The 144,179-nt window shown below is 40.0% G+C and overlaps 1 protein-coding gene across 1 annotated transcript; it reads right to left on the bottom strand.

Annotated features, from left to right (window-relative positions):
- Positions 1 to 24,794: 24,794 nt before the first annotated feature.
- Positions 24,795 to 87,027, bottom strand: SNX19 (sorting nexin 19). Its single transcript, XM_072611614.1, has 11 exons — positions 84,735 to 87,027; positions 82,341 to 82,479; positions 80,560 to 80,660; positions 80,332 to 80,451; positions 76,496 to 76,626; positions 75,007 to 75,103; positions 74,313 to 74,502; positions 68,939 to 69,068; positions 28,988 to 29,172; positions 28,264 to 28,351; positions 24,795 to 26,095 (listed from the first exon to the last, which is right to left on the bottom strand). The coding sequence occupies exons 1-11, from the start codon at positions 86,403 to 86,405 to the stop codon at positions 25,963 to 25,965; spliced, it is 2,985 nt and encodes a 994-aa protein (XP_072467715.1). The 5' UTR covers positions 86,406 to 87,027; the 3' UTR covers positions 24,795 to 25,962.
- Between the last annotated feature and the right edge of the window lie 57,152 nt (positions 87,028 to 144,179).

A 144,179-nucleotide genomic window follows, 5' to 3' on the forward strand; every position in this document is an offset into this window, starting at 1 on the left:
TTCCAGACATGGAGGACCCTTTCTCCAAATGCACAGCATCAGGAGACAGAATGCTATGCCTCAGCAATAGTGTGACTGCAATGCAAAATGCGTGAAGAGTAGTGCAAAAGAAGACTGGCTAAGTAAGTGGGAACCAGGTTACCATGAGCCTCAAATGCCAGGCTGGGGAAGGTACTATGTTATCTTAGTAGCAAGGGGAGCCACTCATGACTTTTGAGCAGGAAGTGCCATAGTCAAATTTGTGTTTTAGCATTATAAATTATTATTTTAATATATAATATTATATATATGCAACATATAATATTATATATTACATATCATTTTAAATTCAGCAGCTATGTGGCTATTGGATCAGACAAGGGAAATATTGGGAGCAGGGAGAACAATTAGAGTAGTTGCAGTAGTTCCAGTGAGATGTGATGAGGGCCTGTACCAAGGCAGAAGCTCTGGAAGGAGACAGAAGGAGATGGATATGAAAGATCTTATCAACAGGATTTAGCAGTTGATCGGATATGGGATTTAAAGAGAGCAAGAGTTGTAAGTAATTCCAAGACTACAAATCTGGATTAACAGAAGGCTGGTGGATGCCATTAATAGTAAGTTAACAATAAAAATAAAAATGTAGCAATAATTAACATTAATAGTAAATAGCAAATGGGAAGGAGTGAAGGAGGGGTGCACTTATAATGAAATATAATGAGTTCCATTTTGGACAGGTTTAGTTTGTGATGGGTATGTGACATATAGGTGGAGACATCTAGCAGGGATTTAATAACATTGATGGCTCTCCATTGAATATTCTCTAGCTGATCAATGTCTTTCATAAAATATGGTGCCAAAAATTGAACATGATACCCTAATAAAGACAGAAAACACAGTGGGACTATCACTGTACCTTTCTTGCAGACTGAGATCATACTCATTTTCTTGGATTTCATTTTATGCAACTGATTCATACTCAGCTTTCAGTCTACCAAAATCTTCAGATTTTTTTTTCACATGAACTGATATTCATTCATACCTCCCTTATGTGAACTCACAAACCTTATTTTTTGGACCTAAAAGTAAGACTTTATGTGTATCCCTGTTAAATTGTTTCTTATTTCATTCAGCTCCATGTTCTAGTCTGTTAAGATATTTTTGAATCTCCCCTATCAACCACTGTGCTCTCTAGACACTAAGCTATTCAAATTCCATAAGCATTCTAACCAAGCCTTCGTCCCTGGAGTGCTCCCTCTAAATTGACATTGAACCATTAAAGACTCTTCTTTGGGTCCTACCATTCAATTAGGTCTGAATTCACCCAATTTTACTAGCTCTTAGTGTACTTTCTCTCTATATTTCCCACAGGAACAGTCTGAGACTTTGTCAAATGTAGTTCAAGATTTAGGCAGAATTTCCCTTTTCTGTCAAAAAAGGGAACCATGTATCCTGACATGACCTGTTCTTCATGCTGGTTCTTCGTGTTGACATTTCAAGGTGTTCCCACCTCCCCCTTAAAAATTTCTTCCAGCATTTTACCAGCAGTCAAGTCAAGTCTGTACTTTTCAGACTCTTCTCCTTTTGGACACTGTAGCAACATTTAACCTTTTCCAGTCTTCCAGGACTTCTCTAGTTCTTTCAAAGATGACTGACAATAACTCACCAACTAGATCTGCTAGTTCTTTCAGTATCTAGGAATGTAGCTCATATGGACAAAGTGATTTGAACTCATATAGGGCAACAATGTGCTTACTGACTCTCCTCTTCCTTATCTCAGGCATCAACTCACTAATAGCCATTTTTTTTCTCATCCTTTCTAGGTTAAAGATCATTTTCATTGTCTGAGAAAAGAGGACAAAAGCTAATAATAACTGAGCAGCCCTGCCTTCTTCCTGCCTAATGTCAGTTATCATCACATCAACTACCTTGAGCTAGTCTCCTATTCCCTCTTTGATTTCCTTTCTATTTTTCTAAAGAGCCTTTTTTGTTTTTCTTAGCTTTCTTCATCCTCAGTTTCTTTGCTTCCTCATTTTTCACCTTTAATCTGAAGATTAAACATGGAGAGAATTGTTTGAACAGTGAGCTGAGAAGAAATGGGAAGTGTTAAAGCCAAGTATTAGAGCTGGGACCAGAAATCCCCTCTACCACTTTCATGACTGGTGATCATCTAGCCTCTGTTTTATAGACCTCCAGTGATAGAGAAACCAGTTGCTTCCAAATAAGCTTATTCTACTTTTGAATAGTTTTAGTTATTAGTAAAACATTCATATTATCAAATCTAAGTTTGTTTCTCTTTAAATTCCTACTGTTACTCATAAGTTCTGTCCTCTGGGCCCAAGTAGAGCAAATTTGATTCCTCCTCCATATGGTAACTTTTAGGTACTTAAAGATGTCTACCATGTTGTTTCTTTGTCTTCTTATCTTCAGGCTGAACATTCCCAGTTTCTTTAACAAGAGCTCCTTAAAGCTAGTGCCTTCCCTCTGAGGTCACCTCCCAATTGAGGTGTAGGGAGTGTTCAAGGTGGATGGGAATCTCTGTTGTGAGGGCTTGTTGAGTTCTTTTCAGGGCTGCTCATCCACCATTGATGTCCAACTGGCACTCAACTCTCACCTGTGGCTCTAAGAAGTTGTAGCATGTGCAGCAGCCACATCCTGGTAAAACTGTCTTGACAGATGGACTAAACCATTTTGAGGGTAACTGAAAGGCCTCCAGTCCTTTGGTTAGTTAGGGGGTGACTTCTTCAAACATGTGAAGACTTTCTCTGACAGAATAGGTAGATGAGAACAATTTCTTCCAATGGCCATGAAGGTGATTGAAGTAGGTGGCTATGGAGTTCTCAGACCTTGGTCAGACACTGAAGACACCAAGGTCATCCACCACAACCCAAGCCATCATCAGTCATTGTGACTTTCGTCTTGCCACTGGACTTCAATGACTCTGGAAATGAAAGTGAGGCTGACAATTTTGTGCAACTTTGTGTCACTAAATCCATTTCACATGCAAGTCATATTGCTGTCCTCTTCAAAAATGGACAAACAAAAACAACAGCCTCCCAACTACCTTGAGCATAGGGAAAATTTTATTTTTAATCTTTTATCCCTAGTACTAGCACAGTGCCTTGCACATAGTACAAATACACAGATAGTTGACAAATGCTTGTTGAATTGAAACGTAATAATTAGGAAATCCATCCTTATGGAAAGCCTAAATCTGCCTTTCTCTTACTTTTATTCACTAGTCTAAGTCTGATATGTTATCATGCTATTTATGTCCTCATATTTGAATACAAAGATTACATCACCTTTTCATGCTAAAATCCCCCATTCCTCCAACTAATAATAATTGAAAATAGTGTAATGGGATTGAATTCCATGGAGTATACATTGAGTTATCCCGACCATTGCCAGGGAAATATCTCTTCACCTCTGAAGTACTTGTTGCTTTAGGATAATACAGCCAACCCTAATTGTCTTTTGGTCTTCCAGCCCATGATGACTGAAGTGGGGAGAAAATTTCATTGAAGCCGCATCTGATAGGATTGGCTATTAAACCAGGATTGCCCTACTTTAATAGATCTTAAAAAGGGAATGATTCTGTCTCTTTATTCTCTCAACCTCTCTTGTGGTAAGTAACTCTCCTCCTCTGGATGACCCATGAGGGAATGGGGGAGGGGTGGCAGGTTTCCCCCACTTCCTCCCTACTCCAGCATCTTGCGGCTAGCTGCATAGGGGGACTAAATCAGTTTTTTGCCTAGGAAATCCCGAGCCTGGATATTGGGTGTCTCTTCTGTTTTGTTTTTTCCCTTAAGTATGGATGACTAAGCAGTGATCCTAAAATGAATATGTTAGCCTTGAAGGCAGTCTTGAGACTTTGTGAGATGGAAATGTCAGATGTCCTCAGTGAGTGTCTGCTCTACTACAGGAAGACCCCTCTCTATGTTGGCTATAATGTTTCTTGGTGGAGAAGACACCTATTGGCAGGAAGATAAGCCAACAAAAGATAAGCCTGCATGCATATCTGGAGGGAATTGTTTGGACAATGCTAAGTTGAGAAGAAATGGGAAATGCCAGTTCAGCAGTTCAACAAATCATGTTATATTTGGAAACTCCAAGGAAAGTATAGCAGTATTTATGTTACTGTTGCTTGTTTAAGTTTCTTTGATGATTTGTACGTGTATGTCTTATGTGTTAACCATTTCCTTTTTGTACAGGAAACAAAGTTGTCCTATATCTGATATATATTATACTTTGAGTACCATTTTATTCCTCCATTTTGGAGGAGACTCTAGACATGATCTAAACCTAAGTTCTGTGCTATCTTCTTTGGGATTATGGGCTGAGAAAATAAAAAGGCAAAGTGTTCAAGAAAAGAATCTTGGTCTTTTTCTTTAGGGCTTAGGTTTCCCTAGAACTAGACCTATGCTATATATACATGGATCTAAAGCTGAGAGGGAGAGGATAAAGTACCCCAGTCCTCCTGAGTCTAGTAACACTGGATTCTTTTAGCACCCTAGTCTCTCTAAGCTAGATATTTTCCAATTTATTAAGAACTATCCTAAAATAAAGTTTCTAAACTTTGTTTAAGTCATTTCAGGTTTCAGCTCCCCTTGTGTGAGTGCTATTAGTTAGACCAGCTAGTTTGCCCATTGGAATGTGTGATTAAATCAGAGTAACTGGACTGTCTGAAGGAGAATGATATGATGGAATGAATATTGGACCTCAAGTCGAGAGGCCTGGGATCAAAATCTACTTATATTTACTTGCTACCTGACTTAATTCTCTGAGTCTCAATATGCTCATCTCTCAGCTAGAGATCTTAATATTTGTGCTATCTACTTGAGAGCATTTTTTGGGAGGGAAGCAGTTCATTGTATAGAAATTCAAGTTACTATTAGGCCTAGGAAAAACTGTAGGTGAAGTTTGTCTATTGGTTTTTCCACTTCCCAAATCTTTTATGGACAATTACCATATGACACAATGATGACCATCCACAGCACAAGACTGTTTATATCTATGTTTATAGTTTACTGATTATGTCACATAACTTGTTGCTCAAGCTTCATGGTCATCTGCTTATAAATTAAAGAAAATAGAAGGAATGTTGCAAGAGATAATTTTTTTCATACCATGAAATGAGTTATGGGATTTGGGGCATTAGGGGCAGGCTAGTGTGGGAAATATTTATAAGCCCCACATGGGCAATCACTTCCTTGTAAGGTTGGCTCTGGTGAAGGACTGGAACAGGAAAGAATAAGTTGTATACTTTCAGGAATTGCAAAAAATTCTAAGAGTTCTTGTCCAATGTAACAGATGTTAATTTAGAGTTGGGTCTGAGATGGGGGTTGGACGCTGAACAAACACACCCATGTCTCCAAGATTTTTGTAGCACTAGAGAAGTTGCTCCCTTCCTCTTGGGTTTTCTGTGGCTGTTTCTGTGTGCCCTGGCTCTAGAACTTGGAATAAGGGGGTGAGACAGGCCAGGTGGGGGCAGTATTTGGGGTAGAATTCATAAAAGGAAGCCTGGGGCCATCAAAAAAAAAATGATGGTGATGGAATGGAGAAATAGTTATTAACAAGGAAGCGGTGCAGGTTTATGTATTTAACTGCATTTTGCTTAGTAGAAGAGATTTTTATTGCTATTTACTGAGAGGGACATTTATAGCATGTTAGAGAGACCACAAACTGGGATTTGGGAGATTTGGGTCCTAGTTCTGGCTCATATTCATCTACTGCTTTAAGATACCATGCTTCCTATTATATCCTATCATTTACTTGGGCCGTATTGCTATATACCCTGCTACTGTGCACTCTCCAGACCCCACTCCTTCCATTCCATCTTTTGCCCTGGAAATAGTAATCAAATTAATTCTACCATTGGTTCTGGAAAGAGCATGTCAATTAACTCTCCTATGAATTGATTCAGCGTCCCTCAACACCAAGACTCTTTTTCTTAGCCATTATGTTGTGATATATTTAATTCCCTATCAGAATTTAATCTTCTTCAGTGGGTGACTGTCTTATTTTAATATTTGTATTTCTAGTGTAAAGCATGGTACGTGGCTCATAGTAAGTGCTTATTAAGTACATTTAAATGAATTAACTAGTTAAATAATTAACACTTTCTTTCTGTCAAAGGCACCATCTTTCTCCCAGTTTTTCATTTTCATAAAGGCGGTATCCTCAACATCTTACTCTCTCTAACTCCACTTATCCAATTAGTTATCAGATCTTGATATCTGTACTCACATAGCTACCACCTTCGTTTAGGATCTCTCACCTCTCGCCTTGATTATTTCGACAATCTCTCAATTGTCCTTCTTGCTTCAAGTCTCTCCCCTCTTCAGTCCATGTACCACTCTTTCCCTAGGCGCAGATCTGACCATGCCACACCCTTAGTCAGTAAACTCTAGTAGCTAGACTGCTAGGTGTCATAGTGGATACAGTGCCAGACCTGGAATCAGGCAAACTCTTTTTCCTGAGTTCAAATTTGGCCTCCAACACTTACTGGCTGTGTGACTATGGGCAAATCACTTACACCTGTTGGCCTCAGTTTCTTCATCTGTAAAATGAGCTGTAAAAGAAGATGACAAACCACTCCGGTATTTTCATCAAGAAAACCCCAAAAGTAGTCACAAAGAGTTGGATACAACTGAAAAAGACTAAATAACAATAAACTCCCTATTGCCTCTAGTATAGAATCAAATAAAATTCTTTGGTACTTTGAATGTTTGGCATTGAATAATTAGTTTAGGTAGCATTGTATTTTTTTTTATTAAATTGGTTCCTTTCTTAATTTTTTAAAGCCATTCACAAATGATCCTTGATTTATCACTTGAACCTCATTGTACATCACTCCTCTTGTACTCTGTGATCTAAGCAGTCTTCTTTCTTTTCCTCGAATAAGACCCTCCACTTCCTGTCACCACACTTTTGCACCGGCCATCCTCCAATCCTAGAATGCACTTTTTCCTCATCTCTCCCTCATGTAACCCTTCTTCCTTCACAATGCAGTTTCAATGCTACCTTCTACATGAAATCCTTCTTGATCACCTCAGCTGTTAGGGCCCTCCCTTTCAAGTTAATCTTGCATTGAACTACTTGGTATTTATTCTTTTTATGTTAGTTTTGCATATGGACTTTCATATGATTTGTTATTTTCTCTGTTATAATCTAATCTTGAGAATAGGGTTTGTTTCATTCATTGCACTTATATTCCCAATGCTGGTGATTTAGTAGGCACTTAATTAATACTTTTTTATTGATTGACTCAAAATACAACTACAAACAACTTTATAGTGTGCTGAATACAAAGTTCAAGAGATATAATTTCTGAGTAATGAATAATCTAAAACATTATGGCTAGAGAATAATTAATAAAAGGATGGCCATTTGGCCATCTCTTGTGAATCAAAGACAAATCTTACTGGCCTCTTGATGCTTATGTTCCCTTGGAAGAGTGGATGTTCTCAGCAGGCAGCAGTTGACTCTAACTGATTGATAACTAACCAGGGAATGAATATTATAATAAGAGGTTGACTTATTCTAATAAGGGTTGGGGCCCTGAATCTGATTACTCAGTCTTAGACAAGGAGACTTGTCTCTACCCAGACTACCCCCAGCTAAGTGCAAATCTAGACAAAGAGGGCCCACTTCTACTCAGACGTGTCTGACTAGAATGCCATGGGCCAGAATTCACCTAGACTAAAATCTCTTACCTGTTGATGAGATCTAAACTTTCCCAGTTGGGTAAATCTTCCCAAGGTTTCATCTCATCATCAGCCCTGCCCTGCGAAGGCTGACTGAATAGTCTACAGGGGCTGATTTCTGAATGAGGAAATAGAAAGGGGAAAATCCTTAGTCATAGTTCAATAATTGTTTATTAATATAAGAGAGAAATAATCATTCCTATTGAGAAAAATGACCTAATAATTAAAAAAAAAATAATTGCTCATGGGCAGGATGAGCCAATGTAATAAAAATGGTAATACTACCTAAATTTATTTACTCATTCAATTCCAAACCAATCAAATTACCAAAGGGTTACTTTATAGAACTAGAAAAACAATAACATAATTCCCTGGGGGTGGGGAAAGGTCAAGAACTCAAGAAAAATGGTAAAAGGAAATGGGAGTGAAGGGTCCAGTGGTACCAGATCTCAAACTATACACAAAGTTGTAATTACTGAAATAATTTAGTACTGGTTAAAAACATAGAGAGACATATCAGTGGAACATATCTATACAACATACAAAAGCAAATGTATCTAGAACCTTCATAGCAGATAAATACAAAGATGTCAATTACTGGCATAAAAATTCAATCTTTGACAAAAACTTCTGGAGAAACTGGACAGTAAAATAAAGGAATTAGATTTAGACCAATACCTCATTCTCTTATACAAAGATAAGCTCCAAATGGGTATATTCAAAGCCCTTTCTTTAAAATGACCCTTTCAGCTCAGGCATTTAAGTTTTACTCTTTCCATTTTACAGATGAGAAAGGAAAACAAAGCAAAACTAAGGCTCAGAGAATTCAGTGATTGATCTCTGGATCCACACTGAGAAAATGCCAGATCCTGGATTTGAACCCAAGGCTCCTGCCTCTGAGTCTAATATTCTTTTCACTATGCTACCATTATAAAAGGGCAACTAGGTGGGATAGTGAATAGAGCTCTGGGGCCAGAAGTAAGAAAGACATGAGTTCAAATCTGGCCTCAAGACACTTACTAGCTAGGTGACCCTGGACAACTCACTTAACCCTCTTTGCCTCAGTTTCCTCATCTATAAAATGAACTGGAGAAGAACATGGCAAATCACTGCAGTATTCTTGCTAATAAAATATAAAATAAATAGAATAAAATAAAAAATAAAATTCTTGCTAATAAAATTCCAAGTGGGATCATAAAGAGTTGGACATGATTGAAACAAGGGAATAACAACCATCAAAGTCCTCAGGAGAAAGAAAAGTTAAAATGTACTACATAAAGAAAAAGGAAGGATGGTTTAAGGAAGGAAAATTGCTAACAACCCAAAGATAGAGTAGGAATGCTGAAACTCCATATACACAGTGAAAATACTTTTTTTTCTTTAGCAAGGGACTTTCCACACTAAACACATACACTTGAATTGTACTTAGTCAGAAAGCAGGGTTTGAAGAGGAAAAGGAGAAAGGAAGGGAGATGCCATTTAGTCAGCCTGTTTCATCTGGGGCTCACTCACCCTTGAAAGAAGCCTTTGATCACAGCCCAGTTCTCTTCCCCAAGATGGTGGGAGTTAGTTACAGTGAATTCTGGGCTTTGAGGACAGTGGTGGTTAGCTATGGTCCTGAGGGCAGGAAAAATACAAGGAATTCTCAGGAAAGTCAATCAAGTGGCCCTTGACTAATCTTTGACTAGTCTGAAGAGAGAATAAAAATATGAGATGGAACCAAATCAAATAAGGCAGAGTTGGAAATAAAAAGAAAAAAACCCAAACCTAAAACCAAGGTTATTCAAAATATGAAAGGGATTTGGATTTGAAATTCTACCTGCCTCATTCACTCATTTCCTTCATTTTGCAGATAAGGAAACCAAGGGTAAGAGATGTTAAGTGACCTATTTAAGGTCACTTCTAAGTTTCAGTGCTGGAATCTGAACTAAATCCTCCAGTTTCTGATCAAGTGTTGTAGATTCCCTCTTACTGGATATCTTTAAGTAACAAGTAACAACTTGTCAGGGATCTTGTATAGGGTTATTAAGGTATGTGTTGCCTTTGAGCAACTTTCCAGTTACCTTCCAGCTCTTAGATTGCTTGGAGACAATGGGGGTTAAGTGACTTGCCTAGGGTCACACAACTAGTAAGAGTCAGAGGCAGGAGTTGAACTCTGGTCCTCCTGACTTCAGAGCCAGTGTTCTGCCCACTGTGCCACCTAGCTGCCCCTAAATTTTCTGTGAAAGAAATTACAAGCCATTTATAAATAATGTAGCCTTTATTCTGGCCATCTTCTTCATTTTCTTGCCCCCAGAACTCTGAACTCTTCCTCTCTGATGCTGGGTTCTTATGGATGCACTTGTACCTGATTTTGCATCTACTTTACTTCCTAGACATTTTCAAATCATGCTACTGGGCAAATACTGGACTGCATCCCTTGCTAGCTTCCATTTCTGTGTCATCTTCTTCCATTACAACATAAGCTCCTTGAGGGCAGAGACTTACTTGCTTGCGTGTATTTACAATGAGTTCTGAGTTTTGAGGAGAGTGGTGGTTAGCTATGGTCCTGAGGGCAGGAAAAACACACAGAATTCTCAGGAAACTCAATCAAGTGTCCCTTAACTAATCTTTTACTGTGAAGAGAGAAGAAAATGTAAGAGGGAACCAAATCAAATAAGGCAGAGTTGGAAATTATATAAAAAAACCCAAATTCAAAACCAAGGTTATTCAAAATATGAAAGGGATTTGGATTTAAAATTCTGCCTATCTCACTCACTCATTTCCTTCATTTTTCAGATAAGAAAACTAAGGGTACAGTGTGTGACACATAGTCTTAATAAAAGCTTTATCATGCATTATCATAATTAATAGCATATACATGTGTATACATGTATCCATGTCTATGAATATGGTCATATATGTGTAGATGTTTGCACACATATGTAGATAAATGTAGTTGAGCATAGTAGAGAGGGTGCTGGACTTGAGGTCAGGAAGACTTGAGTTCAGATCCAAACCCCAGACCTTTGATAGTTGTGTGACCATGGATAAGTCACCTAACCTCTTGCTCTCAATTTCATTATCTATACAATGGGGGTAATAGTAGCACCTACCCTACAGGAGTATTTTGAGGATCTAACAAACTAATACATAAAAAGTGCTTTTCTAACCTTAAATGCTAAGTGAATACTATTATTATTATTAGTAGTAGTAGCAGCAGGAGTAGCAGCAGTGGTAGTAGAAGAAATAGTTTGGGTGGTGGTGATAGTATAGACATACTCCAAGAAGTTTTGACTGGGGCAAGTAAACTTAATGAAACAACTCAATGAAGGGAGAAAATGTGAAATTCATCAATTTCTTCTTCTTTTGCGCTTGAAGAGACCTCTGGTCAGAAGAGTAGAATGCAAAAGAAGAAAAGGAGGGAACAAGGGGGACAGTGGTGTAGCAGTTAGGCATGCTGGCTGAGCATACCCAGGTTGATATGCTGTGGCTGCTGTAGCAGCTGCCAGATCATCTACCTTCAGTGACCAACCTGCATGGAAGCTGGGACCTAAATACTGGAGTATCTGGACCAGCAGCTTTGGAGAACCGAATAATTGCTGAGAATAAAGAAACTCCCTTCCCACAATGATTTCTTGGACCCAGTTGACATAGGCTCCTCCTCCTTGAAAAGGTGCCCCAGACATGAAAGTCCTCCCTGTGATCCTTTCACCAACTGGGGAAAGTGGCACAGGCAGCAGGATGGTCTCTGATTCAGGAAAAAGTTGGAACCTGATTTTTTAATTAAATTTTTGTCCTAAAATAAGATGTATACAACCACAGGATGGATTCTCCATCTGATAATAATAGAGTGTCTTGACACCAAAAGTGGAGATGTGGTGGCTTGAGAGCAGTAATGAGTGATTTTCCTACTTAAGTGATGTTAGAACGTATTTTATTGTGCCTGAGATTTCAGAACCTTGGCCAGTGGGGGTTCCTCTTGCCCAGCCTTTTCAAGTTTGGGGCTTGGTGGGGTTTGAACCTTGAACAGATTGTTGTCTCTTGTGTAGCTGCTCAAAAGTCATCTGGGAAAACCCACTAAATGTGTAATCTGCCTGCACTAGCCTCACATGTCCACATGAATCATGAGTATTACTTAACTTCTAAGTGTGCCTGTATACTTTGGCCTGATGGCAGTTGCTAGTAGGCTACAAGCAACAAAAATAAGAAAAGGGTTCATTACTTGTTTCCTCTCTCTTTCGGTGTTTCAATAATGAATTAACTATTGTGTTCTCAACAGAGAACTATGTAACATGGGCTACAGTTTGCCTTTTTCCTCCTTATTCTACCCCATTTCCACTCTTCTCCCTTATACACGCTAACTACCCAGATTGCTGTAAAAGAGAAATATCACAGTGCCTAGCTGGAGTCAGAAAGACTTTAAGTCCCACTTCTGATACATATTGAATGACTGACCCTGGCCAAGGCTCTTAACTTCTTGAGTTCCTGGAGTAACTCTCTTAGACCATAAATTACAGAGTAGCTGCTAAACTGCTTTGGTGGAGGGCATTGGATTGTTAACATTTTGAGGGCAGAGATTGTCATATTCCTCTTTTTGTACCTCCAATGTTTAGCACAGTGCCTAGCACATAGTAGGTACTAAAAAATGTTTATTAGTTAATTGAATGAATTTTCACATTGGCAAAGAACCTGGGTTCAAATTCTGCTTCTCTTACTACCTGCATTATTGTAGACAAGTCATTTCACATATATTGCCTCAGTTTCCTCATCTCTAAAATGAGAGGGTTGTAGTAAATGTTCTGATGATCTTTTTTCCCACAGATAAGTAGGCATCTGTTCCCTCAAAAGCCTGAGATTTCCCCTCTAGCCCAACTGAATTTGTCTTAAGTCTTAAGTCACTTTTTGTATGATTTTCGTTTCATTCATTATAAAGTTAACAGAGCCCAGGAAAGGCCATATGATTATGACTAGTAGATGAGTAAGGAAACAACCAGTTCACATGTGATGAGTAGAGAAAATGCTTTTTAGGCAAGTAAGTATCAAATCATAGGAAAAGCATGAAAAAGAGAAGACTGAATCAGGAAGAGCAGAGATGGTCCCTTGGACATTTGTCTTGGGCTATATGTGAGAAAATAGAGACAATAGTTGAAGGAAAAAAATTTGTGGGTGGGGGTAGATTCTAGGGATGTTCAGGCTGTAATTTTACATGCAACAATGGTCAAAAAAAGCTTATGAAAATTAACATTGGCCTAAAGAAGGTTTAAGTGGCATTTGCCATTTGGGTAGGGTTTGATCTGCCTGGCTTCTGAGGTCCCTTCCAACTCTATAAGGCATAGGTCTGAAGAAAACCAGGTGACAGACTTAGATTAAAAAAGTAACATTCATTTTCTTGGTGGTTAAGTGGTTAGAGTAGTGGGGGGTTAGAGTTTGGAAGAAGCAAATTCAAATGTTGCCTTGGACACATGCTATCTGTGTGACTATAGCAAGTCACTTAACATCTCATCATGTTTTTTCATCTGCAAGTTGAGAAGATTAGTCTCTAAAGGCCCTTCCAACTTTAAATTTATCATTGTTTGCTTTTTCTTCCCCTTGACTGAATTCCTTGCTCTGTATCTGGGATGGGCAGACTCTGAGAGTATATGCAAATGGCAGATCATCTGACATTATATTTTGTCTTGGAGAAGTTACAAAACATCATTTGTTGTTCATTTCAATTAAATTACATCCTTATAATGGGCATTCTCCCATGTCCACTCACTAAGCATAACTCTAAACCTGTTGAAATGTATGTTCCTGCCTCGTTCCTCTCCAGAGATGGCTGAAGAGGAGGCATGCAATCCTGGGTCTGCCAAAAAAAGTTACACACAGTATGCCTCTTCACAAGCTGCATAGTCACCCCTGAAGTCTGTCCAGACAAGCTCTTATCTTGTAAATACCACGTATTCCAGAAATGTATACATTTGTACAGAGCACACACCTGCAAATCAGGATTACAACCTGTTTATAAACCTTGGATTGACTCATCCAAAAATGTTCACTCTCTGCCATCTATACAGGAAGGGGTTGGATTAGGAGCACCTGCCTTTTCTAATATTCTATGACTGCTCACTCTATGTTCACAAGTGGCTCAGTTGTGCCCTGGAGTTCTGGTCTACTGCCAGGCTGTCCTCTGTCTTCCATAGCTGTTTTGAGATGCATCCAGCTGGGGTTTACCTACACAAGCAAGGTGCACGTGACTCTTTGGAAGACAGTCTCCAGTTGGATCTGGGATTCATTACCCAGCATTCTACACTGGAGTAAGTGGTTAATCCCAGTGAGGTTGATGCTGGAGAGGGACCAATCTGCCCTGGGGTGTCTATGGAACGGATCTTGGCTCCAGTGGCTATTCCACCTCATGTGTTGTGCAAATGTTCACTGGCTCAAGAGTAATGGATTTCATACTGGAAACCCCACAACAGATGGGAACCTTCTTGTGCAGACATTCTGGGAGAAAAAAAAAAGACCCAAGCACTTAATTGTGTAAAGTTTTCTTCTCTTCTTTCTTTCATTCTTTCTTTCTTTTTCTTTCTTTTCTTTCCTTCTCTTTCTTTCTTTCTTTCTTTCTTTCTTCCTTTCTTTCTTTTCCTTTCTTTCTTCTTTTCTTTCTTTCCTTCCTTCCTTTTTTCTTTCTCTTTCTCTCCTCTTTCTCTTTCTCTCTTCACTTTTTCTCTCTTTCCCCCTCTCTTCTGTCTTTCTCTTCTTTCTTCTTCCATCCTTTTCTTCTTTCTTACTCTTTCTTTTCCTTTTCCTTCTTTTTCTCTTTCTATTTTTCTTCTCTCTTTCTATGTCTGTCTCTCTCTCCTGGCTTAAACTCTATTCTGAATGTGTTTTCACCTTCAGACCCCTCTGCTTGTCACCCCGTCTCTGCCTTCCTTCTAGTCTCACCACAGAGCTATTGATGGACCCAGAAACAAGTGTGTTCCCCTCTGGGTGGCAGTCACCCCATGCTGCAGCTTCTCAGGATTGCTGAGGTTCCCTTAATTCCATTCTCATGGCAGGTGTTCTTACTTGCTCTGCTCCATTGTAGCTACTGTGACATCAGGGAAATTAGGAAAGAATATAATTATCTTTTAAAGGAAGGAATATTCACTCCCTTTCCTAATACAAAAAAAAAAGTCTCCTGGAGCCCTTCAAAGGATTTTCCTCATGGTATCTCAGCAAATGGCTCTTGGAAAACTTATGAAAATAATCTTTGGTCTTCCTAAAAGGAAGTCAGAAATGGATCTAGAGTGAAATCTGGTAACAGGCTTAAGCGAGAGGTGGCATCATTTCCCTTTCCTATCTCTTTGCTTTGACTATATTCCCTGGGAGTTAGCTCAGGATGTGGGGTAGGAGGGTTCTGTGTATGTGTCAAGTGTGTGAAGAGGAGTCTGGTCAAGGTTAACAAAGTTTGTTCTGACACTGGCACCTCCCTGAAGAGGTGTGAGCTCCTTTTCTTTTGTCCCCACAGTAGGTAGGAAATAAATGCTTATTGGATGAAATTGAAATGGTCATAAAGAGAGCTTTTCTAACTTCCAGCAGATGCAAAACTTGAGTACATTGAATGAAAGAACAATATGTGCTGATTTCCCATCTACAGGGATGGGAAATTTTATTTTAACTAAACTGTATTTTATTTTTATTATTTTAACTAAACAATAATAGTAAATGAAAAAATATTTTTTTTAGTTCTCCTCTGTACTTGCCATCAAACCACACAATTATATAATAAGATTATTTTAAGCACACAGGAATCCACAATTTCAGGATGAATTTTTAAAAAATATGTAACCTGGTCTAACCAACTGTGAGAGGAAACTCCAATAACTTATCCAGACTCAGAGCCCTCTAAAACAACTTGCCTTCCCAATCTGCCTTACCCATTCCTCATTTCATGAGGCTCATGAAAAATACATGAACTTCCGTTTCATTGAACATATGTAGAAACTGTACCCAGGAGGAATCTAGTCAAGGTGGTTAATGTTAAAGGATAAGCTTTTATTTGGTCACTGATGAGATCTTTTTAATAGGGTGTGGACTGTCCATTCCTTGGTTATCTTTGGCTCATTGATGCCACACTAAGGGTGACTGATTGACTCATGATCAGTTTCAGAATAGTGGGGTTAGGACTTTAAAGGTGTGTGTGTGTATGTGTGTTTGTCCTTTGTTGCCGAAGACCATGACATCAGAGAAATAATGACATGACTTGCACTTGACTTTGTTTTGAGTGAGGGAGGGCTGTGCAGGTCAGCAGCCTCACTTCTCCTCCAGAGCCATCTGGATCCAGTGACCAGGTATTCATCAGGATGACTGGAGATGACCCAGGATGAGGCAATTGGGGTTAAATGACTTGCCCAAGGTCATGCAGCTAGTGAGTGTCAAGTGTCTGAGGTAAGATTTGAACTCCTGCATTGGTATTCTGTCTACTGCACCACTAGCTGCCCCTAGGACTTTAAAACAGAAAGGCAGAAGACCTGAACTGTGAACTGACAGGCAGGAGGCTGCCTTTGGCTGCCTAGAGGGGAAGCCTATACATCCAAGTTATGGAAAGGGCAGAAACCATGGTGGATGCAGAAATGAGAGCAGAGCAGTGATGAAGTAGGATCTCCTGGAGAAATCCATGAGCTGATGTAACTTAAGTCAGCAGTGATGAAGCTGTAGCAAAAAGGGTGGAGGAGTTCTTAAGCAAGCAGAATTCTAGGACCAGGCCTATTGGACACAACGAAGAATTCTTAGAGCATACCCATTGCTTGAATCTTGCAAGAAGTCCAGGGACCAAGGAGCAACAAGCAACAAAATCAACCTTCTAGAGCAGACATGGCAAACATGTGGTTGTCATGTGGCTCACAGTTCTCCCAGTGTGAGAAAACTAGTTTAAGCTGTAATTATTTGCAATTAGTGAATATTTAACAAAATGAATAAAATACATTAATAATAAATAATGTGTTTTAATAGCAAGGTAAATATGCAGTCCACATGGATCCTTACATACCTTTTAGTGGCCCCATGTATATTTGAGTTTGACACCACTGAACTAGAGGAATAAACCTGGATTTTTGCCTTTCTCAGGCATCTAGTACTAAATCCCAAGGCTGCTATTTTCCTGCCTAATATTCCAGATGTGAAGTCCCTTGATCCCTCCTGCAACTGCCATCTTGGCTGAAGAATTCCTTACTGTTCCACTGCTGCCATCTCTGGGGTCATGTTGTTTTCTGGAGGGGGAATCAGAGAGATGCAGGCTTCCTCTCTAGAGACCAAAATCCATGTCTGTGCAGGTTAACTACATTCCTCCCTCTGCCAGCTCTCTTTCTTTACAGGTCTAACCTAGGTATTTGAAACAGGACAACAACCAATCAATAATCTTTACTGTGTTGTTAGTGGGCCAAGGGGGAAAAATGTTGAAGATTTAGCTTCTTCTCTGAAGGTGCTCACAATTTTAATGACATAAGGCACTGAGTGGTAGTAAAACTATGTGAGAAAAGAGGTCCAAGGAAGGAGAGATCAACATGGGCTGGAATAGTCAGGTTAGGATTCACAGAAGCTAGGTCTTGAAGGAAGGATAGAGTTTAGGTAGAGTTGGAAACAGCAGTGCATTCACTTTAAGACCCTTACACAATGGTTAGAATTTCATGGTGTTTTATATTCCTTCTTATTGCACCTGGGGCCAGATTTGAACTGAAATCTTTCTGACTCCAATCAAGCTTGGTGTTTTATTCACAGTGCCTTAAAGCTGTTCTTCTGGCTTTCCTTGTTAATGGGAAAGATTTGAACCCTATCTCTTCTTCCTACTTTCTAGGCAACTTCGGTCAACTCTCATAGCTCAACCAACTAACCAGCAAGTACTTTTTAAGTGCTTGCCTGCTATGTGCCAGGCACTCTGCTTGGAGATGAAGATACAAGTACAAAGAATGAGATAATCCTTACTCAAGATGAGTCTATTTTCCAATAGATGGCCCTTAGTTTTCCCATCTGAAAAATAAAGGGTTGGACTGGATCAGGGGTGTGAAACGTACGACCTCGAGGATGTGTTTGTGTTCAGTGAAGTTTGATTCAGTCAAAGGGCCACACTTGAGGACCTAGAGGCCACATATGGTATCGAGGCCACAGTTTCCCCACCCTGGGACTAGATGGTATCTAAGGTCTTTCCTAGCTCTAAATCTACAATCCTATCATCATCCCTCATCCACAGCTACCACAATACCTTCAACAATTACCCTGCATGACCCAAAATCTGTGATTCAAACTAACTCCTTTCACACAAAAACAAGTCATCTTTTAATTGCTCTTTAATTACTCAGGGTCCTCAAGTATGCCATACCTTCTTGATAACAATAACATTGATAATAATAATAGTGAAAGTAGTCATGATTTCCCTGATGTGAGATACAACCAGGAACATACTGGAGTTAGCTGGTACCTGTTCCTGAGAGCTGATGGTTAAATTTTCAGTGTGAGCATTTATACCTTGGAAATTGACAAACTACATAACAGTAAGAGCAGCTAAGTGATGCAGTGGACCTGTAGTAAGGAAGAATCATTTATGTGAGTTCAAATCTGGCCTCAGACACTTTTACTAGCTGTGTGACTCTGGCCAAGTCGCTTAACCATCTTTACCTCATCTGTAAAATCAGTTGAAGAAGGAAATGGTAAAGCACTCCAGTGTCTTTGCCAAGAAAAATCCAAATGGGATCATGGAGAGTCAGACATGACTGAAAATGACTGAACGTGTCAGGATTTAATTTATTGTTATCATGATTATCTAGACATAAAAAGATGGAGAAAATATTAATAATGCAGTTTAAACTTAAAATTGTATCATGCATACTTTTTCCCCCCTGAAGAGCCAGTTGTTAAATATTTAGAAGTACATCCCACACCTCTCCACCACTAAAGATCCCAACCTTTCTATTAGTTGACATTCTTTGTTAAATCCTAGGTCCAAGAAAAAATTAACTCCTGTTGGCCAGCCTTATCCGTGGTCCTCTCAGAACTTCCCTGGGCTCCTTCTTGGATAATAGCTGAAGAGACCCTCACCAAAGCCCAGTCAGAGCTAGTGTTCTAGGCGTGTGTTTTAAGTTCTATTTTCATAAGATTTTGTTTTCGACTAGAGAGATCCCAGAGGATTTCTCCCTCTACTGATGTAGATCAGCTCCTGTTGTTAGATGATTGCCTTGGGCTTCAAGAGGTTAAGTGACTTGCCTAGGGTCATACAAGCAGTATATTTCAGAGGCAGGACTTCAGCTCAGATTTTCCTGACTATGAGAACAGCTCTCTGTCCACTATTCCATGGTGCTTTTTGCTATTTTTTTAAATTAAGCAACTCAGTGGATGGAGTGCTAGACCTGGAATCAGGAAGAACTGATTTCCAATCCAACCTCAGATATCAGTTATGTGATGCACGGCAAATCACTAACTTCTGCTTCAATTTCCTTATCTGTAAAATAATGACACTTACCTCCCAAAGTTGTAGTGAGGGCTAAATGAAATAATATTTGAAAAGCACTTTCCACATCTTAAAATATGATGCAAAAGCTAGCTATTATTAATGTAATAATACATATATCATTTTAATAGAATTGTATATATATTTTGCTTAGAAACATAATTTATTAACGAGTACTATTAGTAGGTTCACTGCTAAAGTATTGTATCAATGAATAATAAATTATATATCGAATTAATAATCCATGGGCTTGGTACTTTGACTTTTACTAGATTTATATCTGTATTATTGGTTTGACATTTTCCAAAATAATTCCATGTTCTTGGCAGTTATAATTAAATTTCTTTTTCTTTTTTTTTTTGTTTTAAAGAAAAATGTATTTTATTCTCAAGCAAAACTGTGTCTTTTATGGGATTCAGCTTTTCAGGCTCTCTTTGCCTAAGACCTAAAGATTCCAACACCCCTAATAAGGTTGTCTTTGGAGTAGACTCAGCAACAGCTGATGAAAGTGGAGGATTTCCCCTTTTCTAGTAGCCTGGGCTAAGTGTATGGGGCCAGATGCCTAACTTGGTTCCATAGCTATCTGTGGACTACTATGCTGGAGACATGCACTACCCCAATCAAACATAGTCTTGTAGTTTGAAAGAGAGGCTTTATCCTGAAACAAGGATCTGCGGTCTATTCATGAATCTTTTAGAGGGAAGTTGAAGCCCAAGTAAAAGCAGCCCTGACTATGATTGAGTCATTGGGAATTACAGACAATAAAAGACAAACTTTCATCACAAACCACATGAAGCTGCATAGGAACTGGCACATTTTCAGCTTTAATTGGGACTCCAGATGGGCAGGATTTGTAAAGGATATAAACTCCAAAAGAATATTTATTTTCTTAAAAGGATCTCTTTTTACTAATGGCGAGATACAGAATGGGGCCATCTTGCTTAGTCACAAATAATCTTCCTGGCTACAAGGATGAGACGATACTTCGAGAATAGACAAAGCAAAATGGGTGATGTGACTGGCAGCTTATCAGGAAGGAATGTGGGTGATTGACTCCAGATCGCCAAATCCAACTCAATCCAAGGTAAGCAGGCTTGGCTTCATGTTAAGGACATTAGTCCATATTGTAGAATTACAAGAAGATACTTTTTAGTTTGTCTTGCCTGGTTGTTGCTCCTGCACTTAATTTTAGGCAGTTCTTAGTTATGCATTATAATGGAAGAGAACATAAAGAAACATCTGCACACACAATGCAGATATACACATACACATGCACCTATATACACATTGTCCCAGAAATCTTAGTGCATAATGGAGAATACATAAATATGTTTGTGTGCACCACACACACAAATACACAAACTTACATACATGTTGTCCCAGAAATCTTAGTGCAAAATGAGGGAGCATGCATAAATATATTTGTATGTACAACGTACACATATATGCACATTTATATACATGCTATGCCAAAAATCTTACTGCATAATGGAGAGTCCATAAATATATTTGTATTTGCAACATGGATCTACACACAAACACATACATGCAAATATGCACGTACAATATCCCAAAAGGCCTTAGTGAAGTTTTAAGCTTCAATAATTTCAGAAGGATAAGTGCTATAAACTTAGCAAAACTACCTACTTAAAACTTTAAAACATTTGAAACTACCTATTTAAATTTATTTTACATTTGTTTTGTTTAGTGACTTTCAAATAATAATGTTCTAAGAAGACATACAAAGGGTGCGACAGTTTCTGGATGATACTTTCAGACTTGTGGATCACTATGGGACATCCTCTTTTCTGGCTACCTTAGTCATATGATCTGTTTTGTGGGGTCACATCAAAATGGTTATAGATACATCAAAACCTCATTCTGTGATTGATCTAGGTCCTTTCAATCACTGAGCAGCAGATGAAAGTTTCTGCAAAGCTAAAAAAATCAACCAGAGTGATATATGAAAGTGATTATGCTGAATTTTAATAAGAAACATCAAAGTCCTTAACAATTTACTTAATTAACCTTTTCAAATACTGTTTTTTTAGTAAATTTGTAGCAATTAAAGTTTTGAACTTATTAAAGTTTAAAGCTGCGTTAAGATTTTTGGGAAACCCTGTAAAGGAGAGACAGAAAATAAATACATTTTAAAAAATTCAGCTGTAGATTTGCCTTGTTAATCATGTTACAGTTTGGTTAATGGCAAAGTTAGCTCTATATTCCATGAACAAATACTGACTGATAGAGAGCAGTAGAACTAGCTGGTGGGGGGGGGGGGGGGGCGCGGAGACTGTGTGTGCTCACATCCAGGTGGTACAGTGGATAGAGTACTGGCCCTGGAGTCAGGAGGATCTGAGTTCAAATGTGACCTCAGGTCCTTACTAGCTATGTGACTCTGTTTACTAACTGTGTGACCCTGGGCAAGTTACTTAACCCTAAATGCCTAAAAAAAAAACCAAAAAAACCCCAACTATCTGGGGATTCAAAATTAGCAACCAGTGATCCTATATGGAAAAGTGGAAAGCCTTTACCGGATGTTTCTACATTGGGAGGATTACTAGGTTGTAAGTCACCCCCAAACAACAATAAAACAAATGAAGAATTCAGACTATTTATTAAACAGAATTTCGAGTGAGTGATGTTGGAATCAAGAAATGCATGAAAGACCTAGTTTAGATGTGCTGGTACGGGCATATTGGTGCCCCCTTCCCCTCTCTGCACCTTGTCTCATGCTTGTCATCATCCCTTCCAGGAAAGAGAGGGGTGAGTAGGAATCAAGAGCTGAGGACTGAAAAAGGAGTGTATTTCAAAGAGAAGCTGCCACTTCAGATGTCGGAATCTGCTAGGCAACAGCAGCAAATACACAGACCTTTCCTACCTGTCACTGGGATTGAATCATTCCAAATCATTCTCCTGGGCACGTGAACACTTTCTTACTGGCCAATGTTGAACTTAAGTATTAAGGAGGGAGCTTGGGTTGTAGGGTAACAGATAGATTAACTCCAATGCCAATAGAAATCCTGTCATTACTATGAGCAGCAATGTCCCTGCAGTCTTCCCACTCTACTCTAATCCAAAGCAATAGTTGCCAGTTAATGTCATGTCCTTTGACACCTCAGATATAAAGAAAGCACAGGGGACAAGACATGGCTTTGCTCACATAGATGGATCTTGAGCTACATACTTGGTCTCTTCTCTCTCTCCAAATACCTCTCCTCCATTAGTTCCTGCTTCCTCTTTCATCCAACAGGGTTAGCTATCATTCTTGATTTTGCTTGCATGGTGAAAATATACCACACTCTTTTGCATAGCAGCCCTGGGGAAACATCACAGTTTCTGAGGGGGCCCTGAATTTCAGAATGCTCAGATGACAGATTAAATGAAATTTATTTCCCTAGGGTAACACATCTCTTGCACCTTACTGACAATGTAATGGATGGTTGGAGGAATTAGTGAGGCAGAGATTAGGAATAGGACCAAGGACCATGGAGATAAAGTCTCCAACAGGGCTAAGGACTACGATGAAGAAATGGGATCCGGAGAAGAAGCAGCAATGAAATCTAGCCATTGGACAGGGCAGGTAGGTGGGACAGGGGATGGTGCACTGAGCTTCTGAGTTCAAATCTGTCTTCAAATACTAACCCTGGGCAAGTTACTTAGCCCTATTTACCTCAGTTCTGTCAACTTAAAACAAGCTGGAGAAGGAAATGGCAAACCACTCTATCTTTGTCAAAGAAAAAACCAAACCCAAATGGGGTCACAAAGAGTAGACTGACTGAAAACAACTCAACAACAACAGCAAAGTTATTAGATCGCAGATCTGGACTAGAAGAAAATTTATGAGTTATCTAGTCCACTGAGGTTCAGTGAGGTGAATGACTTGTCCAAGATAGTTATTAAGCAGTTGAACTAGGATTTGAACTCAGGCCCATGACTTAGAATTTATCACTCCTTCTACCATACCCCACCCTTATCAGCAGCTGTGATCCATTCCACTGCAAGGAAAACCAGGGTGGCAATAGGAATACCAGATAAGTGGTGGTGGTGGTTATCCTCTGCAGCTTCTTCATCTTTGCACTTCCCTCAATGCTTTGCATATTTCCAGGCCTAGAGAGGGCTTCCTTGAGTACCTCAAGTGCTCAAATATTTTTTGTTTTCATGGTTGAATCAATGAATGGGAAATGAGACCTTGGGTCACTTGATGTCCTTGGGCCTTAGTTCCTTTCTCTGTAAAATTGGAGGATTGGACTAGATGACTATTGAAGTCCCTACTAGTTCTAAATCCTGTGGTCAGGGATCGGGGTAATTTCCCTAATTCCTGCTTTTCTTCAACATAGTTCCCAGCAGTGAACAATAAAAAAAGACTCCAAGTTGGACTGGTCTGCTCTGCATATTTGTGGCATCTCTCCCAGGTACAAGACTTCCCATGCTGCCTGAACTTGCTCCCTGAAACCTGGCTGGTTTGTCTGAGAAGCCCCATGGCATTTTTCCTTTGTCACTATTATTCATTTGCCTCCTGGACAGAGAGCGGGCCCAGGGACAGTTTGTCTTTTTGGGGGCAGGTGGGGAGGAGGCAGGCCTTTCTTATATAAGGTGGAACTCAAGGAAGCCCTCCCTAGCACTGGAAGCGACTTAAGATTCTTAGGAATTTACAACCACGGGCAATTTATGGTCTGTCCAGTTATTTATTGATTTTGTGCCACGTGTAAGCTGGAACTAGTCATTTGACATGCACCCAACCTGTGGCTGACTGCCCAGAGAAGCATGGTAGGACAGGTGGCCAAGAGCATGTGTCAAAGGGAAAAGCAGAAGATGGGACACCTCCAACTTTCCAAAGCAGCAGTGTTGGCTTCTGGGTGAAAGAGCTGTAGGAAGAGAAGCTCCATAGAGTCAGGAGGAGTGCCCTGGCCCATCACATAGCCTACAGACACTTACCAAGGAATCTGCCATAGCTGCCTCTCCATGAGATGGCTTTGAGTGGGAGAGGCCTTGGGGAGACTGGGGAAGCCTAGCAGTCATAACACTCTTAAACCTGAAAAGGACTTTAATTCAATTTCACTCAACAAACCCTTATTAAGTGTCTACTATGTGAAGGACTCTGAAGTTATCTCATCTAGTCTCCTTGACTTCAGGTATAATTTCATCTAAAACCAATCCCAGTCAGCTCAAAAATCTAATGAATGCTTTGAAACTTCCACCGAAAGAGATTCCATAGCCTCCCCCTTCTCAGTGCAATACATCCTGTACCTAATAACTCTGATATGCTTTCATGCCCTTTCGTGTCCTTCTCAGTCTAAGCTCCCAAGACTTAGCCAAGTTGGATGATCTTACAGATAATAAGGAAGAAAGTTGTTTTCCACCGATATATGCAGGGATGCCAGTGGACACAAGCCAGTAAAGGGGGCAGATCAATGTTTTCCCACTGCTTTGGCTTTATCACTCACCCTTCTCTCCATTATTTGCTTAGTCTTTATCCTACCACTACTTCCTACTCTGGTGACTTTGGATTGGTCACTTCTATTTCTTCATCTATAAAATCAGGGGGTTGGAGCAGATAACCTCGGAGTACACTTCTAAATTCTAGATCTATAATCCTTCCCTTTGTGACTTTTCCCTTTGCCTCTTTTCTTTTCTACATTTCTTTTTTTCCCCCTCATTTCTTCTTTTTGATGTACTACAGCTCATCATAGCACCTTTTATTTAATCAAAGGAAATAGATCTATCCTTTTAGGTCAAATCTATTTCCACATCTATGAACAAGAAGTGAAAAAGCTTTTGTGGTGTAATATAATAGGTTCCTAGTGTCTTGTGCCATGAAATGTAACCTTTAGAAGTGGGTGAAGATAGAGCCCCATAGACTCTTGGTTCCAGTTCCTTAAATGTCTTAGGATAAGGAGGACCTATATTTCCTTGACTTTGTGAAAGATTTTTCTTTCTCCTCCCTAGGTGCTGGCCCAGGAAGTTGAAGCTGCAGATTCCCTTCCTCTCATGCTTCTGGTTCAGGGAAATGGAATTTGAGCAACCTCCTAAATTTTGAGGAGGTAGAAATGAAAAAAAACCCCTGAAGGGTAGGTCTTACCAGGAAAGATGTGGGAGGAGAGGGGAGCCCTCAGGGGATTCATCAGAAGTTCAGGACAGGAAGAATGATGCTGTCCAAGGAGACAATCTAGCGTCTTCTCTCATAAGGCCAAGGAGCCAATAGTAGTGAATCAAAAGACTTTCCCTCTCTCCTCTCCTAACGTGAGAGAAGAAACCAAATAGGACAACTGAATACACTTTCCCTGCTACTTGATGGCATTGCCCTGAGTTTCTTGTCCTTTCAGGTGGAAGGAAAGTCCCAGAGACAGGCATTCTTTTCTCGAAGAGGGCCTGGCAGTAGTTTTCCTCTGATTTCCCCAGAACCTATGTGATAAAGGATAGGGCCAAGTGATAATCAGATGTCAACGCTGCATGGTAGTGATTGACAAAGAAAGGGATGGGATAGGATGTATGATTCTACACCTTCTTTAGTTCCCAGTTTCTTTTCTAAAGAAATCAGATTCTACCCACTACTAGTGACCCAAATGAGATTAAGGAGCCATGGAAATGGATGAGCATGCAGATGACACATACATCCCTAATTACAAACTTGGGTGATCATTTGCCAATAACAGAATTGTTTTCTGGGGACAGCAGCTATCCCACAAGGCTTTCTCAGTCACTATTACTTTCACCATATAACTGCTGAGAGCATAGGCTTCTCATCTGTGTTTCTCAGGGAGCTGAGATATCTTGAAATTCATTCTCTTTCTTTAGTCCTATCCAGAATATTTGAGGAATGCTCAGTGGTCAGGGGGAGATCCCCATCCTCCTGGGATTACTTGATGTATCTGGAGCAGGGGTGGTCATAGCAGACTCCTCAGCAGAGGCACTGAGATCCAGGAACTCCAGGATGATATCCCAGAGGCAATAAATTAAGTGCCTGAAATGAACAGACAAACAGTAGGGTTTTAGTAGACTACAAGATAAGTGAGTCAACAGTGCAATTCGGTGGCCAACAACAACAATGAAAGTTGTGATCTTGAGTTGCCTTAATAAAGGCACAGTGTTCAGAATGAGAGTTGACAATCCTGTTCTGTATTGCTCTGCTCAGTATACAAATGCAGTATTGTATTTAGTTCTGGGTATCAAAATTTTGGAAGGACATTGACGAATAAGAATGACTCCAGAGGATTGTGAGGGGATTTAAAGCCATACTATATGAAAACTGAATGGTTCAAGGTACTATAAATATTTTACTTGAAGAAGAAACTTAGAAAGGGCCATTACTGTTTAGTGTTTAGTGCATAATGTTGGACTTATGCATTAGGAGATATAGGGTTGAATATTGCTTTGAACACTTACTAGCTATATGATCATCAACAAGTAATTAACATCTTAGAACCCCAGTTTCCTCATTTGTAAAGTGGGGGTTATTATAGTTGTACTACTCATTTAACAGTATTCTTGGGAGTGAATAGCTCTACAAACCTCACAGTGGCATAAAAATTGGAGTTATACATACATAAAAGACACATATATGGAAAAGAGAGGAGACTTATTTTGATTGCCCTTAAGACACAAAACTAGAAACAGTGGATGGCAGTTGTACAAAGGAAAGTTTCAATTCAATGTAAGGGGAGAAAAAGTTTCAATAATTAAAAATGTGATGGCCTCATTCATGGGCTACAGTTTCCCATCACTCAAAGCCTTCAAGTTGAGAGGGATGACCATTGTGGGGGAAGAATCTCCTTTTCAGTGACAGAAATAATTACAAATGATCAATTTGAGGAGATTCAGATTTCTCCCTTTTTCTTTTAGCCTCATTTCAAGACTTCAGTCTCTGAAGGTCCTCTATCCAGATTCCATCCAAGTGGGGCAGCCATTGTGTTCTACTTAGCTTTAAGAGGACAAGGTCTTCCATTGCATCTGGGGCCATCTCCAGTCATCCTGTTGTGTATCTGGCCACTGGACCCAGATGGCTCCAGAGGAGAAAGTGAGGTTGGTGACTTTGCACAGGCCTCCCTCACTTAAATCCAATTCATTTGCATTTCATGGCATCAACTTCATGATGCCATGGTCTTCTTCAAGAATGAAGGACAAACAATAATCATTTTATAGATGAAGAAACTGAGGCCCAGTGAAGGAAAATTATTGATAGCATCATAGATTTAGATCTTAGAGGTTATTAGTTTCAGTCCCTTCATTTTATAGATGAGGAAACCAAGATCCTGAGTTGTTAAGTGATTTTTGCTTAAGTGTCTCTGCTAGTGAGTGTCTGAAGTGGCATTTGGACCCAGGTCTTTCTGATTGCAAATATAATGCTCTTTCCACTTTATTAGTGCTTCTTAATGTTTTTCATGTCATGGACCCTTTTGGCAGTCTGCTGAAACCCATGGAACATTTCTCAAAAAAAAATAGCTGAAGAAAGTGCTAAATTTCAATTAAAGTTTAGTGAAAATAAAGATGTTTTTTTTTTCCTACCCACGTTCATAGACCCCCTGAAATTTATCCATTCATCCCTAAGGGATCTGTTGACCCTAGGTTAAGAATGCTGCCTGTAGCTTCCCCATCTCCCTAGCTAGTAAGATGTAAATATAGTACTAGAAATCAAAGTTTTTACCTTTGTCCAGACATTTTCCCACCATTCTTCCCTAGTAAAAGTTCCCCTCCAGAGGGCCCTTGTCACATTTCTCATGCAGCAACATGTTAATATGAACTAATTAGCATCTCTTTCCATATCAATATTCTCCTGAATTCCCCTCTTCTGCCCCAAGAATGAGCAAAAGATGAGACATGCTGAGTACTCCAGGGCAAGGTTGGACTCCTCCAGGCAACAAGTGTCTGGTGTGCAGGATAACATGCATAAGGTTGGCCTAGGTGCAGATTGATCATGATAGGATATGGATAGCAACACTCTGCCTTGAAGTCCAAGATCTTGGGATTTTGCCCAGTTGGCTTCTTGCAGACTATCTGATCTTTTTCTTATGGGGCTAGAATCAGGAGGAAGTGTCACTCAGACTCTCTGAACTAGACCCCTTGATCTCCCAGGTCTTGGGCAGTTGCTGCCATTAACTGAGTCGACATTCAAGATATACTTCTCAACTCTACCTGTTGATGAGGGGCTGCTGCAAAGACTCCAGGACCAAACCCCAGCTCAGGCGGCATTTGCTTGCTCCAAGGATTTCCACTACCAAGTCTGATTAGGAAAAAAACAGAGAAATATTTGCAAACTTTCCCAATAGTGCTCAGCCCTGTACCCTAAATACATGCAGCTTCTGCTTTGCACTTAGGATGTCCTCTTAGCATAGCGTGGGTGAAAGACATGGGAACCTAAACCTGATTCCTTCCCTTAGTAGTTAAAGGCAATGTAGGATCAGTAGGTCAATAGATCATAGATAGGATTTAGTTATATAAAGAACCTTAGAATTTACTTAATCTGACCCCCTCATTTTACACATCAGGAAACTGAGCCTCAGAAAATTTAAAAGTTATTTGTCCAAGGTCACACAGGTAGCTGAGCCAGAAAGGACTATAAAGTCATCTAGTCCAATTCTTCTCTCCCCACACCACCCCAATTTATAGAGAAGGAAACTAAGCTCAAGAGAGGCAGACTAAGTTGCTCAAGATCACACAGGAAGTAAGTCACAGGGCTGGAATTTGAACATAGGTCCTTTGACTAGGCCTCTTAATTACTCTATATGGTTTTATTCTAATCTGAGGATAGAGCAACTTCTAGAGTTTTCAGAACTAAACTGTGAGGAAGGAGTGCTGGCTGTGGGAGCAGGGCCACTATTATCTCTATGGTTAGTTGATTGTACAATGGCTGGCTCACCTGGTAGGACTCCCATCAGACTTTGCAGAGCTTGCTCCTCAGTAGCCTCCTTCTGTTTCTGTGTTCTCTGTGGCTTCGGCAGCACTGGCAGAGTGCCCCCTGGCCAGATGGACTCCTGCAGGAGCCGGAGATACTGGACCCAGCGCTGAGGGCATGTCAGATTAGCTACCTGTACCTCAAGCCACCTGCCAGGGGATGGGAGGAAAGGGAGGGAGAGAAGAATTGACATGGATGACCCAGATGGGCCAAAAGTATTTCCCGGTAAAAATATGCATTTAAAGATGTAGACATTTCACAAGGCTGCCTCTATTATGCAGTTGTTTTGTTTTGTTTTTTTCTTGGGTTTTGTGAAGGTAGAAGTTAATCAGTGCTGCTTTTCCCAACTAGTTCAGCACATACTGATCTCAGAACTCAACAGCCCTTGTGTCTGCATCAAACATTTTGGCACATGGTTCTAGGTCATTTTAAGCCTACTTGTTTCACATGGGTAAACTAATCTCTTCAACTAGGTGGTTGAGCTCAGGGGCCATGCGTTTACACACAGTCCTCAGCTTATGTAAAGGGTTACCAACCTGGAGCACTCAGATCTCTAAGGTTTACAAGACATTTGTTAAAGGGATATGGAAATATTTGGTAAGTAGTGATAACTATTCTCCTATGGCAGTCAATTTATTATAACTTATCTTTGTGAAATCAGGATTCTCAACCTTGTTCATAATCAAAACCAAATTAACAATAAAATAGCTAACATTTATTACATGTCCATTATGTGGCAGACACTGTGCCAAACACTATACAATTATTATCTCATTTGATCCTCACAACAACCCTGTCAGATAGGTGCTATTATTATCCCCATTTTACATATGAGGAAACTGAGGCAAACAGAGGTTAAATAATTTGAGGCTAGATTTGAACTCAGGTCTTCCTTACCCTTGACTCTATCCTCTGTGCCACCTAGAAACAAACTGGAGGCTGAACATGACAGATGGGTATCTCTTTCGAAATCTATGCAAAGAATAAAACTATTTATGAACAAGAAATGGAACCAAGGTTTCTCTAATTTTTTTGGCTGTATTCTGATGAACACTGAATAACTTCCAATAATCATTGAATAACAATAAACAACTGAATAACTTGAATAACTTATAATACTAAGATGTTATGTGCCAAATTGAGTTGTCATCATGAAAAATTAAACTATGTTATTTCTCATGTGCATAAGCATGACAGCTCTAGACTTTTATTTCCTTTCATATTGAGTAAGGGACATATGAAGGTTTACTGAAAGCCAAGGGCTGCAGGGACTGAAAAAAGGTTAGAAAACCCTGGTGTATTCCAGCTTTTAGCACACGAATTCTTATGCTGAGACCGAGTGGAAATGGATCCTCAAACTTAAACTCAGCAGAAAGAACAATTTGCTCTCTAACCCTTAAGTTTGCTACAAAAACATTCATGAGGAGAAAAAGGGCAGCCAAGCAAACATCTCTGGTTCCTTCACTCAAAAAGTCACCAAGTGACCCTAAGTTTCCTCAAAAGCCTTCCTAAGAATGCTTGTTAAAATCTCTTTAGAGAAGCCGTCCTGAATTTTAATGAAGGCTTTATTGTAGGAGATAAGGAAAACATGTCAGGATAGGATGGAAAACCTCTGGTTTGTGGCCCTTTGTGAGCTGAGGGTCTAGAAGTGAAGTTATTCTTAATAGAGGTATCCCTGGGCTTCAGGGTGAAGTACATCAGGGTAAGGATTATGTCTTCTATTTCACCGAATATGCTGCCTCCACCCTGCACAACGTTATACACATGTTGATGCTAAATAAATAATCACTAATTGGATTGACAAGCCAAAGACTATTGCATAGAGAGATGAGCTGAGTGATAGGTGAAACTATACTTAAGAAAGGAGAGAGAGAGAGACTAAAATGAAAGCTAGAGGATAGTCATTCTTCATTTCCTGAAGTCAGTTTTCTTTCCTGGTTTAAAAATAAGTCATTTCTTTAAAATGAGGTTACAAGGGCAGGTAGGTGGTACAGTGGATAGAGCACTACTCTCCCTGGAGTCAGGAGGACCTGAGTTCAAATGCAGCCTCAGACAATAGTTGTGTGACTCTGGACAAGTCACTTAACCTCCAATTGCCTCTAATATATAAATAAAATGGCGTTACCAAATTTTAGACCCAGGAATTTAAGAGGACTGTTAATGTTATGCTCCTGCCTTTGGCCAAGGCTCCATTTAAACCAGCAGAGTAACCTGGTCTTATCTGAACAATCTCCAAAAAAAGAGATTCATATCCTCTCTTGGTACTACTTCATGAATTTACAAACCTTAGTCAAAAGTTATTTGTAATATTACCTAAATCCCTCTTCCTTCAAGGGTACAATCCTGCTCCCTTTTTCTTTCAGTCCAATCACCAAGTATTGCTGATTGTTTCTTCACTGCCTCTCTCAACTCCTTGCCTTTCTTTTGTCCCTATTTTCTACCACGACAAAATCAGACTTTCAAGAGTTAGAAAGGACCTCAGAGGTTGTTGAGCTTAACTACTACCTAAAACACGACTCCTTCCTGTAACTTACTGAAGTGATCATTCATCCTTCTAGTCCCTAGCACCCTACAGCAGTCACTTAAGAAATGCTTGGTGAATTGAATCTTCCAGTCACAATCTCCAGTGACTTTTGGACAACTCAAATTATTAGGAACCTTCTCATGGTACACTTCTATAATCCCTGCTATTGGGAGAGTGGAGACTGGTGCATTGCTTGAGTCTGGGAATTTTAAGCTGAAGAAGGGCTAAATTAAACCTAAAGTAGGGCTGATTGGCTTTCTGCCCTAAGTGTGCTTCAATGTGGGAGACTATGGGAATGGAGGGCCACCAAGCTACTTAAAGAGGTCCAGATCAGAGAAATGGAGAAGGTTAAAGCTTCTATGCTGATTAGTTTTGGGATCAGGCTTGTGAATGGTCACTACATTTCTAGTTTAAACAAAATAGGGAGAGATCCAGTCTTTAAAAGAAAAAAAATTCCACAGTGTAATGAGATGAAATCTACCAAACAAGGTAGTAAGATGATTTCCAACTTTTACTTCTGAAAGCAAGACACTGGAAAATGCTTCCCTAAAAAGATACCTAGGAAACACAAATTGCAATAGACTTTTAGTGGGTAGTTGAAATGAGAACTAGGAAAGATCTTAGCTTAGAAAGACCAAGGTGCTTCACTGCATCTGGGGTCATCTCCAGTCTTCCTGATCTATATCTGCCCACTAGACCCAGATGGCTCCAGAGGAAAGAGTGAGGCTGGTGATCTTGCTCCTTCCCTCACTTAAATCCAATTCACTTGCATATTATGGCATCACCTTCCTGATGTCATGGTCCTCTTCAAGAAAGAAGGACAAGCCACAGTAAGCATTAAGTAACTTCCATCCACTAGTTCTTTATCTGTATCAAGCAAAAGTCTAATCATTTGTGACGTGCTTAATAAATGCTTTCTTGTATTAATCTAAAGGGTTTTATTAGAAATGTTTTCTCTGTGAAGACACAATATTTATTTCCTACTGACCAACTTTCAGGAGACAGTGTAGCAATAACCACTGTCACATTCTCCTTGAAGGCAGCATCATAGGAGAGATTTAGTTTTCCTGGCAACTGGTACTTCATCCATGTTACACAGTCATAGAATTTTAGGGCTGGAAGGGACCTCACTGGATATCTAAATCAACCCATAACATAGGCAACTAATGGTTATCCAGTTTAAAGACCTTCAAGAAAGGAGAATTTACCACCTACAGAGACAGGACATTCCACTTTGAGATAGCTCCAATTGTTAGGAAGTTTTTCCTCATATCCATCCTAAATTTACCTCTTTGCAACATCCACCCACTGTTCCTGGAAAACCAGGTCTTCTGGAACCAAACAGGACTACTATAAACTTATTTCGACTTAACAGTCATTCAAATACTTCAAAACAACTATCTCCCCTTTGAGTTTTCTCTTGTCCAGCCCAAGTATCCTCAAATCTTTCAATCTATCTTCATATGACATGGGATCAAGGCTTCCCTGGTTGCCTTCTCCTCCATGTCCTATCCCTGATCAATGAACATCAATGCTTCCTATTTTCTTCAGGATCCAATGCAGACTACTCTTTCGGACATTTGAAGCTATCCATACTCTGTCCCCTTCCTACCTTTCCAATCTCCTCACACTTTACTTCCCTCCACAAACTCTCTGGTCCAACTGCGCTGATCTATCTCAGTAATTTCGTTTTTGTCTCACTCGTTAGAATCCAAGCTCCATGAAGCCAGGGACTGTTGTTGCGTTTTTTTGTATCCCCAGTGCTTGGCACATAGTAGGTGCTTAATAAATGCCTGTAGACTGACTAACAAAATAGTCCCTGACCTCAAATAACTCACATTCTAACCACATGTAAACAACAACATACATGAAAAGTAGATGGAAGGTATCCTGAAAGGAGAAGGCACTAGTACCTGAAGGACGTGGAAAGGACCAAAACAGTCAATGGATTTAAGAAGAGTCTTGAAGGAAGCCAGGGAAACAAGGAGGTGAATTGAGGGGATAGAGAATTCTAAAAGTGGGCGACAGCCCTGCACAGGCATGATGATAAGAGGTGGTGTGTCATGTTAGAGGAACTGTAAATAGGTCAGTGTAGATGGATTAGAGGGTTTGTGGAGGGGAAAAAGGAAATGAAGGAAGGGACCAGGTTATAAAGAGTTTTAAATGCCAAATAGAGGAATTTAAATTTGAGCCTGAAGGAAATCAGAAACCATTGCAACTCCCTAGATAGGCTGTATGTGTGTGTGTGTGTGTGTGTGTGTGTGTGATGTGTATGTTGGTGTATATTTGTGTGTGTATGATGATCAGACCTACCCTTTAGAAAAGTCACAACTGTGCACAGCTCTGCCTCACTTAAGTCCAATTCACATGCAGGTCAAGACATCACCTTCTTGATGTCATTGATCCTCTTTGAGAACAGAAGAAAGGATGAATAATAAACCAAAAATGGAGAAGGAGAAGGGAATGGAGCAGGGAAGACTTGAAACAGAGAAATCAGTTTCTATGACCTTTCTTATGTCATGAATAAAGACATGTTTTCTTCCAAAATTTTGTAACTACAAATGCCTTTGGGAAATATGATGAAAGCACACTGCTTTTTAGAAAATATATACATTCAAACACAGCTATATTAATAACTGGGGCTCTCTGTGTGTTTGTTGTCTATATGTTTCCTATAGATTCTAAGTTAGCATGCATATATTGAATTCCAAAGGGAAGAACCATAATTGTCTTCGTTAGAGGGCCTTTGATCCTCACTTGAAAGAATAACCCAAGGTCATTCATTCTCTTGGCCCTGGCCAGATCATTTAGAGGAAGAAGTCTCAGGAAGGCTCATGAACGTACAAGCTCATTGCTATCCCGCTTGCTAATGCAATTTAATTGCTTTTCAACTTTCTTTTGCTTTCACCCATAAAAACAACTTAAACATCTTCTTCACAGAAAAGAGAGGCGATAACGGGAGAGTGCTGAGCTTGGAATCAGAAAGACCTGTATTTAAATCTTGCCATAGACTCTTAGTAGCTGCATGACCTTGAGCAAAGTGCTTAACCTCTTAACCTCAGTTTCCTCATTTGTAAAATGAGTGTGCTGATTTCCATGGTCTCCAAAGTTTCTTCCATTTCAAAATCTATGATGCTGTAAGAGTCTACTTGGACTTAAAGAGCCCAGTAGTACCTAGCAGTTACAGAAGAGATCATCTGCTTCTCTTTCCTCTGTTAGTCAAACTCAAATATATTGGGAAACATTCCAATCCTATATTCTCATATAGCTCACAGAGCTGCTGTGCCTAAAGATCCCAAAGGTGGCTCAGTGGATAGAGCGCTGGGCCTGGAGTTCAAATCCAGCCTCAGACACTTACTAGCTGTGTGACCCTGGACAAATCACTTAATCCCTACTTACTTTAATCCACTGGAGAAGGAATCTTTGCCAAGAAATGGACAGTAAGGGTTTGTCAGGAAATTCCATCCTCATGGGCTAATGCTCTCTAAATTTTATGTGGAAAAGCTAGGTGACACAGTAGATAGAGTACCAGGCTTGGAGTCAGGAAGACTCATTTTCCTGAGTTCAAATCCAGCCACAGACAGTTAATAGCTGTGTGACCCTGGGAAAGTCACTTCACCCTGTTTGCCTCAGTTTCCTCATCTGTGAAGTGAGCTGGAGGAGGAAATGACAAACCACTCCATTATCTTTGCAAGAAAACCCCAAATAGGGTCACAAAGTGTCCAACATAACTGAAAATGGCTAGATGACATGTACAACAAAGATTCCAAAGCTTAGATTTATTATGTAAGAATGATGCACAGCTTCTAGCTATGGGGAAATAGTAGAATTTGAGAATTAGAAGGGAACAAATCTTTGTTTATCTGATCTACTTTAGCTTCTTATCAGTCCAATCTTCCCAGTATAGACTGAGGCAAACCCTGGCTCAGGTATAGATCATAGGAGAGCTATCCTGTTCCTTCTTCCCATGCCTAGGAGGGGGAAGGGGTGGTGAAGAAGCATTCATATAGGGCCTACTATGTGCAAGGCCAGAAGAGCCTCATGGGTGGTGACTTATAGGCCCAAAGTCCCTGGTACTGTATGCCATCACCCTTGTACCCGAGTGACTTGTCACCTGTCCAATAGCAGAGAGGAGTTGCCAAGGCAAACTTTATTTAACCTCCACCATGCCAGACAGTCTACATTCCTCTCAAGTAAGGCATTCCAGTCCTGAGGGCTCCGCTCTCTGAAGCCCACAGCCCAAGAATAGTGCTCAAAGTAGGAAGCCTGAAAGGTAATGGCAGGGCAAGAATGGCAAACATCAATGGAGATCAAGAGCGACATCAAAGGCACAAAGCCATCCCTTCCCTAAAATAGCCACCACCATCCTATTTGTTATTCTTGGGGCTGCTCAGTCTTTTTATAGGGCTTTTCATTCAGCGAGTCTAAGATGCCTTACCAAAGGGATCTGGTAGCACGATTGCTATCCCTGCTTGTGAAGAAGGGTGGCTGAAGGGAGACAGGTTAAATGACCTGCAAATCACTCCAGAGATCTGCAAGAAGAACCCGGGGTCATAGGAACTCTTTACTTCTCTCCTCTAAAATAGGGTTTCTTAACTATAAACATGTTTTGTTTTTTTGAACTTGATCCTTGTACCTCAATACAATTGGTTTCCTTTATAATCCTATGTGTTTTATTTTATGCATTTACAAATTTGCTCTGAGAAAGGGTCTGTAGGCTTCACCAGACTGCCAATGGGGCCCATTATTTATTGTGAAAACAAATGAGTTATGGGGAACTGATTTTAGTAATTATTGGAGGACGGTGAGGTTTATCAGATCAAAGTATGGGTCTTCGATAGAAATGGAACAAACTTAGAATAAAAAATATCAAGTCTCTTTTTCATATACATTCATGGAGCAGACCAGTTTTTCTCTGTGTCCCTCTATGACCATTTGATGAGACTAATCATATTAATAACTTGCCCTCTTCAAAGGTGACCCAAAAGAAGACTTTCCAGATTATGCCCAAAGTAAGCACATACTCTAACTTAAACCCAGAATGAACAATGAATGTTTTTTTTTCCAACATGATACTTTGCTCATGCTCTATACATATTTCTGTGTCTTCTATGCCTTGATTGAATATTTAAAAATAATAAAAATAATGAATATTAAAATAATGAATATAAAATATGTATTTAAAAATAAAATAAATATAAAAATAATAAAAATATTAAACCATTTTCCTAATCCAACAAAAAGGCAGAACAGGGTATTAGAAAGAGTACATGAAGTACAGAAACTAGCTTTGTTACTCATGTACCATATGTCTGATTTTGGGCAACTCACTTGCCCCTTTTAGGCCTCAGGTCTTTATTTGGAAAGTGTGAAATATTACTAGATAACCTTATATCATTTAATCAGTCAACATGCATCTGCTAAGCCCCAGGCCTATGAAGCACTTGAGATATAAAGACAAAATTGAAACAGTCCTTGACTTCAAGGAGCTTACTAAGCGTTTGTACAAGAACCTTTATACAAGAAACAAGAGTTTCTACGAGATGCTCTCCCTAAAATTAATTATTATAATAGCCAATATTTTCTTAGTATGTTAGCATTAACATACTAATGTCTGGAAGATGCTATCAGCATGACTTTAGCCTCATTTTCCCCCTCAGTGACTGGTGAAAACACATACTTAATAAATGTTCCTTGATGAATAGTTTGATTTTACAGAGAAGGAAACTGAGGGTCAGAGAAGAGGAACAAATTCAACTAGATTCAACAGATATTTGCACATCTACTATGAGCAAATCACTACGTTTGCTTGTGAGAATTAAAAAAAAAACAAACCTGAACTTGTGATTTCATTGGAATAGGGAACTCTTAGTAAGGAAACTTTCTTTCCCAGTGCAGACCAACACCTGCTGTGCTATTTAAGACTATCAGAAAGTTGACTGGAGGCATTAAGAGGTAAGTCCAGAGTCACACGGTCAGTCTGTCAGAGGCAGGACTTAAACTTAGGTCTTACCATCTCTGAAACTAGTTCTCCTTCCACTAAGCCATTCTCCTTTTTACTGGGGATACGCTCCCCACAAATCCATCCCCCTCAGCTCCTCCACGAGCTTATATTCAACAAGTCATATGCTAATAAGTGTTAAAAGTGGAATTTAAAACATCTTTCCTGACTTAAAGTCATTGCTTTTTTGATTATATCATACTGCCTCGAACACAAAATTGGAAGATTCCATAGAAGAAAAATATATTTAAAAGTAACAACAATAGTTGGTATTTATATTATTTCATTTGCTCCTTAAACAATCCTGAGAAATAGGTGCTATTATTATTCTCATTTTACAGATGAGGAAACTGAGGTTGAAAGAAGTTAAGAGACTTGACCAGGGTCACACAACTATTAAATGTCTCAGGCTAAATGTGAACTCAGGTCTCCTTGACTTCAGGTCCAGCCCTCTATGCTCTATCCACTGCATTAGAAGGATAAAACAAAAATGTGGAGAAATTGGTAATCGGAGGCCTAAAGAGGGCCGAACTCTTAGTCAAATATCAGCAGCTGACAAAGACTTGGTCATCCACTACAGACCCCTTGGCAGAGAATGGGTCAACCAGGGATTTCTGTAAGTGTCAGATCCGGAATTGTCAGGAGACACATGCAAACAAGAAGAAAATAAAACACATTCGAAGACTGGAAAGGTAAGAGTCCAGAGAGTGGAGTCTGTTCTCCAGGTGCAGACAAAATCTTCTACACTCCTGTTTTTCATACCCTATTTCAAAGATAAGAAGCACCTGAGAATGAAAAGTAAAATCACTTTTTAAAGAATTTACCCCCTGGCCTCTCCTTCCACTGACCCCACTCCCACCCCCACTGCCCTTTTCTTCCAGAATACACACTTTAAAAGGATTTCACTAGGACATTTGGGATCAGTCAGTTTTCACTTCTTAGCCCCAGGAAACCTGTGGGGAACATGACAAGCTGCAAAGCTTTCCTGTTTACAGAGATCTGGGGTAGGGTATGTGGTCTTAAAAGATGAATGTTTGAACTACCCTGGGAAGTTACAGTCTGGAAGAGAAAAACAGCCCTCTAGAATCCGTGAGAGGTAATTCAGTTTCAAAAACAGGTTGCTCCCTCTCTGTGTTTGTCTCTTTTTCTTTCAGTCTCTTTACCTCTGTCTTTGTCTCTATCTCTGGGTCTGTCTCCTGTATCTCTGTTTCTGTATCTCTTTGTCTCTCTCACAAACTCATCTCTAAGCGCATGTGGCCATTCTCAGAAGTCTAAAGGGTGTCTTGAGCAGCTCCTGTTCCTCCAGTTTGCACGGAAATATCTTCATCTGTAAAATGGGCATTCTTGTTCTACTTACCCCAGAGTTAGTTTTAAGGAAAACACTTAATAAACCGGTACAGCATCTAACACTATATTATATGCAGAAAGTATTCCCATGATAATGTGAGAGTTCTCTGTTATTTTCTCATTTTATTCATTCATTCATTCAACGAATATTTATTAAGCACCTACTACATACAAAATGTATACTAGGCACCAGGGACACAAAGACAAAAATGAACACTGTCCCTGCCTTGAAGGAGCTGCTGTTGCTCATTTGTGTCTGACTCTTGGTGACTCCATTTAGGGTTTTCTTGGCAAAGATACTGGAATGGTTTACCATTTCCTACTCCAGCTCATTTTACATTTGAGGAACTGGGGTAAATAGGGTGAAATGACCTGCCCTGGATCGCACAGCTCGTCAGTGTCTGAGGCCAGATTTAAACTCAGGAAGGTGAGTCTTCCTGACTCCAGGCCTGGCACTCTATCCATTGCCCCATCTCGCTCCCTAGTGGAAGAAGCTTCTTTTCTCAATACCTAAGATGTACCCAAAAAGCATCATAATTGATCCTTTTTTGACTTAGCTTTGCAGCTTCTTTAGCTGGTTGTAGGTGGCCTTGAAATGAAAATAAGGTAGGAAACAGGAAAAACAAAACTATTTCTTTCATGTTTATTGTTTCTTTCATTGCATTTATGTGTTATCTTCCTCTATATCCCCATAAAATATAAGCACCTTGAGAGCAGGGATTGTTTCATTTAGGTCTTTTTAGTCCAAGGGCTTAGGATAGTGCCTGGTGTATAGTAGACAATGAAAAAAATGCTTGTTGATTGATTTCTAGAATGTTAGCTTTGTATTTGGAAGGAATCTCAGACACTGACTACTAAGCCCCTCATTTTAAAAATGGAAAAACTGAGTCCGAAGGAGGTTGAGTGACCTGCCCAAGTCCTCATAGTAAGCATAAGACTTGGAATTTGATTCTAGGTCCTCTGGATACAGAGCCAATACTCTTCCCATCATTTTGCCTTAATCCAAAATGAAATGATGTATGTAAAAAAGTTTATAAACCCTTAAGTGCTATGGAAATACCGATTTTTGTAATTGTTATTACTCTTATCTAAGCCAAGAAGGAATATAAAAAGACGTGTTTTCTTGGGTTGAAAATAATAGAATTTACTTGTCTCAAAGTCCTTCCTCTCTCCAACTTCTAAAAATTCACTGTTGATAGGATACCATCCAAGATGGACAAGGAAATGGAAAACTCAAAGGAAGTTATACCTTTATCTTGCAGTAATACTGATTTTATAATTCATTTACTAAAAGAAGCCATTATTTAGGTCACTCAAAACAGATGCAAGGTAAATGTGCTAAAAAAAAAGTTGGAAAAGAATTCCAAATGGAATTGGTTTTATTTTCTGATGACTGACAAGTTGCTATTCTAATCTCGGCATTTGATACAAGGATAACCACCCCTCTCCCCACCTCCCTCCTCCAAAGAAAAGGGAAAAACAAACAAACCCTGCTCTGGAGGACCATCTCCAAATGATTTAGTACACATGACAGTCTTATTAGGGGGGCCACAAATAGCCAATAAAATGAGGAAAAACAACAATGGATTAACACTCAGATACTTGAGAGCTCTGTGGCTGCCAGGCATGGAACGAGGCAGGGATTGAGAAGTGATTGGGGCTTGCCATTACACTGGGGGTACATACCTAGCCCATGCTGTAAGGGGCCCCTATTTGAAATAGCTGAAGATAGAGGAATGAAGTGGTGACTAAAAAGGAGCTAATTTAATACCAGGGCTTAAGATGGCACTTCAAGGTCAGCTGAAGGTCAGCCTCCATCAAAATAGCTGAAACTAGAAAACTTAAGAGTAAGAAGAGAGGGCTTTAGGGACCATGTCTAATTCAATTAGCAAAATTCTGCCTCATCTCCCCTTTTTCCTAGATAGCTGCTGTGGCTGAGAGAGGAAAGGCTCAGAACCTACTGGGGTTGAGATTTGGGGGATGGAAACATGACTCTTTTCTGCACTTTGAGTTCACTAACCTATGGCTCAAGGATATCTATAGTCCTGGCAAAGGATTCTGGGTCTTCTCTCCCCTTTTCCTTGGCTACGTGCATCTCTCTCCTTTTTGCTGTACTGTTGTTATTGGAAATAAGGCTCATTGATGAGGAGTCAAAGATGAAGGGATTGAGAAATCACAAAGCAGCAAAAAAAACCCCAATATAATCTAAAAATTGCCTAGTAGGTCTATCAAGTTAGTCAATCAACCAATTAACAAACATTTATGAAGCACCTCCTCTTGTAAGACATTATGCTAGGTGTTGGAGAAAGAGGAAGGAAAGGTGATAGTGGAAGGTTGGGGAAAATCCCCTTTACTCAAGAAGCTTACCTTCCATACAAGACTCATTTTATGCAAATATAGTTGTAATTTTCCTGTTTACAGGTGGGAAGACCTGGATCAACCAATGATTTAAGGATGTAGAATTAAAAAAATGGAAACAGTAAGAAAGATTAACTTTCTACATTTCCTACTGACCCTGAGCATTCTTTACAGGGGATAGGAAATGGGAAATGGGCTTACCTGGCATAATTTGGTTTTAGTGGAAAGATCAAAGATTCAGTAGACCTGACTTTGAGGCCTGGCAATGTGGCCTTGGACAAATTGCTTCACATCTCTGTGCCTCAGTTTCCCTTATTTATAAATTGAATGTAGTAGACTGGGTCATCGCTGAAGTTCCTTCTATTGCTGACTTTCTGTATTTCTTGAAATTTAGATAGCAGAGATGGACAAGATCCAGCTTTCTGATATCACAATTATTTGCTTCCCCAGTATTAGGGGCTACTAAAGTAATTAAGTCATGAACTTGAATCAGCACAAGCACTTACGAATTCCTTCCCCCCTACTCATTCCATCCCTCCCCACTGACCCCAGGAGGGAGACTCAAGTCCAAATAATTGGATTCAGCATCTTTCAATCTCCCCAGCAAGAACCTGTGTTCTTACCAAGTGATCTCCTCATATCATTCTCCAATTCTCCTATTCAATGCCACCAAGCATCACCATTTCTGAATCCACCAAACTCCTATACCAGTAGCCTTTCTGCTCTACTCTCTGTTATCCATCCATAAACACCTCATGGAAAATACTGCCATATATCAACTCCTCTCCTTCACAGCTTCCCTTGTAGCTGAAAATGGAATCCTCTGTATTAGCATTTTCAGATCCCATTGCACCCTCAATCTCAAAACTCCTGACATTCTAAATGTGACCACAGTAGGGTGCAGGAAGTGACTTTTTCTATTTCATTGGTAGGTAGGTCCTCTGGAGTCCAATAAGCAAATATAGATCCTGAATATGCAAATTAAATCACTTAGAGATTTTTCTAAAACAAAACCTGGTAGTCATCTAAGCATGAAGAATTGGGAGTCCTATCCAAGACTGGGAGAAAAAAATGTTGAAGCTCCATCTTTAACTTCCTGGAAACAATCCCCTTTCCAGCACCCTGTAAAACCTTTACAATGGCATTAAACCATGAACACTATGTTCTCTCCCCCCAGACCTAGCACATTATTATGAAGTGTTTGTTCATCTAATCAGTAACCCCCACCTTCAGGACAGGAGGGAAAGGGGAACCGGGGAGTTGCTGGTAGGGATACAGGGCATTTCCCGGTGAACAAACTGTTTTTGCCAGCTCCACACCTGATAAAAGTAACACATCTCTGTTTCCCGGGCCCTTTCCCAGGGCTCTGCCTTCCTGCCTTCTGGCCCTGTACCATCTTTCTCTCCCCTCCATGTTTATACATATTTCCTCCCTGTGAGTTTCCAGCTCCTAACTTCTGAGGGCTGTGACCAGCCAGACCCAAGTCACACAGCTAAAGATCAGCCTTGCTGCCCTCTCACTGCTAGATCTAAGGCAGGAGTCATCCTCTTCTGCCCTGGGTAAGAGAAAGCTTTCAAGGACTGAGGATAAGAATCTTCATTCTTTCTACTGAGCAAAGAGCTGGTGTAGCAGCGGAAGCCTGGAGAGACTGTGAATTTTTTCTTTGTACTTGTTCTTATTATTCACTCAAGAAATATTTGTTGAATGAATGCTGAATGCAGTTTAAAATGTGCCCGTATTTTCTGATGTACAGTATGTGCTTGAGGGGAAAACAAAACTCACACACACACGCACACAAACACAGACTCTGAGACATGGTGATTTGAATTATAGACTGTTATTTTTAGCCATGCAAAGATTCTGAGGGAGGTGTTGGTTGTAGAGCTGAAATTAAGTAGCAGGGATTTCATGGAGTCTGAAATGGGGGAGTAACCTAGATATAGCCCCAATCTCTAAGAGTTCAATCTGGTCTTACTTTGCTATTCTTGCTCTATCATCTCATGTACTTGGCTCAATCGTCCAAAAGATTTATGATTTTATAATCACAGACACTCCTTCCACTGATGCAGATGACAATACCTTCTGCCTTTGTAAAGGGTCTTTATGAGTTTTGGTTGGGGTTGTTGTCTGCTTGCTTTTTCTTCAGAGCACTGGAAAACAGCTTTATAATGATATACCTTTCTGAATGAAGTTAGATTGAATTTTGGAAGACAAGAAGAGTAGGGCATTGAGCCCATACTTTTAGCTTTCTGGACCTGCCAGAGCTTGAGCTCAGTTGGCAAAGCCTTTGAGAATTCTCATATCTAAGCTTTGATGAGTTATCAGAGCAGAACTTTTATGGAGAATCGTAATGTATACTTAAAAAAAAGCTGAGTTATATCTTATAGTTATATGACCAAGGCAACTTCCGCTCCTTGAATAAGGCCTCTACCTGGAATGGTGGCCAATCTTTCTTTATCAATGAGGGCCTTCTAAACTGGTATTTGCCTGACTCTCATAAAATACTATGGACACAGAATAAGTGAGAAGTCAAAAGCTCTCTGAATCTCTTTTCTACAATATATTCTGTAGTATCAAATGACTTACAAAACCACAAACAAAGGGGAATGGGGGTGAGGGAGGAATGAAGATTGGAAACATTTCAGTACTATTTACTATTTATGTTTAGCCCCAAGGACCTAACTAGGAACCAATTTAATTACCATGGAGAGAGCAATATTTAAAAGAATAAGTTATTCAACTCAGGGTGGGGTAACAAGACAGAGGAAAGGAAATATGGAGGTGACATTACCCCATCTAGTTCTTTACAAAATGAATTATCAGTTATAGGTATTCATTCTAAGTAAACTCCATATCTATAATCTCATATTTGAAATGACTGAATGAAGGAAATCAACTTGTTTTATATAACCTGGGCCTTAAATGGAGGGCATTTTCAAGATGGAGGATGTCATTTGCTAAAAAAATAACAGTGACTGACAAAAATGTGATATTGCAGCCTAGCTCTATCATGGAATGGAAAGACTTCAGAAATTGGAGGGGACCTCAGAAGTCAATCAGTCTAATCCCCAAAATGAGCAGGCGCTCAAGCTCTAACATCCTTAACAAGGAGTCTTCCAGGCTTAACAGACCTCCAGATGCTGCAAATTACCAACCCAAAAGAGGGAGTCAAAATTCTAGGAGCTTGGAGTATGACCTATGGTTTCTAAGATGAAGGATACTCTTGTAGTCTGAGTATTGTGGAGTCACATTGTGGATCCCCAAGGCAGGAAAATAACATAAAAAGTGTGACCACTGAAAAGAGAACTGTTGTTGGGGGTGTGGGGGTGGAGTTAAGGATAAGCAAACTTCAAATTCAATCTAATTCAGGCATTTAACAAGTGACTTTTACATTCAAGATACTAGGTTGCTAATATGCCATCATATCCAGCGGGTCCATCAAAGTGACCGTCATGTTGGCTCCTCTTTCACCAAAAATTTTCAATTCAGCCTAATGGCAAATTTGTTCTGTGCAAAACAACCATCATTTTATGATGAAAATAAGGTCAGTTTCTTGGAAATGTGCCAATATTGCTATAATACATCTTTTACATAAAGGCATGCCCAAAAGACAAGGGTGTGAAAGCAGCACTTTGATACAACTAGCTTGTTAAAAAAATAGCTAGCATTTACATAGTCCTTTAAGGCTTGGAAAGCACTTTATACAGATTATCTCCTTTTATCCTCACAACATTCCTGAGAGCTAAGTGTTATTATTTGCCCCCATCTTACATATGGATAAACTGAGGCAGACAGAGGTAATGTCATTGAGCCCAGCAGCTCAATACCAAGAGGTGGTATCATAATTTTAATTGTTAAAACACAACAAGAATAAACATCCTAAATATCCTAAAAAGCTTACAAAATGGGGCTTTTAACCCATGAACAATTTTGGTCATGTCTCATCCTTCTCCTCCATTTGGGTTGTTATGTAGTTATCTCATTTTATTTTTTTCTTTTCCTTTCTTTTGGTATCTACCTCCATCTATCTCCCTTTCTTCATCTCTTTTTTTCTCTTTATTCAATTTTTCTTTTGAGTAGCCATGAAGGGGTCACATATGTAGCCTTTCTGGATAGGTTAATTGGGGGGAAATCACATACACTTTGCAAAACTGAAGTGTTTATTATTTTTAATTAATTAATTAATTACGTTAATTATTATAAATATATAATAAATATATTATTAATTTAATATTTTAATTATTCTTTTATAATTACTACTCTTATGATATCTTGATTTCATAAGTTATTTGACAAGGTCTCTTACAGTGTTCGTATGTATAAGATGGTTAAATGTGTATTGGATGTTAGTATAGTTAGTGTGATTTATAACTGGAAAGATAACTGTATTGAGGATATTAAAAGATCAGTGTGAACTTGGAGTGTCCACATATTATGCCATATGTAGTATGGTGTTGTGAAATGTGTCACATTCAAATAGAAATGGATCCCTGGAGGCTGCACATTGACTTAGAAAACCACAAGTTAACATTATCTATGTTTTATTGTATGTTTAAATCTGGTTTAACCTGGCTTCGAGCCTGTTGGTAACAAGTCTGACACGTCACACATCTCTGCTGTAGTGAATGAATTCTGGATTTAAAGCCAGGAAAACTGAGTTTGAGTCCTGTTTTTGACTCTTGAGCAGCTGTGTAAACTTGGAGTGAATCACTTCATCATTCTGAGTCTCTGTTTGGGAAACTAGGTGGTGCAGTGGATAGAGCTCTGGGCCTAGAATCAGGAAGACTCACCTTCCTGAGTTCTAATGTGGCCTCAGACATTTACTAGCTGTGTTACCCTGGGCAAGTCACTTAACCCTGTTTGCCTCAGTTTCCTCAACTGTAAAATGAGCTGGAGAGGGAAATGGCAAACTACTCCAGTGATTTTTTGCCAAGGAAATCCCAAATGGGGTCAGAGAATCTGATATGATCGAAATGACTAAACAACAATTATGGTAAAACAATAGTACCTACCATATAAGGTTTTTTTGAAGCTCAAATGAGATAATAGCTACAGGTATCCTGCTAACTTTGAAGCATCATAAAAACACTAATTAGTATAATTGTTGTTTTATTATTAAGTTCTCTCCTTAGACCCATCCTTTGCCTCATTTTTATACCGACTTGTATAAAGAACACTTTGGTGAGCAAATTACTTAGCACCAGTAATAATTTTGATATGGTTTCATTTTGTGACAGCAATGGTCATGTCTGTGTGTGTTTACTGAAACAAGAATGATTTAGAATCGTTAACCTTGACAAAATGAAAATGGACTGAGCCAATTTTTGTTCCTTTTGTTAGTTTTCTGCTAGCTGAGTTCTAGATTTCATGTTCTTTGCTCTTTTTGCTGTTTCTAATTCTGTGAGGTTTAAGAATGGATATTATTACTCTAAGAAAAGCTTTAAAAATTTAGGCCATAAGCAGCATACTTCAATGACTGTTAGAGATATTGTAATGACTTTTAGTTTGGGGATATCAAATGTTTCAGGCATCACTCAAGTCCACAATGCTAAAGAATCATTTATGCTGAAATGTGAAGCAAAGTGCAGTTATAAATAGAAAACAAAACAAAAACACCTCCAAGAAATTATGCGTTATTGCTGCACAACACCCTAATTCATCTCCAGAAAACAAGCCATGGTCTTCAGACAAATTGTTGTTGACTCTTCTATTGTGTATCACAGTCTTAGTGAAGTTAAAAGTACAAGGAGATGACTCATCATATGAAAATAAAAGTTGTTAATCATTGCTATGGAGAAGAAAAAAATGGTTGTTATAGGTAAGGTAATAATGAAAGGCTGAAATACTGAAGATTGGAAAAAAAGTTTTTATGTATCAGACTCAATTTTTCATTCAAGTCTGAACCAAACTGTCAGAAGTCCAGGTGATCATGTATGATCTGGTATTCTTCATCAGATTGTAAAACATCTATCTAACCAAATAATTTTTTTCAGAATGTTTTTAATTCCACTGGGTCTAGTAGTCTTATCTTTATTATGGGAATGATGGATTCCAATAAATATATTGATATACTGATATAGAAGATAAGGTTCCACCTCCCAACTCCCATCTCAATCAATCAACAGATATGATAAAGTTTTCAAAATGTATAAACGAGATTTTCTATGTACACCCTGTGATTTTTTTTTTAAATTAGGTGTGAATTTCTCTTTAATGGGTCAGACATTTGCTAAACAAAATCAATTATGCCCCTGGGTACTTTAAATAGTGATACTGTTTCATAGGTTATTTAGAAAAGTGATAACAGAGTTCCAGTTTGGATGATTCCAGTTCAAGACAAAGTAGGGGGAGAATGTTGCCTCCATCTCTGTCACTTTCTGGATGCCTGTGTTCCTCTTTCTCATCCTTTAACTTTCTCTCTCTGTCTCTCTCTGTGTCACTTTCTATCCTTCTTTCTCTTTTTCCCATCCCCTTTCTTTCTCTCCCATTCATCATGTCATATATTGAGAGTGAGGGGTAAGAAGTCAATATTTGAGTTCTACTATAGTGTCTATGAAATATTCAAGGGCTCAGAGGTAGGCTTCTGTGTGGACTATTTATGTAGGATTGATAGAAAGATATGGATAAGAATTTTACAGGATGAGAAAGCAGAGATGAAGCTTTGATGAGATTGTAGACACTTTAAAGCATTAAAGTACATGGAATGTAAACATGAACTTAAACCATGTAACTATATACTAGTGAAAGCGTAGATGGTGGGATGGAGTCCTGGCCTTGGAGTCAGGAAGACCTGTATTCATATGCCATTTCAGATAATCCCTAGTTGCTTCACCTCCGAGTATCTCAAGAACTCCCTAGGATACATCTACTAAGTCATACATGTGTTTCAACCTCCTGGGGAGCAGTTTCCCCCACTGGGAATTCCAATTCTGACTAAAGCACAGGTCTTTTTCATGACTAGCCCGAGGGTATTCCAGTAGCTGGGGGGGGGGGGGTAGGATAGAATGTTCTGATTGGAGGCTAATCCTGAATTTAAAAACAGTGGATAATCCACAAAACATGCAATCCACACACATCTATGGACTTGGATCATACTTTGGAAGAGAATAGATGTGGCTGAGCTATGCTTCATATCTGGGGCACATTATAAATCCTGGGTAAGAGGTTAGTTGCCAGCAGCCAATGTTTTTGCCAGCTCCCAAGAAAGACCATGGCACAGAAAAGACTAAAAGTCAAACAATAACAGAGGAATCATGAGTGAGTCATACTTGTATTTCAGGAGGTGCTTCTGACAGATGGAGTAGTGTCATCTCAACTCCAGTCTTTTCCCCAAAACTAGAGGCACAAGGGGAGGGGGAATGGTTGGGTAATAGAAATAACCAAAAACAATGCCAAGAGTTGGAACCATCTTTCTGCCAAATCTGTGTGTGTGCAGGAAGAACTGGGGGTTCAGAGTGATAGAGCACTGAACCTGGAGTCAGGAAGATACAAGTTTGAAGCTGGTCATGGACATTTACTAGCTATGTGACCCCAGGCAAGTCATTTAACCTGTTTGCCTCAGTTTCCTCAACTATAAAATGGAGATAATAATAGGACCTATCCCCCAGGTTGCTGTGAAGATAAAATGAGATAGCATTTATCAAGGGCTTTGTGAACCTTCAAGCATGCTATAAATGCTAGTCATCATCATTAAGGAAGCATGGGAGTGAACATAAGGAATATTTGTTCTTCAGGCTCTTCAGAGATGGACATGTTAGGGTGATAGCCTCAGGATTCTACTATGAGTGCCTTAGTGTACAACCTTGAAGTCCTGCCCTAAAAGCAAAACTTCAGACAGCCTCCCTTTACTCCTCACCATGTACCTGCCATTGTAGGCATTGTACACATCTAATGTTTCTCAATCGTTATGGAAGATGCTAGATGTGTAATAAATGATAATAGGCCACATTTACATAGCACTTTAGTGTTTACAAAATGAACGTTCATCAGAACTCAGTGGATAAAGTGAGTCTTAGTAGTTCAGTTTGACAGATGAAGAAACTGAAATTCTCAGAGGTTAAGTGACATATTCAAGGTCCCTCAAATAAGAAGTGCCAAAGCTGGAACTGAAACTCAGGCCTCTCTTCATTCCAAGTTGGGTTATAACCACCCCATGGTGCTGCTTCTCAAATGAATGTGTGAACTTTTTCTTCCCAAAATAGCTGAGTAAGAGGAAGCAGAGCAGCCCAGTTCTCTCACAACTACCCCAGCAATGTTAAAAAGCAACAGACCAAGAAATGACCAAGAAATCTAAAGAGAAACTAGAGTAAATTCATTTTGCTAATCTTAGTCACCATAAAACAAAGTTAGAAACCTATAGGCTTTGGGAAGGGATTCATCCAGAAAAGTTTGGCTGAAAGTGTAACTGATGCAAACTTTCCAACAAAGGAACATGGGGCAAGCTGGGAAAGGCTGTAGTCTGTAACTGTGTGCTAGGGACAGGGTGATGGAGGCCTGACCAAAGGTCTAACCAAGGATGTCTGTAGTCTGCAGCCATGTCCCTCTAAATCCAAACTTGTGTCTGGGTCTAGGAACCTGAAGATAATGAACAGGGCACACTCTGATCAGAGTACCCCAACATAGATTTCCTCTGCTTGATTTTCCCTCTGCACTTCTCCACATATATCTCTCTATTGTAGGGTATTAGCTGGAGCCACTTTTGAAGCGCTTGAAAAACATAGTCTTCAATACCCAGATCTTATATAAAATATCACAGAAGGCCTCACCATTTCTTTAAAAAAAATGCAAAGAACTTGATCCCAGAACAACCTATCAATTCAAGGACCAAGGCTAGAAAAAAATAAAGAAAAAACAACAACATTTTTTAGATCATCAATTAGACACACACACACACACACACACATACACACACACACATACACACACAATGCTATGGAGTCACAGATACCCAAGATACATGCCCAGAAGATAATAACTTATACAAACAAAGATGAAAATAAAATAATGCATTTGCCACAAGCTCTCTTGGAAATCCTAGAAGAAATGAAGCAAGAGTTTAAAAACAATCATATAAATTAAATTAGAACTCTAGAGGAAAGATTTGGGAAAATGAACAAAGGAGGTGCAAAACCTTGTTCAAATAACAAATTACTTGAAATTAGATTAGACTAGATAGAGATCAATGTCTATGTGAGACAAGAAATATTAGGGGAAAAATAAAAAGAATGAAAAAAATCAGAAAATATAAGATATCTCTTATTAAAAACAATTGACCTGGAAAACAAGTCAAGGAAAGATACAGTGAAAATCACCAGACTACCTGAAAACTTCAATCATGAAAAATCCAGTACCACATTTAAAGAAATCATGAATTTAAACTGTCTAGACTCATTAGAAACAGTGGGCAAAGTAAAAATAGAAAGATTCCATCGGTCAGTTCCTGAAAGAAAACCCAAAATGAAAATTCAGGAAATTCAAAACTAAAATACAGAGCTTTCATGCCAAAGACAAAATACTGCAAATAGTCTAAAATAAAGGGTTCAAGTACTAAGGAGCCATAGTCAAGATCACACAAGACATAACAACTGCATATATAGGAGTGGAAAGCTTGGAATATTTTAGGAGACAAAAGAGAAAGACTTACAAACAAGAATAGTTTACCCAGGAAATCTTATGGGAGTGGGGTGATGAAGTTTAATGAATTAGGAGACTTCCATATATTCCTAATGAAGAGATCCAACCTGAGTGTATACTTTGGACTGCAAACATAGAAATAAAGAAATATATAATACGGTAAATATATTTGAGCAATTGAAAGTGACTTTATTATGATGAGATGTTTGTATTCTAACAGAGGGAGAAAAAAACAACCATTGTTGTAGAACCCTAACATCTTTGAAGGTCATAAAGAGAATAAATAAGATAGAGGACTTAGGAAAAATGGAAAATATTTTACTGATTTTAAGAGAAAAAAAGAAAAGAGAAAGAAAAATATACTAGAGAACAAAGCAAGGAGGGAGTGAAGCTTGCTATTTTATGTAAATGAGACTAGTGATAACAATATACAAACATGGAGAAAATGGTAGCATTAGTGGGCTAAAATCATGTTGTAAGACATGACACCAATAAAAATAGACTTGATAAGAGATATAAAGGAGAAACTACATTGCTTTTAAAGGTACCATAGACACTGAATTGATATCAATACTTAATATATATGCATGGAATGGTATAGCATCTAAATCAGGCTAGCACAACCTTAAGCCCGCCAAAGAATGTTAGATGACCTATAATGCAGAGGAAAACATCTGCCCATTGTGCAGCCCTGATATACATACTTAGAGAAAAAGTTAATTGAATTTCAGGGAGAAATAGTCAGATTTTGATAGTAGAAGACTGGGTATTCCTTTCAGAGTCTGGCTAATCTAACTACAAGAAAAACAAGAAAGACGTCAGGGACCAGAATAAGCTTTTTGAAAAGTTAGATATGATAGATCTCTGTCTATTATTAAATAGGAAGAGAAAGCTTTATGTCTTATAAAAATTCACCATGTACTAGGGGATAAAAACCTCACAAATAAGTGCACAAAAGTGAAATATTAAACATGTCCTTTACTTATCACAGATCAATACAAATTTTACTCAAAAAATGGCTTTTTAAGAAACGATTAAAAATTAATTGAACTAAATAACTTAATCCTAAAGAATTCCAGGATCAAAGAACAAAACATATAAATAACAGAAAATTAATCCAAAAAGTGATAAAAATGAGAAAATATACCCAAACTTTTGGGAGGTAGTTGAAATGGTTGTAAGAGGAAAATTTATATTTTTAAACACTTTCATCATCAGATGACTGACTGACTGAACAAATCAGTCTATCAGTCTGTCAATTACTATATAATTAAATGAGATGCTGTGTTTTATAATGAAAAAGCATGGAATTAAAATCTTGAATTTACTTGTGTGATCTTGCTCAAGTCACCTAGTTGCTTTGTGCCAACGTTTTCTTATCTGTGAAGTGGAGAGTTGGACAAGATAACCCTTATTTCCTTCTAGATCTAAATCTATGAGCCAATGAATTGAAAAAAAAAATCCTATTCAGAAAATAGTCAAGTACTCATGACCTAAGGAACAAAAACACCTATTGCTCCTCCCTTTTGCTACTTGCTTGAGGTTGGGCAAGTTTCCTAACTTTTCAGAGCCTCAGTTTCCTCATCAGTCAAATGAGATTTTTGATGTTTTCCTCCTATGATCCCACAATCTGATGTGCATTCCTAGACATTTAGACTGGAAACAATCAATTCCTTCTCTTTATCTCAGAAACAATCTTTACATTTCTTTTCCGAGTGATATTTTTGGCGGATCACTGCTAGGAATAGCTGTGAGGATCTCAAAATCATCCTAGTATTGAGTGTGGGAATGATTGATATAATTTATTTAGTGAGGGTCGGGGGGAGAAGAAGAGATGGAAAGAGGCAGCCAAATGAGCTGTAAGGATCTACTATTTCATAACAATCCTAGATAAAGAATATCCTTCTTAGGCCCCTAACTCCATTTTATTAAGCTCAGTCTTCAAAGAGAAGCCAAAGCAAACATTAATGCAGGGCTGGTGTGTGTGGAATGTGATTGGTATTCCATGCCTTAGTTTCTCCCTTCTTCCTCCCTAGTATCAGCAAGGGAATTAATGTGGGGAGAGTTGTGTTTTAGGGGTTAAAATGTCAATGTGTACTGAGTAGGAAGCCCCTTGAGTAGGGTAGCACCTTTGGGCATGTATTTCAGAAGCCTTTTCTGCCTCCCTGATACTGAGTCACCTGACTTCCATTCCTTCAGAGGCCCCAGGGCTGTCTAAAGTCCCAACTCCATCACTTTCCTTTGCCCCAGGCTACCTCTCAGCTCCGTGTGAACAGCCAGCTCTGCTCATTCTCAATCGCCAGGTAGCCATCCGGCCCTCTCCTTTCCCAGCACCTTGGGGGAGGAGGAGGCAGTGGGGAGAGAGCTAATTAAAGTGGCCACCCAGTCAGGAGAAAATTGAGTCCAGTTGAGGGGAAAGGGCAAAGAGAGGGGGAGTAACCTTCGGAGTTGGAACACTGGGAGGAGGTAGAAGAGACAAGGGAGGGGCTGTGGCAGCAATTTAGCGGTCACCTGGGAAACCAGGGGCCTTATTGTTCATGGTGACTTTACCTCACTGGGAGACCTCCCTGCTCTGCCCTGGGCATGGAGTTACCACGTCAGGGTGTAAAGAAGGGAAGAAGCAGGTTGGAGGTGGGGGTTGAGGAGGAGAGGAAAGAGAAGGGACGATCTGTGTGCCTGTGGGTCCTATCTCATAGTCTCATCCCATTTTGACAAATGAGCCATAGTCAGTTCTGAGAAGAGAAAAATAAGGGTTAAATGCAAATAAGTAGGAGGGGCGAGGAAGGTTCTAAGTACTTGTCTAGAAAAAGGCTGATAAAGTCTGAAAACATGGCAACCAAGGAGACAACAAGATCACATCTGAGGAGGTCTAGACCTGCAAGATGTCTCAGAGGAAATTTGGTCCAGTTCCTCCTCCAGTTCTATAGTTAGGAGGAGTGTTTGTTACTGAGCTGTTCAATTGTGTCCAACTCTTCATGACCCCATTTGGCATCCTCATGGTACAGATCTTGGAATGGTTTGCCATTTCCTTCTCCAGCTTATTTTACAGATAAGGAAAGTGAAGCAGATAGAGTTACATGATTTGCCCAAGTAGAAAGATTCACAGGGTCTTTAAGTTCAATCACTTGCCTCCAAGCAGAATTTCATATATATAACCCCACTCTGTTATTAGGCTGTGAACTGTTCTAAATAAAGTCACACTTCCTCTACCTTTCCCTCCCCCAACAGACATAGGTAGCCCTCCATATAGCATTTGATTCAGCCCCTATAGTCACAACTGAGGTAATGTGATATATAGTAGAAAGAGGAGGGGGTGAGGATCAGGAGTTGGGTTACTGGCCTTACTTGCCTCACAGGATTATGGAGAAAGAGCTCTGCAAATCTTATTAAGGAGTATTATCTCAAAGTGAAAAGTTATTTTTACCATTATTAACCATGCTTTGCCACTACTTCCCTGTATGATTTTAGGTAAGACATATCACTTTTTTGGGACCATGCTTTACTCATTTATCAAATAAGGACATGCATGGTAACATATATATATAAAATATCCCTTGTGGTTTAATATTCTCTGAACTGTCAGCCTCATTTTGGTAAGCATTAAAATAGTTGAACCAAGATGAAGATATTATTGCAAGATCACCTTTGTAAGAGCCAGAGAATTCATTGGTTCTGGGACCCCAGCTCACAGCACTAAATAGCAAATAGCATCTCTGTCTCTTATCACTATTAGGACAAATCATCCCTTTTGTGTCAAGAAGACTGAGAAGGAGCCACAGCCCTAAGTGGTCTCTGTAAAGAGGGCGAATTAATTCACAGGCAGCACAGAGGAAGTTCCAGCATCTTTACTCTGTCCAGCTGGGATGACATCCTCACACCTCACTCCTGGATGTTAACCAAATTGTCCCTGCTCTGAGTTCTTAGGTCAAAACCAGTTCAGAATGAATCAGCTGCAGAGCTGAGTCCTAGGAGGGAGGTCACAGGGGCAACCAATTGCTGGCTGTACACTCTGCTCGTTGAGGGGAATGCCGGTTAAGGCTGAAGCGTGACCGGGAGGGTGTTGTGAAGGCTGACCCTACTTAGCCTGCAAGTTGTTGAAGCTGCAAGCATGAGGAGGATAGAGGGTGCCTGAGTCATAGGGAAACAGCATCACTCAACAGCACTGGTGGCATTTTCCTGCCAACACCAAGTTTAAATTCTTGTTCATCTAACCATTATTTGGGATGAGACCTCTCTTTGTTAATTACAAAATAAGTGAGTTTCCAGTTCCTATCTCTCTTTCATCAGCAACTATCTAGAATGCTGAAAACTAGGCAACCACAGCTTATCCTCTCCTGCCACCTGGTGGCAGAAGTAAAACACTAACTCCCCAAATTAGCTTCAGTGGAGAGTGGGGTCTGGAGTCAGGAAGACTCATCCTCTTGAGTTTAAATCCGGCCTCAGACACTTATTAGCTGTGTGATCCTGGACAAGTCACTTAATGCTATTTGCCTCAGGTTCCTCATCTGTGAAATGTGCTGGAAAAGGAAATGCAAATCACTCCAGGATCTTTGCCAAGAACGCCGGACATGACCTAAAAACTGAATAACATTCAATTAGGAGTGAATGAAATCCAAAACGTCCTAACAACCATAAACAGCGAGGGAGATAAATAGGATCATCGATCTAGGGATAGAAAAGACCTCAAAGCCCAGCTAGCCCAGGGGCCTCATTTTATTGATAAGGAAAGTGAGTCCAAGGAAAGCTAAATGATTCCCCAAAGTCACAAAAATAATAAATATCGGAGGCAGGATTTGAACAAGACATTTTGTTTCCAGAATCGATCAGTACATTTCCCATGGGACCACACTGAGTCCTACACAGGATTGATGACAAAATATTCAAAAGCTTTAATCAAGGTCTTTGTATCTTAACATCACCATAAGTAATTTTGTACTTTAGTACCTGGAATGTTCCTGTATCTTCTTGCGTATTCAAATTCTACCTACCCTTTCACATTCTGTTTATTACGTTCAATTTCCCCCTTCCCAACTTCTCTGATCCTTAGAAATCTGTCCTCCGCTAAATTCCTAATGTACTTAGAACAGGGGTGGGGAGCCTGTAGCCTCCAGGTCACACGTGGCCTTCTAGGTTCTTGGGTGCAGCCTTTTGACTGAGTCTGTTTTACAGAACATATCTTTTTATTAAGGGGATTTGTTCTGTGAAGTTTGGATTCAATCAAAGGGCTGCACTTGAGGAACTAGTGGGCCGCATTTGGCCTTGAGGCCGCAGACTCCTCATCTCAGCTTAGAGTCTATAATGTAGCCATTAGTGCTTGACTTATATTGTCCTTAATTGCTTATTGTTTCATGCGTTGTCCCTGAGGTTTAGTAAAAAGAAGTAATAGTACAGCTTTGCCACTTGCTAGCTGGGTGACCCTGGGCAAGTCATTATCTCTCATAACTAGTTACCTCATTTATGAAGTGGGGAAAAATAATACTTGTGCTACTTAACTCACAGGGTTGTTGTAAAGAAAAATCCTAGCAATTGGAGATTTTAATAATAAAAAATAATAATTTTAATAACAATTAGCATTTATATAGCACTTCAAGATTTGCAAGGTATTTTATGAGTATGATCTCATTTTATCCTTACATCAATCCTGAGAGAGAGGTGCTATTATTATCTCCATTTTACAGATAAGGAAACTGAGGAAGAGAGAAGTTAAAGAACTTACCCCAGCTAGTAAGTGTCTCAGGCAGGATTTGAATTCAGTTCCTCTTAACTCCAAGTCCATTTTATCCACTGTGACACCTAGCTACCTCCTATCAATGATAATGCAAGCATGAACTATCCTCTCCCCAAAGAAGACTGTGAGTACCCCTAAGTTAGACTTTGCAAACACCCCACTCCCACATCACAACCTACTATAGTCCATGGTCAGCAGTGCTCAATAATGCTGATTTGTTAATTAGCTAACTGATTCAATTCTCCAGAGTGTATGTGATCAAGTACTAATAGAAAATCATCTGAAAATTTATTACACAGAAGTCCCTGCCAACCACCCTCCTGAACACCTGATAACCAAGTTCTAGGAAGTCAAGGAAAGAGGATTCAGAGACCATAAGTCTACTTTTTAGTCTCCTTGAATTCTGAAAGCTGGCCAAGTCCAAACATTTTCAGAGCTGCTCAAGCAGGCTATGGAAAAACCAGTCAGGAGCAACTAAGTTTGAATACTACAACAAATACTTATTATCTGTGGGATGCTGGGAAAAACACTTAACCCCTGTGAACCTTTGTTTCATCATCTATAAAAAGGGGATAATAATAGCATCTTCTTCAGAGTTGTTATGAGGATCAAGTAAGATAATGTTTGTAAAACCTACAAATGAGAGTTACTCTTATTAACTCTGACCAGGCTTGTACGTAAGCAAAATAGGCAACCTCCTACACGGTATGATATAAAGGGCACTGAAAGGTCACCTGTCTCCCAAAATATCTCCCCCCAAAATTTGCCACAATGACTAAATTTCCCATCCTTAAGGTTACTGTCTCTGGAAAGTGGTTGTTAAAAACTAACTAACTAACCTGGAAAGGAACCCATTTTTTTTTTTTTTTGCATCATCGCAGATGAGTTATCGGTTTCCTAGCAAAGAAAAGGGCCCTAAGAAAGTGGGACACGGATGGCCTAAGTGTTGAAAAGCAGAAGGAGAGGATGGGTTGATTTGATTGAGAGGACTCTGGGTGCCTTTGCGAGGGGCAATAGTACCCAAGAAGTAAGTGAGAGAATAGGACACTGAAGAAAACCTACTTCATTCGAACCTCACTGCTCTGGGACACAAGTAGTGCAAGATTAATTATGTCCAATTACAGGTTAATAAGCTGAGGTTTTGAGAGAGTAAGTGATTTGCTTTGAATCACAAAGCCAGGCCTGTAGTAGAAAAAGGATTTGAATACAGAACTTTGGACTAAATCCACTGATTTTTTTCTCCATTTCAGTTCTCTCCTAACTCTTCTAATCCTGAGCACTGACCAGGATCATATAAAGAACTTATCAAGTAGCTAGTATTCAGATAGAGGGAGGATAAATGGAGAGAGCATTGAACTTGGAGTCAAATGATATGGGTTCTAATTCCATTATGATGCTAGGCAGGTAGGTGGCTCAGTGAATAAAGCACTGGGAATGGAGTTAAGAAGTCCTGAGTTAAAATCCAGCTTCAGACCTTTACTAGCTGTATGACCCTTGACAAGTCACTTCCCCGCTGCCTGCTTCAGTTTCCCTGACTGTAAAATAGGGATAATAAATAGCATCTACATCCCAGGATTGTTGTGAGAATAAAATGAGATAATATTTTTAAAGCCTTATATAATAGCTCACTGATATTATTAGTTCCATGACCCTGGGTAAGTTTCTTTACTCTGAACCTCAGTTTCCTTATCTATAAAATGGTCATAATAATACTTGTGCAGCCTTCCTTACAGGGTAATTGTGAGTAAAAGAGTTCTATGCATTAGTAATTATAATCATACTTATAGTAATCATAGTCACAACTATAATCAATAATATGTGTTCGTGATGAGTATCATGGTAGAATGGCTTGAAGTCAGAAAAGACCTGAGTCCAAGTCCTTTTTGTACATACTAATTATATGATCCTGATTAAGTCCATAACCTTTCAGAGTCTCAGAAAACTCTAAGACTGTAAGTTATAATTTCTATCTGGGTACTTTCCTATACTGATGGAATCCTAGTTCTAGACTTCCCAGCAATTTTTAAAAAAATATATAAAATTATCAGTATTTTGATCCAGGAAGGAATAGTTCTCATGTATTAGCTTTGTGGTTACCTTACAGCACTTGAGAATCTCCAGTTAGGGCTGCCTCTATGTGTGGGTGTGTACACACACACACACACACACACACACACACACACAGACACACACACACACACACACACACACACACACTCTATATATACACCACCCACTCCACCTATTTCAAACCTTCTGCTGGAATCCTGATCGGGTATCCAAGTGTAGACAGCCAGAATGTGACAAGACAGACAGAGAGGATCTCTTTATCCCAGAATCAATGCAGAATATGTGACACCCAGGAAGGGGGAAGGAGAGGTCAGGCAGGGCTGCTGATGAGAAACTAGGGGAAGCTAGTAGGACCCAACCTGAGTATGACTATAGAAGGCAAGATCCTTCCTGTGTGAAGACCAGCCAAGGCAGGCATGGTGACAAGTAGGATTCTTTACCTCCGAAAGAAGCAACACACAACTTGAGTAAAGCCTCCAGAATGGCAAGAAGCACTATACCAGCCCCTCCCAAAGGCAGCCAAAGCCAATGGAACTTGACAGGCAAAGTGAAATAGTACCTTGAGAAACTTCTAGGCCTGAGATCCCTTAGGAAAATGCCCCCAGGGTTACAGGGTACCATGGACTGAAACTAGCATCGATCTGGGGCAAGAGACAGGCAGGCCACTGATGCTGTACCTCAGAGGATCCTATGGAAAGGAAGGGAGACATGGCTACATCCATGTTTTCAGTAGGAACAGGTGAGAGATGCTGGAGATTAATCTTGATACTTTATGCCAAGGGTTCAGAACCTGGAATCCACAAACCCCTAAGCTTTCAGGAAGCATAGAAATCATTACATCTATTTTCACTAACCTCCAACTGAAATTTATCATTTTCCTCAGTTCTGCATACAGCCAGCAAACATTATTCTGAGAAGGGGTCCATGGATTGGCAAAGGGGTCTACCACATACACAAAAGTTAAAAATCCTTTTATTCTATACAGCAATTAAAAAGTTGGAACACAGCACTGCTGAAAAAGTTGTAAATTAATATAAGATGATAGATTTAGAATCAGAAGGGATCTCATAGACTATCTAGTCCAATGCCTTTAGCTTATAGGTAAGGAAATAGACTCAGGGCAGTTAAGAGCTTTGCCCTGGTCCCATAAGAAGTAATAGGTAGCCTTTGTATTGTGCTTTAAGATTTTTGTAAGGATTATCTCATTTGCTTCTCACAAAAACCCTGGTACTGTTACTATCCCCATTTTTCATAGGCTAAGTGCTTTGCAGCTGGTCCTGCAGCTGTTAAGTATCTGAGGCTGAATTTGAACTCAGGGTTTCCTGACTTTCAGGTCCAGGGCTTTATTTACTGCACCACCTACCCGTTGCAACTAGTAAGTTACAGGGCTGGTATCCTAACCTAGGTCCTCTCACTCCCAGAACCAGCAGTGTTTCTGTATAGGCTTCCAGCCCAGGAGAGCTCTAAGAAGAGTATTAATAATCAATTTCCGTGCCTGGTTTGGGTACAGTCCTGTCTGTAGGCAGAGCCTTGGAGGTCCCCAATGGTCCTTGGATTCCATAACCAGACAATGATGCTGATGTCTGAATGATCGAGGTACATGAGGGCTTTGGAAATACTCTGCAGCCCATGGCTGTGCAACATTGTTCTCCTTCCTAAGGCCTTTCTATGCCAAAGGATTTAGGATTATAGGTTCTTTGAGGTTAGAAGTATAATCTTCCCATTTAAAAGAGAAAAAAAATCTGAGGTCCCGAGACAGAAAGTGATGCATTCAACTTGCCAGAAGTTGCATTGCCAAGATTCCAATCTATGTCCTCAGCATTCATTCAAATATACTAGTATTTCATTTTGCCACACAGGCCTAGGGCCTGGGAGAATTGGATTGGGGAAGGTGGTGGTGGGGGACGGTCGGGTCAATGGGGAGAGAGGTCTGATGAAAATTAGGAAGCTTGAAGCAAAAAAAAAAAAAAAAAAGGAATATTTTGAGCTTCCCTTTGCATTTTTCAGAGGAAATTTGGTTGGTCTGTGTACGAGGGAGAGACCAAATGTGTCTACTGCAGTCAGACTTTCAGGTAGATAGGAACCAGGAGGTGATTCAGAGAGGAACAGAGAGATTATGAGGCTCAGGGAAGGTCAATATAAATGACATATGCCAATAACCTCTGAGAAAGGAAAGGAAAACAAAGGAACAAGCATTTATATGGTACCTACTGTGTACCAGGCACTGTGCTAGGTGCTTCGCAAATATCATCTCATTTGACTCTTAGAATAGTCCTGAGAGGTAGGTGCTATTATTATCCTCACTTTACAGTTGAGGAAACTGAGGTCAACAGAACTTAAGTGATTTTTCCAGGGTTACACAGCTAGTAAGAGTCTTAGGATGGATTTGAACTCAGGTCTTCCTGATCCTGTATCATCTGCATCATCTAACTGCCTCTTGGTGGCTAGATGGCTTTTGGAAGCTGTGTAATGACATCTCTTGCAATCTCCCCTCCTGGGCAGCCTAGCCATGATACCCCTGGGCAGTATCAAAGCCAGAAAAAAAGGGCTTTGCTTGACCATCTAACCCTCTATCTCTTCTACAAACCTCTAGAGAAAGAAGCAATGTGAATGGAGTTGTCTCCAAGGCCATCTATGATTCTAAAAAGGATGAGCAAAGTAGAAGCATCATCCATCAGTGCAGGTCAGAAGGTCTTAACTTTTTCTGTGTCAAGTTCCCCTTGGGCAACCTGGTAAAACCTATGGACCCATTTGCAGAATAATATTTGTTGCTAACATCATTCATAATAGAAGGAAATACTAAAATTCAATTAGAACTTAGTGAAAGTAAAGATGTAACTATTTTTTTCCTATTCAAGTTCATGTACTCTCTCCCCCTCCCCCAACTCCATCCATAAATCCCAGATCTCAGGTTGAGAACCCCTGCTATATAGTATGCCAGACTTGTTCCTAAGACCGATGGAAACAGAACACGTCCACTAACCCCAGACCCTCTGCCCATATACCCTGACCTCTTTTCCTTCCCTCCCACCCCACACCTTCTCCCTGGATTTCATGGGAGATAGCTCAAAGGGAGGGGTCATTTCTAAGAAGACTATTCCGAGACCTCTCGGGTCTGGTTTAAGCCCCTGGGCTTGTTATTTAATCCCTTCCTCCTGGCTTTGAGGTCTAGCTGTCTCCTCTAAGCTTGCCTCATTCTTCCCCATCAGCTCTCCTCCTGGACATGGCCCTGCTTTTCTTTTACTACTCTTTCTGTCCATAAACCCTAGGGCCTCCTTGCTTCCATCATCTCCCCCCCACCAACTCCCCTCCTTCCCTTTTTCTAAGAAACCCTGATGCAGACTTGTGGAATGTGTCCACTGCCCTTTTGACACAGGGACTGATGCCACCTTTGGGGCTGGGGGGAGGGCAGAGCCAAGAGACACGGCTCACATGTATTCTCTTGACCTAGCCCATATTTGTTACGTTGCGTAGTCCTGGAAGTCTAGAAAAGGACTCAGTCCAACTAGTTCTCATTCCTTCATTCTCAACATCAGGACCCATAATAACCTCCCTTGGACTTTTTGCTTCTTGACCATACCCTTATACTATCAACAAAAAGTCACAGTTTAAAACACAGACACAGACACAGACACAGACACACACACACACACAGACACAGACACAGACACACACACACACACACACACACACACACACACACACACACACACACATGCAAAGTTATCTCTTCTCCTCCAGCCTACACACCTATCCTGTCACTGAGCATCTTGTCTGGCCCCCAAGTTGGTTTTTATTTCAGGTGGGGATGGAGGAGAATTTCTCAACAACCTTGGCCCAGTCTGTTCTCAGACATCAGTAAAGTCTGCCCAAGCTGGCCTAACTCCCTGGCTTAGATCTGCCGCCCCTTCTCCCCTTTCCTTCTCCTCATCTCTGGCTCCAAGGAAGGAATGCTGCTAGTTACATAATTGGATGTTCCCAGCACAGAAGCTGACATAGGAGGTCATGCGCTCACGTGTGCAAAGCCGCCCTTTTACTTAACAATACCTTTTTCGGGCATCGAGCTTTCCTTCTTGAGCTCCAGCCCCCACTCCTTCTACACCATCAACAATCAAGGGAGATTTATGGAGCTTGGCTCAGCTCGGAGCCATTCCAACATCAGTCTGGAAGGAGGGGTCATGGGGTTGAGTTTACGCTGCCTTTTATTTTTTCCCTTGTCGAACAGGGAAAGAAGTGACTATTTGGCAGGGGTCTCTGGTGCCCAAGGCAGCTGTGTGTATGGCTCCTTCAAGCAGGACAGGTCAGAGAAAGTGAAAGGAGTTTGGCACTATTGAAATAAGCCTATTTTGGGGAGGGGGGAAGGATTAACAAGGACTGATGTTTGAAAAGCAGTAAAGTCCAGGGAAGGGCTTCATCCTAAGGAAGAGAAACGGGCATCAGAGCAGGCAGAGACCTAAAGCGCAATGTTCCAGATAGGGAGAGGAGGCTGTGGTGGCAGCAAGCTTTGGTGCTGGTTAGTTCTGCATAACACCAGCTGACCCAGACCCTTAAAATTTAGAACTCTAAAGGGATGACTATGAATTTGATTACCCTGCAAAAGAAAACAAGACAGAGGGCCCCAGTCCCAGGGTGGAGAGGACCACAGTGCCTCTGGTGTGCTATGCAGCTGTCTTAAGGAACACAGAGTCTCAGTGAGTTCAACATTGAACAGAGCTGGGAGGACCTGATGTGACAGTTCTTGGGAGGGATTGGGGGCCTGGGGGAGCAGGGGTAGTAGTGGCTAAGGCTTAAGAGACATCTCAGATTTCCAGCTTGTTTTCTTACCTCTTAAAACTTGGTTGGGAGAAAGTCAGTTAGTGTCACATCAACTTTTTTTTTTTTTGTTAAATATGAGAGGCACAAAGGAGTTTATGATGTAGATTGACCTTGCAGGGAAAGAAGGGGAAGGGGTGTGTGTGTGTGTGTGTGTGTGTGTGTGTTTCCTGGAAATGCTCCCCAATACACACCATCTAGGTTAGAAATGCCTTAAGCTTTGGAATATGGGATGAAGGAAGGTCCAAGTTTGAATAGAAGAAATGTGTGTCTCAAGAGGAGGATGGCATAGCTTCTAAAAAGCCAACAAAGCCCAGTGCTTTCAGGCCACTAGGGACTGTCTTCTGTTCTCTTCCAAGAAATCTGCCCCTTTTAAGATGATGCAGCCCTACTTGGAAGCCTCACAGTTTGTGGCTCCCTTGTCTTCGTCTCCATCTCTGTGTCAGGTCTCTCATCTCCAAGATCCATCTGAAACATTACCCAGACCTTGACTGTTTTTCTTCTAATTCCCCACAGAAAGTGCTCTTCTCTTTATCTGGAATCGGTTCAAACCCTTCAGAGTTTATGGTTTACCGAGACCTCAGAAGAAACCTCAGAATTACACATTTGCGAGGAATCTCGGGTTGCCTCGTCCAACTCTTAACTTTCCTGAGCATTCCCTCCATGGCATCTCTGAGTGAGGGAACCAGTTTGGAGGCTTCATGTAAAGGGTGAGGGGGAGGATCTTACCCTTTCTTGAAGCAATCTATTCCATTTTTGGAGAGTTCTAATTGGTAGGAGGTTTTCCTTTCATCAAACCTAAATCGGTTTCTCTTGAAACTTCCACCCATTCAATCTTCTCCCTTTTCCATGTAATAGCCCTTAAAATACATGAATAAAGCTATCATGATCCACCTTTCTCCCCTAGTTTTCTCTTCTTCAGGATAAACATCCTTACTTCTGTTGAATAATTCTCATATGAGAAGCAGTGTGGAATTATGAAGAGAATGTTACATTTGAAGTCAGGAATGCCTGTAGTCAAATCTGACTAAACTGTGTGACCAGCCTCAGTTTCCCCCTCTGTAAACTGCTATTTATAGAATAACCTCATGGGGTTGGTATGGTATGAGGTTCAAATGAGATAATGTCTGTAAATCATTATAAAATGCTAATACCTGTTAGTTATTATTGCATATGGCATGACCTTGAGATATCTTACCAATCTGGCTCTCTTTCTGTAGGTGCTTAATTTTAACTCATCAATGTCCTTCTAAAATATAGCTACCTGAACTAAACACAATACTCCAAATGGAGTCTGATAATTAGGGAAGACTTCAGAAGGACTATAACTTCTAAATGCACCCTAAGATCTTGGTCCTTCTTACAATGATATGGTAAAGGGAGTTTTAGGTAAATCATGGAAATTATCCTTTCTGTACTTTCTGTACTGGTCTATTATTCCCCTCTGAATTTCCCTCACCCTTCTACACGTTTCTAAGGATGATAGATTCAGAGATAGAAGGGACCTTAGAGGTCATCTAAACCAACTGGGACCTTAGAGGTCATCAAAGCCAACTGCTTCATTTTTCAGATGTGGAAAGTGAGGCCCACAGAGGTCACATGATTTGCCCAAGGTGAGTTACACCAGCAAGGCTGGGACTTGAACCGATATCTCCTTCTCTAGTGTTCTTTGCACTGTATCATCCATTCTCTTTCTGTTGCTGTGCTTTGAAATATGCTCTCCTTGGCCCAGAAAGCAGAAGAGACTGCTTTCCAATCAACTATCACTGACTAGCTACCATGCCCCCTTGAAGCTTTTGAATCTCCCACCTGTTCCTGACATTATGGAAGAACCAACAGGGAGAAATCTAAAAGAAGGACAAGGCCTAGAAAAATTAAGTCAAAGGGTTGGTGGAACTCTCAAGTGAGTGGATGGAGTACATTATATCTCCACTCTTGAGCAGAAGTCACAGGTGAGCAATGGTGAAGGTTTGGAGAAGAGAAAATTAACCAGCATGGGCTTTGAATTCATATCTCATTCAGTGGCCATTCTGCAATGACATTGCTATTTGCTTTTTCTGCTTTCCATGTAACATAAGCTATTGGAGAAGACAAAGTGATTCAACAGAGAAATTTTCTTACTGTCTGTTGATGGCTAATGCATAGATACATACCAGTTTTCTATCCTGCTGCCCTATCATGCAGGACATGGAGAGGTTCCTGGAATTCCAAAGATTATGTGAGTAAAGTTCAGGATCTTGTAGGTCCTACCAAGCTAGAATAGTCTTGAATGGATGAATTATAAGCCTAATGAAGAGATATAAAGCTTAGGTAGGATCATCCTCAGAAGGTTGATCATTGGGTTGGCCATTATTTTTGGTCAGAGCAATTCATGAAAACTATCTACCAAAGCATGAAGGAAGTGACAATATTTATCAGTTGTGGGAATACCCACACTGATGAAATTAACATTCCTTTGAAGTTCTAGAGAAGTATAAAAAAGCATGTGGCTAACATTTGACCAAGGGAATAGAAAGGACTGGCAGATGTGATTACTGAGTCAGTATCAACAATCTCTGAAAGATCATGGAAAAGAGAACCAGCATCAAAGCAGCACGGAAGGGCAAATGTCCCAATTTTCAAAGAAAAGAAGAGAATAGCAAGGGTGGGGAACCTGTGGCCTTGAGACCACATATGGCCCTCTCGGTCCTCAAGTGCAGCCCTTTGATGGAATCCAAACTTCAGGGCCACACTTAAGGACCTAGAGGGCCACATGTGGCCTCAAGGCTGCAGGTTCCCCACCCCTGGAATAGAATCTGCAAACTGTACTCTGCTGAGCTGGACTTTGAATCCGAGAAAACTGTAGAATTTATTACCAAAGGAAAGGTTAGTAAGTATGTTGAAAGTGAAGAGATGATCACACAGGGCCAGGATAGTCTCATTATGAAGAGGTCATGCTAGATTAGGCTCACTGGTTTACTTTTGTTGTCGGGGCTACTAGATTGGTAGGTGAGGGAGATGCTATAGATAAGCTATAAATATTTAGATTTTAGCAAAGCCTTTGACAATCTGTCATCTCTTGGATGAGTAATGTGAGGTACGCAATAGTACAATAACTACACAGTCTTGGACCTGATTGAATGACTGGGTCTAAAGAGTATTCACAAATAGCTCAACGTCAACAAGGAGGGAGGTCTGTAGTAGAGGGCTCCAGGAATTTGTTCTTGGCCCCATTCTTCTTAGCATTTTTACTAATCACTTGGTTAAAGGTATAGGTGGATTTGCTTGAGACCATACCACATTAGAAGCAACTAACACAAACGGGGATCTTTATAGCATGGAAAAATGAGAAAACATAGAGGGAACATCATAATTGTTTTCAAGGATTTGGCAGCCTGACATGTAGAAGAGAGATTATATTTCCTTTTCTTGGTCCTGGAGAGCAAAATTATAAGTGGAAGTTGCAGAGAAGAGCTTGTTTTATTCCATAAGTTAAAAATAAAATAAATTGTAGAAAAAGAGTAGGGAGATGGCACAGTGGATAGCAGGCAGGGCTTATGAATCTGATTTCATATCCTGTCTCAGACACTTGAACAAGTCACTGAACTTCTGTCTGCCTCAGTTTCTTCATCTTAAGGGGACAATAAGAGTGTCTAACTTCCAGGGTTATTATAAGGATCAAATGAGATAATATATACAGAACAGCTTGTCAGCATCAAAATGGGGACTAGTGGTCTTCTGACTGCCAGACCAGAGCTTTCTACCAACCACCTGACACCATCTGACTTCAATGTCAAACACATGTTCTTAAATGAAGTCAGGATTTGGCCCTTTCTTACTCTGGGATCAGAACAGACTGCTGCTTCTGCTCAGTCTATGCCAAACCATCTCTTAGGAAGACAGAGATCAGAACAAGAGAAGATGAGGCCAAACCACAGAATCACAGAATGAGAAACCACATGTGTATCTCAGGTTGAGTGAATGTCTTTCCCCAGACCACACTCCCCAGCTTCCTTTAGTTCAGCACGGCATGGGTTGGTTCTCTGGCTCTTCAGAAGGCAGCCTGCTAGAAACATTCTTATACTCCATAAGCTTTTTCTGTCTTTATAAGTGGCTCTTGGCATAGTTGTGAGAGGCTGGAGGGGTGCTGGCTATGGGAAGCTGTGGTCGCAAAGTCCCAGGTTGCAAATCCAAGTGTCCTTTTATTCATTACCAGTATCGGCAGGTCCTTCCTCATTGCTAAGTATATACACACACCCAGAGGAGAGTTCTTTGAAATCCACAACCCTAAGCCTTTATCTTTGTGAAAGACTTTGCTGAGTGAAAAGCTTTCTAACCACACAGACAAGAAAGGGGTGCAGGGTATGGGGTAGAATGAGAAGAAGAACATACTGCCACATAGGAGAAATATCAACGATTCAGTAGGGGAAATGACCAGGGAGGGGTTGGTAGCAAGCACATCTTAGCAAGAGAATGCTACTTCTAAGGGCTGCAAAGTACAAGGCACAGGCAATCATATGGGATTCTGAAAGTGCCAGAGAGCTGACAAGATCCCACATCAAAAGTTTTTGATTTAAGCTACTGGAAAATTTTTTCCCCAGTGGGAACATGCTTTCTTTAAAAAATATGAAATATTAACAGAAAAAGATTTGATTTACAGAAATTAAAAAAAATTTCAATGGAAAAAATTATAATTTTTCTGGATTGCAATTCTTTTCAAAAGTAAGACATTAGTCAAGTGCTTAAAGATCAGTACCATATTTTTATTCTATCATCTATATGCAATATTTCAATATGTTTATTGGGAATAAATGGTTAAGTTTATTACTAGGAATATGTTTATTTAGACATAATTGTTTTAGATTATAAGTTTATGGGAGAGGAAGCATGTCTTTCCCTCTTTCTGTTCTGCATAGAGAACGAGGTGCTCAATCTTTCATTACTATCATTATTGTCATTTTTATTTATATGAATGATTGTGATGAAGATGATAAATATAGTTCTATAGAATGTATACATCCTTTTCTTTCAGCCTCATAAAACCTTATGCTCTAGTTAGGACTTATAGCATGTTATTTTCCCATTATTATTATTTCCATTTGCTAGAAGAGGCAATTAGCTCAGAATGGATAAAAAACTTGCCCAAGATTACCCACCCAATAAGTATCTTAGCTAGGAATGGGACTCAGGCATTCTGATGCCAACTCCAGTACTCTTTCTGTGAGTTTTTTCATGGCAGTCATGATTCTTAGGTAGACTCTGCCATGATGTCAGGGGCTACTGATCTGTCCTGGCCACAGTGGTTCCTAGACTGTATGGACTTAACCTTCTACAGTTCAGAGTTCAGTCAATGGTCTCCAGAGTTAGCCTCTGTCTCCAACAGAGGCTGACTCTGGGATTAGTGGAAACTTTTAGAGGTCCTACCAGTGCCTCTAACGGGCAGGAAGAAGCTAATGATCTTACCTCTGTATCAGGGTCCCAAAGAGAAGATGAAGGGCTTTCTGCATGTTCTCAGTACATAGCCATCTCCATTGCTCCATCATCAGCAAGAGGAGGAGGTCCAGCGCTGTGTCAGCTAATGCTGTCTCTGAATCTGGAGACAAGAAAAGGCCTTATGCTCGAGGAGTTCATTAAGCAAAGTAGAACCACGCGATCTCCTCCATTTCTAAATCAACCGCTTCATATTTATAGAATTCCTCTAATTCAAAGTAAGGGGGAAAATATTTAGTGACTAGATGGGATGTATATTTATACTTTATATACTCCATGTCACTTGGTGAATAGAGGTGGCTAGGTAGTACAGTGAGTATTGGATTTGGAATAAAGAAGATCAAAGTTCAAATTCCACCTCAGACACTTCATAGCTTTGTGATCCTAGACAAGTGACTTCACCTTTGTCTGCCTCAGTTTCCTCCTCTCTCAAAATGGACTCAACAATAACAACTGTTTCCTAGGGTTTTCATGAGGATAAAATGAGGTAATGTTTATAAAGTACTTTGGGTTCTCTCTCTTTTTCTGTCACTGCTTGGCCCTCTCGTTTTCTTTGTCTCTTTCTCCACACACACACACACACAGTCACAACATCTTCATACATGAAGATATCTGTGGGTTTCATATTGACTTCTCTCTTTTGAGGCAATCAGGGATAAGTGACTTGCCCAGAGTTGCAAAGTTACTTAGTGTCTGAGGCTGGATTTGAACTCAGATCCTCCTGACTCCAGGGTCAGTGCTCTACCCGTTGATTCAGTTTAAAAATGTAATGCTCTCTCTGTTTTATTGTATTTTCACTTGTTTCGTCATATAGTTCTCAGTTATATTTTAATATGCAGTGCTTTAAGCTATATATATAGTTTTAATATAGTTCATGTATTATATTTAATAGGCAATAATTCAATATATTACCTTATATATTATATGCAGTATTTATATATATATACACATATATACATACACGCATACACACATATATATATACATATATATACTATTATTATTATTATGTATTTTTAGGTTGTATGTTCTACGTGCCCAGATAGCTCTGTAGGTAAAGGAATCGTTCCAGAACTGAAGAATCTCAGATTTGCATTTGAAAGCATGAATTCCCTGCTGTAGCATTCCCAAGATGTCATCCTGCCTCTACTTGATTACTACCAGTGATGGGAAACTCACTATTTGCTGAGAAAGCCCATTCCAATTTTGAACAGCTCTGATTGTTAAGAAGTTCTTTTTTAGGTATAGAATGGCTATAACTTGCATTGGGCCAGTGAAATTCTTCCTAATTGTCCTCACCCAGTCTCATGGAATGCCGTAGGATCATAGCTCTAAAGCTGGAAGGGGCTGCAGAAGCCATTGAGACCAACCCCCTCATTTAATAGAAGGAAAACCAACTGGGAGTTTAAGTTACTTGCATAAGTTCATAGTTAGTAGGTGGTAAAGACAGGATTTGAATCCAGGCCCTCTGACTCTAGTGCTCTTTTCACTGTACCATGGTATCTTTGGAGGAAGGCCCAACTAAAGAGACTTCCTTTGAAAACATAATAGTGGAAAAACCACTGGTTCATAGACCTACAGGCTGGAGATTCAAGATTTCAAGGTACCTTCTACAATTGGAGGGGCATAGCTCATTCTGATACCTTCTTTTTTTTTCACCTTTCAGTAAAACAGAAATTATAATTCCTGATCCCTCCCAGAATCCTGAGTGGAGTGGTTGACAAAAGAACAGTTTTGTACAGTCAAAAGTAAGCAGGCTCTGAACAAAAGTGCTAAGAGTCTATACATAATTGTTCTCCTGAGCCATTCAGAATGGTCTCAAATCCTCTCTAATTAGCCTGGAAAGAACCTCAGAGTACCTGGGACTTAATCTAGGAAGAGTGCATATTATCCCTTGTGGTCTAGACTTCCACAGGCATGTCTCAGTGAAGTCTTGCTCCTATGATTTGGTTCCCACATTGGTTTGATTTCCCTAGTTTCCTGGCCTGTATATGATTCAGCTGTTGTTTGGACATAGCTAGAACTAGAACCACAGAATTTTAGATCTGGAAAGGATTACAAGATCATAGATCTACAGCTGGAAGGGACCCCAGAGGTCATCTAGGTCGGTGGTATCAAACTCAATGGGACAACATCCCATACACCGGCTGCTGAGTGGCCCAGTGGATAGAGTGCTGGGTCTGGAGTTAGGAAGACCTGAGTTTAAATCCAGCCTCAGGTACTGAATAGCTGTATGACTCTCATCAAGTCACTTAACTGTCTTTACTCCAGTTTCCTCATCTGTAAAATGAGGTGGAGAAGGAAATGACAAACCACTCCAGTATCTTTGCCAAGGAAACGCCAAATGGGGTCATGAAAAGTTGGACACTACTAAAACAACTAAACAGCAACAATTCCATACATAAAGATATTGGGAGGCTGCATATTGATGGACTTAAAATGTATTTTATGTTTTATTGTATTTTTATTTATTTTGTTATATGGTTTTCAAATACATTTTAATCTGGTCTGTTTGGGCGCTCAGGGGTGCTGCAGGATAGCTCTGATGCAGGTCAATGTCCTCTCTTTACAAATGAGAAAGTGAAGCCCAGAAAGGTGCAGTGATTCTCAGGTCACAAGGCAGTAGCAGAGCTAGATCAGTCTCTTCCTGTACCACACCCATCTAGTGTTTCTTCAGTAGCAACTTAGACCTGGATCTACCTGCCCCACCCTGCCCAGGTCTAGACTTCTTGGTTTGGGGCTGGATTCCAAGGAAGGGTGGGGACCAGTTAGATAACTGGCATCTCATCATTTCTTCCGAGGCATTCCAAGATAGGCAGGGACTTTCTGAGCCTGTCATCTTTTACAGCATGATTCTATCTAGGCTGCTATTGAAGCTGATGTCTGCAGCTGCCACCTTGTGGTCCAAGCTGCTTACTGCTTAGAGGAGCCAAAAGGGGAAAGGGAGAAGTCATTATAAAGAAAAAAATGGGAATCTCGCTCCCCTTTCTCCCTAGACTTTTGGCTCTATCAAGGCATAGATGGGGGTGGGAGAAAATCAGCCTTTATATAGCACCTACTGTGTGCTAGGAGCTGTGCTAAATGCTCTCTTTACAAATATCTCTTTTGATGTGCCCAATGACAGGCACAAAATACTAACATAAAGAACTAATGGTCCATGTTTATATCTTAGTATTTGTGGGAGGAATTTGTTACTATATCTCTGTCAGGATGAGAGTCTCTTCTCTTTCTATGGCACTTTACTCCTAGAACATTTCATCTACTTGCTGTCACTGTTACCCAGTGAGGGAAGAAGGCACAGAAGTTATAAAACCATTTGGCAGATGGGAAAACTGAAGCCTCAAAATTTAAAGTCCCAATGAGTCAGTGGTAGATACACTACCAGGACCCAGGTCTCTCTTCTGCCCCCTTCTAAACTCAGATTATACTGTTGTTATTATTTACAATTAAGAGTAACTAACACCCTCTTTGAAGATACTAGAGAGAGAACAAAGTTCATGTGATAAGCTCAGAAATGCCTCGTCTCAGAGGATCTCAGGACCTAAGATTCCTTTTCTCTCTCACAGTGGTATGTACTCAGGTCTCCTGGTGGTACAGACACGCTGTGAGAGTCCTATGTCTTTGTTGGGGTTGTTTAGTCATGTCAGACTCTTCATGACTCTACTTGGGATAGACAGTCTACTTGACTCTTCTTGGCATAGATACTGGAGTCGTTTGCCATTTCCTTCTCCAGCTCATTTTACAGAAGAGGAAACTGAGGCAAAGAGAGTTAAGTGATCTGCCCAGGGTTGTACAACATTCTATATACTGAGCTACTAGCTACCTCTATATTTTGTGTTTGTATATATGTGTATGTGTGTAAAAAGTATAGAAAAGACTTAACTATCCTCAAAAGAATTATGGATTAGAGTGAGTAAGGATATCTGTTGATGCCCGATAAAATTTTAGATTTTTATTTTTGATTGTTTATTTTGGTCTGGGCCCATGATTTTATGTATGTAGAGAACCCCTAGGAAAGAGCTTCTTCCACTGTTGGATATTAAAAACTCATTTGAAACTTCTAGTTTAAGAGAGTTTTAGGGGAGGGGGTGGGTGGTGGGGACAGGGGCCTGAGAAGTTAACTACCTTGCCCCTGGCCTCATAGTTAGCATGTGTCAGACGCAAGGTCACAGAATCCTAGATCTAGAATTTGAAGAGACTTTAGAGGTCATCACGTCTATCCCTTCCATTTTAAGGTAAGGAACCTGAGTCTTATAGATGTCACACATATGGAAAGCCAGGATGGAAAAATTCTCTAACTTCAGATCCAGAGATCTTTCCCCTGGCACAAGGAGGCATCATACCTTCTGGGAAATGTCAGTACTTCCTTCACCTCAAAGAGAATATGAAACTCAGGGCACTATGTCATCTTTTATCCTGTTATCCCTAGTGCCTAGCATAGTGCAGCAGATAGAATGCTAGCTAATATACTTGTAATGTTTTAAGGTCTGCAATGTACTTTCTATACATTATCTCATTTGAACTTCATGACCACCCTTTCGGGTAGGTGCTATAATTATTCCTATTTATGAGGAAACCTAGGCTCAGAGAAGGTAAGTGACTTGGCCAGGGTCATACAACTAGTAAATGAGGCATGATTTCAACTCAGATCTAGTCCAAAATATCTGAGGTGTCAAACTTGTGGTCCAAACTGAGCTAGAGTACAATGTAATTGCGAAATGTTTAACAAAATACGTTAAAATGCCATACATGTAGATAATGCTAATTGGTGGTTTTCTAAGTCAGTCCATGGCCTTCTATCTGTTTGATACCATTTCCCCAACTCACCTAGCTACCTGAGTGACTAAGACTCTGATAAGACATAACCTATGGTTTTTACAGGTAGCCCTACAAGTCTCTGTACCTGTAAGACCCATGCATGGGTTTTAGAAATCTGTTTTCCCACCATCTTTTTCCATAGTTTGTAGCATCACCAAGATTTAAAACCATTTTTGCACCAGGCAGGACCTCAGGTATGAGGCTGCCATGCATGAATGAGCCTGGATCATTTTGTACAAATAAAACTGATTTCTGATGAACTCATTCTAGCTTGATGAAGTTTACAGGCCTTCAAATGGTCCAAAAGTAAGCACCCTGTTATATACCTCATTTACAAAATCCAGTGGAGAGGGTGATATAGATGTCCCTTCCACTCTAAGTCTGTCATGCTAGTCTGTTGGGCATCTCTCCTCTGAGCTTTAGACACTTTGGAGAAACCTTGAGACCATGAAGTCCAATTCTAGTGACCCACAGATGAGACAGTATTTTGACTCCCACTTCTCTCTGAGTCAGAGGCATAGTGACTTACCATGGTCACTGTTGCTCTCATTTGGAGGGGAAGCAGCATTATCTGAGGGACTCTTGCTGCAGTCATCTGTACATTCTTTAGGGTTCTGCTCAGAATCCTTTTCCAAGGCTTCTTCTGCTTGTATTTCCAGGAACTTGCTCTGCTTTTCAATGAATGACTCCATCCCAGAGATTGACAGGATGTCTGAGTCCTGGAGAAATGAATTGGCATGGGTGGGTGGGGAATCATAGGAGCAAGAGAAGGCCCAGAGATCAAATGCAGCTGTATCAATCCCTCCCTTGGTGTCCACTTATACCAGAAGTGATAGTGTACCGTGATAACAGTCCACCCTCATCCTGGAGAGGAAAGCTTCTATTTATTAGTTAACTTGCAGCTGAAATGGTCTCATTTAATTAATACTCACTACATACTTAGGCTGCAGCTCTAGGATTGGATTCCCTCTTTATTTATGTCTTTCCTTCTATCATAAAACTATGCCACTTATAAAAGCCAACCAACCAAGTTGGAGTAACACAAGAAACAGAAACACTCTAAACATTCAGAACCACAATTTACATCAAGACAATAGATTCTGATGTTAAATATGCTCAACTTCAGAGACAGCCCCAACACAGCCTTTAGGAATCACTTATAATGCCATGATCAAACATAATGGCTACTGATCCTTGAAGCTCCCTGGGAGTTCTGTTCTTACCACATTACTTTCCCGGAGGCAATATAAGACCTTCTCGTGTGATTCAGCCACATTTAATACAGGAGCGATTTTGCTAGATGGGAACCTTAGCCTAGACCTGTGAGAAGAAGGAACACAGAACAGGGCATGATATGGATCTTGGTCCCCAACAATTATATGATTTGTTCACAAATCTCAACAGTGCAAAACTTCGTCACTTTTTTACTGGTCCCATCATAGCTAGGCACTATATACCAACACTCTGAAAAGACTGTGTACTGTGGGAGCTAAATGGAGCATTTGAACTGAGCTGTAGTTTTCCCCATGCCTTTGAATTTGACTGTAGTATTTGATATTGGACGGGTGACACAGTACAAAGATATGAAAACAAATGTCCTTATTTGCTGGCACCATTTCTGAAACTGTATTATCCTCCTTGGCTAAGAAGCTTTGCCCCAAAGTCACCAGGGAGGGAGGGAGCTGGTATTCTGATACTGTGAAACATGAAATACCCATTGGTCCAAATGTCACCAGGGACCCATAAAATATAGGTGTGGGTAATAACAAGGTAAGGACATTGATCCCTTTATGGTGACAAAGGTGTAGGTTGAATGAATGACTGAATACATTAAGGTTATTAAAGATATCATGTTAATAGAGAGAGTCCTTACATGGTCCCCTAAGGAAACAAGAGTCCTGGGACTCTTTCTGCTAATGTTGACTTCAATAACTCTTAGGACAATGTCTGATGACCCTCGGGCTGGCAAGAAGAACTGTTCTCAGTCTGAAACCTAATGATCAAAATAGACTCTGTAGACTTTTATTTTGGCCTTCTAATGAAGTTTTGATGACTAATATATGGTCTCCTTAAGATTTGCAGTTGTTATTCAATTGTGTCTGACTCATCATGAGCCCATTTGGGATTTTCTTGGAAAAGATATTAAAGTGATTTGTCATTTTCTTTCTCAATTCATTTTATAGATGAGGAAACTGGGACAATCAGGGTTAAGTTACTTGCCCAGGATCAAACAAGTATCTGAAACCAAATTTGAATTCAGGTCTTTCTGACTCCAGGCTTGGCACTCTATCCACTATGCCACCTAGCTGCCCAAAGATTCACAGAAATGCTAGCAAATAAATGTAGGTTTTTAGCTAAGGTTTTATTTTTGAGAGCAATGAAATCATCTCACTCTCCTAAGGAAATGTAAAGGAAAAATCTCCAGATTGTAGAGTTTTCATTCCTGCCAAGAATCCCAAACTACCATGTGTTCCTGTGGCAATAACATACATTAAGCAGTGCTGCCCACCCATCATTCTTTGAGGCCCCATTGATTGGCCACTGACATCCCTTAGGAATTTCAGGATTAACTTTACAGAGACTGGTGTGTGATTCTTCCTCCTTCTTGGCCTTGAGGATCAGGGCGGTTCTCTGAGTCAGGATGAAGGGGGTAGCCCAACTGCAAGGCCAGTGTCCCAAAACAGAGCTCCAAGGAACCAAGAGATGTCTTACTTATTGGCCTTCTTGCCCTCTGTCTGCGGCTTGCCATCTGTCTCTGCTTCACTCAGATCTTCTGTAGGGCTCTGGGGTTCTGAGCGAGGAAATGCAGTCTTTAAGGTATCTACTATGGCACTCACTACCATCTGTATAGGATGAACGAGCGGAGGTTACTATCATCATTCATACACATTCTTAGAAGCCCTAGTCTCCTTGAAAACTCAGCTGTAACAGTATCTCCTACCTGAAGCCTTTCCTGATCTTTCCAGGGGTTAGCTCTTCAAAACAATACCTTGTATCTGTTTTGTATATAAAGGCAACTAGGTTGTGCAGTAGATAGACAGCTGGGCCCGAAATCAGGAAGACCTCATTTGAAATGTGACCTGCTTGTATGACTGGGAAAGTCATTTAATCCCTGTCTGCCTCAGTTTTCTCAACTGTAACATGGAAATAATAATAGTATCTACCTCCCAGGGTTATTGTGAGGATCAAATGAGATATTTGTAAAGTACTCACCTAGCACAGTGCCTGGCATTTAGTAGTTAATAATTCCTTATTCTCTTTCTCTCATATATATTATGACTTTCCCTTTATCACAGAGGTTTTTAACCTTTCCTGCACTTTGACAGTCTAGTGAAGCCTATAGATCTCTTCTCAGAATAATATTTTGTTTTTGTTTTTTGATCACTTTCAAGGAAATGTTAAATTTCAGTTAGGTCAGAAGGTTCTTAACCTAGGTCCATGAACTTTTTTTTTTTTTAGGTTACAGCAATTCAATATAATTGGCTTCCTTAGTGATACTATGTATTTTATCTTAGACATTTAAAGGCATTATTTTGAAAAGGCATCCCATAGGTATCACCAGACTGACAATGGAGTCTGTGACACAGAAAAGGTTAAATATTAGGGATTAGTGAAAATTAAGATGTGTTTTTTTTTCCCGCTCCAGGTTGAAAGACCATGGACCTCTTAGGGATCATTGAACCCCAGATTAAGAATCTTTGCTCTGTAAACTCCTTAAGGACAGAGACTGCTCCATCTTTGTCTTTGCATACCCAGGTCTGACAAAATGCTTGCCACATAAAGGTTGCTAATTCATGGCTCTTGATTGACCAGCTGATAACACAGAGAGAAGCATTTGAAGGTGTAGCCATCCCATGACACATAAAACTTAACGGAAATAGAAACAGAGGATCTGTGTTAGAGCCGTGTGCTTCTGAAAAGTCAAACACTGGGCAAGATATGAAAACTGGGGAGGATGGCTTCCCAGGAAAGCTTTCTCATACACACACACACACATATTCATGTGCATATGCATTCATACACATATATATTATCTGCATATACACATATATGCGTGTATACATACATTATGATTTATAGATATAAACTTATACATATTATTTATATACATAAATTGATAGATATATAATTGTATTTAAATTTTATATGATTTATATGTATCTAAACTGATATGTATCAGTTTACATAATATAAAACATAACATATTAACATAACAACTATTATTCTTACTATTAATGAGATGTATCAGTCATTATTTTTATTATTAATGATATTTCCTGTTGTTCACTTGTTTCAGCTGTGTTTTGACTTTTTGTGATACTATTTGGGGTTTTCTTGGCAGAGACATTGGAGCGGTTTGCCATTTCCATCTCTGGCTTATTTTATAGATAAGGAAACTGAGCCAAGCAGGGTGAAGTGACTTGCCCAGGGTCACAAAGCTTGTAAGTGTCTAAGGCCAAATTTAAACTCAGGAAAATGAGTCTTTCTGACTTCCAGGCCCAGCATTCTATCCACTGCACCATCTAGCAGCTCCATTAGTGATAAATATGTAAGTATAAATATATATGTTATGTTACTACTTTTATTTCTGATCAGAAAGCTTCTACTCGCCCCAGTTTTTATTCCCTGTCACTTGCCTACTGTGATATGTTTGTGTACATATGCATATATATATATACACACATACACACACATTAAAGTTTACAAAGTACCTAACTTACATTATCTTGTTTGACCTCTGAAACTGATGTGTAATATAAGCATTGCAAGTGCTGGAGCCCTCATTTTATAGATGAAGACACAGAATTTCAGAGACATGAATGAATTTGTCCATCTATGGTCACATGTCAGGTGTTTGAGGCAAGATTTGAACTTAGGTCTTCCTGACTGGAAGTTCAGTCTCCCATCCACTAGATTTTTCTTTATTTTTTTTTCTTTCTTCATTTTTTCTTAATGAAAAAAAATTAATTTTGAAAATGCCTTACTGAGTTAGAACAGTAAGACCATTTTAGAAACCATGCCAGTGAAAGTGTGTGGAAAGAGGAAATGATTCAGGAATATGGGTAATAGTTCAGATGAGAGAGGTCTCTAAATACTCTCAAAGTGAAACACAATCACAATTTGCAAAAATCAGGTCTTCCTGGTCAGAAAGTCACACTTGTATCATCTTTGTGAAACAGTTTGCTTTTCCCTAGTGCAAGATAATGATTAAAATTTCTCTGGCCACAAAGAAAGTCTCTGGAATGGGATAGCATGACTCTTTGTATAAGGCAAAACACTTTGAATTCAGGATCATGGGATCATAGGTCCAGATCCAAGAACCTCAGAAGTCTTTTTGCTCAGTTTCCCCCTTTAACAGATGAGAAAAACTGAGGCAAAGGAAGATTAAGTGACTTGCTCCAAGGTCATGTAGGTAAGTATCAAAGGCAGGATTTGATCCCAGTAGGCATTCCCCTGTACCACCATGAATGTGGCACCCCATTCCAACTCATATTCTGTATGCAAAGGGACAAGAATTATGGTCCCTGTGCTTGGTCCAATGAACAGTGTGCTAGGCTTAAGATCAGAAGCTCTGGTTTGAATCACGGCTCTGCCATTCACTACCTGTTGTGACCTTGGATGAGTTGCTTAACCTCTGTGATCTTCAGTTTCTTTCCCTCTAGAATAAGGGGATTAGACACCATGAGCAGTGTCAGGCTCAAATAGGAATGGGACCACTAACCCACATCTAAAGATCCTTGTGGGCCACATATAGATTTAGAAAACCACATGTTAATAAATATTATTGTTGTTCAGTTGTGTCCAACTATTCATGACCCTGTCTGAAGGATTTTTGACAAAGATGCTGGGGTAGTTTGTCATTTCCTTTTCCAGTTCACTTTACCGATGAGGAATCTGAGACAAACAAAGTTAACTGACTTGCTCAAGATCACGTAATAAGTATCTAAGCCACATTTAAACTCAGGAAGATGAGTCTTCTTGACTCCAGGCCTGGTGCTCTAGCCACTGTACCACCCAGCTGTTCATATGCTAATATTATCTATGTTTTATTGCATTTTTATTCATTTTGTTAGATATTTCCCAATTACATTTTCATCTAATTCGGGCAGCACTCAGGAATGTTGTAGGCCACATGTTGGATACCTCTGGAGTAGCTGACACTGAGGTCTCTTTTAGGTCTAAATCTAGAATTCTGAGATCCTTTGAAGAAGAGTAACTCATTCACAAAACAATGCAGGTGAGTAACATAGCTAAAATCAAATGACCATAATTGTAGACCTGGAAGAAGAGTGGCTATCATAATCAACCCGCTCATTTTACAGATGAGGAAACTGAGGCACAGAGCTGTGAAGAGACTTGCCCAGAGTCACACTAGCAAGTGTATGAGGTAGGATTTGGACCTAGGTCTTCCTCATTTTTAAGCTCACTGCTCTACTCCACCAGAGCAATGGGGACCCAGGTCTCCAACTGTTCTCTTGACCACTGGCTCTCCAGGCTCTAGATTGACAGACTGAGACTGGTACTGGGCACTTTTGCCCCACTGGTACCTTGTCTATTCTCGAGACCATGAAAGGTTTCTTGACAAAGGCAATTCGAGCATCTGTGTTGAGGGCCAGGAACTCTTGTACTTCTTCACTGTTGGCAAGCTCAGGGATGGCACACAGTTGCTGCAAAAGCAAAAGACAGGGATTAGACTCTTCCTCTCACTATTGCCAATCTTAGGAGAATAGATGTGACTTGCTTGCTTTGGCGGTTAATGGAGAAAGGTTACTAACCTTAAGGAATGACTCCAGAAGACTCTTACGAGCTTCTACCCTGTCGCTATCCATGTTTCCAAAAGGAAGATCTGGAAAAAGCTTCTTGGGACCCTTCACATCTAAGAAAACAATAATAATTTGTGTTATACATTTATTAAAATAAATACTTACTAAGAGCTCCCTTTGTTCATAAATGTTATATACGTATATATTGCCACAGTCTCAGGAGAAAACAGTATTTCTCCCCTGGGACTTTTGTGCACATAGTAGAGAGGAATAAGGAAATTTGGATACAGTAGTTAGCACAGCATAGAGCCTATCTCCAGTATTTATGGGTGAAGATAATCATATGTAACTGAGATTTAGAGACAAATCTAAAACTCATTTAAGTTCTATTTTAGCCTTGCTCCTCAGAGATCAGGGACTGATCCTCTCAATAGAAGGTGCTTGTAGGGGATGGAACTTCCTCTATTAATGTGGATCTACTACTTACTATCATAGAACTGGAATTCTTTGCCTTTTTTGTATCATGGATCCTCTCTGAAGGTGTTTGAAGCCTATGTACCCCTTCTCAGAATAATGTTCTTAGATGCATAAAATATAATACATAGGATTAAAAGGAAACCAATTATACTGACAGGTAAAAAATATTGATTAAAAAAAATCATGGGCCCTAGGTTAAGAACCCTTGTCTTAGACAGTTGTATAAAACACTCAAAAGTTAAGTATTTTGACCAGGGTCATATAAGGCAGGATTAGAGGCTAGCCTCGAACTCTGGTCTTCTTAACTTCAAGTGTGGCTCTCTATCCACTACACCATCCTGCCTCTCATGTGGAATCTTCCTTTCTTACCACTTATTCAGTTGCCCTTGGGCTTTGGGCTCTGGGTCATAGAAACAGCCAGTTCATTTTCACTATTCCCTCTTACCCTCCATGTAGTAACAACATAAAAACTGAAAGTGAGGTTGAGGAAGAAGAGATTAATAACTAATCCAGAATCATGGATTTAGAGACAGAAAAGACCTTGGAGATCATCTCATGGACCTTGTCTTTTTACAGATGGGAAAAGTGACTACCCTAGGTCACATAGATAAAGAGTAAGAGTCAGAGTCAGGATTCTAGCTTCTTATCACAAATCCAGTGCTCTTTTTAGCACTAAGGTGCTACAGGAGTCCTTTTCTGTTTACTGAGTGCTTTAGAAATATTATCTCACTTGAGCCTTGGTATAGCCCCCTAAGATAGGTATTGTATTTATAGACAAGAAAGCTAGGAGAAACTAAGTGATTTGCCCATGTCTAGAGAGAGAGCTAACAAAGTGTTCAAAGAATCCAAGGGTACCTGGATAATATACTGACTAGATACTCAGCCCCTGAATTAGTAAAAGTTGGGATAATCCTCTCCTCACTCATACCCCTGCCCCAAGCTCTACTTAACCTTCTGAGCTTGGGTACAAATTTGAGAGTTCTTAAGTTTCTTGTGTGTGTGGTTTGTCCTTTGTTCTCCAAGAGGACCATGAAATCAAGAAATAAATTTAGTGGGACCTCTGAATAAAGAAGTGAGGGAATGAGAACTCAGCCAAGAGTAAAAATCCTTCCTTCTTTTCTGAGGAAAATTCCAAATCTCCTGAAGCCCACTCAGGGTCTCTGGGAAGTGGAATGTTAGCCTCCTTGGTAATGCAACCCACAGGTCCTAGCAATCAGTGATAGGGTGCTTTCTATCTCCAGGGCATCGTGGTGGATGTGGAGAGATTACAGGAAATATGAGGGTGGGAAATATGGAAGGGGGTTGGGGCTCCTGACTTTTGATGAACTTCCGTAGGTCTGGCTTCTCCTCTAGTCTGGTCTGCAGGTTCAGGAACTCCCGGTAGCGACGGTTCACTGTATGGTAGGCCACCTGCTGAAGGCCGCTGTTGTTCTCACTGTCAAGGGCTGTCTCATACTGTTGAAGGAATGAATGACTTGAATTAATGAAATAAGCATTCCTAAATATCTACCATGTGGTTTTGGCCTTATCAGTTACTTAGTTCCTAGATACATAGTATTGGAATTGTGGGTGGAATGTAAAAGGTTGCTTTGCTCTGTCCATAGGCTTTAATTAAATTGAATTTAACAAGCATTTAGTAAGGACCTACTATGTGGGAAGCACTGGGGAAAAGAAAAAGGACTGGATCTTTGATTTTCTTAGTAAAGAGATAAAGGACATTTCCTCCACCAATTCAGGTCAACATCTTCTCTGAATGTTGCCTAGGATTCTGAGAGATCAAGTGATTTGCCAAGACTTCAACCTATCTCCTAATAGCCCCTAGGTGAGCTCTTGATTCACTACTGGGCACTGGGGATACAAAGACAAAAACAAAACTTTAGATCTCCAAAGAGCTGACATTTTGCTGGGGAAGACAATACATATGCAAATAAGTGAATACAAAGAACATTAATAACTGGGAAAAATCAGAGAAAGCCTTGTGTGGGAGATAGATCAGGTGTTGAGCTTTGAGGGGTGCTAGGGTTTCTAGAAATGGAGGTAGAATATTCCAGACATGGGTATTTTCTGGAACACTGTGTGCAGAGAACAGCAAGCTGGCCTCTTTGGCCCTAATACAGAGTGTATGAGGAAAAGTAGAAACTCTGAAAAGATAGCCTAGCGTCAGGTCATAAAGTTCTTTAAATGGTAAGGAAGTTTGTATTTTATCCTAAAAACGATAGGGAGTCATTGAAACTTTTTGAGCAGGGGAGTGACATGGTTCAACCTGTTTTTTAAGATTATTTTGGCATCTTTGTGAAGGCTGGATTGGAGAGGGTTAAGCTAGGAAATGAGGAGATCAGTTAGGAGGCAATTTCTACAGTCTAGGCAGAGGTGAAGATGGACAAAATGAACTAGAGTTGTGACTTTGAGAGGAGAGAAAAGATTGGAAGATGTGGAGATAGAATCAATGAAACTTGGCAAGTGATTTAACACGGGATTGAGGGAGAGTGCAGAGTCAGAAGGGACTTGAAGATTTGGAAGAGTGGTGATGTCTTCAACTGAAATAGAAAAATGATATGAAAGGTCAGTTTAGGGGAAAAAATACTGAGTTTTATTTTAGATATACTGACCTTGAACTGCTTATGGGACATCTAGGTATAAATACCCAGCATGCAGTTGGTGATGCCTTTCTAGTCCTCCTATCTTCCCAATTTTCTTATTCCTTCCTCTCTACCTCCTACTCTAAGATGTGGGGACATTGGCCTCCAATAGCTCCATCTCCCAAGTGGAGGCATTTTCAAAGACTGTCCTCTATGTCTGAAATCCTCTCTCTCTCACTCCTCACCTTTGCCTCCTGCCTAGGAAGCCAGGACTTAACTCAAAGACTTAGCTCAAATTCTGCTTTCTACAGGTAGCTCCCCTTCCTGCTTAGCAGCTAACATAAGCTTCTTGAGGGCAGGAACTGTGTTTTTGCCTTTATATGCCTAGTGTTTAGCACAAAATCTGGTGTAAATTAAGGGCTTAATAAATGTTTGTTGACTGACTGATGAAGGACTACTCAGGAGAGAGGTGAGAGTTGGATGTGTAGGTTTGGGAGTCAATTACATAGATATGATATTTCAACTCAAGGGAACCGAAGCATCACTGTGTAATTATTGTATTGGGTTTCAGACTGTATGTATTCACTAAGTCAGAACAATTTGTATTTAGACATAGAACAAATGTATTGAATGTGTGCCCACTTTTCAAATTCATAATATATAGCGTGACCAAATGAGAAGCATTTCTTCTGTGCAAAATTACAATTATCTCTTCCTCTTCAAAGCATGGGGTGGTTTTTAGAGCACAGTGTAATGCTGTTTTGTAATTATAGTCAATCCTTGATTATCTATACTAACACAATAGTGGAAGATATAATTTTAAAAGAATAGCTAATTTTTTTAAAAGAAATTTGCTTTACAATGTATTATATGAATTTGGTGGTGGGGCAGCAGATATGCTTTTCTAATTCACTTTTTTATATTAATATGAAAATATGCCCAAGTAATTGGATGAGAAGTGGGTCAGAGACTTGCCCTGGACTAAAACCCTTCACCTTTTGAATTGAATATGAATAACTGAATGTTAACCAGATTGCCTTCACACTTCACCATGCAAGAATATTACTTTTCCCTACTATTCCTCAAAGGTCATGGTGAATAAGCCACAGCCACAACCCATGACCCCATTACCTTCACTGTGTAGAGAGTATAGGGGTGAAAACTGGTTCCGCTGTGCTCCCGAGCTGTGATGGTTCCAGTGATCCGTAGGTTTTGAATGACAACAGGGCCATCGGGGCTGCTAAGGGGCTCAAAGCTGAAGGTTGCTGAGCTTAGGGGACCTGTTGGGGAGGAGGAGAGCAAAACCTGGGGCAGGTTCGGGTCCAGAGGACTAACACCATTAGTTAGATCCTTCTCTAGGCATGAAGGCCGAGGAAGAGAGGTTCTCTCTGGCTCTTCCAGCAAAGTTGTTAGGGAGGTGAGGTCTTGCTCCTCCTCTTTCTCTGCTGAGTTGATCTGAATTTCTGGGCAGGGCTTGAGCATGGAGGCCAACAAGCCTGTGTCTGCTTCTGGACCTTCTTCAGTTTCTGCACATTCAGGTCCCTCTCCTTCCTCTGACTCCAGAGCCTCTGTACCACCCTCCAGGGCAGTTAAGGCATCCTGAAGCCTGTCAGTGAGGAAGTCACTGGGAGTCATGAGCATGATAGAATCTGTATCTTTGCCCAGGTCAGAAAGAGGTGAGTCCAATTCAGAGTCCTCACACAAGAAGAGGGGGCCCCGGGTATCTGGCTGCAGAAAGTGAGATGCACTATTTCCTGACTTTTTACCCTCTGACTCCATACTCAGATCCCCTTCTAGAGCCTCTTGGCCTTCTTCTACTTCTGGGGAGTGTCCTCCTGGCCCCTCTGGTCTGCTGTAGTTTGGGAGTGTCAAGGCTCCTGCTGGAGAAGGACTTCTCACCTCAGGCAATTTTTCTACTGGAATAGTAAGTGGCAAGGACCTGGGCACCAGGGGTTGGTTGGGTTGCTTTGCTGGGCAGGCTGACTCAGCTTCTTCAGTTGTGCCTGCTTTGGCCTTAGAAAAGATGCCAACCAGTACAAGGTGGATCCAATCTGGATCCGACATCTTGCTAATAAGTGGCAGAAGCACATTGCATGTGATGAGCTCCACCACCACATAGCGCCCTGTCCTGGTCTCCAGATGGGGCTTGGGTGTCAACCCCTGGAGCATCAGATCCACGATGCCCCGGGCATAGTTCACTTCTGCACTGGGGCTCTGCACAGCAGGGTGGGAGGCAGAGGCTTGACAATATGCTTCCCAAAGTTGAGATGGCTCAACTTGGACACCTAGCCTCCTTGTGGCCTCTTTGGCCTTCACATAGCTCTGCAGGTGACAGCCACAGAGCATCAGAACCCTATGGGTTAGAGCCTGTCTGTCTACCATTCCCATCCTTCTCCTGAGCTCCTGGGCCATTCCTGTCATTGCTGCTCTCACCTCCTCCTCAAAGGCCGGCTCATTGCTTACTGTGCTGTACCATGAAGACACAAAGTCCCGGATGATCTTCTGGATGGTGTGGTCTATCTCTTGGTCCAGTTGGCTCTCAGCCTCAGGGCTAGCAGGGCAGGTGGACAGTGTGATGAAGCGCTCTAAATGCAGTTGGCCAGTGACCCCTACCATAACTTGTGAGCCCACCCAGCCCCCCAGCGCCACCAGCAACACTGAGAGGAGACACAGCAGCCATACGTTGACCAGAAGGTGTATCATCAGTAGCCATCCCAGCATAGCTCCCATAGCCATCAGCTTCCTGTTTCCCAACAGATGATTCAGGCTTGACCCAGCCTGGGTTCCCTGGGACAGGGGCATTTTCTCTGCTTTTAATGTTTAAAGGACACAGCTGCCCCTTCTCCTTCTGTCTGATCCCCCTGAAGCTACCACAGCCTCCCAGGGGCTCATGAACCCTGCAGATGTCAGAGCAGTTAGGGCTTTAGCGAAAGTGAATTCAGCATCTTAAGTGGGGGAAGGGTCTGAACCAGAGAAGGAGGCAGAGGAACAAAGCTCTCAGTCTTGAATGGGTCCAAACTGATGCAAAGGGCCAGGGGGCTGGCCTTTAATTTCTCCTCCTTTGCTGAAATCCATTCCCCAAGAAATCTCTTAAATCTCTTATCCCCAGAGCAGAGAGACTCTATCAGGGAAAGCCTCCGCCCTGTTCATTTCCAGGAGGATTTGCCAATCAGGGGAGCTAGAGAGCAGGGCCATGACCCAACCATCGCCTCCCAGCTCCAAATCCCCACAGGCTCACCCCTGATCAGGATGGCTCTGGCATCGGCAAGGGGAAAGGCAGGGGATGGTCAGAAGAGAGAGAGAGTGCTTGCTCAGTGGTCAGGGCCCTTTTCCCTGGGGTCTCTCTCCCAGAAACATCTCACGCAGTCAGCTTGCTCTCTGAGAGCCTCCGGCTTCCTGGACGATATCAGCTATGGTACAGGAGAGGTGCAGGCTGGGAGAGGAAGGTACGCCAGCAGACAGCAGAGAGCAGAGCCGAGCCGAGCAGAGCGGCCTCTCTCTTTCCAGTGCCACCTAGTGTTAAAGCCGCCACCTCAGCAGCAGCACTGACCTCAGCTCCCCCAGCTCTCCTGTGGACACGCCCCATGCCTGCCCAGAAGCAGGAACTCCCAGAGGGAGCTGAAAAATCTCAGGCGCTGGGAGGACCCTCACAGCCCACCAGAGCTCAGCAGCCTCTCCAAAAGCTGGGCTCTACTAAACCTTAGCCGTGGCAGGGAGGGGATCATGGACCATGGAATTTTCAAGCTGGAGGGGACCTTAGAGACCATCTCCTCAATGCTCTCATTTTGATAGTTTCAAACCATGAGGGCTGGAAAGAGGAAGTTATTTACCAAAGCCCTTTGCTTTCATTCGTCCTTCTCAGCACAGGAACTTCCCTGAAACAGCAGGGACTGTTTCCTTTTTTTTTTTTGGCTTCAAATTCCCAGAATCCAGTCCAGTATCTGGTACTAAAGTCTAGGCCCTTGACAAATGCTTGTGATTGCTTAATTCATTCAACCAATCAACCAACATTTTTAAAGTGCCCACTATTTACAGTAATAATAGTCAATATTTGATGGAGTTTTAGATTTACATAAAGTCTTTCTCCCAACAGTCCTGCAAGATAGCTTGTGCAAATATGATTAGTTCCATTTTTTCTTTCGAGGATTGGGTCAGACCTGTGATTTTAGTGATGTAGAGACCACTCAGTGAGGAAAGTCTTTACCAATGCAGACTAACAGCTGCTCCTCAATTAATCTGAGGGAGTAATCATTTTACAGATAAGAAAACAGAGCCATTCTCCAACTGATAAATGGTCAAAAAGTATATGAGCAGGAATGAAAAATGCTCTAAATACTAACAATTAGAGAAATGCCAAAAAAACCCCCAAAACAAACAACTTTGAAGTCCACATATGGCTGTTTGTTGAATCTGTTTCTTCATGACCTTGTGGATCATGCCAAAATGGGCTACGGGGTTTTTTCTGGCAAGGGTATTGAAATGGTTTGCCATTTCCTTCTTCAGTGAATTAAGGCAAACAGAGGTTAAGTGACTCACCCAGGATGACACAGCTAGTAAACATCTGAGGCTAGATTTGAACACAGGTCTTCCTGAATTCAGGCCCAGTGCTCCATCCACTGAGCCAACTATCTCCCTTCAAAGTTCCACCTACTAACCCATCTTGTCGGTAAAACTGACAAAAAAGAAAATGACAAATGTTGGGCAGCGTGCGGGAAAACAGGCACATTCACTTGCATGAAATAATGAAGACAGAAATGAGTAGAACCAGGAGAATGTTGTGTATAGTAACAACAATACTGTTTTAAGAACAACTTTGAGTGACCAAGTCATTTTGACTATTATAAAATTCTAATTAACTACCAAGGATACATGAAGGAAGACGCTATCTGCATCCAGAGAAATATCTGATAAATAGAAGTATGTATAGAATGGTTTTACATATTTGTTTCTAATGGTAGCCATCTCTAGGGTGGGAAAGGAAGGAGGAAAAAAAGAAAAAAAGAGAAAGTTACATAACTTTATTGTATATTTAAAAGGAATAGTAAGTTGTACATAATAGATTTGCAGTTTCATGTAAAATCATCTTTTTTTTCTATTCTACTATGTTGTAGAAATGTTTGTTTTCTTTCTTAAGTTCAGACTAAAATAAATAAAATTTTTAAAAAAGGAGGAGCTGTGAATCGATCTAGCCATTCTGGAAAGCAATTTGGAACTGTGTGCTCCAAAAGATATTAATCTGCGCATACTTTTTGACCCAGCAATTCCATTATTTGGTTCATATCAGAAAGAGATCAAGAAAGAGGAAAAGGACCCATATGTATTAAAAATATGTGTAACAGCTTTGTTTGTGGTGGCAAAGAACTGGAAACGAGGAAACTCGTCAGTTGAGGAATGGCTGAATAAGCTAAGGTATGTGAATATGCTATGGAAAATATTATTATGCTATAAGAAATGATGAAGGGGATGATTTCAGAGAAACTTATTAGTCTTATATGAACTGATAAAGAGTGAAGTAAGCAGAATCAGGACAACAATTTATAGAAGAACAATATTGTAAAGCCAATCTACTTTGAAAGACAGATATGTTAAACAACACAATGGCCAGTCACAATTCTGGAGGACTCATGATGAAACAGGCTACCCACATCCTGAGAGAGCATTTATGGATTTAGAGTTCAGATTAAGATATCTCTCTCTTGCTCTCTCCTTCTGTATATACATCTATATATCTATATCTCTCCCTATATTATATATATATAGATATCTGTAGATCTATTTATGTATGTAAATAGATATAGATATATACACTTATCTATATCCAGATCTATATCTGTATATTTATATTCATGTGGCATGAACTCTGCAGTAATTTAAATATACATGTTTGCATGGGTGGTTTTATTTTTGCTTTCCTAATGGGAAGTGGGAGGGAGAGAAGACAGATCTTCATTTGGGGGAAAAAAAAATGTAATTAAAAAAAGAAAAGAGGCTCAGAGAGGTATTTTGCACTGAGGATTAAAAAAATGGTCCAGATTTGTCTGGTTGTAATTTCGTTTGTGTAGGAAATCTCCCAATGTGTACATTTTCTTCCCTTGTGCAAATGAGCAACTTGTTTTTAACTTGCAGACTCCAAGAGTTGCTGAGGCATTGGGAATTTAAATAATTTACCATGATTGCAAAGCTAATAAGTGGCAGAATACACATCAAGCTACCTTCTGTTTTATCCAGAACAACTCAATGATTCTCACAGGCCACTGGGGACATAACTCCTTTAGGAAAAAGAAAGGAGGGATGCAAATAATTATAACACAAACTAGAATTTATTAAGAGTAGAGTTACACATCTTTCTTATTATTGCTATTCAGTCATGTTCATATCTTCTTGAAATCATCTGGGGTTTTCTTGGTAAAGATACTGGAGTGCTTTGCCATTTCTTTCTCCAGCTCATTTTGCAGATGAGGAAACTGAGGCAAATAGGGTTAAGTGACTTGCCCATAACACAGTTAGTATCTGAGGTCAGATTTGAACTCAGGAAGATGAGTCTTCCTGACTTCAGGCCTTGCACTCTATCCACTGAGCCACCTAGCTGCCTAAAGAACCAAGAGGGGAGTGATAATCCTAACAGAGAGACTAGTGAAAGGATTGAATGGAAGAGATGGTATCTGAAGAAGGAGAGAATTTCATTGGAGTCTCAAAATATCTTCTACTTCATATGGACAGTCAACTTGCAATGACGTGTGAATTATCTTCTTTATGACCCTGCTAATTTTTAATCCCATGCTCAAACTCCCAAACTACCTCATCTTCCATTTACCTAGTTTATTAGGAAATGAAAAATAATTTGAATACTAGCTTAAGCAAAATATAATTAGGAAGGTAAATCTTCCATTTAAAATAATATAATGTATCATAAACCAATTACATAAGATTGTTTGGAACTATCCATTCACTTGTGAAATCAACAAATTTTTTTTTATCACTTTCCATGTGCTAGGCACTGTGGGGGAATGAGCTATATAATCTCTATATAGAGAAAAAGCATATATTCAAGAAAAGATAATAATGAACAATTCAAGCAAATATAATGTAAATAGCCTGTGAATATTATTACATAAGAGTTTTATGATTGGAGGGGTAAGGATGGGAGGAAGCACACCATGAGCTGGGATTTTTGGACCAAAGAAGGGAGAGAAAAAGGCATCAAAGTCTTATTTATTTTTCCTTTGATGTCCAACTCTTCCTTACCATTCTCACTACCATCTACCACCCCAGATCAGGCTCTCTTTATCTCTTTTCCTAGACTCTTGGGAGAAGCTGCTGACTGTTCTCCCCTCCTTCAGTTTCTCCTCCCTGCCAATCTATCCTACTTTTCAATGCCTGGAAAAGCTTCCTAATGCACAGCATCATTCTACTGATCAAAAACTTCCAATAACTCCCCATTGATTGTTTATCAAGTTCAAACTTCCTCGCATGGTATCTAACATCAATAAATGTTTATTGTACTGAATTTAATGTCTTCCACAATCTAACTCCAATCTACCTTTCTAGTGCTATCCCACATGTCTCTTCCTCAAGGATGCTATGCTCTAAACCGCATTGTTCTATTTACTGAGCTTTGAACATATCTCATACTTCCTTCCTCCATGCAAAGAGACAAATTTAGATTTTATTTATGGAAAGATTTCATAACAATTAAAGACATCCACAGTGAATGTGGTGCCTTGGTCTGTAGGGAGCTCTGTCTCATTGGAAGTCTTCACAAAGGCTGGAAGACCACTTGTCATGTATATTGTAGAAGGGAGGCTTTTTCAAGTATGAATTGCACTAGATGGCATTTGAAGTCTCTTCCAAGTAAATTTTATAATTTTGTCATGACTACAAGTGAAATTCCTTCCTCCATCTCTGAGTACCCCATCATTCAACCACCATTTCAAATACTTTTAACTTTTTTTAAAAAAACCTTTTTTCCCTTGTGAACTTAACGTCAACAAATATTTCAATGTACAAAAAAGAACAAGAAGAAAGCTTATGAAAAACTCTGAACTGTATTTTACTTGCTTTAAAACATATTGTGTATTAAATTTAATGAAGTATTAATATGATTAATAATAATTATTATTATAATTAATGTAATTACTCAGTTTGCTTCTATATAATTTTGCTTTCTGTGCACTAAAAAAGTTTGATGGATAATCTCTTTATTTTTGTTTGTATTTATCACTGCTCAGTAATCTATCATGCCCTCTCTTCCTCTGCCCAAAAAGAAACCCTCCTTTGTAGCAAAATATATGCCTACTGTGCATAAGTACCCACTGTATGCAAGGCAATGTGCTAGGTACATCCTCTGTGAAGCTTCCTTGATTTCCCTACCTTGAAAACTCAATTGAAAACATTTCCTCTTTATTTAATCTTGTTGTCTTCTACATGGCTATTTCTGTGCATGCCTCATCAATCCCTTATAAGCACCTCGAAGAGTGGGGTCATGTCTTAATCCCTTTTAACATATAGTGGAGTATTCAATATATATTTGTTGGTTTCTTTGCCTCTATTCTTTTTCTCCTTGTCTCTGTCTATTTGTGCATCAGTGTGGGTCTATATTTCTGTCTTTCATCTCTCTTCTCTTTCTATCTCTCCATCATTTATCTATTTACCTATGGGGGCGGAGGACAATGGAATGGATACTTCCAAATAGCAACTGATAAAATCTTTCCTCTTTCTCTCTAGGATGTTTTCTCTGGTAACTTAATTTTTGAAATTTATCTTTTCATCAGTGGTGTCAATATCATAGAAGGAACAGGCAGTAGAGGTGGCACCTTGACCTGTGTTTGGGAGATTCCTCTGAAATTCTCCCAGTGGGCAGGGCTAACCCTGAACAGTTCAAGCCAGAGTCAGACAACTGCATTAGCACTTTCAAGGAGGGTATTCCTGAGAACCAGATAATGGGAGGGAACCTGATATATCTGGAATCAAACTGGTCTACCATAATTAAGAATGAAGACAAGAGAAAATAGGATGAGAGAGAGATAGCTACAAGCTTTGGATCCACAGGATTTCTGTGCCTGGGACCTGGGTTTTCTCCTCTCATGCCATTGGTAAGATTCATGGGCTATTCACAGGCATCTGTATTATCCTGGGGTCCTGGCTCCTGACCGTGATATTCCAAGGCATGAACGTGGTGCATACTTGGTGCATAAATGCTAATGTTATTGAAAGTTGTGACCAGATCCATCCCAGAGCTTCCTGTCTGAACTGTTCTCAGAGGATGGCCCTACTTGGTATCAGGCATTGGATACATAACAAACAGACCAATACTAGGATGGAGGGGGTCATTTCTCCATTCTCTGTGTTGTTGACAGGGACTGTGTAATGCATGGAGTAATGGGTATAGCAAAGAGTGCAAGGATGAAAGTCCAGGGCAGATTCTACTGATAATCCTGTTCATGTATTCTATGACCATGAATCTTCAGGAAGCTTTGGTTGCTTCTCCACACATTTGTGAAGAATGATGGGAAGATCCATTAGCTTTTCTCAAATGATGTGGACAGCTTTGCAAGATCCAGCCCTATACCTTTGCTGTTGATCAGACAGCCTTGCTTTTGAAAAATTGGAAGGAACTACTCCGTTTTAGCCAATATCCTTTCTGTAGGAGAGAAGCAGGGATGTGCTCATAAATGTTTAACAACAGGCTCTCTAGGCAAAAAATATACTCATAACATACTTTTAAATTCAGTCTTCATTATCAAAATTTTCTCCATCACTTTGTTACATCTAGAATAACAACAGAACAATAAGTCAAACTCTGATTTGTAGTGTTTGCTGACTTCCAAGTTATAAATGCTCACACTGAAAATGTAATAATCCAGTCTCTCAATTCTGGTAGGAACTGGTTCCAGTATACTCTTGGAAAGTCACAGAATCACAGAATTTCAGCCTTGAAAGAGACTCACAGCTGTGCCTTTCATCTGTTCAGGAGTCCCTTTTACAACAGCTCCAAAAATGATCACCCAATTTTCATATGAAGACCCTTAGTGAGAGGGTGATCACTACTACCTCCTGAGTCATTCTGTGCTGCTTTGGAAGAGCTCTGATGGTTGGGAAGATTTTCCTTATGTGGACTCTAAACTTGCTTCTCTGCAATTTCTATCTTTTACTCCTATTTGTGGCAGCCCTTAAAATACTTAAAAACAGTTCTCCTATCTCCCCTAAGTCTCTTCCACTCTCGGCTAGACATCATCAGTTCCTTCAACCAGGCCTCAAACATTCTGGTTTTGAGGTCCTTTGTCATTCTTCTTGTTCTCCTCTGGGTGTGCTCCAGAACACACACAATATCTTTCCTAATATGTGGTGCCCAGATCTAAACATAGCTCTCTGACCAGGGCAGAATTCAACAGGATTAGTACTGTCCAACTTCTGGATATTAGTCCTTTCAATACAGTCCAAGGTTACAATAACTATTTTTGGTTGTCATATTTGCATTGTTGATATAGATTGAGTATGTAGTCTGCTAAAATCACCTAGAATTGGTTTCATAAGAAATCTAAGCTTCTTCATTTTGTGCTTATAAATAAGTTTACATTTATCCCTCTTAAATTTCATTTTATTAAATTGAGTTTATCATTCCACCATGACAAAAATCTTTTTGCATTGGGACTGTCATTTGGTTTGGGATTGTCATCCCTCCTAGCTGTGTTGTAGTATCACAGTATGCACTTTTGATAACCTTTTCATCTATGTCTATATCTATATATAATTGACAAAAGTGTTAAATAACATGAGCTAAACACAAGTTCCTGGGGATACTCTACTAGAGAGTAACTAGAAGTTGAAACTGACCTATTAGTTGACTGATCATTCAACCGGTTGTAGATCTACCTAATTAACATAACCGCTTCCAATTTCTCTATTTGTACACAGATAGAATCAGAGACTTTGCTAAAGTCAAGTATATTTTGTCTATAACATTCTCCTAATCTATTACTCTAATCACTAATATTGTGAAAAGGAAAAAAAGGCTACTTGTGAATGATTTGTTATCGAGGAAACAGTGCTTTTTTTGCTTATCACCCTGCTTTTTCTAGACATTTATCAACTATTGCTTTAATAATATGATCTCGAATTATGCCAGAAATTGAAGTCAAGTTCACTTGGTTTTAGGTTACAGATTCTACTTTCTCCCACTCCCCCCCTTTTTTCGGAAAATTGAAATATTTGTTGTTTTCTCCAGTTTTGTAGCACTTTCTCTAATTCTTTAGTTTTTCAAAGGTCAATGACAATGGCTCAGTAATTATAACTTCCAGGTTTGTCTGTTTTTTAGTACCCTGGTATATGGGGTAGCTAGGTGGCACAGTGGATTGACTGTTGGGCTTGGAATCAGGAAGATTCATGTTCTTGAGTTCAAATCTGGCCTTAGACACTTACCAGCTGTGTGATTCTGGGTAAGTCACTTAACCCTGTTTGCCTCAGTTTCCTCATCTGTAAAATGAGCTGGAGAAGAAAACGGTAAACTACTCCAGTATCTATGCCAAGAAAACCCCAAATGGGATCACAAAGGGTCAGACTGAAAAATGACTGAACAACAAAAAATCCTGACATGGTGACTTGAATGTATTCAGGGCAACTGGGTGCTCTTTCTGTCTCCCTATTTATCTAACTTCAGTTCCCCATTAACCATTGTTTTAACCCAGATTCAGGGAGATTCAGAATCCCAACAGTCTAGTACAAGGAAACACAATATAGTACAGCAAAACAATACAGTAAAGCAAAACGATATAGTACAATATAGCATTGAGGAGATGCTCACAAAATGAAGGGTAGTCAAGGAGAAAGATGGAAACAGGTGTACTGGGGCCCTGGATAGAATGGGGCACTCTTTGAGACTTAGAGGGAATGGGCCACACTTTCCCCAAACTAGTAAAGTCTAGTGGGTTTTATAAGGTTCTTATATAGATCTAACAGAGCTTGATATTGCAAGAAGGGAGTGAGTGGCCCAAACCACTGATTCAGGCTGGACAGGGAAGAAAGGACTGCTTAGAAACTGACAGTAGTTGATATTCAAACTTCTTAACAGTGGAGCAAGGCACTTTGGGCCATTAATACTGGTCTTACTCTGAGAAGGTAACTCAACTTTCCTGTCAGAGATTTTTTTAGTTTCCCTGGGGCTTCTTTGTTTTTTGCAAAGAAGGGTCAGGAGACTACTCTATCCCTTTCTTATAACCATTTTTTTCTGTTTTTCTCAGTTCAGTAATAACTTTTCTTGGTTCTTGGTAGAGAAAAAAGAAGTAAAGAGTTGAGTAGTTCTGCCTTCTCTCCATCATCCATTATGGACTTTCTCTCTACCCCAAGTGTTGTTTGATCCTATTTAATTTTTGACCTTTCTCTTTGCCAAGCAGAGCTAAAATTTCTTTTTTCCTCTGATTTTTCTTATTCTAACATGTTGAGTCCTTTTCTGACAGTTCCTGCATTTTAAGGAATATGAAAAGCATTCTGAATTGCTTATGAAACCAGATGTTGCCACATAGATGTGAAGTATATCAAGGAAAGAAGACGTTGTTTACATACACAACTGAATTCTGTCTGCTTGAGAGCTAGTCTGAACTAGGAAAAATCAGTGGCAATATGCGCTTTCACAAAAGGTTTAAATGGGAAACTTCAGGACTGTTTAACAAGATACCTCCCTCTAAACAACCTGATAAATCTGATGGGCATCCTTGTTTATGAGAATATAAATAGTTTTGTAAAAGCTCATTCGTCTAAGGACTGACAAAGAATTGTAGACTTCTCCTGTGTTGATCCTAGGCAGGCCATCATACTCCTCAGATACAGATGTCCAGCTTATTGGACTAGAGTATGGCTTGTCCCAAGGTCAGGAAAGGAAATAGTATCCTTGGGAAAGCAGGAAAGACTGAAGCTAGGTCAGGAAGGATGAGATCGTGGAATCCTACGTTTTTATCGTGTTAGTCTTGGTCATTCATCATGTCCTATTAGAATGAAAGTTTTTTGAGGAGATGGACTGTTTTCTTTTCCTTGCTTTAATTTTTGTTCTGCCATGCCATACATCCATCCCTCCCCCTCAGGATTTAGGTCTCTTTGTATTAACAAATGCTTGCTGAATTAAATTAAATTTTATTTGGTCCATGACACAAGTAGCACTATATCTTTCTTCCAGGGAGACCAAGGCAATGCACCTTCTCCAGGTCATACTGAGAGGTACATTCATGATCTCTCTCATAGTTCCATTGTAGCAGTAGGAGGACAACTCTAAGGTCAGCCAAGGAAAGAACCATGAAATGCCAAGACCATGAGGAGTTTCTGATTTGAGCTAGAAGTGACTAGTGTTCTCTTGGCTCTGAGTGTGTTGGGCCTTGAGGTCATTTGCTAAGAGCTCCCTGTTTTCACCCCTTTCTCATCTTATATCTCTCAGATGCCTTCCTCTACTATCTCCTCCTTTATTCCCATCTTATATGAAGAGCTAGCCCTTCTCCTTGTCAAGATAAGTCCTTTTACAGGCACAAGACATGCCATTCCATCTCATCTTATCTAACAGGTTGCTTCCTTTATTATCCCTTGCTCAGATTAATCTTCAGTCTTTTCCCTGTTCACTGACTAGAAGACCTGAGTACAAATCCAGCCTCATACAATTATTAGCTGTATGACCCTGAACAACTTACTTACATTTTGCTTGCCTTGGTTTTCTCACAAAATGTGGATAATAAAAACTCTTCCCTCCCAGGATTGTTGTGAAGATAAAATGAGATAATATTTATAAAGTGTTTTGCAAACCTTGAAGCACTATCTAAAAGCTAGCTATCATTATTATTTATTATTGTTTTTGCTGTTTTCATTATTCCTATTATTGACAAACCTACTCATGTCTCCCCTTGCTCAAAAAATACTTCCATCCATTCATGCTAATTATTATCCCATATTTGTTCTACCTTTTGTTGCTAACCTTCTTGAGAAGGTTATCTACAATAGATGCCTTCACTTCCTCTCCTCACTCTCATTTCTTTTTTTTTTTAATTTAACTTTTAACATTTATTTTCATACAATTTTGGGTTACAAATTTTCTCCCCTTTTATCCCCTCCCCCCCCAAACCCAAGCATTCTAATTGCCCCTGTGACCAATCTGCTCTCTCCTCTATCCTCCCTCCCTGCCCTTGTCTCCATCTTCTCTTTTGTCCTGTAGGGCCAGATAGCTTTCTTGACCCCTTAACCTGTATTTCTTATTTCCCAGTGGTAAGAACATTACATTTGATCCTAACACTTTGAGTTCCAACTTCTTTAGCTCCCTCCCTCTCCACCCCTTCCCCTTGGAAGACAAGCAATTCAATATAGGCCAAATCTGTGTAGTTTTGCAAATGACTTCCATACTAGTTGTGTTGTATAGGACTAACTATATTTCCCTCCATCCTATCCTGTCCCCCATTACTTCTATTCTCTTATGATCCTTTCCCTCCCCATGAGTGTCGACCTCGGATTGCATTCTCCTCCCCATGCCCTCCCCTCCATCCTCCCCCCAACCCTCCTTGTGCCCCTGTCCCCCACTCTCCTGTATTATGAGATAGGTTTTCCTATCAAAATGAGTGTGCATTTTATTCTTTCCTTTAGTGGAATGTGATGAGATAGACCTCATGTTTTTCTCTTGCCTCCCCTCTTTATCTCTCCACTAATAAGTCTTTTGCTTGCCTCTTTTATGAGAGATAATTTGCCCCATTCAACTTTTCCCTTTCTCCTCCCAATATTTCTCTCTCACTGCTTGATTTCATTTTTTTTTTAAGATATGATCCCATCCTCTTCAATTCACTCTGTGCACTCTGTCTCTATGTATGTGTGCGTGTGTGCATGTGTGTGTGTGTACTCCCACCCAGTACCCAGATACTGAAATGTTTCAAGAGTTACAAATATTGTCTTTCCATGTAGGAATGTAAACAGTTCAACTTTAGTAAGTCCCTTATGACTTCTCTTTGCTGTTCACCTTTTCATGGTTCTCTTCATTCTTGTGTTTGAAAGTCAAATTTTCTTTTCAGCTCTGGTCTTCTCATCAAGAAAATTTGAAAATCCTCTATTTCATTGAAAGACCATTTTTTCTCCTGCAGTATTATACTCAGTTTTGCTGGGTAGGTGATTCTTGGTTTTAGTCCTAGTTCCTTTGACTTCTGGAATATCCTATTCCATTCCCTTCGATCCCTTAATGTAGAGGGTGCTAGATCTTGTGTTATCCTGATTGTATTTCCATAATACTTGAATTGTTTCTTTCTAGCTGCTTGCAATATTTTCTCTTCCACCTGGGAATTCTGGAATTTGGCCACAATGTTCCTAGGAGTTTCTCTTTTTGGATCTCTTTCATGCGGTGTTCTGTGGATTCCTTGAATATTTATTTTGCCTTCTGGTTCTAGAATCTCAGGGCAGTTTTCCTTGATAATTTCATGAAAGATGATGTCTAGGCTCTTCTTTTGATCGTGGTTTTCAGGTAGTCCCAGAATTTTTACATTGTCTCTCCTGATTCTATTTTCCAGGTCAGTTGTTTTTCTAATAAGATATTTCACATTATCTTCCATTTTTCGAATCTTCACGCTATGTTCTGTGATATCTGTCTTTCTCATAAAGTCCTTAGCGTCCATCTGTACCATTCCAGTTTTGAAAGATCTGTTTTCTTCAGTGAGCTTTTGAATCTCCTTTTCCATTTGGCTAATTCTGCTTTTGAAAGCATTCTTCTCCTCATTGGCCTTTTGAACCTCTTTTGCCAATTGAATTAGGCTAGTTTTCAAGGTATTAATTTCTTCAACATTTTTTTGGTTCTCCTTTAGCAGGGAGCTGATCTGCTTTTCATGCTTCTCTTTCATCCCTCTCATCTCTCTTCCCAGTTTTTCCTCCACCTTTCTAACTTGATTTTCAAAATTCTTTTTGAGCTCTTCCATGGCCTGAGCCCATTGGGTGGGCTGGGACACAGAATCCTTGATTTCTGTGTCTTTGCCTGATGGTAAGCATTGTTCTTCCTCATCAGAAAGGAAGGGAGGAAATGCCTGTTCACCAAGAAAGTAACCTTCTATAGTCTTATTTCTTTTCCCTTTTCTGGGCATTCTCTCCAGCCAGTGGCTTGACCTCTGAATATTCTCCTCACACCCACCTCGCCTCCTGGTCCTCCCAGCCAGCGTTTGGGGACTGAGATTCAAATGCTGGTTCCCGCCTTAGGGCTTTTGGCGGGGGCAGGGCTGCTATTCAGTGTGAGAATTAAGTTCAGATGGTCAGGTCAGGGCAGGGCTGCCTCTCAGGCCCAGTTCCCTCAGGGGGTTTATGCACAGACCTTCCACAATGGATCCAGGCTCCAGCCCGCTTGGGGAGCCCCTGTCTGCAGCCGCCTCTCAGCTTCTTTCTCCCGGGGGGGCCCGATCCATGGGGGCACCCCACTCCCCTCTCAACCCTTCCAAAGAGACTCTCTCACCGTCCCTTGTCACCTGTGGGTGGGGGGGCTTGTGCCGCCGCTGGAGATCCCGTCTCTGAAGCCTGCTCGGATCTGTACCTCTCGGAGCCGTAGCCGCTGCAGGTCTGGGTTGGGCTCTGCGTCTGCAGCGCGACGGACCTTTTGCGAGAGATTTGCAGGTCCCTCTGTGGGTGGAGGGACCCACGTGGCCACAGGATATCCCGTCTCCGCAGCCCGCTCGGATCTTTTCCTCACGGTGTTGCGGCCGCAGCAGGGCTGCACTCAGCTCCTAGTCCCGGCGCCCAGTCCACAGCGCGAAGGACCCCCCGCGAGAGGTTTGCAGGTCTCTCCAGAACAGAAATCTCCCTCGCTCCAATATTCCGTGGCCTCTGGGTGCAGAATTCACCGTGGGTTGGTACCCTCTGGCCATTCTGTGGGTTGTGGGTTCGGAGCTATGTGTATGTGCGTCTTTCTACTCCGCCATCTTGGCTCCGCCCCCCCTCACTCTCATTTCTTAACTCTATACACAGTCTGACTTCTGACTTAATCAGATAACCAAAACATCTCTCTCCAAAATTAGTAACGATCTCGTAATTGCCAGATCTAATGTTCTTTTCTCAATCCTCATTCTTTGTGACCTCTCTGCAGCCTTTGACAATGTCTATTACTGTCTTCTCTTTAATACTCTCTTCTCTCCAGGTTTTTATGACACTACTCTCTCCTGGTTCTCTTCCTGCCTAGCTACCCACTCGTTTGAGAGATCTTCATCTAGGATAAGTCTGAAAATTCCACTGGATATCCCATGAGGCTCTCTTGTGGGCTTTCTTCTCTATCACTTGGGTGATCTCATTAGCTCCCATGGATTCAATGATCATTTCTATGAAGATTATTCTCAGATTTATTTACCCAGACCTAACTACTTATGGGACATTTACAACTGGATATCCTGTAGACATCTTAAACTCAACATGTCCAAACCTGAACATCATCTTTTCCCCTAAATACAAACCTTCCTGTCTTCCTAATTTCCTTATTACCATCCAGGGCGCCACCATTCTCCTTGTCACCCAGGCTCACAACCTAGGTATCACTACCATCCCTCACCACCCCACCCAACATCCAATTTGTTGCCAAGGTCTGTAGATTCTACCTTCAAAACATCTCTGACATATTCCCCCATCTTTCCTCTGCACTGTCACCACCCTGGTACGTGCCTTTATCATGCCACTCTGTTGCAGTAGCCTGCTGCTAGATCTCTCTGCCTCAAGTTTCTCCCCATTGCAGTCTATCCTCCACTTAGATGTCCAATTAATTTTCCTAAAGTACAAATGTGACTGTGTCATACCCACATCCTCATCCGCCCCAATCAATAACTCCAGTCGTTCCCTATCGTCTCCAGGATCAAACATAAAATCCTTTCTTTGGCAATCAAAGCCTTTTACAATGACCCCCTCCTACCTATCTAGTCTTGTTGCTCCTTGCTCTTATGAGTACTCCCTGCTCCCCTATGATGTATCAGATCGGTGGCACTGACTTACTTACTGTTCCTTGCACAAGACATTCTGTCTCCCCACTCCAGGCATTTTCATTAGCTTTCTCCCATTGCTAGAACTCTCTCCCTCCTCATATGAGCCTCCTGGGTTCCATCAGGTCCCAGCTAAAATGTCACCTCCTGCAAGAATCACCTTCTGACACCCTTTAATCAATCAAAGCCTTTTTTTAAGATGATTTTTCATCTTATCCTACATAGCTTTTATTTGTACATATGCTTTTCTGTGTTTTTATGTTTTCTCTCTCATTAGACTGTAACCTCCTTGAGAGTAGGGACTGTTTTTTGCCTTTTTTTTGGTATCCCCATAGTTTAGCACACTGTCTTGCATATTGTAAGAGCTTAATAAATGCTTTCTGATTGACTTGTGTATGGAGGACGAGTAAAATACTCTCAATGGATATGACCTTATTTCAGTTCATTAAAGGGGGGGCTATGTAGAAGAATTATACTAGCATTTCCATTCTGGGAGCCCATTTAAGGGAAGGCTATGTGTCTAGGAACATGGAGAGAAGGCAGAAGCAACAAGGGAAGGGCACTGCCCAAACTGGGCAGCCACTAATACTACCAAAATGGTCACACAACCACATATAACAACAGTCTTGGGTTAACAAGATAGGTTTTTAAGCTAAAGAAAGAGAGGGAAAATCTATGATAGTCTTATGAAAGGCTTTCCCCCCTGGACATGATAAATCATCAAGAACACCAACCTTTTGTAACTTCTCCTGTGTCTGTCATCCCTCCATGCATCAAACAAGCTCAAGACACAGAAAAAGGCTAGGCGTTTAATAGGATGGGTGAGGTTATCTCAATTATCTAGAAAACTAGAAATTTTTAGCTTAGAAATATTCAATCACAGATGATTTCAGAAAAGAAAGAAGGGGCAGGATAAGGGGTCAAGTCTGGAATAATATAGCCCATTGAAAGAATGACTAGTTATTAAACAAGGGAGAACTGTGGACAAGCACAGAATTTTCCATGCAGGCTTCTACTTTGGGTGAGGAAATCAAAGAGAAAAAAGTATGGGAGCCAGCATGTTACTTCTCCTTAGTAAATTCTGAACTCATCAAGAAGGCAGAGGGTATATCAACAGTGACCCATAGCACCTAGAACCCTTCATGAGAAATGCTAGAAGAATGACACAAAGACACTGAGAGGTTCTGGAATAAACCAGGAGAATTTCTTCCTATTTAGACCCACTGAGGCTAGCAGAAAAGAATAAGTTGGTAGCTATTTAGTAAGCTAGTAAGGGGAGAAGTGAGACTGGTGCCCATTACAGTCCTCCCTCACTCATAACAAAGTCAAGTGCAAGTCATGTCATCATTTCTCTGATGGCATGGTCTTCTTTGGCAACAAAGGATGAATACAAATAAGGAAGGACCGTTGTGGGTCCTGGTCATTCTTCCCTCCTCCCCTCAGGCCATTTCCCCCTAACACCTTAATTGAAAAAGGGAGGAAGATGATGTTTAGGAAGTACTGGGGAGATATTGTCAGCATTGTAGGGAACAGGTGGATGGCAGTAGAAAGGGAACTGGGGCAGAAGATACATGGAATGCTTATGCTGAGCCTTGAATATTTCAGAGTCCATATGCTGAGATGCATATATCAGAATTAATATTCATATTAGCTAATAGTGATAGAGTAGTGATTTAAGTTTGCAAAACACTTTATAGGCATTGTTGCATTTGAAGCTCTCATTTATTCCAACATTATTCCCATTACTCAGATGAGAAAATGAGATTCTGAGTGGTTAAGGGGTTTGCTTAGGATCACACAAATATCAGAATTGAGATTCAAATCTAGGTCCCTCCTGTCCCAATGCCAATTGACATGGAACTCTCTCCTTGGTAGAGGTGAAAACTCTGTCATGGGTGAGGGGTAAGAGGTTCATTTCTTAGTCAATCCCCTTTTGGAAACTATTGAAGTGAGAGTCCCCAAGTGAGACTGGTCTTTGAGCCTAGTGCAGTGAGTACAGTCTGAAGTTAGCTCCCCACTTTGAGAGAGAAGATAGAAGAGACCAGCCCCACTTCAGGTTGCAGAAAGAAAAGACTCAGGGAAGACACAAGAAGACTTGGCAGTCTACATCATGTCCCTATCCCCAGCTTCTTATACTAGGGAATTCAGAAAGTTTGCCCTTGGGTGAGATTCAGGACACTTTCTCTAGGTTGAGTCAAGTTAGAGTTATCTCGCTCCCAATGGGAGAACCCCTTCATTCTGTATTGTCCAGTATATATTCTTCTATGTACAATTTCTCTGATATCTGTTTTGCCACAATTTGGATAAATGAGCTTCTTTGTTATTTACTCTGTGTGTTCATTGTGGAATTGGCACTAGGAAGGAAAGGATTATATCTTGGATATAAAACTCGGGATTCCCATGACACCCCTCTTTCCCCCAATGACAAACCAACCAAAAGCTAGATGGAACCTGATCAAATTCTCTAAACTATTAATATTTCAGGGAGGAGATAAACTTAATTCTAGCCTTGTACTACTTCATTCTGGGGATAGCAGAGTCACGGCCTTCTTGTTTTTCCTGGCAGAAATAAAAGTCTTCTTCGGGGAAGGGTCAGGAGAGGAGAGATGGCTATCCTGTTTCCCTTTGAGCCAGAAAAGGACAGATCTTGCCACACATGGGACCTCTCTCTTCACATGTGGTGAATAGACATATTATGTCTACTCTGCCTCCCTTTGAGCACACACAATGAAGACCTTGTCACAGGTAGGCATCACTCCATGTGTGGGGCTCTCCACATGTGTGTTCCTCCATGCTCCACAAACTTGTACTTGGGTGCTCTATCCATAGGACTATGATTTTTTGGTCATTTAGTTTTGAAAGATATGGTTTTGAGGGGCTAAATTTTTTTCTAAAAGTTGAGACAATTTTTTTCTCTGTCCTGGACTTATTCAATATTTTTTTCCCCTCAGGATCAGCCCAGTGTGTTTGAAATGGATCTGCTTGCCTACTGGACCATACCTTTAACTCAAATTGCCCCAGGCTTTTATTTAATGGCTGAATAAATAATAGAGTATCTTCCTTCCTTCCTTCCTTCCTTTTGGTCCTTCCTTCCACAAGATAGCTGTAACTAAACAGGCTAGGCTAATCCTAACTATATTGTCAGGTTTCACAACAGTATTTCCTATGATCCAGGTCATTCACTGTTGCTTCCCTCCCTGTCCTAGAAAAGTTTCAGGACAGTGTGTTACCCCCAGGTCACCCAAAAAGTGCCCAGGATGTTCTTTGCCTTCCATTCCCCTGCTCTGAAAGCATAACATCTCTAATTCTCAGAGGCCACACACAGCCTGCCATAAATTAGAGGAATAAGCATACTAGTGTGATTGAGTTTCAGGACCTCCCAGGATCTGCGCATAGAAAAAGTCTATTCTGTACCATTCCATGATATGCCCAGGACTGTAAGAAATTGACCTTGTACATGGGCACTGTGCCAACTTACCAGATGGGCTAGATCATGGAGGTAGCCAAGAGCTCCTGCATGAGCATTAAGTGGGTTTGGTGAGGGCAGGATTCCCAGCTGGACATGCCAGTGCACCTGTCCTTTTGGCTAGTGTTGGCTTCTGGCTAAGGGACTGGGATTGGCATCGACCCCTGTAAAGGGAGAATTTCAAACAGATGGAATGGATGAGATGTCTGGAGACAATTCCAGAAGGGAGTAGAGTCCTTGAGGCTACAATGGGTACTAGGGGCAGCAGGTATGGGAGAAAAAGTATTTTGAAACATTCCTGTCATCTTGATGGAACAGGCTAAGTGATCATTTCCCTGTTTGCATTTCAATTCAGGCAATTCTTCACTATTTATGCTGCTGGAGGAAAAAAATGCCAGTAATACAGAACACCAATTAATCCCCCCAAATATTTTAGCTGCATGACACAGGGGAAAGACCATTGGACTAATAGTCAGAAGATCAAGAATAATTATTAAAAGTAATTAAAATATTAAGTAAAAATTAGCATTTCACATGACATTTCATGGTTTGCAAAGTGCTTTATGTGTGTTATCTCAGTTGATCCTCACAACAACTCTGTGTAGTGGATGCCATAGAGAAATTAAAGTGACTTGCACTGGGTACCAAGTAAATGTCTGAGGTAGGATTTGAATTCAAGTCTAGGGGTCTATCTACTGCATCATTACTCAGAGATCTCTACATTCTCATTTCCTTTTTACTTGCCCCACCCCTCTCCTCTCTTATCTGTGAATTAGAAGTTAGTTTAGAAATAATCCAGAAGACCAATTTAATGATGGTTAATCTGTAAAATGGGTATAACCCATTTTCAGCAAGTCAACTAGCATTTATTAAGGACTAAAGAGTATACTAAACTCTGGGATTGCAAATGCAAATAGAAAGACAGCCCTTGCCCTCAAGAAGATTATCTTTTAATGAGGTAAGACAGCACACAAAAGAAAGCTGAAGAACTAGCTGGAGGAAGGACACAGTAGAGGAAGGAAGTGATAATGGCAGAAGGTGACAGAGTGATTGGAGATAAGAGAGAAGAGAGAGCTCTCAATGAATGGTTTCATTATTTTTTTTTTTTAGCAAAATATGAAGCAAAATTCTTAGCTAAGAGAAGGGGAAGGAGAATTCATGAAAGTTTGATCCTGGGCAAAAAGGTTTGGAAGAGATACTGTGGACAATGGAATCATGAGTTGATAAGAGTGGTGTAGAAGGATTACCTAGTAGCAATGAGGGCTGAGCTGAGTTTGTGTAACATAACTTTGTTAAATTTATAAATACATAAATTTTCATAAATTTGACCCAGTTAGAACAGTGGCACAATTTGTCTCTGCCTTTGTTCAGTGGCATGTGTGTAGAAGTGAAGGCAGAAGATGGTGAAAGTGATTCCAGTATTGGTAGAGTATAATTATTGACATAAGTCATTCAGGGACTTAAGAGAAGAGGACAAACGAAGTTCACCAGAGGGTCAAGATAAGAAAAGGGGAGAGACTGATTAGTGCAGGAGTGCTGGCTTGGGAGAGAACTGAGAGGTAGAGAGCTTAGAGGTCATGATGCGGACAAAGAGTAGAGTTTGGTATGGGAAGGCAGAGGAGAGGTAGAGTATCAGTAAATTATGGTCAGACAAGGGGATTTCAGAGTTCTTCAACATGGTGGTGGTATATTTGTTAGTGATGACAAGATTAAAGGTATGATCATCTCTGTGAATGGCTGAGATGAGATGAAGGAGTAACTAAGTCATACTGCATTTGAGGTATAAGGGACATGAGTAGTTAGAATATTTGAGAGAATATCAATATGTATATTGAAGTCCCTTACTATGAGAGCAGGAGTTGGGGATGAGCAAAAGATTGTAAGCCAGGATAATATTACAGAAAAGGAAAATAACAGATGTTGGAGGGGATATGAAAAAAATTGGGACATTAATGCATTTTTGGTGCAGTTGTGAATTGATCTATTTTGGAGAACAATTTGGAATTATGCCCAAAGGGTTATAAAACTGTGACCCAGGAAGACCACTACTAGATCTGTATCTCAAAGAGAACAAGGAAAAAGGAAAAGGACAGATATGTACAAAACTATATATAGCAGTTGGTTTTGGTTTTTATGGCAGCACAGTATTGAAAATTGAAGGGATACTTATCAATTGGGGAATGGCTGAACAAGTTTTCATACATGATTGTGATGGAATATGATTGATGATGATGAGTAGGATGCTTTCAGAAAAACTTGGGAAGATTTATATGAACTGATGCAAAGTGAAGTAAGTGGAACCAAGAGAATGTTGTACATAGTAACAGCAGTATTGTGTGGTGATTGACTGTTAATGATTTAACTATTCTCAGCAACAGTGATCCAAGACAATCCCTAAGGACTTATGATGAAAAATCCTATCAACCTCCAGAGAAAGAACTGATGGAGTCTGAATGCAGATTGAAGCATACTTTGCTTTCTTTATTTCTCTTTTTGTTGTTGTTGTTCTTGGTTTTTGGTCTATATTTTCTTATCTGGAAACATGTTTTGTGTGACAGCAAATGTATATTCAATTGCTGCCTTCTCCAGGAGGGAGGAGGGAAAGAAAGAGGAAAGGAAGTGGAACTCAAAATTAAAAAAAAAAAAATCTTAAAAATTTATTTTACATGTAATTGAGGGGAATAAAAGAAGATTGCAAGCCAGCTACTGAATTCACTGAGGAAGGGGAATGTTCTGGAGGTTTGTAGACAACAGCTACCAGAATTTTGATTGATTGGAAGATGTGTATTTTTATGGACATCAAAGGAGGAGTACTGAGTGAGGGATATAAGGAGAGAACTTTAAAGTGGCAATGGGAAACAATGAGTATTTCTACACCCCCAGCCCAACTAGTGAACTGAGAATGCGTGAAAGTGTGGCCAGTACCAGAATGAGTAGCCAGGGTAGGGAGCCAGGTCTCTGTGATTGTCAGAAGATGGAGGAAATAAAAAAGGAAAAGATTTAAAATAAAGACAAGTTTGTAGCCTATGGAACAGGCATTCTTGAAGTCATAGTGGAAGAGGTGGGTAGTGTTTGGTTGGGATTTCTGTGTGGAAGGGTTGAGAGGGATAGGAATAAGTAATTGGATGATGAGGGCTGGAGAATGGGATTTGGATTATGACCTACAGGGTTTCAATATCACTGGTACATGTAGGGTTTGACCAAGTGTAAGAATGTGAATCATTAAGCTGGAGGTCAGGTATGAGACATGAACAATATGAGACAGAAGAGGCGCAGTCAGATGGAAAGCCCCATTTTTCTTCTCTTCCCTTTGAAGACTGGAGATCAGTCAGGAAATGGGAGTCTTACTCTCTGACAACTTTCCTCTTCCTCTTCCTTAAGGGCAATGGTCAGATGGAAGGTCATGCCCTATCTCCCCTTTTCACACTGGAGGCTGGAGATCAAGTGAGCACAGCAGCAAGTCGAAGTTGTGTCAGGAGAGATGGAGTCATACTGGTCAGTCAATACATAAAGAATTAATTTGTATATTAATAAAACTCATTGAGTTGAAAGTCGGTTGCAGACAAGAAAAAATAATCACTTGGCTTAGAGATAAATAGAACTCCAACCTGGAATCTTCATGTCCCTTTCCACTAGGGTAGCACTCATGAACAGAGTTCCTGCCAGGATTCCACCCTTGAACTTCTTCTCTTTAATTACTGTTCCCATTTAGCAACTGCCACCAACATCCACTGGGAGATTGCTCTCATGATGATACTTCTTTGTCCTACCTTGCCACACCAATAGATTATCACCATTTTATACAGAACTTTAAGCCAATGTAAATCAATTGCTACAATGAGACCAAAAGTTCCTAGAAACCAGAAAATGGTTGATTTCTTTGTAAGTGGAAAGTATGGTAACTGAGAGCAGTAATAGTCTATAATATAAAATCATTTGTAAAACCTTTCAAAAGAAGGTGGTAGGAGAGTATGAACACCATAAAACAGGAAAAAGCTGTGGAGGAACAAAGGTGTACAGAAAGCTTGAGAAGGGACACAATTATTCTGAGAGAAATTCATGGTCTGTTTATTAATCAGAAAAAATGATGAAAGATGCTTTTTTGTTTCAAGTAGAAATAACCTATAGCTGTGTACCAGAATCATAATTTGATGTATCCTTAGAGATAAGGCAATTTTATGAGGTATAGATGGAATTGCTTTAGATGCCCTGAGGACAATTGCCTTTGCCATTTGCTTAATTTAGCATCTGGTGGCAAAGTGGATGGAACACTGGGCTTGGAATCAGGAAGACTCATGTTCGTGAGTTCACACCAATCTCAGTCACTTACCAGCAATGGGATCCTGGGCAAGTCATTTAACTCTGTTTACTTCAGTTCCTCATCTGTAAAATGATCTGGAACAGGAAATGGTAATGCACTCTATTATCTCTATCAATAAAATCCCAAATGGGGTCACGAGAAGTAGAACATGACTGGAACAACAGAACAATAAAAAAAAAATGGAAGAACTGAAGGGAACAACTATGAGAAATTTTTTTTTAATGAGCATTCTGGGCTTTAGGACTGGGAACAATGAGGCAAAGGAAGGGACTTTCTCCTGAGAACAGAAAAAAATCTTCAAGAGAGAAGTGAATGGGCTTCTGGGAGGTTGTTTTTAGAATACTGTGTAAGTGAATCTAAATTAAATTTTATATCTGTGCTCCTCTCTACCCTCCATTCACAGCTGAACCCCAACTTTGCATTTTCCCACCAACCTTATCTCCTCCTAGGTCTTCTGCTTCATTCTTAGTGGCCTTCTTATTATCTGAAAGAAAAACAAAAGAGGTAGAAAACATCCATTAGCATTGAAGGAAAGGGAGTAATAGGAAATGAACCTAGAGAAATGACTGGAAACAGACTGTAAATGACAAATAAAAGAGTTTACATCTGTATCATAGGACAAATAGGGAACTACTGAAGCTTCTTGAGGGAGGGGTATGACATGGTCAGGACTGTGCTTCAGGAATATCAATTTTGCAGCTTTGTGGAGGACGAATTGGAAAGAAGTAGAGACTAGGCAGGGATAGAAGGCTATTTTAATGCTCAGGTGAGCAGTGATGAGAACATGAACTAGGGTAGTGGATATAGTAGCGAAGAGAGGGGAACAGAATCATGAGAGGTTTTAAAGGTGGAACTGACAAGTGGTTAGGGTTAGGGTTAAGGGTTAGCAACTGAGTGGATGTACTAAGTGGGGAAATACATAGGTGACTCCAAGATGAGTTTTGGAGACTGGAAGGACAGTGATTCCTCTACAAAAATGGGGAAGTAAGGAGGAGTTGTTTTTCAGGGAAAGATAGTGAATTCCATTTTGAATATGTTCAGTACAGTGATCCATATCTTTGATTCCTCAGGTATCAAGTATGGTATTTTATGACCAGCAGGTGCACAATAATCCTGTAATAATACTGATGTTAAAAAGACATTTGTTTCAGGGAAATTTAGAAGTCCAAAAAGCACTGTAAATTTCCAAAGGAAACCCTACTTGTTCTTTTACTATTTAATTTTGTATATTGTCTCTCCACAGTGTCTGTTCAAGATGTATGTACCAATAGAGTGATGACTTCTATAGGTTGTCCATTCTACCATAGAACATAATCTGAACAATGAGCATTCTTCCTTCAGGCTAGAACAGAGAGTTCAATATATACTAGAGTTGATTGGTGTTTTCTTTGTGCTCAAAGAAGACCAAAATGACATATGTCAGGATCAGGGTAGTGTGTGTCTGACGGTGTCTGATCAGACCCATACAAGCTTTGAAGGCTGTATCACAGAATCCATATAAACATTGGAGCGGGATGTCTCTAAACCTGCACGTCTCATATTTCTTTTGACCCTGTACCATACTGCTTTGCTTATAGAGCACAGCCCCTTTATGTGGGCATGCCATACTGGGTGGTCCTGTGGCAGTGTCTCCCACATCTCAAAATCAATTCTAAAGTTCTTTAGAGGGACCTTTGGTGTGTCTTTCTTCTGACCTGTGTCAGTGATTGCCTTGTGTGAGTTCTTTGTAAAATAGTAGTAAACATGTGTTTAGCCTTTGAACAACATGGCCAGTCCATTGATTAGGTAGTACAGTGGGTAGAGCACTGGGTTTAGAATCAGGAAGACTTGCTTCATGAGTTCAAATCTAGCCTCAGGCACTTACTAGCTGTTTGACCCTGGGCAAGTCACTTAACCCTGTCTACTTCAGTTTTCTCATCTGGAAAATAAGTTGAAGGAAATCACTCCAGTATCTTTGTCAAGAAAACCTTCAAATGGGGACATAGAGAGTCAACCATGGCAACAACAAAGGAAAAGCACTTAGACTATGCATTTCATTTGATCCCTGGACCAAGATGTTCCTAAAAGTAAAATGCTCTTAGGTTGGAGTCCATCCCTTTCTCTGTCATTTCTTAACCACTGCGTGGGATCATGGGCCAACCTGAAGTCTTATGACAGCACTTCCCATCTCAGCAAAACAAGAGCTGGATACAGGGAAATAGTTAACTCACAATCCGTTGTTCATAATAAGATTGAAGAATCCTGTGGAAACTCTCAGGTGATTCTCCTAGTAGCAGTGTCATGGGCAAAAAGGAGCACTGCTTGTTTCAGCTACTGACCTTCTGTAAACCCTTTCACCTCTATACTTGTTGGCTCCTGATTTGACTGACCACTTGGCTCATCTTTCTGCATTTCCTTCATTTCCCATACCTGGATCTTACTGATACTCAAAGGGTACTTCAGGTCAGTTCTGTTACTTTTCAGCCATGTCTAATTCTTCATGACCCATTTTCTTGGCAAAGATACTGGAGTGGTTGGCCATTTCCTTCTTCACCTCATTTTACATGAGGAAACTGAGGCAAACAGAGTTAAGTGATTTGCCCAGGTTCACACATCTGTGGTTAGATTTGAACTCTGGGAAATGAATCTTTCTGACTCCAGGGCCAGCACTCTATCCACTGTACCATCCTGCTTCTCCAAAGACTACTTACTAACTTTTAAAGTCCTAGAACAAAAAAATGGCCAGAGAGGACAAATGGGTTGGCTTCAACACTATTGCCATGCCACTCTTTCCTCTATTTTACCTTTCTAAAGTCCCCATGCTCTCTTCTTGTCTTCTGTTCCCTCTTTTTGTTTGCTAACTACCTCTGACTATGAATCAGCAAAGTAAAATTACCATGAATTTATCAGAGGTGCTGGTAGGGTCATTGTATTTGTGAAAATATTTTTTTTTACATGCTTCGGTATCTTCATACTGGAAGAGGCCTTGAAAAGGCAATTACTCTAGACCTGTGTTTCCAAGTGGTCCTTTACTTAGATCAAGCCAGAAACGTTCTCAAAAATTGCTAGAAAAGACAGTTCTAAAGTGACTTTCCACTAGATATTTTTTGTGCAGAGCGAAAAAGACCTGTTGGGAAAGTACTCCCTGTTGTCATTTTTCCGTTGCTTGACCCTAACATTCAGAATCTCTTCCTTGTGTTCAGGGAACAGAGAAATGTTGCCTTTTCCCATGAAGAATAGAGAAGTTAAACATGGAGACTGGATACTCAGTCTATGAAACCATTGTAGTGACTGAGACTTAAAAGTCCTTTATTACTATCAGGGAATTTCCCCTACTGCCCTCTGTTGACCCAAGAAGAGCCATTAACCAACTACAGGCTGCTGCACAGGTGTTTCCAGCCTGGATTTGAATTTTTCAGTGGTTGAAATGAAAACGTTTGGCTATCATTCCTATGGGTTTTTTTTTTTTTTTGATATCTCAGTCAGTGAAGGATCCAAATTCTAAGTCATTTGGGTGTCGTCGAATTCTCAGGTTTAAAGAGGAAAGATGATGAATCGTCAATGTTTATGAAGAAATGGTAGTAATTATGACAATGATAATGAATAGAGAAATGGAGAGAATGGTTCCATTGGGATGACTCTTCCAGATACTCAGAGGAGAAAGGAAAGTACTCAAATGGACTTGGGCTTTGTGACAGCCCTAAAGATGGATGAAACTTCTTAGCCAACATCCCCTCCAGATTCATTATTTTTTAGAAATATGCCTTGTGGAGCAGGGTTTCCAAGTTTTACATTGAGTGAACAGCCATTTCTTATGTTAAGTTATTTCAGCTGTAGAAGGGAGAATTGTTGAAATAAATGGCAGGAGAGTTAGGATTGCATTCAATCTTGACATCGAAACTGACAAATAGCTTCATTCCCCACTGAAACGGAAAGTTTATCACTCTGAAACACAGGCGGGTTCCGAGGGAGGGAGGTGGTTGCATATTATTTTACTGTAACTTTTCTAGATGATGTGGTAAAATAAAATAAAATGCTTTTGTGAAATTCTACTGGGAGTCATCCCTTGCTCCATTCTCCACATTTGACTAGAAATAAGGCCAATTAAAACAGATTAATTTATAACCAGTACAAAACCCAAATCTGACAGCTGGTTATTAATGCATGAACATGGAGTCCGCCGGTGGAGCTGAGCTGGAGCACAAAGAATGCAAAGAGCCTAGTGCCCTGTTGGGGTAAGCTGGAGGGTCTGTTGAGATGAACAATCTGCCCATTAGGTCCCTGACACCTCCAAATGAGGAATGATTGATGCTGGTGACTGGCTTATTGAATACAGATGACAGCTTCTCCTGAGCTCTGGGATTGTCCATATGAAAATTACAGATTTCTCCTTGACATTTCTTCAGTGTTGGATAACCCTCATCCTCTCATCCTCCCTTGCCAGCAAGAAGGACAGAAAAGTGAGAAGCAATGCACTCGAAGATCAATGAAGCCATAAACTCTTTGAGACATGTGGAAACTGGGATTTAGGTTGAGGTTACTAGACTGGACTCATCAAGTAGCTTCTGCTGCAAAGTGAGCCTAGGCCTTCTGATGCTTTCCCCCTATGGAAACGAGCAGCATCTGTTTAGCAACCCAGCATGATCCCTTCATTTTCTTGAATATCATTATTAAATCACAAAAATTCCTCATTTCCCCTCCTCAAAGATCTGGACACCACATGTACCCCACAGCTTCCAACCCAGACACTTCCATAATGGCGAACACCTACCCAACCTAATTTGAACAGACATCCAACATCTTTTCACTGATGTTGCAGTCACGATGTTAACGACTGGGCTTGTTGAATTCAGTCAATTTAAATCAGCAAATGTTCATTAAGCGACTATTAGATAGAGACTGATCTGAAGGCAAAGACAAAGAGGAGATAAAGTCTCTTCTTTTGTGGAACATGCAATCTAGCAGGGGAAAATGATATGTAAACATCTATAATATGAAAATTGAACATGATAAGGGCAAAGATGACGCTGCCAGTATGTTAGTTAAGTCTGAGATTTTAAGGAATAAAGAGATACAGCCACATTCACCTTGATCTATCAACTACATGACTTGTTGCTACCATATAAAACCCCAGTGGAATGCTCATGGGGTATGTGGAAGCGGAAGGTTCAGCAGGGTACAATGGAGAGGGCAGATCAGGCTGCTAACTGTGGAGGGCTAGCATCTAATAATTATACTATTTTTCATTTATATAGCACCATGAGGTTTGCAAAGATATTTCTTCAAAACAATCACGTGAGGTCCATAGGGAATGCAAACTCAGAGAGGTTAATAAATTGGCTTCTTAAGGTCAGACAAACAGTAAGCTTCTGAGTCAACCCAAACTCAAGTCTTTTCGATGCTGTAGAGGGATTTTTCTTCCCATTATAAACATATTGCTTCTCAGTGGCAAGAGCAGTACTAGAGTCTGGGGGATGGAATCAGGGTTAGAGCCTGAGATTCAGAAATTGACTATTACAGAAATCTATCAGCTAGTCAATGAGCACTTATTAAGTACCTACTCTGTATAAGGTATAATTATCTCTTCCACATCATGGGGATTAGGGTCACAGTGCTGCCCCAATCTGAAAAATCTGTAAATTTTTTTGACCCTCTCTTCATACCAGAGAAGAAGTCTGAATTTTTACAGTATTAAAAGATAAAATATGTTGATATTTTATAACACTATCCATATATTTTATGCATTTCTGAGTTTCTAAACTTTTTCTGTGCCATCTGCTGGCCTTCATGTGTCATCTGCAGCTTCTGCAAAACTTCCCCCAAATTCCCATTTAATTTCTTATGACAACTTGTGATATATTGAAACTGCGATGAGGACAGTTGCAATGTGGAAGGGATATAACCGCAATCTTATAGGTGCTAGAGATGCAAAGATAAAAAACCTGAAGATCCTCTGACCTCAAGGATCTTATATTCTCTTCAGGGAGACAACACATACACATCCATATAAGTATATCCAAGATATATAGTAAATAAATGCAAAGGATGTGTGCACATGCACGTGTGTGTGTATGTGTGCGCATGTGCATGCACACATACTCACAGCGTGTGAGCATGTATGTATGGGGATAAGCAGACCCCAACAGCATTGATTAATGGGCAAATATTAATTGAGAGAGAGGTCTATAGTGGAATATCCTTGGGCTTTCTATTCAACCCTTCTCTCTTCAACATTTTTATCAAGTTAGTATGACTGAAAAGCTGGAAAATGGATCACACAAAGTCCAAGGCTTTAGGGACCTCCATGGTATCAGAACTCAAGGGACTGTGCATATGTACAATTTGTAGAGCAAAAAACAGCTTTTGATTTCAGCTTCAGCCCAATGCATGAGATGGATACTGGGTCCCCATGGATAGATAGACTTGGGAATTTAAAATGTGTTTCTTGCCTCTTGTCTTCCCGTCTTCCCCCAACTATATCTTTATTTCTTCTATAGACACAGAGAGTCTACTCAGGCTGTCAGGTTCATCCCTAGGTAAAATTATAAAGTAGACAAGTTAGTCTCCAAGGTCCTTCCCATCTCTCAAGCTCTCCCATCTCTCTGTCCAAGTTTTCTCTGTTCCCTCTAGGGGCCTATCTTGAATCCATTCCCACAGTTATTTGTCAGCTAATCTTTGCTAAAACAGTAGCTGAAAATACTTAAAGTAGTATACCTCCTCCCAGAGGCATTTATATTTCATAGGAAACTCCAGAAGGTCAAAAAGCCTCAAAGACCCAAAGGAATGAATCTCTAATGGTAAAATTGTTTCAGATACTCTAATAGGCAGTTGGAGAATTATTTTTGTATAGTGAGGTCAGCCTAGAACTATGCAAATCACATGTTAGGCATCCACCAAGTAGCAAGGCTGGCCCTGCAGGCTGAATTAGCAATAGTCTTTTGCAGAAACATTGAAATTTTTATTATAGAATTACAGCATTATTGAATGGTGATATAGTATGGTGTTTGGAGTATTGAACTTGGAATCAGGAAAAATCCGAGTTCAAACCCTACCTCTAATATTTGCTGCTTATTTGACCATGGGTAAGTCATTTAACTTCTTGGAACCTCAATTCCCTCATATATAAAATGAGAATAGTAATAGCATGGGAAGTTAGATGGCACAGGGGATAGAGTGCCAGGCCTAGAGTAGGTCATCTTCCTGAATTCAAATCTGACCTCAGACACTAGTTGTGTGACCCTGGACAAGTCACTTCACCCTGTTTGCCTCACTTTCCTCATCTGTAAAACGAGCTGGAGATGAAAATGGTAAACCACTCTAGGATCTTTGCCAACAAAAGCCCATATGGGAACACGGAGAGTCAGACACCACTGAAAATGGTTAGACAATGACAATAATAGAAAATGATAATTATAATATCCTTAGTTTCTATTTCACAGGGTTGTTTCAAGGATCAAATTTAAGTTTGATATATGGAAAAACTTCCTATCAGTTAGATCTATCTTGAAGTAAAATGAGCTACTTGGAGTAGTATGTTTTCCCTCCTTGGAGGAATATCAAATAGAGTTTGGATGACCACTTATAGTGGCACACTTCATAGCAGAGATTCTAATATCAGATGTGCTTTAGACTAGACCAGAGTTGGGAAACCTGAGGCCTTGAGGCTACATGTGGCCCTCTATGTCCTCAGGTGAGGCCCTTTGACTGAATCCAAACTTCATAGAACAAATCCCCTTAATAAGAGTATTTGTTTTGTAAAACTTGGACCCAGTCAAAAGGCCACACCCAAGGCCTAGGAGGCCACCTGTGGCCTCAAGGCTGCAGGTTCCCCACCTCTAGACTAGGTGGTCCATGAAGTCTTTTCCAACTCTCAAATGCTTTGATTCCATGAAATGTGATACCCAAGATGCAAAACTTGAGGTGATATGATATTAATATAGAGTGCCAGAGTTGGAAGGGACAGGGATCTAACCTGTCCTCTCTATAACACCTCCAGCAGGTGGTCATCCAGTCTTTACTTGAAAGATCTCCTGGCTGAGGATTCACTACCTCCTGTAGTGGTCTGTTTCACTATTGGACAATTCTCACTGTTAATAAAAAAAATCAGTCTATAAGCATTAAGTACTACAATATGTCGGACACTGTGAATCTAGCGAAAGAATGCCTTCTCTCATGGACTTTACATTCTAAGAGTGGAGACAGCATGTAAATATACAAGTACAAACAGAATATATAAAAAAAATGAATACAAGGTAGTTTGGGAAGAGAGTGCACTGGCAGACGGGGAATCAGTAAAGGCTTCGAGGAGAAGGTGGCCCTTGAACTGAGATTTCAAGGAAAGTCAGGATTCTGAGAAGCAGAGAGAAGCAGAGGTAAGCAGGGAGGGAGAGGAGAGAGAGAGAGAGAGAGAGAGAGAGAGAGAGAGAGAGAGAGAGAGAGAGAGAGAGAGAGAGAGAGAGAGAGAGAGAGAGAAGTAACTGTCATGGTTCACCTTTGTGACTATAGGGATGGAGTCTGAGTATTTTTTTGGGGGGGGGCAAGAAAGATAATTTTCCCAATGGCACCCACGGAGCTACTACTAAGGGTGCCCCAGTAACAGTTAAGTTATAATGGTCCTGAGGGCAGGAGCAGGGCAGGTCCTCAGGTATAGAGTGGAGGGTGGTTGGAAACTTGCAAAGTGGAGGGATAGGACAGAATGGAGGAATACTAGAGAATAAGAATATATATGGTTGTGTTGGAGACAAAACCCACCCTCTGATTAGTTGATCAAATATCCCTAGCAGGCTGAGTTCAATCCCAAGAGAGCCTTACCACTCCAGGGAGAGTAAGCATTTTAAATGCCTGTTATGAGCTAGGCACTGTGTTTAGCAGTTCACAGATATTGTCTCATTTGATTTTTACAACAACACTGTGCATTACTGTCCCCATTTCGTAGTTGAGGAAACTGAGGTATACAGAGTTTAAGTGACTTGCCCAGGATTACAAAGCTAGTAAGTGTCTCTGGACACAGTGCTTTGGGACTCCAGACTCAATGCTCTATCCACTATTCCATCTCACTGTCTCCATTATGCAGGTTCCTGACTTCCCCCTCCTCTGCACCATCCTCTCTGCATGAAGCCTCTTCTTTATCCTCATAAATTCTAGTCCTTCTCTCCCAACTTCTTTATATTTAACTGTATGGTCTATCTTTGCATTTGCTCACTTCACATTTATGTTATATATGTATCAGGTTCTTAACCTGAAGTCCATAGACCTCCAAAGAATCCATACTTGAGTTTCAAGGGATCTATGAATTTGAATGGGAAAAATATTTATATTTTTATTTTCACTAATCTCTTTCTAAAATTTAGCATTTCCTTCAACATGACTTAAAGGAAAATTATTCTGAAAAGGGCACATAGGCTCCATCAGACTGACAAAGAGAATCATGATACAAACAAGGCTAAGAACCCCTGCTGTATATATTTTCATATGTACTTGTCTTCACAATTAGAATGAAAGGTTTATATGTGTGTGTTGTCTCCTGCATTAGAATGAGTTCTTTGCAGTAGGGATTGTTTCATTCTTTGTCTTTGCAGCCCTTGCACCTGGCACAGTGCCAAACATGTAGTAGGCACTTATTAAATACTTGTTGAATGATTGATTGATTGATGGAGTTTGTGCTGTTATGTCTTCTGCCTGTTTGTTAAGACAGAGCTGCTAAGAGCTGATTGAGTCAAGATTTCTGATCCAATAAAGTTCTGAAGTTCTACATTTTTTTCTTTTTCCCTTATGAAGAAATATCTGTTTTTTAAGATCTTTTGTGTACAGTTTACAGTATAAAGGCTTGGATTTTTAACAGGAAAAAGGAACACAGGACCTCTAAAAATGGCTAAGTTGTGAAAGTTGCTTGGGAGCATTCAATTTTAATTTGGAAGCTGGAAGGCTCTCTCTTTTGAGAGTTAAAAAAGGCCTCCCTTCTCAATGGAAAAAAAAAAAGACAAAGTTTCACATGGCTGCTCAGGTCTGTGGGGGTGATTCTTTTGTTTTTGCTTAGCTACTACTCCAAGAGAGCAAGATAATTCTTTTACCTTAAGCCACTAGCAAAGTGAGGAAAATTTTAGGTTATTAAAGACTCCTATCCTTAGAAAAAGAATAAAGATTTTGATAATTGGTGAAACAGTTGAAGACTAAGGCTATGTATTTGTCACAAAATGGCTTTTGACTCAAAATATAAAAAAGCAGGATTAATTGAAGGAAGCATTCTACTCAAGTAATGTACTTTGTGTGAGTGTGTGTGTGTATGTGTTATGTGTGTGCGTATAAAATTGAAAATAAATTAAGCAAATACTGATAAGCTAAGGACTGGTGAGTAAGGTACCAATTATCCCTAGGTACCTGTAGTTCTAACACTTATTGTAATTGAGTAGTCTATTTAAATAGATACAGATATTTAAATAGAATAGTAATACTAGTTAATTTTCAGGCTTAGCTGTTTTTATAGCAGTCTTATTTTTCAGTGAAATGAGCATAATTAGAAGTATCCTAAATTTTCTTTCTCAGTATAACAGATAATCTACTACTAATATCCTTGATAGATTATTCTAATCTCAGTTAAAGTACCTAGGAAAAGAAAATGATCTCCTGGTTTAAAGCCAAATCTACAAAATTTTCCAAGTCCAGCTGAATTGGGAAATTGTTGTTGTGTTTGTCCTTTGTTCTCAAAGAGGGCCATGACATCAAGATGATGACATGACTTGCAGTTAACTTTGATTTGAGGGAGGAAGAACTGTACAGCATCACCACCTTCACTTTCTCCTCCTGAGCCATCTGGGTCCAGTGGCCAGATATTCATCAGGATGGCTGGAGATGACCCAGGATGCAGTGTGAGACCCTGGCCCTTTCAGGCTAAGGTCTTATTACATTCTCACTTTGAGTGAGTTACACCCATTCAGTGAATAGGCTTCTATAAGTTTCTCAAGGGCTAGCCCCTTTAATCAACAAAAAAAATTAAACTGGGAAGGAAAGACCTTCAGGGTTCCTGGGTAAAAGAGAAACAATTATTATTTAGTTATTACATTAATGGAAGCCTCAAGTCTGAATAAAGACACCGAGTAAAGGCCAGATAAAACCTGAATTCTGTGATGGCAGTCAACAATCAGTTAATCAACAAGCATTTATTGCATACAAAGGGCCAAAAATTAGAACACTTTTCCAGGAGAAATGGGTAAAAGTGGCTTTAATTGAAAAGGTTGATAGATTACCTATGTTGTACCAAACTCTATGTTAAACACTACAAGAGACATAAAGACTAAATAAGATCTAGTTCCTGCTCTCATAGAGCAGTCAAGTGGAGGATAAAACATTTACATGAGTAAGTATAATACAGAATAAGACATAATAAATGAGTGAAAGAAGTCTAAACTAAGTGCTTTCCAAGGTCAGAGGAGGAGAATTGAAACTAGGTAGATGAAAAAGACTCCCTGGAAGAGGGAGAGTTTGAGTTGGGCCTTAGAAGATAACTGAGATTATCAGTAGAGTAAGATTGGGGAAGGAAGTGAGTAGGAGGGTAAGGAAGGTGTTCTAGGTCTAAGGAATGGAGGGAGTAAAGGCAAGGAGGCAGAACAGTGAGGAATATGCCCAGAGAATAGAAAACAGTCCAGTTTGGTTGTAGTCTAGAATACATGGAATGAAGGGTTGGCACCAGATTCACAAGGAGGTTTGTACTTTACCAGGTAGGCAATAGTATCATAATCATAGATGTGGAGGTAGAACAGATCTTAGAGGTCATATGTTTCAATCCCTTCATTCCATGGTTAAAAGAAGCTGAGTCCCAGAGAGGCAGTGACTCCTCCAAAGTAATACAACAAGGAAGTAACAGAATCAGGATCTGAACCCTGGTCCTCAGCTAGGTGGCACAGTGGATAGAGCACCAGGCTTGAAATGAGGAAGACTTGTCTTTATAAATTCAAGTCTCAGACATTTACTTGCTATATGACCCTGGGCAAGAGACTTAACCTTGTTTGCTTATTTCCTCATCTGTAAAAATGGCAAACCACTCCAGTATCTTTGCCAAGAAAACCCCAAAATAGAGTCATGAAGAACTAGACACAACTGAAATGACTGAACAAAAATCTCTTAACATCAAATCTAGAAACTGGTCTGCCAGTGCCCCTAAGGAGTCCTGGGCCTTAGATGTCCTTGCTTTCCAACATTTAACTGCATTGTTAGGACAATCAAACCTTCTTTATATCTGAACCTTTTCATATGTATTGTCCATCTTATTTAGAATGTGAAATTATTGAGGAAGGACTTTTTGAATTTTTTATTTGTATTTCTAACACTTAGCACAGTGTTTGGAACATAGGAAGGGCTTAATAATCTAAAAACATCTTTTTTTTATTCATTCATTCATCTAGGGATTGTTTAGTATTCCCAGTGCAGTGTAAGTGCTTAATAAATGAGTATTTATTTAACCGAGTTAAAAATAACAGATTGTGTTTTAGACATGTTTATGAATTCCACTGGGTTATTCATATAGAGATGTCTTGTAGACATTTGGAAATATGGGTATAGAACTTTGGGAAAAGGTTAGGGCTGAAAATACAGTGTGTCCCAAAAGTCTTGGTGTGGTTTTGTCAGTAAAACCAAACTAATGAAGCTAAAAAGTTCATTAAGACTTTTGGGACACCCTGTAAAGATTTGGGAGTCATCTGCATATAGGCAATAGTTGGAGCTATGTAAGTGAATGAGACTTCCAAGGGTTAAACTATATGGAAAAGGGCCAAGGGTAGAACCTTGTATGAACACTATATATTAACATACTTAAAATAATGATATAGATAGCAAGAGACATAATTGATGGAGATATAGGAGAACTCAGTGAGAGTCAAACTTTCAAGATATAGTTAGGGTCATGCCTTCCCCATTAAAGGCAGTTAGGTGATTCAAAGGACAGAGATTGAAATCAAGAAGACTCATCTTCAAGAGTTCAAATCCAACCTAGATTACTAGTTGTGTGCCCGTGGGCAAGTCACTCAATCCTGTTTGCTTCAACTCCTCATCTGTAAAATGAACTAGAGAAGGTACCATCCCAGGTATCTTTGCTAGACTCCAAAATGGGGTCATGAAGAGTCAAACACAACTGAACAACAACAACAAAATTCCCCATTAAAGAACAGAAATCAGGAGCTCTTCTTAAAACTAAAAATTAACCTCTCTAGACTAAAAATATTTAGGGGAGCAGATAGGTATAGTTCCCCTTTCTCTGAGGACAGCACAGTGACGAGTCACTGGTTCCCACCTCCTACTTTCTCTACTGCCAACAATTAAAGTCTCTTTTGGAGAAGAATGGGAGGAAAACATTCTAGATCAGGAATGGAGAACCTCCAGTCTTGCCTCATCTCAACCCCTGTTCTAGAGATATCTTCATGCCTCCCTTCAAGGCATATCTAGAAAGATTCATGAGGACATACATAAACAATGTCAGCAAAGCCCAGCACACCTTTCTGTACTTTTAAGGCATAAATTAGAAGTAGGGTTAAACAGTAGATGACATGTAGGACCAGTCGTACAACTACACATCTACTTGGGGTAATTTGAGGGCAGCTTGGAAGAAGTTCCTTGCTGCCTCCAACCAAAGAACTAAACTCCATTCAATTGATACTTATTTCTCTCAGTATGAAAGGACTTTGTATTTCTTTAGGAATTTCTTAAGAAAAAAGGATTCAGCTACACAAAGGTAGAATGGGGGAAGAAATAGTTCAGTCACAACTGAAGTGTAAAAGAGCTGGAAGTTTTAACGGACTTCAAAGTCAACATAAATCAACAGTATGATATAATAGATGAGGAAGCTGAAGAAACCTTAGGTTTTCTCTTAAGAGAGTCATAGTATATGGAGTGTGGGAGGTAATACTGTTTTACCCCACCCTGGTCATATTGTGATTGGAATATGATCAATTCTGGAACTACATTTCATGAAGGATATTGACAAACTAGAATTTGTTCTGATGTTTCCACAGTAGCCAAGGGTAACCAGGACAGTAAGAAGTTTGGATGTAATTCCAAAGGAGAATCAGTTGAAGAAACTGAGAATTGTTAGGCAGGAGAATGGAAGTATGGGTATTGGGGTGTGTGTGTTCGTCCTTTGTTGCCAAAGAAGACCATGCCATCAGATAAATAATGACATGACTTGCATTTGACTTTGTTTTGAGTGAGGGAGAGCTGGGCAAGTCACCAGCCTCACTTCTCCTCCAGAGCTTTCTGAATCCAGTGACCAGATATTCATCAGGATGACTAGAGATGACCCAGGATGAGGCGATTGGGTTAAGTGACTTGCCCAGCTAGTGAGTGTCCAGTGTCTGAGGTGAAATTTGAACTCAGGTCCTCCTGACTCCTGTACTGGTGCTCTATCCACTGCACCACCTAGCTGCCGCATTGGGGTATTAGGGAATTGGGAAATAGGGTATGATAGCTCTCTTCAAGTATTTGAAAGACTTTTATGTGAAAGAAGACTTAGATTTTTTGCCTCTTGGCCCCAAGGGGTTGATCTAGGAATAACAGCTGAGGGTCACAAAGAACCAGACAGAGGCTCAATATCAGGAAAATCTTCTCAACAATGAGAGCTGTCCAGAAATGGAATGGGCTAATTAAGGAGGTGGTAGTTTCTATCTTTGGAGGTCTGTAAGGGGAGTGTTACTAAGGGCAATGCAGGGGAACTGTTCAACCTGGAGATCTGAAGACCCTCTCATAAAATAATTTCTCTCCCCTTGGTCCATTTGGTCAATAAATCAGAAGACTAGAAGATAAGAGTTTGGGTTTAGAAGATAAAAAAAAAAAATTCGTACCAGCTTTTGCCAAGTGGATAGTGATAGCCCTAAACAAAGGGAGATACACACATAGCTAGGATTTTACCTAACTTAGGGAGATGTTCTTTGGCAAAGAAGAAAGTTCAATGCCCCTATCAGGTGAAGCTGTACAGACACTTTCCTAATTTGGGAGGTTGAGTAATAGGGACAGGGTGCCTGACAATTTTGGAGAGAATGTGTTAACCTTGGAGTTTCAGGAGTTGCCAAAGACCTGGTCTGTTCCACTGAGATAAAGTTTTCTCTTTAGTTAATCTTAGTAGAATGTCCTGTTTAGGTAGTGAATGTCTAAACGAGGGCGAGCCTCCCTTCCAGATAGGATCAGTCAGGCTCATCTTGACCTTGTCAGCCTGAGAATCTCTACTTACATAACCCTGTAGCTCTGTTTCTCTGACTTTAAGATTATTATATTTTTTCCTGGGGAGATGTTTTCCCCAAATACACACACACACACACACACACACACACACACACACACACACACACTCGCTCTTTCTCTAAATATATATACATATATATATATATATATATGAGTGCCTATGTGTGTGTGTGTGTGTGTGTGTGTGTGTGTGTGTATTATTTTTTCTTTTTCTTCTGCTTCTTCCATACCAGCAACCTGTTAGTTTAGGTTTGATGTAGGAACAAAATGAGACTAGGTCATTTAACAATTTACAAAAGGAAGCTTTCCCACCCATAGCATTGAGAGACTATTCAGCAAGGATGTTCCAAAGCCCTTAACTTAAATAGAAGTGGCCCTCTTTTTCTCTCTATGGAAATGCAATCTGTTCGGCAGGGTAGAGTGTAGTCATTTGTGGTTTGGTAACATCTGCCAAGTCTGAAGCATCCTGACTTCACATGGATGGGTCTTTTTTATGCCCTTAGGTGATTAGAAAGTTAAGTCAATACAGACCACTGAGCTTTGATTTCTGGGGTAATTAAGTCCCTGGGGACAGCTTGAAAGAAGAAAAACTAGTCTTGCTCACCTTGTAGAGGGAAACTCTGAGGGTCTTCCCCTTCCACACAAATTCTTTTGTGAAGTCAGACTAGGCCATCTTTTGCTTCAATTCTTACCTGGCTTTTAATCACTGAATAGTGCTGCCTCAGTCAAACAGACCTGAGAAAGACTTTAGTACAAAAAGGTCATAGTCCTTCACTACAACCTGGGCCATCTCCAGTAATCCTGACCTATGTCTTGCCACTGAACTCAGATGGCTCTGAACTTGCAAGTCAAGATATCACCTTCCTGATGTCAATGGTCTTCTTCTAGAACAGGGGATGAACAATAATCTTCAGGGGATATTGTAGAAGAGATTCTTGTTCTGGTATGGATTGGACAAGGTGATGCCTGAGATTCCTTCCAGCTCTGAGATTTGGTGATTTTTCTAGAGTAGTTATGCTTTGGTATTAGATCCTATCACAATGGGACACTGAATATATAACAGAGGAGTATGAGGAGTGCTTCAGGGAGAATGAGATCATCAAAAAGAAACTGTACCTTGCTCCCAGTTTTTGCCTCCAATGGCCTCAGTGCCATTACAGTGCACTATGGCAAAACTTTGGGAAGACACACCAGAGGGAAAATCGCTTCAATTGCCATTACCTGCAGGAGCACTGCCTCAGCTAAAAATCCACTCAGGATGATGCTGATGGGGACAAAGAAACTGCCCCATTCCCTGTGACCTGTAGGAACCTGCCTTTCTCAGATATGCCTGCCTCTAAAGGCACAAATGACAACCTGCTAAGTCAAGGCACAATTTATTAAGGTTGCCATTGCCCTGCCTTGCAGTAGGAACACTTCCAAGACAAGAGAATGCTGACGTCCCCAGAGGAACATCTCTGTTATTTGCTTTATCACATCTTTTTTGCCAGTTTTCATGTTTCAACGAAAGAAACGAGAAAGGTTTATTGCTGTATTTGTATCACTGACTACCTGGACTCCTGTTTGTCTGCTATGCTCTAGATATAAGTAGCTGGGTCCCTTCGTGGTATTAGGCCTTAAAGTTTCCACTTTTGCTAAGATTCAACAGTGCAAGAAATCTATCATGCTTTCCTCCAGTCCCCTCATTCCTCACCCTTTAGAAACTGTTAACAGCAGACCAGTTTGATCCCTGCTTTCCTGTGACCAACATGGACCATAGCTCACATTTATGTAGACATAACACTTAATACATGATCCTCAAGCCATTGGTAAGGCAAACAGTGTTATACCCATTTTAGGTTCACAGAGGTGAAGGTTTGCTGAAGGTCAGATAATAAGTGGCAGAGCTGGAACCTGTAGAGGTTTTAGGCTTCCTATCTGGTGTTCTCACTTCATTAAAGGTGCTTATGATGATACAGTGCCACCTGACCCAGACTTATTGGTAGCTAGGCTGGTGCCCTCTCAATCTGTCCACACTACTCCAGAGTGTTATTCCTTTCACGTAAGGTTTGGTTCTTATTTAAAATGCAAAGAAACTACCTCCTCCCAGTCCTTCCCCCCCCCCATCCCCCGCCCCAAATAAAACCCTCTGGGAAGCTTATGTCTCTAAGTTATCATTAGCTAGTTGTATCTCAGTATGGATAATGAAAAATTTTTGAGAGAAGAGAGAAAATATGTCGACTTTGGTCATGTTGAGTAATGGGGAGAGAGGATATCACTACTAGGACAAAGGGGCAGGGAGAAGTTGGGGGCCTACTGAGTACCTGGAGGTACCAGTGCCCAGTAGTTACTGACTGTGCCCTTGGGGATTAAGAAAGGATAGGGATGGAGAGTTCCATGATAACATCAAGACTCTCCTCTAGAGAGAAATCTGAACTTTACCCCATGTGCTGCGTGATTAAAGTGAGGTAGGAAGTGATGATTTCTTCCTCTGGAAAGTCTCTCTGCTAGTCTGCAATTGGAAAGTTTTTCCAATCATCAGAATGGAAATATTGATGAAGAGTAGGTATACCTTGTACCAGGGTTGGGGAACCTGTGACCTCAAGGCCGCGTGTGACCCTCTAAGTCCTCAAACTTCTGTGAAGTTTGGATTCAATCAAAGGGTCACACTTGAGGATCTAGAGGGCAACATGTGGCCCACCCCTGCTCTGCACCAGGTTCATCAAGTGGGAACCCTTCCTCTACTCCATGAATCTGTGTACCTGTTCCACAGATAAAGAGAAACTGTCAGGTTCCCATGATAGCCAAGCTGGTGCCAGCACAGAAAAAAATTAGGGGAAAAATATTTTAACATTTCCACAAATCTTTATGTTTTAAACCTCACAGTCTGAGTGCAGCCTACCAGAACTAAGAAGACAACAAAATTGTGTTGTGATATTTATTTATAGGATAATAATTAGCTCAAATGAACATTAATGTTGATGTTGTACTAACTGAGCTTCTGTTGAGATGCCTCCCTGCACACAGTTGGTGGTTCATGGATCTGCCCCAGTGGTATATGTAGTTAAATAAAACTGCCACTGAATCCCAAAGGCCATTTGGGAGTTCAGTCCTCCCTTGCCTTGGTTCCCAGCAGCTCACATATGGTTTGGCTGTCTTCTTCCTACCTTTCAGCCCTGTGAGTTGACTGAAAGATTCTCATCAAAGACTGATGCAATCTGATTTTGTCTAGGGGACTGTGAAGGAGATTGAAAATGCAGTCAATCCTTGGTTATTGTGTACCTGTATTTGGCTCCTGAAAGGCAGCCTGGAGGAGAAGGGGTAGAGGCATGAACTAGGAGTCAGGAGGAGCTGGGTACAAATCCTTCCTCAGACACGAGGGAGCTCTGTGATCACAGGAGAAACATATCTCTCTCGTCCTCAGGGAAATGATAAGACGCCTATGAAAACTTACAGAAAAGTTGTACTGTATGTTGGTGCATTTGCTCTCTGACTCTCAGTTAACAAGTATTTACTAAGCCTTTACTACATGTCAGGCACTGTGGTAAGAAGTGCTGGGGATAGAAAGAATGCAAAGATATTTCCTTTGTAAGAATGATGTGTCCAAGGTTGGCACTCCGCAGCTTTTGTAAGCTTATCTTTTTGTCTTCCTTGTTTATCCCCACCCAACTTTTACCCTCATGCCATGCCAGGGAGCACTGGGTTATCAGGATGCCCCCTGGTATTATGTACCCCGACCCCTGTGGTTAATTCTCTCAGAACAGCAGGAAGTCATTTCCCTCTGCCTTTGACAGAATTTTCCTGTCTATTGTATCCATGAAATAAATAAAACCATCTAAAAAAGAAAAGGTTGAAGGATTGTGCTTCCTAGGTATTTACATTTTAATGAGATTTTGGTGATATAATGCCTAAAGCATAAGCCCTAATGGTGTGAATTTTAGGTCCTGGGGCCTAGCTGACATACTGAAAATCCAAGAAAAATCCCAGGTTCCCCCCACTCACATCCACACAAAGAGCTTTATACTTATGTCTCCACTATCTTGTGCTTACTTGCACAATTTTTTAAAACTGTATCCCGTATTCTGAAGATATTCTCTTTATTCTTACACTGGCAAGCTGGGCTCCTAAATCTCAGCCATTGCTTTTCTCCTAAGGTTCTAGAGCTTGCCCTGAGGGGTTAGCGAGTGTTTTTCTAAAACAAACATCTACCAGTCTGTTCCCTACCATTATTATCACTACATAACACTTAGCCAGATTCCATAAGGTTTTGGAAATTAGGGTTTATTATAGTGGTTGTATTTACCATAGTTAGTACAAACATCGCCTTCAAAATTTGTGATGTATTACCTCATTAGTTGTTGTGTTCATCCTTCATTTTTGAAGAAGACCACGACATCAGAGAAATGATGACATGACCTGCACTTGACTTTGTTTTGAGTGAGGGAGGGCTGTGCAGGTCACCAGCCTTACTTCTGTTCCTGAGCCATCTGGGTCCAGTGACCAGATATTCATCAGGATGACTGGAGATAGCCCAGCATACAATGGGATGGGAGATGTTGGCCTTTTTAGGCTGACTTTTATGGGTACTCACTTAGAGGGGGGGTAGTGCCCATTGAGTGAATAGGACAACAATAGGTCCCTGTCCAAGCTCCACTTAATAGTTGGCTTAGAGTGATTATCAATGGTAACAGTTTCTGTTTCCCTCCCAGCTTGATTGAGTTATTTTTTTCTTTTGTTCATTAAAAGAGTCATTCTCTGACCACCTCATTAGTACACATAAATTCTAGGGGATAGTGAGTTCAGCCTTAGAGCACATGGATCAAAGCAGGAGTAACTCAAACCTTCTGGAAATCCTTTGGCTAGAGTTCTCCAGATGATTCCCCTTAGGAATGCTATAACTTTTCTGCTGGGCTTCAGGTAGAGCCTCCAGTCTGTCTTTCTAGTCATTTCCAGGCTATCCTCTGCCCTTCAGGTAGACACAGCCACTGGGATAGCTCCTGCTACCCCAGGGATACTTTTGGTCCAAATCATCTGACCCCATAAAGTTCATTAAGAAATTACATATTTTATCTCACTTGATCCTCATAACAATTCTGGAAGGTAGGTGCTATTATTATCCCCATTTTACAGATGAGGAAACTGAGGTTAAGAGACTTGCCCAGGGTTCACACAGCAAATAAGGCTCTGAGACCAGATTTGGGTTAGGGCTGGGGTTGGGGGAGGGGAGATTGAGGTTGGGCTAAATTGTTCTCCACCTCCCACCCTCTTTCAGTCCAGTCCCACAGCAATTCTTTCTCAGGGCTATGGATGATAGATTCCATTATTTAACTTGGAGATGCTAAAAAAACTAGTTAGTTATTTTATAGAGGACCCACAGGACATGACCAACTTTCCTCAACAATCAGCCTAAACACTCTTCTTGTACAATGCCCCTCCAGAGGTTTTCAAAGACATCTAAATTATTCAAGTGCTTTTATTTCCACACTAAGTCTACAGCCCATAACTGATTGTTTCAATAGAAAATTCTTCTAGCCTGCTTCAAGGTATCAGAACATAGCATCTTATCACCTACTTTAGGTGGAGTAAAGGTAATTCATCCACTGGCTTAATCCCCTCCCCCCTCCCCCCACATACAGAACATTGGTTTGAGATTTTATCTTTATCCCCATTTAAATGCAATCTTGTTAGAGTCAATCCATAGTTTTACTTCTGAGATCTTTTTAGATCCTGATTGTGTCCTACAATGATTTAAGGCATCCCTTTCATCTTCTTGTCATCCACAAATTTGTTAAACATTCCATCTGTGCCTTTAATAATGTCATGGGTTGAACAGAAAAAAGAATTATAGTTTGAAGGATCCAGACTCTTTACCTTTTTGAAAATTAAGATAACGTTTGCCCTTCGTAAGTTCAAGGATGCCTCTTTAATGTTCTATGATTTCTCAAAAATCACTCTCAGTGAGTGATTCAGCAATCATATTTGCAAGTCCTTAGATTGCCCTGGGATATAATTTGACTGGCTCAGATGATAAGACAGTGAGATGAATCAATTCTATCTGACCTGAGAAAAGAATTTGAAAACAGATAATACAATTTTCATTTTTAAAGATCTGAATGTCTGTATATGAACATTTTTTAAAAATCAAGGACATAAAGGACTTTGGGGGATTTCTAAGCATTCCATGCATCATTCCATATTAATACAGTGAAGGGAAGATGGGTCAAAGATTAGCTAGGAAGTCACTCTCAGCAGAGTCTCAGAAAGAAAAGTTAATTCATATAGACTCTGGGGGTTCTTATCTCATCTCCCATGGATACTGACAGGTCAAGTCTCAAGATCAAGGCTGACTACATTTCCTCTTCGGGGTCTAGGGACTGACTTAACAGAGATTTTTTTTGGGGGGGGGAGGGGAAGGAAAGTCTTTTTACTGTTCTAGTTCACAAACCCCCACTGGTGTACCTCCTCTCATGATCATCAGCTGATATAAATTAGTCAGCTAGACTTCATTAACTTTTAGAAATGGATCATTATTGAGTTGGTAGAGCGGACAAAAAACCTTGCCCGAAAGTCTGATACACTTCCTATCAATCCTACCAATCTAGGGGAAAGTGCTGAGGCTTAGGCATAAAATTAGGCTATCTCATAAAATTAACTCAGAGCTCTTAGTTACCAGAAGTCCTTGGTTGTCTGGTTAGGAAGTTGTCAGGTTTTTTTATTTTTGGTTGCTGTTGTTGTTTGTTTTTTGCGTGGTGTTAATTGATTGGTTGCTTCTTCTCGAAGAGGACCAAAATGACATCCCTTTGCTAGAGTCAAGTTACAGTGTGTCCAACTGTGGCTGATCAGACCAATATGAGCTTTGGAAGGCTCTACCACAGGTCGGGGCGGAGATGTCTCTAAATTTGTGCAGCTCATGTTTCTTTAACTACTGCCGTTTTGCTTTGCTCACAGAGCACAGTGAGTGCTTTCTTTGATGTGGGCATGGCAGGCTTGTTGACCCTTGCCAATGTCTCCCATGTCATTCAATCAATTCCAAAGTTCTTCAGAGAGACTTTGAGAGTGTCCCTGTATTGTTTATTCCACATATGAATGATGTGGTGCTGACTAGTGGACAATCTGTGTTTTCTTGATGTTAATTATTAGACCAAATTAGCACAAGCAGCAGAGGGTTGATCCATATTTTGCTGCATCACAGCTTCAGCCTGCACTGAGTGCACAATCATCTGCAAACAAAAAAAAAGTCATGCACCAGTTCTCCCTCTACTTTAGTCTTAACTTGCAAACTTTTCAAATTAAATAATCAATGTGGTAACTGACATTGATGCCATGTTCATGGAATAAGTCTGATGACATTGCAGAAAATATCATGCTAAAAAGCAAGAGAGCAAGCACACAGCCTTGTGTGACTGTTGGTGACTGGGAAGGGACAAGAGCATCTTCTATTATCGAGAACCTGGGCAAGTATGCCATCATGAAATTGACATGCAAAACTGATGAACTTCTCTGGGCAACCAAATATTGACATAATTTTCCATAAACCCTCATGATTGACAGTATCAAAGGCCTTGGTCAGATTGACAAATATTGTGTACAGACCTCTGTTCTGCTCCTAGAATTTCTCCTGGAGTTGTCAGGCAAACACTGTATCAATAGTTCCTCGGTCCTTTCTGAAACCACACTGGTTCTCGGGTAGATGACCATCCTCAAGGTAAAGGATCAGTGTATTAAGGAAGACTCTGCCAGAGTCTTGTCAGCAGTGACTAAAAGGGCTCCCCTCCACCCCCAATCCTGCCCTCACTCCATTATCACAAGAAAATCTATTTCTTTTTCCTTCTTAGAGATAGAGGCATCCTTGAATTCCTGGGGGATTACTTCCTCTTGCCATGTAAACTGGAAAATTTCAGTCAGCTTTTGTATAACCAATGGACCCCCTCCCCCACTCCCATCTTGTAAATTTCATGTGTAGCTTTTTGGTGGAGTTCCTTAAAGAACCTTGAATATATCTTTTCTCATAACCTTCAATCTCTTCTCATTCTTGATATAAACACTGCCCCCCAACCATTGCTGTCCTGGACCGTTTGAAGTTAATAAGGTCCTCTTCTGCTTGGGGCAGTGAAGGGTGAACAAAGCCAAGACTGAGGCATTCCTCCCCATAAGCAGCTCTTTCAGATCTTGACTAGAACTGCTGACTCTTGACTTGCCATTTTTTTCAAATTTCTGATTCCAGTTAACTCAGTGGTTTCATATAAACCCCAGAGGGCATGACCATATCTCTCAAGCCATATGAACAGAATTCCTGTCACTTCTAAGGAGATTCACACTTAGTGAACAATCACATGTTCTCTGCCTGATGAATGTACCAGGGAGAAATGGATTGGGGGTGATTTTGACTTTGCCCTTGTAACACTGTATCAGGGTCAAATTGTCTAGTTAAAGAAAACTTTGTTATTAACCACTTTGTGTTACAAATGAACTATTTCTGAAGGGATATCTTTGTGTCCAACGATCAGTCAATTAGCAAAAGGAAAAGTGCACCAAATAATATGCAAAGCCTTGTCCCTGTGCTTTGTGGAGATAGTGGAGAAGTACCCCAGAAAAGTTACAATTTAATGGAGGCAGTCCAGTATTTTAAATTTAAATTCTGTACTCCTAGGTAGCATATTGCCCAGTGGTTTACCATGTTCTCAATCCACTTTACCCTGAAAAGAGTTGAGAACCTCTCTTTTTGGGTCCATAAAACCACAGAGGCTACTTGATGTTAGGTATCACTATAGGATTGTGAGGGAATGACTTTCCTTTTTGACCAAAATGGTGTCACATACTGTAACTTACTGTAGCCTCATGGTATAATACTTACTGATCTACACATATGCTTCTTGTCCATATGCTCCAGTTACTTTTTCCACATGGGACTGACCCAGTATGGTAGAAACCTTTGTGTGAATACCGATGGTTATATATTAGCTATTCATTGATTTCAATATTTGAATGGCTCGTCTCTTCCTCTTATAATGCAAGTTCATAATAATGTCAATCATGCCACTTTTTGGAATGCAATCATTTAGTTGGTAATATGTTACAGCTTACTTACACCCACCATGAGATTTCTTTGTTGTCCTTTGGGGTGACTCATCCAAAGGGATGATATTCCATTATTTGCAACCATGCAACATCACCAAAAGAATATTTGTGTTGAAAAGATGAGTTTTTGTTTCAAATAGATGCTTGAACCATTAAAAACCATGACAGAGTTTCTAAACCACAATCCACCCTTCTTTTCCTTATATTACATTCTGACCCAAGTCTGAGCCCTTCTGCTATGTCTGCCTAAGATAAAGGCTCTTATGGATGTCCACCGAACTTCAGACAATAGTCTGTATAATAGGGCAGTCCTTTATCCTTCTGTATGAATAGTTAAGTTCAAGTGTTTTAATTGAGTATGAAATTTATTTTGGAGAATCTGAGTCTCAGATCTTGATATATTCAATACAATGCTAGAGCCCCTTGAAATCCCAAACTCCCTCCAAGACTTTTAGCTCAGTTCCTACTTGTACACAAGACCTTTCCTGAGAGTTGCAAATAGATCCCCACATTATTTTATGTGTATATGTGTGTATATATACATACACATATACACATATGTATACACACATATACAGTATACACACATACACACATGTACTTGCACACATGCACACACGCATATATATACATACATCTATATATATTTATATGTGTATGTATTTTTTCATTTGGTCATGGTTTAATATATAGCCTATTTTCAAATTCCATTTTTGCAAAATGTTTAAATTTTCCCATGTTCAAATAAGATATTTCATTAAGTGTCCAGTAATGTGTGTGTTGTGTTAGGTGACATAGATTTGCTATCTCTCATCAATAGAATATAAGCTCCTTGAGGATAGGGATTATATGATTTTTGTCTTCGTATTCCTAGTACCCTAGTATAGTGTATAGTATATAGGAGGTATTTGATAATGCTTGCTTGATTGAATTGGAGAACTTTTATAGTAGAACTCGATGGTAAATCTCTCTTCCATAAGGACTCTTACTATATGTTTACAGTATTTTGCTTGGTTGAGGCTGTGGAGTACTGATGAATGAGTTATAGAAGAGAACCTGGGGAAGCGCTCAAAATTGCTCATTAGAGGTAAGGTGTGAACAAGGACTGTTTGCTATTATGAATTGAATGAGGCATTTCATATCATCTCTGCTTTCTAAATTAGGTAAGGGTTCAAGGAATCCCTCATGCAAAAAAAAAAGTGTGAATGGCTTCCAAAAGGGAGTTCAGGTTTTGAAATGGGAAGCAAGAGAGTCTGTTGGTTTGATTCAGACAGATTCCAGGTAAGGAGACTACCATCCAGCCCAAATAGCTACTATTGAGATCCAGCCCAGATGGTTGCTTAGAAAGTAGATCTTCAACAAAGGGAAGATTCCATAGTCTGGTTGGTAAATGTTTAACAACTGGATCTCTGATATATTTTTAAGTTTAATCTGTGTTATTGACATATTCCCATCACTTTCTCACACCTAGACAATCAGAAAAACAATAAACCAAGCCCCCATTTATAGTATTAGGCTCTCCAGAGCCAGTCTGAGATGGCCTCAGCATACCTCACCAAAAGGAAGAATTAGCCTTATCTTGAGCAAACTAGACAAGCTGAGATGAAACTTGCCAAAGGAAAAGGCAAAAATGTGACTTTATGACTTCACCACTGGAAGAAAGGAAAGGCAGAAATTGGTAAGGTCACCTAATATAGAGTGATAAAACTGGAGAGGACCTTGGATATAATTTAGAGAAGGATGGTCTGAAAGATTGAAGGGAGAAATCTTTAGGAGCTAAGAAAGAAATACCTTTCTCAACCAGGATGTAGAGTAGAAGGTAAGTATAGCATTATACTCAGAGTTAGACAATTGGATTCAAATACAGTTTCTGACACTTACTAGAGGTCTGTCCTTGAATGAAAATGTCAAATAATCTCTACCATGAGGTCTTGTGTTATGAACCCTTTGACAGTGTGGAAAAGTGTATGCACCCATGGACCTCAGTCAAATTCAACTCAGGCACAAGTCAACATATCACTTTCATGATGCCACTGAACATCTGCAAGAATGAAAGATAAATAACAACAATGATACATAAATGCATAAAATACAGAGGATTACAAAGACAGCTATATTGAGATATGGTTTTTATAAATTTTTTATATTTATAATTAAATAAATACTTTTTTAAAAATGAAAGCTAAATTCAGAGTCCCCAGACCGAGAATCTTTTCTCTATGAGCTTCATTTTCAGTCACCATCTTTCCAGTTACCCAGGTTTGCAAACTTGATATGGTCCTTGATCCCTCTCTCACTTACCCTACATATCCAATGAATTACCAGATCTTGTCAATGCCTTCTCTCTATCTCCCACGTATATTCCTTTTCTTTCTCCATATGCAGGTGTCAACCTTATTAGCTCTCATCTGCAATAACCTTCTAGTTGATCTTCATGCCTCAAGTCTCCATTCCAATCCATCTTCTTCTCAGCTGCCAATGTGATTTTTCTAGAATGTCTGACACTGTCACTCACTCATTGTTCAATAAAGTCTGTTGGCTTCCTGTTACATCTGGGATCAAATAAAGAGTCCTTTTTTTGGCATTTAAAGTTCTCCATTAACTGATGTTTTCTTATCTTTCCGGTCTTCTTACACTCTACTCCACTCCAAACATTTTATGATCAGCCCGTTGCTCATCTCTGTGTCTTTGTGCTAGCCATTATCCATGACTAGAATGTCCTCCCTCCCAACCTCAAACTTTTGGAATTGCTGGTTTTATTTAAGATTTATTTTATGTGAGAAGAGGCTGCTAAGTGACCCAATGGTCAGAAGCACTGGAGTCAAGATGTGTTCAAATCCAGTGTCAGACATTTACTAGCTGTGTAACTCTGTACAACTCATTTAACCTCTCTGGGCCTCAGTTTTCTCATCTGTAAAATGGGGATAATCATATCACTTGTCTCCCAGGGCTGTTATGAGGATCAAATGAAACAATATTTTTAAAGAACTTCGGAAACTTTGGAGTGCTATATAAAGGCTATGGTTACTATCTGAAGAACTACATCCTCTCAGAAGCCTCTCCTCCCCTCCCCTCCCCTCCCCTTCCCTCCCCTTCCCTTCTCTCCCCTTCCCTTCCCTTCCCTTCCCTTCCCTTCCCTTCCCTTCCCTTCCCTTCCCTTCCCTTCCCTTCCCTTCCCTTCCCTTCCCTTCCCTTCCCTTCCCTTCCCTTCCCTTTCTTTTACTATCTGAAGAACCACATCTTTCCAGAAGGCTTTCTTGGTCTTCCTTTCTCACCATAATCTCTGTCCCACCCTCTCATTTCCCATCTTCAGCTGCTAGTGCCATCTCCTCTAAGGAAGAAGTTCTTTATCTGGGAACCATGAACTTGTTTTGTTTTTACTATTATGTTAACTGTGTTTCAATATACCAGTTTCCTTTCTATTTCTATATATTTTATCTTTCCCATATTGCCAAAGGTAATAATGAGCTAAAAAAAAAATTAAGCACTTCTACTATCTACTCTGTATTTATCTGGTGTGTTCTGATATACATACATATATTCATATATATATATGGTAGAACCTCAGTTTATGAAATTAATTCATTCCGAGATTCTGTTTGTCATGTGATTTGTTTGTGTTGTAAAGTGAATTTTCCTATGGGAAATAATATAAAGTTGGATGATTGGTACCACATCCCCCCAAAAATTTATATGAAAATAATTATTTATAATTTTCAGTAAGTTTTTTCTCCCTAATGAACCTGAAATACAACAGCAATGATTAATACACAATATATACCAAAAATAAAATAAATTAACCTGCACTTTACCTTTGAGAAGAGTTGTGGTTGGTGTGAGGGAGATGACAGATGGGAGGAAGAGGAAGGGTTATTGCTTGGAAGGAGAATCTCCTTCTATGAGAACATTGGGGATTTCAATATCAGGAGTGTTCTCTCTTATGCTACTTTCACTTCACTAGCTTTATGACCTTGGCAAATCACTTAGCCCCAATTGCCTCATCCTGGGTCATCTCCAGTCATCCTGAGGAATATCTGGTCACTGGATTCAGATGGCTCTGGGGGAGAAGTGAGGCTGGTGACCTTGCACAGCCCTCCCTCACTCAAAACAAAGTCAAGTGCAAGTCAGGTCATCGTTTCTCTGATGGCATGGTCTTCTTCAGCAATGAAGGATGAACACACACACGCAGTTTCACTAAAAGTAAGACTAACACTATTGTCTTCACTTATTTTTCATTTTTTAGAATCACTTTCATGTTTTGATTCACTGTCTTTTTTTCTTTACATTCACTTCTGACTAGGAATCTAATGACACTTGTTCTTGACATTTTTTCAGAATGTCACAGAAATGTGACATTGTATTATCATTAAAAATATTCATGGCTTTCATTGCTACAACCTTATTTGGGTGATGTTTTTCAACAAAATTTTGATGTTTGCACTGCAAATTTTTGTTCATACTGCAAGACAAATGTTGGGAAAAATTTTTCCTCATCCAGAAAAGCATACATAAACCACTCATAAACCAAGATTTTACTGTATGTGTACACACACACACACACACACACACATATAGTTGTTGTTGAATTGTTTCAGTTGTGTCTCACTCTGGGTGACCCCATTTGAGGTTTTCTTGTCAAAGATCCTGGAGTGGTTGGCCATTTCCTTCTACAGTTCATTTTACAAATGAGGAAACTGAAGCAAACAGGGGCACACAGCTAGTAAGTTTCTGAGGCCAGACTTGAATTGATGAAGATGAGTCTTTCTGATTCCAAGTCCAGTACTCTACATACTGTACTACCTAGCTTACACACATGCACACACATATGTGTGTGTATGTATATATATATATATAGATGTATATGTATATATATGGTGTCCCAAAAATCTTTATGCAATTCTAAGCCTATGTATAAATTTGTATATGTCTACAGATATTATGTGTATATATGTATATATATATATATATATATATATATATATATATATATATATATATATATATATAGTCCTTAATTGAGGAGACTTTGATCTTTATGTCTATAAATCTCTGTAGATATAGTCTTCCCAATTAGAATGAGGACAGGTTCTGTTTTTCCTTTTTCACAATATCCCTAATGTTTACCATAATGCCACATATACATGATTCACACATACAAGTATAGATATAAATGTATATTTAATACATATATTTAATAAATGTTTGCTGAGTGTTTTATTTGACCCTATCGAATGAAGATTGCAATTCTTACAATACCTGCTTTACAGACTTGTGAGAAAAGTGCCTGCAACCTAAAAGTCCCTCACAAATGTGAGTTATCCTCTTCCTCCCCCCTTCTCATCCTGTTCTCATTATTTTTTTTTTGCCCATGGGGTTCAAATAGAAACAGTCCTGTATCAAACCACTGTCTTGCTATCAGTTTTTGCTTAATACCCCATGGACAATTGTATGACTGGGTAAAGCAACTGTTTTTTGTAGTTGAGTCAAAGTATTAGAGTGTGAGTTCACAATGGGCTTGCTGAAGATATCTTCTCTACCCTCTAGAAACAGGCAGGATGACAAGGATGATATGTACCTCTGTTCCCATAGGCTTATAATATTCTCTTCCAGGTATCTATATTTTGAAAGTTTTTTGTTATGTATAGCTTAGAGATAATGGAGGGGAAAGGGAATAAGCAATTTTTAAGTGCCTACTATATGCTGGGCTCTGTGCTAAGGGCTTTATAAAAGTATCATTTGATCCTCACAACAACCATGGGAGGTAGGTGCTATTATTATCCCCATTTTACAGATGAGGAAACAGAGGCAAACGGAGATTAACAGAGTTGCTCAGGGTCACATAGCTAATAAGTATTGGATTCGAACTCAGTTCTTTCTGACTCCAGGCCAAGTACTCTATGAACTATGCTATCTAATGAGTGTTTGTCATGGAAATACTGATTAAAAACGTTCAAGTTTTTATGTGTCAGTGTTATGACTGGTCAATTGTCTGCGATAATTTGATCTGTGATAGTATTCTGATTCTGGTACAGTTTACTGAGTAGAGTCTTCAGGTCCTTTTTGAAGTCCATATTTGTAGTAGGTGGGGAGTGGTATAGGGTTGGATTTGACTCTCAGTCCATAAAAAATAACAAGTTTCTCATATATAACTTAAACTACCAGGTTGTGTCTTGCTGGATATTCAGCAAATGCTAAATGTTTACAACCTGCAATCATGCGTTGTGCAATTTTGATCATTTCCTCATTTTAACTTATTATTACAATCAGGGGGTATGGAAGATGACCTGGAGCCCTACACTGAGAGAGACCAAGAACCTTCCCAAATGTGGGCATCAGCTCGAGAAACTCCTATCTTTGGCTGAAAGTTTATGTAGGGTGACTTGCCACTCTACTTTCTTCTCTCATATATTCCTGAGGTGAGGAAAAGGAACTTGGACTGAGGCAGACAGTCTTTTGACTGAATCCAAAATTCACAGAACAAATTCCCTTCATAAAAGGATTTGTTCTGTAAAACTTGGACTCAGACAAAAGACTGCACCCACGGACCTAGAAGGCCACAGATGGCCTTGAGACCCCAGGTTCCCACCTTTGGTTATCACATACACACCCACCACACTCCCCACCACAATCACCAGCATGGCCTGAAGCAAATTAAAATGTAATTGCGAAATATTTAAGACATTAAATAAAAGTATGGTAGAATAGATTATATTAGTATCTAGTTTTCTAAATCACTGCACTGCCCACGGGGATCCTTTTATATTTCAAATCTCGATTTAGGGCATTCTGACTGGCTGTCCTCCATGCCTGCAATGCTCTTCCCCCTCTGCTCCAACTGTGGACTTCCTTGGCTCCTTTTAAGTCCCAATTAAAATCATACCTTCTACACGAAGCCTTCCTCAGTCTCTCTAAATCTAATGCCTTCCCTCTGTTAATTATCTCCTATTTATCCTGAATATAACTTGCTTTTTTGTATATATTTGTTTGCATGTTGTCTCTCTCTGTTAGATCATGAGCTCCTGAAGGCAGAGATTGTCTCTTGCCTCTTTTGGTTTCTCCAGCACTTGGCCCACTGCCTGAAACATAGCAGGTATTTAATAAATGTTTTATTGATTATTGATAGATTATTGTTTTGTGGCCACTGTTTCTATTTGAGTTTGACCCCACTGCCATAAGCCGTGTCAGCAAAGTAAGTTTGCAGTTAGATTCTTAATTTACCTTGAGATAAAAAACTGTACCTCCTGAACTTGGCTTTGTTTTTCTGTTGTATAACACACAGGATTAATAATTTCTATCTGGAAGAAACATTATATAACATTATCTTGCTTTCCAAATGAGCAAGGTAAGGCCAGGAGACCTTAATATGAAAAGGGATAATATATGTATTAACAAACATTAAATGTGAGTTATTACTGTGATGTGACTTGCCCAAGGTCATCCAGCTAGGCTGACAGGACTTAGCTCCAAAATGAATACTCTGGCTCCAAATTTAAGCATGCTGTCAATTGTATGATGCCGCATTCCTGGGGAAGGTCTCAGCTAAAAAGAATGTGCAAAGGAGCTTAGCACCAGAAGTCTTCTTGAAGTACACACATATTACTAGTCTTTTGAAATTTTTTTTGAGGGGGAAAAATGAGAAGCATATACCTAAAGCCTAGTTTGGTGCTCATAGGGCCTAGCTTAGCTTGAGATTCTAGGAAAAGCTGACCAGTCTGGGGCAGGTCAAAAAGTAAAAATGCATAAAAGGAAGGGTCAGGGAAGAATTTCAATAGTTGGAAGGAATCTCTAATGTCAACTAGTATAGCCTGTACCCAGTCTCACAAGTCTTAGACTGGCTCTCCTTTGAATTCTGGATACATGAGTCTCAAGGCCTCCTTCACTTTCTCTCTTCTCACTCACTTTCCCACCCCTTGAAATCTGGCTTGTGACTTCATCACTTTACTATAACTGCTCTCTCCAAAATTATCATTGACTTCTTTTTTAAAAAAATTAAGTTTATTTTATTTTTAGTTCCAAAGTCTCTCCCTCTTACATCCCTCTCCCTGACCCATTGAGAAGTCAAGGACAAAAATGCGTTAGAAATATGTATAGTTAAAGAAGACAAATGTGTACATTAGCTATGGAGAGAGAGGGAGAGAGGAAGGAAGGATGGGGGAAAGAAAAGATGCTTCAGACAGACTCTGGGTCTGTCAACTTTGATTAGCCTCTCCTCTTGACTGTTCTTTCCACTCTGGAATTATTTTTTTCTTTTTCTTCTTCTGCTAATATGACTTCTCCTTGTAAGTCTCCTTTGTTGGATTTTCATCTATTTTATGCCCCCTAACTGTTGAACAAAGGGCCTGGAGTCAGGAAGACCTGGGTTCAAATCTAGCCTTACCTACTTACTAGCTGTGTGACTTTGGGCAAGTCAAGTCTGACTCAGTTTCCTCAATTATAAAATGGGGTAATATATCTAACTTACATAGCTGTTGTGAGGATCAAAAAGGTTAATATTTATAAAGCACTTAGCACAGTGCCTAACACATAGTAGATGTTTAAGAAAATCTTATTCCCTCCCTCTCTAACTCTGGATGTGATGGACTCCCCTTTCACTTCCACTTCCACTCTTTTTCATTTGCTTGGTAACCTCATTGCCTCTGATGGACTTAAATATCATTTTTATGTGGATGACTCCCAGATCTGTCTATATATTGTCAATTAGCTGTTAATGTTCAATAAGTTCCCCTCAGAAGGAAGTCACCAACTAATCACCTCTACATACCTCTTCTTTTTTACCATTACTGGATTACCTCAGCCAGGTGGCACAGTGGATAGAACAGTGGAAACAGGAAGACCTGAGTTCAAATCCATCCTCAGACACTTGCTAGTAGTATGACTGTGGCCAAGTTATTTACCCGTGTCTGCTTCAGTTTCCTCATCTGTAAAACATGTTGGAGAAGGAAAAGGCAAACTACTCCAAGTATCTTTGTCAAGAAAACCCCAAATGGAATCACAACGGAACAACAACAAAACACTGCCATTTTCTCCATACTTGGGTGGCCTTGAATGCATTACTTAATTTTTCTAGACTCCAATTTCCTCATTAATTAAATGAGTGGATCAGACTAAGGTTCATTCTAAATCTGAATATATGACTTTATCATTCTGTGATTCATGATCCCCCTTTGCAACATCCTTGAGAGTTATTACTTAAATTATCCCCAATGATGGGGAACTCATTACTTGTGGAGCTAACCTATTCCTTTCTAACCAGAAGTCAAATCAATTGTGATTATTTATCTAAGCCCTCTCCCAGTACTTCCACCATTTTCCCTTACTAGTGGAAACAGGACATTTGCACATGAAAACTACTATTCTGGGCCTGAGTTTCTTTAACTATAAATTGAGTGGTAGGATCTTTGAAGTGCCTTCTACCTTTAAATTCTATAAAGTTATTGGGCTCTTTCTTGGGTTCCTACTTCTTTTCCCCCTAAAGACAGGAAAAGGATTCTATAAATGTAAGTATTCTTGGAAATTCAATAAATCATGGGACTAAAGTGTGACTAACAATGGTAAAGAGTTAGCTTTGTGGGCCAAGGGAGAGGAGTTTAATACTAAAAGACTCATCTGAGTTCACTTCAGTCATTTTCAGGCAGAAGAGACAGCTGGGTCTATTATATAGAGTCTAATTTGGAGTCAGCAAAACCTCAGAACACTTGCTCTATCTGTGTGAACCTGACCAAGTTCTAAAACCACTCTCAGACTCCATGACCTCATTTGTAAAATGAGAGTGATAGGATGTGTAGTACTTGTAGGGGGTTCTTGTTCATTTCAAATCAATCAATGACATCCAGCAAATGCTTTGGGTTAGTGCTGAAGAGGGAATCCATCCCTACTCACAAGGAGTTTACATATGTATATTAGAGATGCCTTGTGAACCTCAAAGTACAGTATAAATATAAGTGATTATTAAAATCTAAGACTGCTATATGTCATTGATAATGGGACATTCTGAAATTTTGCTTCACTTTTGATAAAAAGTATTATTACTATACCACTTTAAGGTTTGCAAAGTAGTATACAAATACTATCTCACTTGGTCCTCACAACAATGTTGGGAGGTGCTATTATTATTTCCATTTCACAGGTGAAGAAATTGAGATCAATAGGTCAAGTCACTTGCCCAGGGCCATATAGATATTAAGTATCTGAGGCAAAATTTGAACTCAAGTCTTCCCTGAATCCAAGTCTAACACTCTATAACCTATGACAACTAGCATTTTCCTGGAGGTCGAATGGCTTATCCATGCGTTCATCCTCCAGGAAACTAGGTCCTCAGAGAGTTTGGTTCCTACTAGGACAAGCTAGGTAAGGTCAAGGTCTGTAGGACCCAGGAACTTTACTGGTTTTTCTTCTTCATCTTCTCAGCTGTCCTGGAAAACTGGCAGGGTTTTACCTTTTTTTAATAGCACCTCTTTGGAAAGGTCACTTCAGATAACTCCATTGCCCTCTCACTTGTTCAGGATTTAATTATGGTTCCAGCATTTACTAGAAGTGTAAAAGGGAAAGCTTGATTAAATAACACTATTACCATTATTACTACCAGT

The sequence above is a fragment of the Notamacropus eugenii genome, chromosome 5, assembly GCF_028372415.1.
Source record: "Notamacropus eugenii isolate mMacEug1 chromosome 5, mMacEug1.pri_v2, whole genome shotgun sequence".
Classification (NCBI taxonomy): domain Eukaryota; kingdom Metazoa; phylum Chordata; class Mammalia; order Diprotodontia; family Macropodidae; genus Notamacropus; species Notamacropus eugenii.

Bases quoted from the DNA above. Each gene is read 5' to 3' on its own strand.
- SNX19 (XM_072611614.1), bottom strand. From the start codon at position 86,405: ATGCCCCTGTCCCAGGGAACCCAGGCTGGGTCAAGCCTGAATCATCTG. The intron at 80,452-80,559 runs GTTAGTAACCTT...TTGCTTTTGCAG, and splicing joins TTCTGGAGTCATTCCTTAAG to CAACTGTGTGCCATCCCTGA. The intron at 75,104-76,495 runs GTAAGACATCTC...TTCTTCTCACAG, and splicing joins GAGGGCAAGAAGGCCAATAA to GTCTAGGCTAAGGTTCCCAT.